This window comes from Synchiropus splendidus, chromosome 1, assembly GCF_027744825.2.
Source record: "Synchiropus splendidus isolate RoL2022-P1 chromosome 1, RoL_Sspl_1.0, whole genome shotgun sequence".
NCBI classification, from domain to species: Eukaryota; Metazoa; Chordata; class Actinopteri; order Syngnathiformes; family Callionymidae; genus Synchiropus; species Synchiropus splendidus.
The window spans coordinates 57,582,326-57,726,504 of record NC_071334.1 but is presented as its reverse complement, the minus strand read 5'-3'; the positions used below and the strand labels follow the sequence as shown (position 1 = coordinate 57,726,504).

The 144,179-nt window shown below is 40.5% G+C and overlaps 8 protein-coding genes across 11 annotated transcripts; 6 read left to right on the top strand and 2 right to left on the bottom strand.

The window, feature by feature from the left end:
- Positions 1–54,271: 54,271 nt before the first annotated feature.
- On the top strand, positions 54,272–64,130 carry skor2 (SKI family transcriptional corepressor 2). The gene is made up of 9 exons (XM_053854518.1): positions 54,272–54,420; positions 55,723–57,706; positions 58,105–58,165; positions 59,204–59,281; positions 61,672–61,737; positions 61,833–61,931; positions 62,063–62,130; positions 62,798–62,858; positions 63,153–64,130. Exons 2-8 carry the CDS (start codon positions 55,754–55,756, stop codon positions 62,852–62,854), a joined length of 2,382 nt encoding a protein of 793 aa, XP_053710493.1. The 5' UTR covers positions 54,272–54,420; positions 55,723–55,753; the 3' UTR covers positions 62,855–62,858; positions 63,153–64,130.
- Positions 64,131–64,351: 221 nt separating this feature from the next.
- On the top strand, positions 64,352–66,045 carry ier3ip1 (immediate early response 3 interacting protein 1). The gene is made up of 3 exons (XM_053887938.1): positions 64,352–64,498; positions 64,672–64,773; positions 65,166–66,045. The coding sequence occupies exons 1-3, from the start codon at positions 64,408–64,410 to the stop codon at positions 65,219–65,221; spliced, it is 249 nt and encodes an 82-aa protein (XP_053743913.1). The 5' UTR covers positions 64,352–64,407; the 3' UTR covers positions 65,222–66,045.
- Positions 66,046–66,843: 798 nt separating this feature from the next.
- On the top strand, positions 66,844–71,676 carry hdhd2 (haloacid dehalogenase-like hydrolase domain containing 2). 3 transcript variants are annotated; one of them, XM_053848652.1, is made up of 9 exons: positions 66,844–66,921; positions 68,026–68,135; positions 68,478–68,580; positions 68,655–68,760; positions 69,375–69,459; positions 70,568–70,733; positions 70,843–70,893; positions 71,270–71,333; positions 71,438–71,676. In XM_053848652.1, the coding sequence occupies exons 2-9, from the start codon at positions 68,035–68,037 to the stop codon at positions 71,539–71,541; spliced, it is 780 nt and encodes a 259-aa protein (XP_053704627.1). In that variant the 5' UTR covers positions 66,844–66,921; positions 68,026–68,034; the 3' UTR covers positions 71,542–71,676. The 3 variants fall into 3 exon arrangements, with proteins under 3 accessions (XP_053704627.1, XP_053704642.1, XP_053704637.1); XM_053848662.1 differs by lacking the exon at positions 66,844–66,921 and adding an exon at positions 66,936–67,219; XM_053848667.1 differs by lacking the exon at positions 71,270–71,333 and having other exon boundaries at positions 71,438–71,632.
- Positions 71,101–77,499, bottom strand: katnal2 (katanin p60 subunit A-like 2). Its single transcript, XM_053848605.1, has 16 exons — positions 76,988–77,499; positions 76,488–76,558; positions 75,759–75,925; positions 75,649–75,685; positions 75,462–75,540; positions 75,275–75,373; positions 75,077–75,118; positions 74,921–74,998; positions 74,544–74,642; positions 73,798–73,861; positions 73,609–73,727; positions 73,459–73,550; positions 72,857–72,967; positions 72,502–72,664; positions 72,146–72,248; positions 71,101–72,069 (listed from the first exon to the last, which is right to left on the bottom strand). The coding sequence occupies exons 1-16, from the start codon at positions 77,036–77,038 to the stop codon at positions 71,930–71,932; spliced, it is 1,515 nt and encodes a 504-aa protein (XP_053704580.1). The 5' UTR covers positions 77,039–77,499; the 3' UTR covers positions 71,101–71,929.
- Positions 77,440–79,067, top strand: LOC128749241 (ubiquitin-like-conjugating enzyme ATG3). The gene has a single exon (XM_053848639.1). It carries the CDS (start codon positions 77,651–77,653, stop codon positions 78,575–78,577), a length of 927 nt encoding a protein of 308 aa, XP_053704614.1. The 5' UTR covers positions 77,440–77,650; the 3' UTR covers positions 78,578–79,067.
- Positions 79,068–79,320: 253 nt separating this feature from the next.
- On the top strand, positions 79,321–82,678 carry LOC128749230 (uncharacterized). 2 transcript variants are annotated; one of them, XM_053848617.1, is made up of 7 exons: positions 79,321–79,603; positions 79,822–79,876; positions 79,941–80,053; positions 80,197–80,248; positions 81,221–81,322; positions 81,734–82,376; positions 82,445–82,678. In XM_053848617.1, the coding sequence occupies exons 2-7, from the start codon at positions 79,841–79,843 to the stop codon at positions 82,534–82,536; spliced, it is 1,038 nt and encodes a 345-aa protein (XP_053704592.1). In that variant the 5' UTR covers positions 79,321–79,603; positions 79,822–79,840; the 3' UTR covers positions 82,537–82,678. The 2 variants fall into 2 exon arrangements, with proteins under 2 accessions (XP_053704592.1, XP_053704602.1); XM_053848627.1 differs by having other exon boundaries at positions 79,797–79,876.
- A 713-nt stretch (positions 82,679–83,391) lies between these two features.
- Positions 83,392–85,499, bottom strand: sigmar1 (sigma non-opioid intracellular receptor 1). Its single transcript, XM_053846701.1, has 5 exons — positions 85,291–85,499; positions 85,148–85,199; positions 84,493–84,641; positions 84,271–84,363; positions 83,392–84,202 (listed from the first exon to the last, which is right to left on the bottom strand). Exons 1-5 carry the CDS (start codon positions 85,433–85,435, stop codon positions 83,973–83,975), a joined length of 669 nt encoding a protein of 222 aa, XP_053702676.1. The 5' UTR covers positions 85,436–85,499; the 3' UTR covers positions 83,392–83,972.
- A 292-nt stretch (positions 85,500–85,791) lies between these two features.
- galt (galactose-1-phosphate uridylyltransferase) lies at positions 85,792–115,446 on the top strand. Its single transcript, XM_053853807.1, has 11 exons — positions 85,792–85,907; positions 86,356–86,525; positions 86,627–86,702; positions 86,859–86,907; positions 91,064–91,193; positions 91,929–91,985; positions 97,425–97,547; positions 102,323–102,455; positions 103,870–103,953; positions 109,380–109,534; positions 109,630–115,446. The coding sequence occupies exons 1-11, from the start codon at positions 85,871–85,873 to the stop codon at positions 109,693–109,695; spliced, it is 1,080 nt and encodes a 359-aa protein (XP_053709782.1). The 5' UTR covers positions 85,792–85,870; the 3' UTR covers positions 109,696–115,446.
- Positions 115,447–144,179: the final 28,733 nt, after the last annotated feature.

The following is a 144,179-nucleotide window of genomic DNA, read 5'->3' as shown; positions in this document are numbered from 1 at the left end:
CACCAGAGTGATCTCATTTAAACTACATCTGTACATGTGATCTTATGCAACCGAGGATTTGCTCCAGTGATGAACAAACTTTTTAAAAAACATATTCATTTATTTATTTGTACTTATAATCCTGATTCTTTTTAAGTGCAACCCTCTCCTTTATCATCATAAATCTCCTTCATCGTGGTGGATTTAGTTATGACATCACATTGTTTAATGATGAACTGGCGAATGCTCCCTGCCAAAGAAAGTTTATATACGATTAATTTACGCTATTTGTGTTGATTCATTTTTGCCTGTGACTAAGCAATGACTCTCTTGAAGTCCTGTTGCAGACTGTTGCAGTGCATCAGCTTGGAGTGCTGGGAGCGATGGGTCATCAGTAGATGACATCATGATGTTTTGTTTGTAGCGGACGATGTATATTCATTGTCACCGTTCACCTTCTATCTCCACTGCCTTTGACATCTCCTTATAATAAGCAACAGGCTTGATTCTCAACTGCAGTTGGTTCGGGACCTTGAAATGATGCATTCAAAATAACATTTCAGGAGTTAAAAAGTGTGCATTTTCTTCCTTTAGCGAAGAGATAACAATCCTGGGATTGAGTTTGGAGCGTGGACAGTTGTCATTAATGGCATGAAGTGGAGTCAAAGTGGCAGCTGTTGATAGAGCAAGGACCCATTTTGATGTGTTTTTTCATTCATGTGACTATTTTGGGGCTCTGGCTCAGTGGGGTGCCTCCCATCATGTAGGATATATAGAGTAATGGGAAGCGATTAATGCCTCACAGACACCTCCTGATTGATGGGACGAAATTCCACACACACATTTCTGCGATTGGTTTATATATTCTTGTGAGGACCAATTCTGGGAAAAACACCTCCTTAACAGCAAGGTTAGAAGGTAGAGCCTACATCCGAGGATTAAAACTCCAAAATAACTGGGTCATTCTAAGTAGCTTTAAGTTTGGTTAAGAGTCCTGGATGGTGAATTGAGTCAATGAAATGTCCCCACAAAGATAGCGGTACAAGTGCTGTGAGTGTGTGTGTGTGTGTGTGTATGTGTGTGAGAGAGAAAGACACTTTCCTCTATGTAAACCAGGTCTATGTAATTCTCCACGGTTGGCGATAGAGCTGTTAAGGGTTTTGGCGTAAGGTGTGTGTGTGTGTGTGTGTTACAAGTGATATTATGTAGATCAGAAGCAGGCAGGGAGCCTCTGAGGCTATTAGCTTATCTGTATTGTATTGAGATGAGGGTATGTACACATCTGCTGATGACACCAGAGAATCCAGCCTAGTCTGTTCGTCTGTGTGTGTGTGTGTGTGTGTGCCATTCAGACGCACATTTCCCCCTGCAGTCTCTGCATTCCGGTTAAAATGTTTGTCTGCGTAAAACCCCTGTAACATTGCCATTTACATAATTTGACAGCTCTGTTCTGGCCGACCAATTGATCACATGTATCCCTCAAACAGTTTCCTTATGGAGAGCAGGTCTGACGCATCAGGGGAGTTATTGTCATCAAAATGGAAAACAATTGAATATGTGAAATGAGCAGGAAGTGTGTGACACTGTGCCCGAGTCTGATCACACGGCGCGCTGTGTTTGATCAGAGGGAACCGGTGAGAGTTAGAAATTGTCTGGTCTGACATTTCATTTGGTTTTCTTCTGCTATCAACAAATTGTGTTGCACTCGTGCCGCAGATTTGGGTTCCTTCACGGGAAAGAGCTGCATTGCAGCACCTCTTTGTCTCTCCCCATCCTCTAAGTGATTCAGGCTTTAAATGGATGAATTCAAATGTCCCATCAAAGGTTGGAGACAAGCTGATGAGGTTTAACAAAAGGCTTCTCCTCATTGTGCCGACGTTAGCGCCTTCTTAACCTGCTTTGATTGATGCCCCGTCAGAAGTTACTGCAATTCACACTACAGAGATTCCTACTTAAAAGTCTCAGGACCTCTAAATTATTTATCGATGTCTGCTCCAATCTACATTTGGCTGAGGGAAGCTGAGGCTGTGTGCGCTGGGTGAGTGGGGGTTTGAAGGGCCTGGGGAGGCTGGACCGCGTTTCTGTAGCGCCTAGAGGAACTTGTTTTCCATGTTCACTTGTTCACCTGCCTGTCTTCTCTAATGGGGCCCAGCAGGGAGGAACGTCCCTGAAAGTGGCAATGCAGTGGCAGAATTGCATCGCCACAGTTCAGCGTATCCAGAACCGATCTTAATGGCATGAACATGGAGGGAGTTTGACACCAGCAGTAGTGGGCTTCCATGTGATATGCTCTTCAGTGTAAGCACACAGAGACCTTCATCCGTCACTGGACCCACTCACATCCGTGAACCAGGAATGGGTTGAGTTCTGATGTGAGTGCTACCCATTCCTGGTTCACAAAAGATGGGACATAAACAGGTTGCAAGACAAACAACAACAAAACAAACAAGCAAGCAAGCAAGGGAGAAAAAAAAAAACTAAGGAAAGCAAAGCAAAGAAAATGTCGACTCTTTAATATTGCTCTATTTTTCTCTGATTTAAAGGCGAGCAGGAGACAAATGCAAGCAATCCATACAGAAGTGAGCGGATAGAGTTACAAGAGGACACAGTTCTACTTTCGAGGTCTTTTGGTTGACTAACGATGTCAGTTCAACATAGACTCTTGTCTAAAGAAAATGAGCAACCTTCAGGAAGAGACTGGCTCCATTCCTTCATGTCCACGCTCACCCCACCTGCCGACTTTAATTCTGTTTTGGAGGAGACAGAGACAGATGAGATAATCCTTGATTCCTGCTGACATTTTCCTATTCAGTCATGTTTTGTCAAACACTTTATCCACCAGTATATATATATATATATATATATAGCACGACGCCATATTTCATATACTTTATAAATTACTATTATACATACTTTATCATATACTAGTTATAGTTTTTATCCTATTTTATGATTTAATGCAGATGGGGTTTTTCCACAAGTTTAGGCCTCTTTGAAATTGTAATAATTTTAAGTGAAACAATTAATTTTTTTCTTTCTGGCATCATTTCATTTCATGTGATTCATCTCTTTATTTAAAATAAACTCTCTTAACTTAAGTTATTACACTTTTGTTATGTACAACAATAACATTGCAAAGTACAGAGGGTGTATCAATGTCCAAATATTTTTCCATGAGCTGAAAAATCCATATTCTAAAGGAAAGACAACAAGCATCAGAGGTCAAGGCAAAGTTAACACACACACACACACACACACATATATATATATATATATATATATATATATATATATATATATATATATATATATATATATATATATATAAATGTTAACTTTGCCTTATATATCCACACATATATATATATATATATATATATATATATATATATATATATATATATATATATATATATATATATATATATATATATATATATATATATATATATATATATATATATATATATGATTTTCACCCCAAATCTCAAATAAAAACATGAAATTTTATTTGTTTTCTATAGTTGTCTCAAGATGTTCCACTGGAATAAACTCTTTTTTGTTGACCAATGATCAAATGAACAGACATACGTAAGTAAATGAGGAGCATAAAAGGAGGGACAATGTTTTGGTCGTGCTCATTTTCTGATCGTTGTCACCAAGAAGAAGGAGCTCAGTGAGAATCTGCAACTATCTTCCTCATTAAAGTCAGCAGTTGTTCTCAGTGTGTATCAGTGTGCTACTTCCAGCAGGACTGTTACAAGCTTAACGCCGCCATCACAGACACCAATGCAACAGACAAAGCCAGCTGAGGCCGATGACGGAGACCTTCTCAGGTGATGGCGAGGCAGTCTGCTGCTCCACTGAGGCAAAGTGTACAAGGGCGCACCAGTGAACCTGAGATACATGGCCACGATGCAAAAGGCTTTGACCCAATGCCCTCACCATGGAGATCTGCTTCAACGTAATATTCCTGTGAAAGGTGTTTCTCATGAGTATTTCCACTATGTTAAGTACATGTAGCGCATGTAAAAATGATCACAAATGTTACATTAATGTAAAATTTTAAATCTATATAGAAATAGCTATTGTTTAAATGTGTATTTGGAGCAGGCCGAGGATCGCTGCAGACCAAGTGGACAAAGCTAATAGCTGGTCAGGTTGCAGACTCTGGGCGAGCATTTTAAATGAATCATCGCAGAGGCTGAAACACTGCCGCAACCTTGAGGGCTAACAGATGAGATGAAGGACTCTCCTCTTGGTTGGATGAAGTTGGAGGAAAAGTAGTGAGTTCATTTACTTTGTATTGTGCAGAGAGCAGCAGATGAAGGAGGGGGAGCTTAGCTCTGGAGGATGGCCCATGTTTCTCTCCGGCTGTTTATTGAGGGACTGTCTCAGAGGCCGGCTATTGATTTCTGCCTGGATGAGATGGGATAACCTGTGCAGACTGTGACGAATGGACAAGCCGGAACAGGGGATGTGTGACGGAGTGCAGCACTTGCCCCCATACTGAGGCTGATTGAACCATCCCGAAATGTTAACTTTGCCTTGACCTCTGATGCTTGTTGTCTGTCCTTTAGAATATGGATTTTTCAGCTCATGGAAAAACATTTGGACATTGATACACACTCGGTACTTTGCGATGTTATTATACATGTTATACATAACAAAAGTGTAATAACTTAAGTTAAAAGAGTTCATTTTAAATAAAGAGATCAATCACATGAAATGAAATGATGCCAGGAACTAAAAATAAACCCCATCTGCATTTAATCAAAAAATAGGATAAAAACTGTAACTTTGGCTACAGTATATGGAATATGGCGGCGTGCTGAAACATGTTCACAACTAGAGAACAAAAATACAGTTGATTTCTTAATCTCTGATAAAGTGAACAATACATTGTGTAGTTGTATGAGTCACGTTCAACTTCCAGTCAAAGACTATGTAAAATAAATAAATAAATGAAATACATTGGGGGTGTTGTTGTTGATGTTTGGGACTGGATCAGTACGTGAATTAGACAAATCTTAATTTCTCTGGACGTTATATCTGTTCTATCTTTTATTTGCAAACTTTTTGGGGACACAACTCACAAGTCCCTCCTCAGTATTTCTTTCCAAGTAGGCCAGAATTATACTCTTTTTTGGGTCTTTCATCAACAGCAGCCAGTTCTGACTGAAATTCAGTCTCCATCAAGGTTGTGTAGTTGATTGTTCTCTGTTTATGTGTCTAGTGAGAGTCGCGCACAAACCCCAACGCGTGCACACGCACCAACCTCCCAGCCTCTCTGTCAACTTAACGGCTGCCGATCAATGGAAGGAGGTCAGGGTGGTGATGGAGAACTTGTGTATATATATGTGCGTTCATTTGTTCATGTGTCTGTGCGCGTGTTTATCTGTGCCTATGATGGAAGGCAGGGCTTACCATGCCGAGCAATTGAGGGGAAGAAAAGTGTCCAAATTTCATTTTTTCTCATCTGCTAGAGACGGGATGCTGCTGCGTTATTTTTCTTGGCTTTAGCCCTCACGGCTCTAAGTGGGTATTGATCAGGTGCCTTAATGCAAACCTGTCAAATTAATTTTGCCGCGAGAGAAGCTTTTGACTGCTGTGAGATTGCTTCAACATTGAATTGTTCAGGGGGGTGGATGGCTGGATATATGGGTAAGGAGTGGATGCACACATGGAGCGACGCTGGCATTCTAATCATCTGAGAATAGGAAGAAAGTGTCTCACAGCTGCTCTCTGAAATGAACAATTTTCTTGCGGTATTTCGCTTAGATAAGCCTGGAAAAAAATCGCTTCACAAAATTATGAACTGTTTTGTGAAGACACTGACCTCTGAAGGTAAAGTAATTCATCTTCCCGAAAGGCCATATGAAAACCCACGATTTTTAGTAAGAAAATTAAAAAAAACTTGTGGAAAACTTGATGCAACATAATGAAAAAAACGTTGACTAAACTATTAAATAAAGGTTGAGGATATTTATTTTTTGTTGCCAACAAGCTACTGAGATCACTCGGAATAGCTTAGGTTGATGCATTCACTATTCATGTTTGATCTGACATAGTGCTGAGACTGCTACATGTCACTGGAAAATATTGCAGAGATCTGTGCAATTATATGTCCAACTCACAAGGTGAAATCTCTATTCCATTCCTTAATCCCATAAGGTAATTCACCCTTACGAGACGTGGGATTCAAGGGATCAAGCGGCGTTAAGAGGTGCCACTGAATCCATCTGCATGTGATCACGCCTTTACTGTGACTCCATATTTGTTTATTTGACAGCTGTAAGTTTTACGCAGGAGGCCGTCAGCCCTTTCCATCGACCCCTTCTGCCTTTTAGGTGTGTTTTATGGCCCATTTAGTGCAAACAGTGAGACAACACTCCCTCTCCTCCTTTTAAGCATTGGCCCACCATGAATACGAGCACAAACACGGCACAACACTGCCGATCCATAAACACACAACATCGATATGAACAACCCCATCATGAACAAATCATTATTATATGTTTCTCCGCCCAAACGGATCCTGGTGACAGAATTATAGCACTAAGTACTGTGTTGATTTAGATTGATCTTTGCTGCAGTGAGTTGAGAGTAGCTTGTATTCCTGGTGGCATTTTAACTGTGCGTTCAATTCATATGGGTTTTAAATCAGGTTGGACTAGAGTTGCACTCTTTCTGCAGCATCCGCATCCTCATCTTTTTCAGCTAGATATAGTTTGTAATGATAAATGGTTCCTTTGAAGTGCACCTTGTTTGAGTAAAGGTACTTTACAAGCTATATCCATCTTCTTCAGGTTCATGTGCATGAAGTCTGGGAGCTGGGGCCGCTGCCAAGGTTAAAAGGCCTAGACTTCCCTCGCCCCAAAATCCCCAGCCAAAACATTCCAGATTTCTAAGACGATTTACTCAGCAGGTGTTCAGGGGGCTGCCAATCTAGAACCTTAAAAAATTTGACCCAATCTAATGCTTTCAGTCACTACCAAACAGGGACAGCGCTCCAACAGCCTTTCGGCTTTTTCTTCCTCAGACTTGATAAGGCATCCTCATGATGCTTCACCACTTCAATTTCACATTCCGTCTTTTCCTGACTCACAAACCAAACCCACTTGGGGCTGTCATATGATCAGTTCCACCGTAGCGAGTCGTCCCTTCTTCAACTGAGATCCGGTTGTCTCATTTTACCTTCTCCAACTTCTGACCAACAAAAGTAACAACAAACAAACATATGTATTATCTGTGTGGGTTATTGTGCAATTGTTGTGGGAGCAACACCAAGGCAAAAACACGTAAGTCTCTAATAATCAGGAGTCCACATTTGTACCAAATCCAAAATGTCCACCAAACTGGGGAGAAAACAAATGAGCAACCAAGGGAAGTAGAAATTTGGAAATCACAGGAACCAATGCCATCTCAGGTAAGGCAAAAACATCCAAGAGTCAACAAGTACACGTAGGTTCTTTCCCAGTCTGGAAACTCAAGGATCTGTCACACAAGACTGGAACTGGGTGGAATATAGAGGCTGCCACCTCCAGCAGGTGATTCAGGATTAGTTCCAGTTGTGTGCCATATGTGAAGCTGGAGAAAACACAAGAGAGGATAGAGGAAGTGCGGATACCAAAATAAAACCAATATAGAAGCAGACCAGCACATTATCCCTGTCCAGGCCCGTGGACCAGATCTGGCTTCAGATTGAAACACTCTGTAGTGTAGACTGAACCGAAATGCCTGGATTTGATGACAAAGGAGGTGATGCTTTTTCGTTTGATAGCATTTTGAGGTCACACTATAGATTAGGGAACATTTATTCCCCTAAATAAACAACATATTCATATGTGTATTGGCAGCATATTAGCCAGTAATGAATCATTATGAAGTACTGCTACTACTTTAATAGTACTATTAGTGTCTTGTTCAAATTGACTAGATATAATCATGGAATATTCACCAAAAGTTTACTCTAAACAACACCATAATTACCAAGTATTTAGCGTGAATAAACAATTAGTTTATGAATAATTCATATAGGTTCCCCCTCCTGAAGCATTTCAGCACTAATGGACTTTGCATTTATCCTACATACAAACAACAATTCAAAGGAAGGATGAGACACGATATGCATTTTCTCTCAATTTCTTCAATTTCACTTTCATTTTACCCAAGACTTGGGCTGATTTCAGCCACTTTTGCCCTGTTGTAATTCAATTGTTTCATGATAAAACAACACCAAAACCAGAAAAATCTTTCTCTCGCATTTTTATAAACTGCATGCTTATGAAAAGGTTGTAAGTAAGTTTAACGTGTGACCTTTAAGTGACAATATCTGAACATATACAGTGCAAAAGTGCAGCACAAGGGTATGATTTGACAATATAAGAACATCGTTCTTGCATGGGAGGAAAATACATTTCCAAGGAAGTCAGATGGAGTCTGTCATCGAGCAGGAAATTCACGCACTGACAGGACTGATTGTATTTAGTTATGGCACTGAGGACAACCCGACATAAAAACCCATAAAAAGTGGGCTCATCATTCTTAAACTAACGCTGTGCAGTTGGTTAGTGTTGAGAGAGGAAATGTATGTCGGATATTTGAGAAGACCATCTGTAGAGGAAACAGAAGGACGAGGAAACAACTCCTCAAAAAAAAAAAAAAAAAAAAAAAAAAAAAAAACTAGGCATAATATCAAGTTTCTCAATAAAATCAATGAGCCATGTTGACAAATTTGACTTGAAAGAAATAATTATCACTCATTTCTTTGTTTTGTGTTAGTCAAACTCTTAGATGTAGTCCAGTCGCCTTTAAAGCAAGTATAAATGTGTGCCTTATCTCAGTACAATCTTTCGTGTATCTTCTTTTTCTTTGACTTTTGTCATTCATTGGCATTAAATTGTGTTATTTTTAACCAATTCTATTTGTTTTATGTAAAATATATACTTTATTTTTAACTGACCTTCCGAAAATGCCAGACTTGTAAAAACCTTTGTTTCTTACAGACATATATTTCATGTATTTTCTGGGTCTAGACTTACTGTTTTAAATGAATTGACATGTTTACTGTCAGTTTGGGTGCTAAAACTGCGCAGGTGTGTGTGGGTTCTGTCAGTCCTCATAACCATCATAGTCTGCTTCACATTCACAGCGCTGTGACCAAGTCGTATAGCAATCTGTCGGACTGAAAGCATTTCATTTTTTTCATTGTTGCCCAATGAATCCCCATTGAGTTGAGTGTAGGATCACACACACACACACACACACACACGCACATCACCATTTTTAAATTCATTCGCATACACATATGTGCAATTTAACTTCACTATGCATTATGCACAAAAAACATACAATGACACCATGGCCCCGGGGGAACAGAGAGATTTGTTTCATGGGTTGAATACAGCGGGATGGCACTTTAACCTTCCATATGCAAAATACCAATTCAACACAGGACACTTGCCATGTTCAAAAATAATAATTTCACTCCTAGTAGCGTTTCTTTCCATGATTATCTTCCCCATCCGAATGCCCCACCCCAATTCATATCATGAATTAGTTCCTCAGGGTTCTGTGCCATCGTGCCAAAGAAAATTAGGTTTGGTTAAAGTATCTTATTTTAATAAGATCAAACTTGTGCATATTTCTTATGAAAGTAACACACTGATACTCCTCTTGACCACAGAGGTGTCAGACTTAAGTCACGTAAGGGCCATCTTCTGCTCCAGGCCGGAGTGAGACATGTGGACAGGACATCTGGTACAACGAAAGCATTCCATGCAATTTGTAACATGACCACAACGCACACAACTTTGAAACCATTTTTAAAAGCCTATTTATATTTCATTTGAATGTGATCTGCAGCTCAATTAAAACTGCATTGTAATTTGATATCAGTGTCCTGCACCACTGCTCCACAGTCAGACGGCTCATATATGAATCTTGTTTTCTATAACGTCAGGCAAATATATATATATATATATACAACTTCTTGTTAGTTGTTAGTGAGGACAGCTTGTTCTTTACACACACCACCATGAGAGTGGCGTATAAAGAAGCATATTTCTCATATCAAGACTGCATAATTGAATCCCGAGGATCACTCTCTTTTGTACTTCTCAAAACAGCATGATCGCCGCCATGCTGTTGTTACCGCGAGCCAGATGATGTTAGCTTCTAGCCGTATTGTGTGCGAGAAATAAGGCCTCCGGTGCCACAAGCATCAGGTGTGTGTTTCCGATAGCCAATACTGAGATCAAAAGACACATCTCTCAGTGTCTTAATTGAATTGGGAGGCACCTGCAATTGGATTGAATCTCAGCTGTGCATGTGCGCGTGATGTAATCTGCGTATTAAATGGTTGCTTGTTGTACGTGTTGATGAGTTTGAGGGTGTGTGAATTTTGGCACGTGTTTGATTGTAAATTGAATGGAGTGTTCTTAAAGGTCTGAGAGGTGTGTTTGTATTTGTTGGTGCACCTGAGGCGAATTGTGTGTTCTGGTGTCTGAAGAGTGTGTTTGATGTCAAGAATACACACCTCTGAAGTAGTAAAACAACATTAAGAAGATGAAAACTTCAAAAGATCACTAAAGCATGTTTTTTTTTCTTATTTCCAATTGTTTTTTTTCCCTCCATTTTCTAATGACAGCATAAGGTGCTATGTTGTGTTCTCATGACTTGCTCACTTAACTTAATTTGTAAAATCCCATTGATAAAAATCCAGAGCTCATCTGACAAACACATTTTAGTAAATAATAGGAAGTCTCCTAAATATTTTACTTTCGTCAGATCAACTTGTGGACCCAATTGTTGGACTATGGAGGATGAGGCGGAGGATCTGAGCGGTTGTTTTAAGGGAAACCCATAACCTTTTTATAGTTGTATGCTAAAAATTATAATCCCAGGGTGTGTTTTCACAACAAATAATCTATCTGGACTTCAAGGATTTGTGGTCATACAAGACAAGACAAAGTTAATTTGAGTCTGACTTCAAAACATGCAGCAGAAAGAAGTATAAATATTACATGGAAACAGAAGGAGCAGAAACAAGACTAATATCAAACCACGTCTTTTCTTTTCACATTTAAGGTTTATCTCATAAAAGTTCTATTCTGTCTCATAGTATGTTAATGTTATTGAAGCATGTCAGAAACAATATGAGCTTGAGTGATGACAGAAAATATATGAATGAATAATGTACAGTGTTGACTGTTTCATTACACTTGTTCATTTTTTGGTGGACTTCAGATAGTTTCTTCCGCTAGAAGGCATGCATCCTGACAGATTCAACCGTAACCCAGATTATTGGATAACAATATGGGCATATTTTTCTGGCTGTACAGGGTTAAGGTCGGCATACAGTTCGTAATTTACCTCCACTGCATGATTTTATGGTACAGCAGTTAATTTCCAGATAAATCCTTAACATTATTTGCCTCTCCCTTCAAAGCTAACCTAAAAATAATTATTCACATTCTGAATTCCTCACATTTAGGAGTTCATTTCCGAATCTCATGCTCATTCTGCATCCACGTCATCTCCTCAAGTTAATAAACCATCAACACGTTGTAACTGCTCATGATCATTTCCCACAGCACACTTGACAGTCTCTCACGTTTTCTCGCTCAAGTTTTTCCAACAGCCGTCTGGTTCAGCAGTGTTATGTGGGAAGTGAAGCCATCGGAGGGCTTTTTATTTGATGCATTTTTGCTGCGTTGGTGTTGCACTTCGGACAACTGGTTGATCACGGAAACAGAGTCGTTTCCTTTGGACCCTGGAGACAAGGGCAGGGTGTTTTCCTCAGGCCTTCGAAAGCCAAGTTTATTGCTTAGTGCACTGCTGAAAACGCAGACTCTCTCTTTGGTATCGAACACAGAGTCAGAGGACAGGTCAGTTTAGGTATTTCCCACTCTGATCAACAAATCGTGTCAGAAGTGTGAAGGTCACGTGACAGTTACTTTTGTCATACGCTATGAACAGGGATAATAGTTGTTTTAGGGTCACAGAAGACTGTGAGGCACGAGTGTGATGGAGAATGACTGAGTGAGGGCTTCTCTGAAGACAGGAGAAATTGAACCAACTGTGGTCACAAGGTGGAGTACGCTCACCGCCGACGTCACACTACACTTGGAGTCAAGACCATGGCTGTGTTGAGACAAGACCATGCACAAGCAAGGCCAAGACTGAAACCAAACTGAATACAGAAGCGGGTGTCTATTAGTCACATAGAAACACACTCACTTATTTCTCACTGCATGAGAAATGCTGTATTTTGTATTTTGTATGTAACAAACTCTTGGCTCAGCTTGGTCTTGGTCACTGTATATTCTGTATGGTCACGACGCAGTCTTCACATCAACACCCAATAGATTCCTTATCATGTTACGAGACAATTATATACATTACACCGTCGCTATTTGCCGTGTGAAAGACTGTACTTCCTCGACCGTCAGCTGGCACTGACTCTTGGACAATAAAAGAAGTTCAGCCACTACACTCCATAACCACTTCCTGTACTCGACTAACAATTACTGACTCCAAAAATGAAACGTTTAACCTAACTAAATGTTGCCGCTCACGTTGGACTCCAACCTTTCACACACAAGTTTTGAGTCAGCAAAATAAAGCTACTAATCTTAAGTGTCCACAACGCAGTGTCCCAAATCCTGCTGACAATAGACATGCAGATACTAAAGGTCATGACATAAAGAGGAATATGAAAAAGAGAAATGAGAGATGAGCAAGTTACACCAGTTTCTCTCTGGATCTGTACTTCATCCCTAAATCCATCCTATTCTCAATTAGGAAATGAAAAATGTGATCGTCTTAAATTGCGAGGGATTACTGTCCGCTCCTGATGTGCATCATAGGGCGATTCATGACACAATACCCCACTTTAGGACTTTTACCGTAATTAAGAAAATTCAATTCACTTACCAAATTTGAAACCGTCTTATCGGTATTCAGTGTGGGGCTTTTGTACGTTTGGAGAGAAAAAGCTTTCCTCATACAACTTGTCCAACTAAGACAAAGTCGTAGAGTGTATTAATGTGCTCTTTGCTGTTGGCGTGCATTATTTGGATCTAAATCTGTGCTTCTGGGATTTGCAGGTAAAACTTTTGACAAATTGTGATTCCTAATTTTTACAGATGGTATTTTTGTCTCTAATGGCTATTGCTGGAAGTTATTCTTTATTCTGAAGATGTATTCTGATGAGTTTAAGCACACACACCATATTTCCTTTTCTGCTTCCTCCTTCTTCTGTCGCACATCCTCCACAAGACAAACACTCGATTATTTAAAGCTGTCAGATGCAGTGTGCGAGGGGGGGCATTCTGGTTTCTAAATCACAACATGAAAAATAAAATCAGTGCTTCTGTCTATGTGAGAAGGTTTGTGAGCATGTGTGTAGCTGCTGCTGGTCTGCTGCTCCATATGCTGCGTTTGCCCCCCACCGAGTGCAGAGCCCCTGGATCACCCATCACCCCGACACGCACGCACCCAAATAAATGTGCTTTTATTCAACACTGCATTATTCTCTGGTGAAGAATTGAAATGTCTTTTCATCGTGTGCTCATCGTCAAGTTGCCGGAAAATCTTTTTTTTCTGTGACTTTCATAGTTTTTGCTTTTGTCCTGTTTTAATAATTTAATAATCAATTTTATACAGTTTTATTGGGTCAATATATACGTATGTTTTTTATGCATGTCATCATTTGATCATGTGTCAATGTGCTTCAGATTTGGCCAAAATGCAGTCAGAGCCACTCTCTGTATTCTTTCATCCCTGATGGTTGTGACAATAGGAAACTATGCAGAAAAGTTTTAGTAGAATGAAGTAATTTAGTTTTACTTAACTCACTTTCTTGAAGATTTCAAGGCTCCTCAGTTATGATGATAGTCCATATGTTTTGCGCTGATGGACATTAATGTGAAACGCTTTCCTTCTAGCTAAGTATTTACATTATATGCAGTAAAACTTATTCAGTACCACTGTCAAGCAACAAAATTCTGGATTCCATATTCCAGATTTTAGCTCATTCCCAACTTGGAAAAGTTCTTCAGAGAATTCATCATGCACGTCCTTAAATTTGAAGGAGCTGACAGTCATTCTTCACAAACAAACACTTTGATAATCACTGGGGCTACTTTCCTGAAACATCAGTGAAAACTACTAACATCAGTAGGTGCTGCAATGACAGCATCTTCTGCCTCCTCAGTCCACCCCCTCTTACTTCTTCTACTGTATTTCATTTCCATTCACATTGCTTCATTTGAGAAAATTATAAATCTGAAAATAAAATAAAATCTATGGTATCGTGGATAAAAATTTAGCAAAAGATTGTTCTATTTCAGTTGTATTTTAGTCGATTTTTCTTCAGGTGTTGACATCATTTGTGAGGACAGAGTTGAGGAGATGTGATGTAGATTGTTTTTGATGTGTGACAATGATTTTAGATGTGTGTGTGTGTGTGTGTGTTCATTTGTGTGCAAGGTGGTAAAGTGGCTGGCTGAACGGTGGCCTTTCCTCTCCCCGGGGCTGAGCAAGCCAATGATGGCCTTTCTTCTGCTCCTTAGCTGATAACACATAGCGCCACCACCTAATGTCCTCTCGCCTGCTCCCTCTGTGGTCATCTCACTCGGCTATCAACACCCGCTCACTTGCTTTATCTGTCTCGCTCTCCATTTATTTCCCCCCTGGCCTTCTCTCTGTCTCTGTGCTGGTCCTGTCTGCAGGAATGAATCAGACATAAGAGGCCAAACAAGATTTTCAACCCATTGCTTTTGATTAAGTGACTTAACACAGAGGTCCGCGGCCCGGCAATATCACTAATGGTCCGAAGAGAAAGAGATAGTGTTTGGGGGAAACAGAGGGAAACACGGTAGAGGAGGGGGCAGGGTGCGGAAAACAGACGTGGTCTAAATCTCCCACAAGTAGTACCATTATCCCCAGCTAAAGGAGAAAGTGATTATGAACTTAAAAGGAGCTTTGAGCTTGTAGCTTTCTCTCACAGCAAGTTTAGTTGGAGAGTTATGATTAAGCCGGATTTGAATTTAAGCAAATGCCTTTTTCTCCGCAGTGGAGGCAAGAGTATGGAAGAGTGAGTGGAGGAAGTCCTACAGCAGTCAGCACGCACTTTATCCATTTAGATATTATTGGAAACACAGCCTACATAAAGGGCTTTAAACTGCATGCAAGTCACTGACTTCATTTTCTAGAGTTGTAAAGAGTTTGAAGTGACGTTCTAGGGTACCATCGTACCTGTGCAGCGCATTTACATGTATTTATTTTGTGATACGTCTAACACTATTCACGTGCAAATGTAATGTTAAGTCTTTGTGATTTTCTCACTTATAAGAAGACTTAAATGGTGAGTTACGATTAACATACTAAACATGTTCTGTAATGTGACAAAAATATTAGACAATAAGGCGCCCAATTTCTCACACAGTTTGCAAATATTTGCTGCAAATTGCTTCCTCACCAGTGAGAAAGAATGTTCAAATACAAACAGCAGTAGCATTGCTATGTTCTCCCAACAGAAATTCAATTGAAATTCATAAGTTACACAAACTGCAGCAGTTCAACAGACTTGATAAAATAAATTCTAATAATATTCTAATAATTCAAATTATTTGGAGCTTTTGTAATGAAGCATAAACTTCAGGGACCAGTGACGAACAAACTCTTCGCTGCAAAGTACGCGGAGTACATTTTTTGTGCTTACATCTTTCATGTTTTACAACTGAAAAGCATGGCACACTCTTATTACTGTACATCCATAGCATAGCAACACAAGTCTGTGTCGTATAGGTGTTTTGTCCACATGGATCCAGCATTTTTATTCACAGTACTTTTTGAAACTGGGTTCCAGAGTGAATCGATTTGAAAACTTTTTGTAATTTTGTGTCTCCACGTGTACGGATGATCATGACAATTTTGAAAACATGACATCACTGTCCCGTCTGCCTCAGCGTTCTCCCTGAAAGTTGCCACTTCACTACACAATACTCGCACACAACATACATAATGAGCGGAACTCGATCATCGTAAACAAACGCTTCGGACAAGACAACAGTAGTCACAAAAGCAAGTAATATTTTGATCGAACAAGGTACTTGTTGCATTTACCAATAACATGGGAGCAGGGGAATATGTTGCGATATGAGATCTTGTGAGGCACTGGTTGAATGTTGATGCTGTGTGGTTGTAGTAAACTTAAACTCCGAGCAAAGCTTGAGCTGCCACAGGATGAGATTATTTTGTAAATCAGATCATTTCGTCCGCACATACACTGTACTTGAGGCTTCAGTCGTTGCACTATACAATCATGGTTCGCTATTTACCTGACTTGAATGAATGTGAGCAGCAGCGGCGTGTGAGTGACTGTGTTCAGGGAAGTACGTTGTTGCCTTTGCAGCGATCAATTGAGCATAATTTTTTTTAAAACATGACACAAATTTAGTTTAGAATACAATAATTTAAAACACTGTGCTAGCAAACTTAGATCATGTGTCACAGTGCTGACTGGTCAAATAAAATCTTATCTTATCTTATAATCATCATTATGAAATGTTTTCTTGAGTTTAACGTGATTAAAACCTGAATCTCCTCATGCTGCTTTGTCTGTGTCTGTGTTTCTCTCGCAGCAGAGATGGAGTGGGTCATAAATCAGCAGATCAGTCGACAGCCTGCACTCTTGTCAGGTCACACGACTGGATCTAGTAAAATCTCAACTGTTGAGAGTTTCTTGTGTGAGAAGCAGAATCCTGATCAGGAACTACAGTGCAACATCACTGTCATAGTGAAACGCAAACCTAGTGTTATATTACGAAATTTTTTGGATTCGCGTCACTTTTCACAGACTGACTTCCTGTCTGAACGATACTCTCCAGTCAAAGTTGAAGCAGTTCCATGTTTTGTAAACAATGCATTCTTTTCGGTAAACTACCCTCAGAAGAAGAAGAAGTGGAGCTGCTTGGTGGGATTGAACCCCGGTGGATGTAACAGAAACAAACTACTCTTGAGATGTGAAGATGATCTAAATACATCATATACAATGAAGAACTCATATGTATAACCTCAGATGACGCAGTAGTGATCCTCTGTCTTTGTTGATGTCTGCAGTGAAGACACAACAAACCGATCTTCATCCTCATTCCGATTTTTTAGATTCTTAGTTCTCACTAGAAAACAGCCTCCTCAGAACATTTTATTTTAAACAAAAACTTGCAAATTCCTATCCAGGAACCTGCCGATGGTAGCATATAGACCATGATGACAGTTCAGTCGACCACCTCACCGAAGCACTGATTGTTGACCTCCGAAGTTAAACTAGTCAATCGATCAGCACGATCGCTGCGTACAAAGAGCAATATCACAGTCTGAAACGGCTCCTGAAAACCTGTCATGATGCTTTCACCATTCATGAAAGCATCAAGACCTATTTACTCTAGCTTAATGATCGTTTGAGACTTTGTGTTTGGAAGAAATTTCCATCATTACTTTATTAATATGATGCCTCGTGCCATTCTAACCAATCACATTACTGCTTCAGTTGTAAAACAATATAAAATATTCCTTAGAAAAGAAATTGTTTAATAAACAGAAGTGCATTTTTATGTCCACGTTTGAGATCTTTGAGCGGATAAAAAAATCCTGCTCTTAGTGGGAATGCAAAACATATGTCACTACTTAGCTGAATTCCTGCAGGGTATCAAAACAATTTGGGATATGATCTGTGTGGCGCTGGGATATACTTAAAGCAGCTCTCCCCAAAACATGAAAAAACATATTTTGATAATCACTTGTTTTTATCAGATTTCCCCCAAATGGTCATCCAAAAAAAGAAAAACTGATACCGATACAAGGTTCGGAGATGTATTTGAAGGATGCCGTTGAGACACAGAGTGACATATGACGTCCATTACATGACTTTGGCTTCAAGGAAAAGCGCTGTGAGCTCCAGACAATGCAGCGAAAAGGAATAGAGTTTTCTAAATTTCACTGTTATTGCTTTGTGCTCCAGTCACAGTTTCCAGGATGCTAAGTGTCCTCCTGGTGAGCCGCCTTTATGCTTGTGCGGTAAGAAATGATACATTTGCTGCTGGTGGGTGTGAATTCGCCTTCACCTGTGTTTATGTTTGTTGCGTCCGGTGTTGTGTGTTTTCCTTCCTGCACATTAGCGGTAATTATAGTCAGTAATAACCCTAACGAGGAGAGAGGGACACGCTGTGTTCAGAGCAGCAATTACAAGTTAATCAGCTACCATGTTGTTGGGAGTAATTAGGCAACAGTGTGAAGAGGATTTACATCTCTGATATTTACTTGGTGTGCGTGCGTGTCTTCCGGTGTGTGTGTCTGACTCTGGTCGGTCGGTAAAGTGCAGCACAGTGCTATAACGTCTTGTTTTTAAGTTGTTGAAGATCAAGTGTGTGTTTTTCCAAGGAAAAAAAACATCTTAAATTAGATTAAATCCAACAAGATGCATTTATTTCATTTGTGTCGGTCTTACACTGCTTCTTAATACATTCCTGTTGGCGTGATCTTTTTTAAATGAATGTATTAATATTTGATTTACCTCAGCTTGTAACACAACCTACGAATGAAACAAACAAACAAAAATAATAATAATAACAGGCGCCATCAAAAGTCATTTTCATTCTGTGGATGGCAGCCATTTATCTTGGAAAGAGAATGAGATAAGGAAAATAATTAAACTCAGCTGTTTAAATTTTAATATGCTAACAGAGGTGACCACCTACAAAAGCAGTGCAGCTATACTGCGCACCGCTGTGTAAAGATAATTAGGTGCTAACACCTTCCTCGATGTCGATCGTATGTGTGTGTGTGTGTGCGTGTGTGTGTGAGGTCTTTAATTGTTTGACTGGGAGGAGGACGCCGCCTGCCAAGTGCCATTTAGGTTTAGGTGCTAATAGCAGGGGTCTGACACTGAGACACACACTTTAATTGTATGTTGTGTTAATGAGTCAACAGGGATAGTGGGAGGGGGGAAGGGAGGAGGATGGAGGGGGAGAACAAGACTTATACAGAGACAGACAGACAGTGACCAGCCAATGACTGGTGCCACGCAACCTTCTGACAGCTCATTGAGCGGCTCTGTCAGCCTCGATGAGCGAGTGCGTATGTGTTACTACCATCATTTACTGGAACAAAACAGTGACTCTGGCTGAGCTTCAGTGCTCTGAAACTCAAATCTAAATTTCTTAAACATATGTCTTCCATGCCTCATCCAGTCAGAAGATGTTAAATTTATTTCTAATTTACTAATATCTGATGTGACCATACTGTCTTCAACTTTAATGTTATTTCCAACCCACAAACTTGATGCAGATGTTATACATAAACAGAGACTGACTCAGTGAACTGAGGCTAAAATCATCTAACGTGTGGACCAATTTTGTTGGAATAGAGAGCAAAATAGCTGCAAGTGCTCATATGGATGTTGAGTGGATGAGGTCTTAAAAGAGCCAGGGTGGTGCAGGTTTTTGCTCCAACCTATCAAGTACACATAGCTTAACCAATGAGGCAAGAAACAAGCAGTTGGAACAAAAACCTGCACCCACTGCTGCCCTTGGTGGAGCAGTTTGGACACCACTGGTTTTTCAGCTGGTCTTTCAGGATAGGGCAAAATAAATAATCAAATAATGTCATGTATTTTTAGATTTTCCTACTGTCAACAGACTTTATTAAAACACTTTTATTGGTGAAGTTACTCCTTGCCAACTTCCCGTCTTTTATCTTTAAGTAGGTTATTTCCCAGCAGATCTATTGTTGTGATCTAAACACTGTTTTGAGGGTCCTGTAGAGCATCCAGGCAACTGAAGTGCGAAGGCGTAATAGCTGCTTTGATTCCTAGTAACCACAACTAGAACTGAGTGGGTTAACCAATAACAGGTTTGAGTCATGACAGACTTCTGACTTAAACTCAGAACTTCCAACTGCATGATTAGAAGTTACCCCACTGACCTGATCATGTGTCAGCAGCCAAAGATGAGTCCTGTGTTGAGATCTGTGTCTTACAGTAGACAAGGTCCAACAGCATCTACATGCTCCGACGTTTTAATTTGCTCATATGAACTGCTCACACACACTCATATGAACTGCTCTCTCACACAGACACACACACACACATTCATCTACTGCTGTGGACGAATGTGTGTGTGTGCAAGATTAAATGGAAGAGGTGGGGTGGATTGTCCTCCTAATTACTGCAGCGGTGATGGGAAAAGAGATGCTGGGTCAGAGGTTAATAGCTTGATTGTCGGACAAGAGGCAACAGCCGGAAGGAAGGGGGTCGGACGAATGAGAATGAAGAGGAAAGTGTAAGGAAAGATGAGTCAGTATGATGGAATGACAGGCAAATGTGTCTTAAAGTGAGTGGATGAAACGGTGAAGAAAGAATCTAAGTGAAACCAAGACAGTGTGGTGGACACAGGAGGAGACACACAGACTTGTGGTGAGAAAACCTGGCTTCACTATTTGGACCTACAAATACGTCACACGTGTGGACAATGTGACCACAAATATGTATTTTGGATGAAAAGACTTTCCACACAAAGCAGTTATTAGTGGATTCTTTTCAACACTTCATCTGGTCTACTTTTGAGTGGACCACTCTCACATAGGCAAGTAGGTTTAAAATGACTGACTCTGTTATTTATATTTGAAGTGGGAAGCATTCACTGTAAGAGTGGAGAGTCAGCCAAAAAATGCAGAGGATAGCGTGAAAATTTCATGAATATGTTAATTAGTTAATTAGTTAATTTAATCCACTTGGTGATTTTAATTTATTGTTTGACATTGTGGGTTTGTGTATTGGAGGTTTTACACAGTCAAATGTAAGGCATGTCACAAATATAGATGCATGATATGTTGGACCAACTTGGATCATTTGGACAGTTATTAAAGCAGCAAAAGCTAAGATTTATACATCTATAATATAATATAATATAATATAATATAATATAATATAATATAATATAATACAATATAATATAATATATTATTTTCACATTTTCTGTGATGACAGGTTTATCCCTTTTCCCTCTGGCAGGAGGTTGCGGTCGATGCAGACCAGAACCTCCGGTCACAGGAACGGCTTCTTCCCCTCGGCCGTCAGACTGTTGAATTTATATTTTGTTTTATTTAATTTTATTTTACTTTATGTTTTTGCTCATGACAGCACTTTATTCCTAACCACTTTCTTGACCATGGCAAGAAATTTGATTCTGATTCTGATTGAACAGACAGATGTCGCCAAGTCTGTATCTCTAACTCTCAGTACAAGGAATCTCTAGACAACAGGACTTTCTCTGGGTGACCGGACCAGGGGCGTAGCCTGAGAGTGAGGTAGCCACAACCCACCCACATGTCTACCAAATCATTTCACGGCACCATTGTCGAGCGAACTCAGCACCGATCACTCACGATCATCATAACAGAGGCAAGAGTTCACAGTGAAGAGTCTAAGAAGAGAGTGTGACTCTGACAGAGCAAGAGAAATAAGCACTCAAGGGCTCAGATGCTGAAATAACAATTTATACCGATGTCATTCTTTGTGTTTATCGCAGGCCTTGGGTGTGTTATCAAATGTCGGGAACATATTTTTAGCTTTGATATTAGCTGAAAAAATGTATCAGACGGGAAAAAAAGTTTAGGCGAGCCACTGTCATTAGCAGTGTGGTCTCCCTATCTGGTTTGGACAAGACTCACATGTTCAATCACAACTGTGTCTCTGCAGCTGCTGCAGCGAACCCCGCTGTTCTGCCTCATCGCTTATAGTTGTTCTGGAACTTATTGAAGAAGACTAGTTTCTCTCTAGTAACTCTGACGTCACTCTCTACTGTCAACTTGAAATCAAAGTGTGAAAAGATGTTTAGGTGTTCACCCTTTGATCAGTGTTTGTATGCTCCTGAATGAAAAATGCTGAGTTATGATATAATTAAGTTAGACAAGAAAAAAAGCTGCACCTCATCTTTATTATTGTACAGCTACATGTCTACCGCTACATGTAATCCAGCCAGGCGCACCACCACGGCTTTAAAGAGCGCCACCACACCATCAGAAATGTGAGCGCTTTTTACAGATGAAGTCTCATGTGATCAAACGCATCATGCAGGTGGGGATGAACATGTTGGTTTATGGCATATTTTTCGCACAGGAATCCAGAAAGAAACATTGCAGTGACTGAAGGCTGTTGCTTGCGGAATTCAAGTTGCACATTCTGGTATAAAGAGACGAAGCGTGTGAGGATGGCTGCAGACTGGAGAGAGATTAAAAAATGCAGTTTTATCATCACCAATTCAGTGAGTTCAAAAACTTTCCCCTTTGCTTCACTCTGAATCAAAATAAAGTTTTATTATCTGGGTAAATTGGTCTTGCAGGAGCTCCAGCCTCGCTGGATCATGTTGGAGTTCAATTCCTGATGTTGTCGATAGATGCTTCTGGAGGACCCCTTGCATGTATAAGCTGGATAGTGTTGTGTATATTGCCATCTGGGATCACTTATTCGCTCTTTTCGCCACAGATTTTCCTCACTAACAAATAAACATGGGATCCGAGGGTGGGGACTGGGTCGCTTACACACAGTTTGCAATTACACTATTTTACCAGTGGTGCCGCCAAAAACATTTTTTCTTAAAGCATACATTGCCGCTTTAATATATTGGACAAATGTATTCAACATGTTCATTTTCTGGACAAGGCTCATCTAAAATATGAAAAATTGCAATTGCTGTCTTAATTAAATCCATATGAATCCATTTATTTTCTGGTTTCCCAATTGGTTTTCAAAGAAAGGCTTGCGGAAGAAATAACACATAAACATCCCACTGCTGGACTTCAGCAACCAGGGGACACAATGTTTTATTTTCTGTCTTCATTCTAAAATTCTTGAGGAAAAAAAGTTTTTCTCTCATCAGTTCTGCCAAAATCTATTGTGATATCTGACGGCACACTTATTTGAGTTTGTGTGAGATTCACATCCTGAGCAGCACCATGGAGCTCGCAAAGTCTGCGCCACGCCCCTTTTACTTCTCCTCATGCAGTGCAGCAGTCAGCGCAGCATCAGACATGTGAACACTATGTTTGAGTGACACCCCTCCGATCAGACACCTTTTACTAGGCTATTTTTGCATGAGGAAATTGAAAGACACTGAGCTGTGACTTAAAACACTAACTACAGTACAGAACTTTTAGTTGGTGATGTGTTTTTGGATACCTGCACGTATTGTGCAGCAATATCAGATGAAACAGATCTAAAAATGGATCTTTTGACATGAATGAATATTGAGACATCCAAAGCATCATATTTGCTTGAGTCACTCTGAACAACAGGAAACAGAGACTCAGTCCGAGTCGTAAGTGGAGTCAGTTGCTGATTGTAAACATTATTGAAACACTGATGGCGCCTTCCTATTCGTAATTAATTATCCTGATTGATTGCCTTTTTCTTCAGAGTGGCATTTCATCATGGTCTTCTTCACCTAATGGCCTCCACATCCAGCTAATAAGATAACAATTAAAACAGTCATTTGCATGTTGCTTTATAACTACTATTAGCATGAGAGAGGGGAAGTGTTGCTGAAGGGTGCGGAGAGTGGAAAGACTCCCAGACTGTGTGTGTGTGTGTGTGTGTGTGGTGCTGGAGAACGCCGCCGCCACGCTCACGTCTGAAGCGCTGAACTGATTCATGGGAAGTGTGACTGCAAGTTCCATGACCCTGCGACGGTGCTTCAAGCCTGACCCTCAGTACGCGTGTTGACACGCAAACACACTGAAGGTGTCGCGGCACCAGTTGTCGGAATATTACTTCCCAAACAATGGGGGTCTGTGGGCTGTCCTTGAGGCCGATTGGCTGAGAACTGTCAAACAATCATGGTGACAGCGATCGCCCCCCTTTCCCCTCCCTCCAAAATCAATTTCAATCAACCAGGAGACGCAATATTATCAAATGTCAAGTCCACCCTGGCCCCTCGGCCTCATGCTGCTACAAAAAATTATTCCTGACAGCCACTTGGCGACTTAATTAAGTGCAAAAAAAATAAAAAAAAGGCAAGAGGGAAGGGAGGGTGTGGTGCTGGAGGGGAGAGGGATTAGGAAACAAAATACCTCCACTGGTCAGTTGCTCTTTTTGTTCGCTTGACTGGTCATATTGACAGGAGCCGGGAATGACTGCGCCACCAGGGACGTGTCCTGTAGGGAGCAATCGTAGAGACCTACTGGTCAGAGAAAAGGAAGGTTCATCATAAAATTGAAGACGGAATTAACAAGTGGGTATTAATGGATAATTACCGTTGAAAATGAAGTGATGAAACATGAGAGGACAACAGAAATAGAAAGTAGGCGGCACAGAACACTGCTTTTACACATAAAAGTGCATCTAAAAACAAACATAAAACATCAGTTTACAGTCATTTAAACTATTGTGTAACCCCAATGAGCACAATGGTTTTCGTAAATGAATCCAAATGAAAAGTTCAACAGTGTCTACTGCCATATTGGACACTGCATCATAAATATAATGGAAGTCAAGAACCCAATGGATTAAAATTAAATTAGTGCCAACACATGCATGAGTTTATTGACAAGGATCTACTCTTTCTTGTAGATGCATCCAGTCGCGACTCTCTCGATGCTGAAATGATTCCTTGGGAAATAAATCACATTTCGATTAGCTTGTAATTGCAGCAGATCGATCAATGCATTCTGCATGGTCCCTTTTTTTTGGATTTTCCCCTTCTTATTTTCAACATGCACGCCCGCAAACACATGCTCATGCATCCAATGAATAGAGAGGCCTCTGGGGAACCAGATAACTGAGAGGGCAAATCAGTAAACATGAGACACCAGCCTTTCTTATGCAGATCCATATGATGGAAAAGGTAAGTGCTAAAATAGGTTGACACTGAGACTCCTATGAATGGATATTGGACTTATCCTGCTGCCTAAAATACATTCATATGTGACATTCAGCAACATAATTCAATAGCTAACAGGAATGCTCACCTCAGTAACAAAAAAAAAAAAAAATCAAGCTGCTCACTTTATGGCCTCACACATGTAATTCAATACCATCAAGGAACCAAACCAGAGGTTGGCATGTTCATTCCCCACCAATGAAAGACAGGCTGGAGCCACTAAACATACTATAGCATGTGAAATTTTACTTTTTTTTTTCTTTTGGAACTGTGAAACGCCCAAAAGACAGAAGTACATGTGCAGACCAACTTTAAAATGTGTTAAATATTGAAGTTAAGTCCTTCCTGAATTTGTGCAAAGCAAAATAAAAGTAAACTTTTGAACATAAAAAATAAATAATATAAAAGAAGTAAATAATACTAAGAATAATATTTATATAAAAGTTAAAAAAAAATGGCACTCTACTCTCTCTTTTTTTTTTTTTTAACTCACGTGACCAGTGAGGGGACGGGCACTGAACACCTCACTAAAAGAAAGAGAAAGATGTGTGAGACGTGTTTCGTTCCTTTTTGCGGGTTCTTTGCCCCATCAATGATCATAATAGCAATCTAATATATCGGTCAATGTTGTCCCTCCAGAGTTGCTGTAGCTGTCAAGGACTTGCGTGACTTAGATTCCCGTAGCCCTTAGATGCTGCCGGACATATAACTTCAGAATACCCTTTTTAATTTCATTGACACGTAAAGGACCCACAAAACTTTTATTTAAGTATCCAATCCTCCCTAATATCTGAGAGTGTCAGCAGCTGCGGTGGTGAGAGGTGAGCAGAGGTGAAGCGGCGGTGTTGAGTGTCACATGTTGACTCTCCGCTTAGCTTAATTAAAAAGACAACACGGCGATCAACGATGAATAATACACAAAATACATTACATATGTTTAGTATAGGTCATGACAAGGTGGAACTACCACTGTGTATATGATTGTACTGTAGCTCAGGGTGTGCACAGCACTAAGCACAATAACCTCACAAGTGAATTACGTCTCAGGGAGAGAGGGACGATAGCTGGATCGTGCTCTTTGTAAAGAGCTTGGTAAAGAGTTGTGCCCGACCCATCTCTAGTCATGGTTTCCCTGAGCACTCGGAGTCCATATTATTTGAAGATGACCTTTGACGTACCAACTATTGACGGGTTGTGGGACAAGAGCTTTTTAAAGTAAAGCAATGCATCGCTCTCCACACCCACTTTATCCAGAGCTGAATGAACAGAAAAATTGCAAGATGATGCATGGTCTGCATCCCTTCTAAATCTCGTGCCTCTCAATGCAGAAGAAGTCCCTCAAAAGTTTTTGTCAGACGACTGAGCTCCTCTAACAGATGCCAGCAGCCCAGCTAAGGAAGTTCATTAATGCTGAACCAAATCGATCATTTCTGGAGTTGTTACAGTTGAGAAATCCATGGCTACACTACCATCTCAATGAAAAATCCACTCCACTATGTCAAACAGGATGAATACAGGGTCAACATTTTGAGCAAACACAATAAAAAAAAAAATGTCTACAGGCCAAGTTTGGCATTGTCTCAAATGCAGCTCAAAAAGCAAACCAATTGAATTGAAGCAGCTCATCTCTACCCACAATGTAATTTTTATCAGGTGTGTTTGTCCTACATTTAAACTTCATGACAGGCTGCTGAGATTTCTAAAGCTGGCAAGCCTTTATCAGGCGTCTCTTTCCCATCACTAAAACCATGTCAAATGAAAAGCAGCAACACATTTTGGCACTGCAGCCACATGAAGTTGTTTTATTGATTTAGCCTGAAGCTGTAATTTCACGTTTTATTTTATTTTTGCATTGTGTGCTGAATGTAGCATGGTGTAGTTATCTCAAACAAACAAAAAATGTGAATTTCTGAATGAGTAATTATGATCAATTTTCCAATCAGTCAGCGGTTAAAGTATGATTTATAAAGGCCGAGAGGTCTCCACAACGCTGCCGGCACTCTGTCACTCTAAATGCCAGCGGCCTTTCCTCCCGAGTTCTCAGTATGACAGGAACAAGCAGGTTGTCAATACACAAAGGAGCCCGCTGTACTATGAAAAGATGAACACGTGGGGGAAACCAACAAGCACAGGCCTGTACCACAGTGTAATAAGACAAATGTCCAGAGCAGTAGGGGGCGGGGTTGAGGGTGGGAGGGCTACAAAACACACAATAAACCTTAACATGTAGATGGTATATGAAACTGACAATAGATCAGTCAATACGCTCATTGATTAGCTTCCAATTTACAGCAGCAGCTTGGATTGTAAACAGCAGCATAGATTTTCCCTTGTCTTTCCATAAAAATCATACACTATTAATTCACCTTTTAGAGACAAATCAATGTGAAAGCAGCTGAACTAGGGACTAGGTTGCCGGGGCTTTAGATGGTCGTCCCATGATTTGTGCCATTGTAATTGATGAGAGAAAATACCGTAAATAATTTCACGTCACACTTATGCAAGGAATTTTAGACTTATCTTACTTTTTAAATGTAGGTTATTTTTTCTGATGATGTGAGCGCATTGGAGAAAACATTTTGTGATGTACCTAATTCATTAGAATTACCTGTTACACGGAGGACAGAAAAAAGTAAAAAGTATTCATTAACTTAATGGCTAAAGCTTAGCTGCTTGGTTGTACAGTAAATACCAAAGCTGCACCAGGACCTGGTTTGTCAGGAAGCAGATACAAGGTCATTTGAGGTCTGCCAATCCAGTTTACTCTTTAACTGGTGAAACAGCAGAGGAATTGGGGATCATTATGACAGATATTTTTTCTGTGATTTTGTCCAAACACAGCTCAGACTTAAAAATTTCAGCCTTAAAAATGACTTTAAATCTAAAGTTTCGCTGAATTTGGGGACAGACGTCACCTTTCATTAATGTGTGCGTCTCTGTGTAGGACAAAGTTGCAGGTGTATATCATTCACACACACAAACACCTCCACACCTAAGGGTGTTCTGTGTAAATAAGCGAAGCAGGACTGCTGCAGGGTGGTCAGCACAGCCATCTATCTAGCCCTCCCCGGGGTCATCTCGCTCACAGACACAAACATCACAGAATATTTCCTCTTTTTTCACTTTTTCTCTTTTCTAAAACACTCTTCCACCCTGCAGCCATCACTTACTGCTTTGTGTTCAGAAAGTGTTGTGGATGTGTAACAACACAATGACATCGAAAGACGCAAGGAAGACAGAAGGCTGTCCAGAGGTCACTGTGTATCCCTGTGTGTGCGTGGGTCTTTTCTTATGTCTTCAAATACCAATGCTGCAAATACCACAGGAATATTACTCACGTAAATTCTCTACAGCTTTTTTAAAATTCAAATTCTTGATAAGTGTTCGATCTAAAACCATCCCATTTCTCAAGAGAGGTCCACTATCTGCAATCCAGCTGCTGCAACATTCTAGGCGTTCAGTTGGAGATGAATGGTGTTCATTTGCTTACGACTGAGCTCAATTTCTACTATTTGAATTTTGCATCATCTCTTTTTTAATTCAGTTGCAAATTATTAAAATGACTGGGATTCAACGTGTTCACAAAATATCCAACCTCACCTGCATTTGAAAAATTAAAAGTTAAAGGCAGAATTCCCCATATTTATGAACACTAACAAACCATTTATTTTTCAATTTATCAATAATTCAGTGTTTTATATATGAATCTTTGTTTGCCTAAACATCATTCCTGTGTGATTTGCCCTCATCTGTGTCTTTCAGTTGAAACCCAAGTGGACCAGGAAGACGCCTGAGACGTGCCCTTCTTTTTCTGTTAATTTAAACAATCCAGAGTGTTAAGCGTGCATTTCCCTGTGTTAACTCATACATGCACAAATCCATAAATACTTGAACATAAATCAGTACATTGTAACCACAACATAAAATAAGTATGCTGTGGTTATGAGGCATTAGCAGTTGTATTTACCATCCTGACCACCACTTAACATTGTGCAGTCTGTGTGTTTGTGAGTGCGTGTGCACGTTTTGTGGTTGTGTGAAAGCTTTTAGTGGAAATGAAACAAAGCAATTCCTCATCTCTAACTGTCAGAGAGACCTCATCTTATGTCTTGTGTCTGATTGTTCTGGCAAACACACACACACACACACACACGAGCATACACGAGGAGAGTGAAGGTCCCTCCTGGTTTGCGCAGACTACTCCTCAGAATAACCCCAGTCCCCCGCCCTTGCACTCCTTTTATGTTCTTAAATATTGATAAGTAGCTTTGCAACATTAATATCTTAGATGGCTTACAAGAACACTTAAATAAAATCTCACTCATCCTCTCCCCTCGCCCTCCTCTCTGATCATCTCAGCCCTCTGCTTTTTTATTTTTTGCCTCATCTTTTTAATGTGTTTGTCTGTTTGGGAAGTGTGTGTGTGTGTGGGAGCGAGTGTGAGAGAGGAGGATTAAGTGGAAGAGCGCGTGACGTTTTGGTAATAAATAAATTTGGACCACAATTTTGAGACACAATTTGAATGTCAAACAGTGTTATATGAGAGAAGAAATGTGTTTGTAAAAAACAATGAATTAGTTCATTTTGAGTCATGTGGTTGAATTCCAGTTGAAATGCAAATGAATCCCAAATACTGGTGATACAACAGCAATGTCTATTTGGCCCTTTGAATAGAAAAGCAAGCAAAAACTGGGGCCCTTTCACGTCAAACGTGGTGTGGAAATGATAATCCCTGCGGAGAGCAGCAATGACAGTCGCGTCTGTCTACATCCCAGTGTGTGTTTAAGTGTCTGTATCTCTGGTGAGTCACTTGACAAGATTTAGCTCCACTCAGATCCCAGGAGGCCCATAGAGAGTTTTAAAGGGATTAGATGAGGATTAAGCACCAACTGGGAAGGATTAGCCCCCGTACTCTTCGGGCTGCTCACTCGGACACAGCATCAGCGCTACACACCTCATCTTCCTTTTCATCGGCCATGATCAGACATCGCTTGTGCGCATGCAGGCAGTCGAGGGGGGACTTCTCAGTACAGGGAGTTCAAGTGGAAGTTCTACTAGATTCAAGTATTATTGCACGCTAATATTAGTTCATGAAATGAATGGAGAAAAGAAAAAGAAGCCTATTTCAATTCCATATAAAGTCCGTCTCAACGTGATCTGAGGGATCAAACAGGAGCTTTAGGTGTTTCTAAATGAAGTCCATTTCGATTTCCAGGGTCCTGTAAGTAAACTTAAGTGACGGTTGAGTGGATCATGAATCTGTTTGACTGAGTCATGAAACTTCTTTGACAACTTCAGGTTGTGTAACTTTGTCATAACACCTCATTCTTGATCTTTTTCCGTTGGTAATGTGGCAGCAGACATGAATTGTTTCTCCTGGGATTTGGTTGAAGCTTGAGCTTCAGCTTCATACGGAAGAAAATGTGTGCCTCCGCCTTCATTTGGAGGAGTTTTATGATTTAGATCCATAATACAGAAGTAACAGTTAATATGGAATCACCTGTCAAATTGATCGCAGAGCTCATTCTAATCATGTTATAACTAATACCAAATTTAGAAATGCTCAAATTATAATACAATAACTTGCATGGGAAGCAATGTAACTATCCGGCCTAAAGAGGGACTGGATCCAGTTCCCAGTGCAGGGACCGTGTAGGAGAGAGGGCATACCAGACCAGACAGCAGAGAACTTCAGAGCTGGTAGCCAAATACAACCATAGTGTAAGCTACTATGTTTCAGCGCATGGCCACCGACCCAGGAAAAGGATGATGAAGTTCAAAGATATGACAATAGAGGTGAAGTGGATGCATGAAATGCATATTCAAAAAGTCATTTTAAAACATTATACTGTCACATTATTCCCCAAGTTATACCCCACGCATAACGTTAAAATGTTATGCGCGACAGGAAAAAATATAATTCCTTCGTATACATCCACAAAAGCAAACACTTGCACACATACAATGAAGGACCCCTTAACCTTATATTTATCCGAGCGAAGCGTCTTCCTTCGACGTGAGGAATATTTGCCTCCGTTTGTGTGTGTGCATGTATCATTGGGCAGTTTTTCCAAGTGAAGCCACACGGAGAAGAGTGATAGAGCGACACACAGTGAGGTTCATCAAAGTCACGGTGTGCGACGGCGCTCATTTTTCATTGGCTGAGGGGTCCGCGCACCTGCAACCTGCGACGATGAGCCCACCTGAGAGTGAGAAGGGAACGTCCGGAAGAAAAATGAGGCAAAAGAAGAACGATGGTGACAGAAAAATAAAGTAAGAAACAAACATGAGGAAGAGTCGCCGGGAGAAAACGGGAGATGGTAGTTGTTGTGGGACAGTTTGAACGACAGCGTTCTCCCTTTTACATTTCACACCCGGACGCTCCTTGCACTGCCAGGGGGAGGAGGCACAGAGGAGGTGAGCTGGTGTGGGTTGTTTTGCTCAAGGGAGAAGGATGGGGAGATACATTGTGAGGATGTTCCTATTATACAGTTACCTTGTTTTTAGCTCACAGGGGGCTCACGCGCGCACAGCCAGTGTACACACAGACAGATGTTCACATGCACGCCCAATCTACATTTTTGTAAATGAAATACATTTGAACAAACAAAGCAAAACTAATTGTAAACATGAAACCCCCTATATTAATCCAATTTCTTTCATAGATGAGCACTTACTCACCTACACTGTAAGTGTCCTTCCTTCCATCCTCCCTAGAACAAAAAATATAATATAAAATAAAGGCAAAACTTTTAACTGCTACACTAACCTGAACCGAAAAAAGCAGGAAATATACAATAATAATAATAATAATATACAATAATATATAATATTATATACATGAGTGCGTGTGTGTTTTATATATTTATATCATTTTCTGATATACATTATGATATATATTTTATTCAGTTCTTGCTTTACTCACAGAGTCGCCAAACCAGTGACGGGCTGATATTGAGAATGACGAGAAAATAAAAATCAAATAAAGATGATTACACTACTATGTTACAAGAGCTGACATATCAGCTTTACTCAGTGTTCTACATCTACAATGTCAAATAAACTCAAGTGAACACAAAATACTGTTAAGTTTCTTTGTGTATACTTTAGTGTATAACTTTATGCGCCGGGTCGCTACAATTGCAGCGACTATTTTCTCTATCAACTTTCGACATAGAACTTTTATCATTGGTACATTTTGCTGTTGTTGTTCATTTTTCCTTGAAATGAAAATTCTCATTGATCATAAAATGTAATCCACTGTGCTTGGGTGTGTGCGCGTGATGGCAGGGTATCACCTGCAGCACGCTGAGGTCATCATAACTGTGTGATGTCCATCGTGCCTGTCAACACACGTTTGATTGTACACACACTTCGGAGTTGCTCGCGGCCATACAAACTCAGCGTCTGTCCACTTGACTCCACGCTATACCGGAGCCATCAGTCAGCCAGCGTCGTCCGCAGACGCGCACACACACACAAGCAGGTAAAGACGTGTACAGATAGACACGAAGTGACAGAAACATACTCACACACACACGGTCCAGTAGACACATATCACTTACAAGCTGCCTCCCGCTGCTCAGGTCCAAGCATTCACACTCTCACTCACTCAAAACAGACGGCTTACACTGGAAATGAAGCTAATCTATCACCTGGAACACACACAAACACACACACACGTCACCTTCACAGCTCACTTATTATCACTGTGACACAGTGCCTCCTGGACACTTCCAGCGTGATGAATTCATAAACGTTAACATAACATTCACGGCAAGCAAAGCAAAAACATGGCTATGTTTGGGATACATAATGTAACCTTGAAAGAATTTGGTGGTTGAAATGTTGCTTTTGAAGCTTTTAAAACACAGTGAGCTCTTGTATGATCATCTAAAAATCACTCCACAACCGAACTGTGAATGTTCAGACTTATTTCCATTTTCTGATGCCGTCCTCACTATTGCTCAACTGTATTTGAATTTCACAGTCGCTGATAATCTTTTATCAAAAATCCAGTTTAGTGGTACTTCATATTTCTGTCAACCATTTCCCCCTCATGATGTGACTTGTACAACTTGGGCGATATCAACCATGGTGTTTTACGTGTCCGCCTTGTCTTGGTAGTTCTGTTCTGAAGCTGTTAACAAGTCTATTCGAAATTTTCCTTTTCCTTTGAATATAGCATCAAAAAAATATATAGCTGTGTACTGCACCCTCTGTATGACGATGAGAATAGCACATCAAAATGCATGTATTATGCTTTGATACGCCTGAATAAATACTGCTTTATTGCAGTATTTTACTGCTTCAGCAACAAAGTAGCCAAAGTGGTGACTGATGCGTAACAGAAGAACAGAAAGACGAATTCCTTCAGAGACTGGCAGGCTCCAACGCTTGACAAATGCTACCCTCCAACGCTGCGCTCCGGTCCAAGCAGCAGCTGGCTGAAGGCTACCATGGACCGCTTTCATGGCCCTCTTGTTACTAGGCTGTAAATTCAGCGAATGGCGCCTGTCTCCGCGTATTGATCCGCCCCGTCACCTTGAACCTCGGTATTGACACATGGGGCGTCGCTGAGCAGGGAAAAGCGGCAATTTACTGACCCTCAATTATGACATTCATAGATGATGTCACAACAGGGGCACAGTGCTTTGGGACACACGCGCACACCGTCAAGGGACTAAATCCATTTGTTTGTAACGTAGTCGACACACTCAAACACACCTACCCTAAACAGCACTTAATGGCACCTTGCAAGCTTGAGTGTGATTTTGTGTATGTGACGTCCCGAGTCCTCTCGTTCCCCCGGACAGATGGTTCAATGGAGCATGTCATTAGCAGAATATAGTCAGAATCAGAATCAGAATCAGAATTTAATTTATTGCCATGGTCAGTGAGGAGCCCACCAACTAGGAAAGTGCTTTGGAATAAAGTGCTGACCAAAAAAAATAAAAAAAATAAAAAAAATAAAATATATATATATATATATATATATATATATATATATATATATATATATATATATATATATATATATATATATATATATATATATATATATATATAATATAAATATATATATAATAAAACAATAATAAAATAAAACATTTTTTATTTTAGATATTGTTATTTAAAATAGTAAAATATTAATAATAACAATATATTATTATATAATATATGATATTATAAATTAATAATAGAATATTGAAGGTAGTCAGCAAATTCAATGTGATATTCTTCATTGCATATTAATAAATAATCTGAAAAGACATTTTTTAGACTGATTTCAAACTACTAAAAAGATAAACTACTGGGGATGGATGTTATATTTACATGACCAACGACGGCACACAATCTTTACGATTACTAACTGTATGTCCGACATATTTCAAACACTCACACTAAAAGTCCTATAGTGAAAGAGTTGAGTTGCAAACACTTGACATTTTATGAGTTTTGCTTCCCAATGACTTTTCTTTGTCCCCTCTGTGCTTGCATTCGCTTCCCTGCTGCACATGAAGAAGGTGAAATAAGGTGACAAAAAATGAGTGAGAAGGAAAATACAAACATTTTTTAATAAAATAAAGCAAGAGTGAAATAAGATTTGACTCGCTGACTGTCTTAGTTTTTCCACTTTCTCTCAAGAAATACATCCATCTTAACTGAAAAAGGCAACAACAACAATTCTTGACTGTAGCAGAGGACGAATAAACATCCTCTTTATGTATCATACAGTGCAATACACTTCTGTAACATAATTATGACCGTTCAATCAGTGACCTTTATATCAAACATGTGGCAATATTACATTACAAATGGATTTGGAATTGGAGTGATATCACATGTCACATATCTGATTCAGTAAGTAGTGGCCAGGGGCAGCCCAGCCATCGTTAATACTGTATTCACAATCCATTGATGAGATCATGAAAAACCGTGTGTGAGTGTGCGCACATCGGCCTCTTAAGACACAGCCCCACACACACTCACTGAAAAAGAGGAGGCTCCCCAGGGCCCGAGGGCTCTCAGTGTTGACCATTGAGGATGTGGGTCAGAATAAAAGGGCAAACAGGGAGAGGCTCTTAACAGCCTACACAGATGGGCTGCAGTCACAGACACACACACAAACACAAACACACACGTTGGGAGGTCAGGGTTCAGCGGGAGAACGGCTGGTCACTGCTCATCCATCAGTTTTATTACTCCACAATGTCAAAACAGAGTGGGCCAGGGACACGAGACATGATGTTCGATTGGCATTTGATACATATTGAGCTCATAACTATTCATAACTGGACTCATCAGTATAATTTTACAATCTCAACTACAATATAGACTCAAACCTTAAGCAGGCTATCCCACGTCACTTAAGCATGAATCCTTCAGATGAGCTTGTATACTTCTGTCAGTGACAATAAAGTGCGTGCTCAAGTCACAACCAACGTGCTTGTGTGACAGGACACAAATTTAGGTTAAAATATTGAAGGTGAACTAATGAAGGTGAGTGAGCTAACTTTGAAATGAGCATTTAACAACTGTCAAACCATCCTCGACTACATTTAAAATCTAGGACACTCAGGTGGGAAATTAGGAAAAGTTTCGAACAGAAAGTTTGAAACTGCGTAATGAAAGCTGTAGAAACCTGAGTGGCGCCCTGAAGTGTAGACCTAAATTTTGCTAACAGGCAAAACAAGGTCACACACATCATCCTTAAAAAAAATTAGACTACACATTTTCCACCTTTGAGACACTCTAAACATTTTTTTTTTTAAGTGTACCTGTGTGGATGTCACTTGCAGCTTGTCTTTGGAATAGATGTGTGTTAGTCTCCCAAACTATCTATCTATATGTATCTATCTACAAGCCTCAATTGAGAATGAAAATAAATAATTGAATTGGTTTAGGCCCTGGTTAAAGTTCGCCATTTGTCTTGAAGGGTTAGGTTTAGGGGAAAGCATGAAAGTCAATGGCAATGTCCCCAGAAAACATAAAAACATGCCATGTGCGTTTGTGTTTGAGAGAGTTGCTTCTCCTCTCATTTCCTCATTGGCGTCCCCCTGGGAAGAGGGCAGCCATTTTGTTCTGTCACTCCCCTGCGATTTCTTTCCCTCCTCGCCTGTCCAATAATGACAGTTTAATTTGCCAGCCAATTACACCTGAGCGTTATTTAAATGAGCCAGTCAAGGCTGCTGACAGACCGACGTGTGGCTCCAGTTAGCTCTCAGTATCCGGGGTCGATTGACTCCTCAGACTTGGTGGGTGCTGGACAAATTTTCCCTGCCACTTACGCAGTCATGTCAAATGATCTATTAGGGTGTCTCTGTGAAAGCAGTGACAAAAGAAATTATATAACTACAATACACTATTTCAACGTAAAAATAGACCAGTGAGTCCATCATATCCCTTGAGGACAAACATTCTCACCCTCTACTTCTCAACAAATGGCAGAAACCTGTATTTGAGACCCCAAATTATAGTTTTGACTTCACCAAGTGTGGAAAGAATGAAGAGAGAGCGATGTGAGTGGATAAAAGGGAACAAAGACAGTTTGAACTTAATCCTCTTTTTGTGTAAATAAGATGTTGGCATCTTATCCCTCTCATCTATGTAATGGAGGGATTTACTTAAACACATAATCTCCAGCCTTAAATATGCTTTGAAAACCTTAGGGCTGTCTTTTATTGTAATTATATGAAAGCAAACGAATTGGTGTGTTTCATAAAAAATGATGTCGGATTCATATACATATGCACTTTGCTTAATTGAACCCTTATTTAAATCTCAGATCCAGCAGTGACATCCTTCATGACTTCCTTTCTCAATGATGACTCTGTCCTTTAATACAAAGTAATGGTAAGTAAAAATAACCTTCGTCCAATAGCTCCAGATTACATACATATTTTACAGTCTGGGCCTGCTGTGCTACCTTAAGCTCTGTGAGCACACACTTACATTGAATCACTTTTTTATAATCACATCGCCATGACCACTCTTTAAAAAATTAAACATGGCCGCAGGGTTTTGTGAGTTGCGCTTTTAAATTTGGACATGCCCCGAAAGGCTTTTGTCACCCGAAAAAAATTACTCAGCAGCTTGTGGTGAGCGAAAAAGCCCGACCCATATATATATATATATATATATATATATATATATATATATATATATATATATATATATATATATATATATATATATATATATATATATAAAATCTTTATCATGTAATACAAAGCTCAATGAAAAGAGCTGATAGTGTATAATGGATAAATCAAATGCTCCAGAAGAGGATCCATCATTTGTGTTATACTTTGGCTTCTGTGACTTTGAACTTGTGTTTCAATATAATTTGTTCTACCGCAAGCTTTACCACATTTTTAATAACAAATCAACTCTAGCCTCTCAGCTACATTCGCGCAGGTGATTTATGAAACTGTTGAAATTAAAGAAAGTGCAAAATAAGAAAATTAGACATTCTATGGCTGTTAAAGGGAAAAAGACGAGGCTGAAGGGAAATCACACGTTTTATATCTTTGTTTGTTAATTGTTTCTACAGCTGATGCTTTCTTTTACTGTTCATCAGAGATTTGTGCCAATAAAAAGAGGATTAAAGGAAAATCACGAAGATGTCAGGAATAAGGGAAGTAAGTCGGGCTGAAGCTCAAGAGGACAGAATGGAAATATTGAGTCACAGAGAACAAGTAAGTGACGTGTCTCCCGCAATTCAGCGAATGATTGGATTTTGGGAATGTAAGGTCGGTAGGAAGCAATACACACTCATTACAACGTTTCACACAGGGTTGGAAAACTGCAGTGTGCTACATAAATTCTTCTTGAGCTGTAGCTGTGACTTCTATGTACTCAGTTGGAATTGGTTTGTGAGAACAGGAGTGGACAGAATGACATGTTAATTCAAGCCAAGTGTGTAAAACGGGTATTAAAGAAAGGAATTCTTCATCAACTCCAGGGCGGAAGACACATTTAAGGACATTTGCTTTGTGGTGCAGATGCCACCCAGACGACCATCGGTAGCTCAGTCAGTAAGTCAGTTAGTTAGCAAGGGAATCTGTCGGTACTTAGGCCCCAATTATCCACTAAATCTGCCGCTCTCTCTAAATGAGATTATTGCCACACACAAAAGCTGCAGCTCCCATTGGGTTCCATTAACTTTGATTACTCCTCATTATTTACTTACAGCTCTGCCACTGTTATTGCTTTCACCTACACACAGACACACAAATGTTGGTGGGGGGCATGGACACAAGAAAACACACGCAGATTTGTATAGAATCACATGAAGAGGGTCTTCGCAGGGGTACAAAATAAGTAAGTAATTAAAACACTGTTATGGCTTTACATAAAAAAAATACATGTTTAAAGCCAAGTGTGTTAGTGGAATCTGTGGGAAAAGAAATCATAATCCTTACTGAAGCACAAGAACAAGGAAGCAAATAAAGAAAACCTCTGTCAGAATATATTGGCCTTTAACACTGAATTTGACAAACTTTCAACTTATTAACTGGGGTTTAGAGACAACTTAATTATTATTGTGCAGATTTTTTTTTTATCATAATCATCTCCTCAAAAGATAAAAAAAAAGTAATTGTGTAAAACAAGGTTCTCTGCCAAGGTTTTAAGTGACAAACATTACACGTGAGTGGCTCGTAGGTGGAGGCATAAAAGATAATAACCATTCAGATAAAAAGATTTTTTTCTTTCTAGTATTTATTTCATCATTATCTTCACTTGTGCTTACTTGTTTCACTGGTATATCAGTTTCTAGGGAACCTTGTGTGAACCTCGGGGGTCTTAATGCATAAGCAGCTCTCTCCAAAAATGTGGAAGACGATGGGGGCGTGAGTATCTCGGTTGTTGTTCTGAAGCTATGCTCCAAGCTCATGGCACACAGGAATGCTACCAATACCAGGTGCACTCGCTGGGCTGTCATTCAGGCCAAGTCACTTGCAGTGTGCTTGTGCGCATGTGTGTGCACAAAACAATTTTGCTCCGGCAGGGCATTTCTGCGCGTCTTTGTGTGAAGTCTATTACCACACTGGCATCAAGAGATCGCAGCTGTTTAGCCTCAGAACTTTCGAACGACACAGAGTGTGAAAACTATACAAAAGGCAATGAGGAGATAGGAGTAGAGGGACTATGAACTCTGCTCCAAGGCCCAATTTCACTGACATCACCGTCCCTTGCTTAATTGCAAAATCCCTCTGTTGCCTGTTGCCTCCCTGTCGAGCAGCTCTTCGGAGCTCCAAGCGGAAAAGAAAAGAAAAAAAAAAAAAGTGAAAGTAGAAGTGAGGTTCTAATTTCATTTTGCTTTGTCTTAGCGCAACTCCTAGATGTTTAATTCTATCCCAATTTCATGTAACCAGACGAAAGAGTTCCCTGGAGGAAGGGCCACGCAGGCCGGAGCCCGCCCTGCGCTATTTGCAAATGTAATTTGTCCACCTCAATTCTGCTCACCCTCATTTTCCATCTCTCTTTGCTCTGTTGGCCATTTTATCCTCCATTATCTTGACATCCCTCTTTTTTTCCTCTCGCCCTCCATCCTCTCCAGGAGCAGCATCTTCTCCTCCTCCTGCTCTCCTCCTCTTCTTCCCCTCCAGCCCTGCGGGTGCAGCCCGAGCGGTTGTTATTGTGATTTCATATTTTCTCCTCATCCCTGTCTCTGCAGCCTCTGGACATTGACTACAAAATCCATTATCATTTGTATATTTTAATTATGCAAATGAGGATAGCTCAGCTGGCCTGTTGGAGGCTGCAGGGGAGGAAGCAGGAACTCCATTGCGGGTGATTACAATTCATCCGCTCGTCTCGCTTTAATTGTAACAAGCTAATTACCTTGTTTCCATTTAGTTTGAACAATGCCAAAAAGAAAGGGGAACAGTGATAGCTTTGGCTAACACACAGAGTAAAGCTAGAAGACAGGCACGAGGAGAAGGGGAGTCAGGGAGGAGGCAGTATTAGACGATGGAAATCATTCACTGAAGATGGAGCAAAGACCATCAGCGATATCTTTGTGTTATGTATATATTTGTATATTCAGTTAAGAATGAATGTGCCTGACAATAACATTGTTGGATGGAGACTCAAAAAACTGATACTGAAATATATCATCATATTTATAATACACGGCATATTTAGAAATATTTAGAAGATTAATATATAGAATCTCTGCACTAAACAAATGTAAAACAAACTGCTTTTTTTAAGCCATCAAAAACATGACTACTGTATTTTAGACAATGAAACGATTATACATTAATTTAGCAAATTAAAGTACTAAATTAGTCGTAAACATTTCAATAGAGTGATTATTATTATTATTCCTGAAACCCTTGGTACATAATATTTAGATCCGCACAGTTAAGGAGAATGTTCTCTGCGATCTGGTATTTTTGAATAAGATGGCATGTATTTCTGCCAGAGGTCTAAATCCGCTGTATTCTGGAGGTTTTCGCATGAAATGAGTCCAGGGCTTCTGGGGATCAAGACCAGGCCTCCACTGAACAAAATCTCATTATCTCTCCCTTACATTCACCCATGCGGCACTTAGACACATGCACAGACAGACACACAGGGACATGTATTCACACACTCCCTGTCACGCCTTTGTGAGCAGCAAGTCACACTACGGGACCTTGAATATATGCCACCGTGAACAAGACTTTTGTACATAAACCTGATCACTGATCAAATAAAGACTATAAACAGTAGAATACAAATAGATAATGAAAAGTTACATTGGTCTACACATCACATATGAGAGTGGTTGAGCAATAGTGAACCACACTTAGAGTCATATTTAACCCTCGTGTGAAACTCAAATATATAAAGCACTATGTCAGCAAAACAGCGTTTGGTACACTCACAGCCGTCCTCCGAAAGACATGCATTTCACAAATGAAAGGGCAACTTCAATATATCCGGAAATCGTGTTGTTCTTAACTAGGTTGCACCTTTATAACTGCATTTTCACCTTCCTCCTGACCACGTCATTCATGTTAAGAGTCAATATGTCTAACAACATTATTTGGTGCAAATACACTGAATTGGTAAACAAACTTACAGAATTATTTGCAGTTCGATAACTGCAAGACCAGCTAGTTCGCTGTCTTTGTGAAAAACAGCCACGCACCACTATCTCAAGTGAGGACATTTCCTGACTTCCTCTCACTTCATGCCCACCTACTTTGCAATGTCATCAGGGAGATAGTTGAAAGGTATTTGAAACTGTCTTCCTTAATCATTTCCCGGATCCCAAAGGACACATGACACAGGATGGATGGAACAGGGAGGGAAAGCGCAAGTGACAGGAAGGGGAGAAGTTTTCTTCAAGCTTTCTTCCATGGTTAGAGACAAACCCCCCGCGATCGTAAATGGACCAAAGTAGGACTGTGAAAGTTGGTGAATAGATCTCTTGAATCAATTCAATTCCAGAAATTGTATAATATAAGTCATGGAGGGAAGTGTGTGAACGTTTGTGTGCACATAGCTAACAATGGAGTGCCAAAAATAGTACGTGAACGAAATGACCCGTGACTGGAGCGAGCAGAAATGCAGTGAATAATACAGTGTTAGTTAAAAAAAACAAGTTCCTTGGTGATGCACAGCAATACACATAAGAAGAATTAAGGTTAACTTGTCAGAAATATTTTGCATACAACAACATTGAAGAGCAAAACGTGCCATTTGTCATAAGCAAAGCGAAATGGTACTATTTTTTTTTTTTTTTTTAAAGACATATGCTCGCTAAAGTTTAATTGTGTTACACTTTACAGATTTGTGAGACATATGGAGAACATGTAAATGACATTAATATTGAATGAATTATAAAAGCATTGTCATACCCGTAGTGAAAGGACACATACTCAGAGGCTTTAATCCTAATCTCAGAAAAACTGTCACACAACAATAAAAGCATAATGGAGACATCTGGTGTTATTAACCTCTGTGTTCACTGAATTCTAATCACAGAGTTTGCAAAAAGAAAATGTCACTGAATAAAATACAATATCTGACTTGTGAATGGAGCAGACCTTTATAATTGAAACATTTTTTATATATACAATAATAATAATGATGATGATAATAAGTCACAGTGGCCATTTTGTGCAACAAGTATTGCATGATCTTTAAGCTGATACGCCATAAGGAAACATCAAAGTTAGATCCCATAATAACTTCTGATTACTTGAATATACGGATGCCATGCTAAGTAAAAGCTGCTATGTAAATACCACTCAGTCCAAATGTACAGACACAGATCATTCATTGTTAAATATGTGATGATCACCCTGTCTATGTCCAAAGCAGCTGTGTGCCTTGATGCCTTGCTGACCTAGTTGAACTTTAAACAGCTCTCTGTCATAGCTTTTCTATATTTCCTGAAAGCAGGTGCTGAAATCTGTTCGACCCCAGCAACACACACTCAGTACTGCATGCTGCACATACACACTAACATATCCCAAACAAGTCAAAATTCTCACCACAACTTTTGTATCTGATCGCTGATCTGATCCTACGCAGACAAGATGTTTGGACACGCATCAGCTTGGCTTGGTCAAATACGGAGGTGGATGGGCTCACAGCTGCACCTGATGCTATGATCCCATCACCTCTAGCTCAAAATGCAGGATAGATTTCCTTTAAGGTACATTAGGTCTTCCACATTTGCCGTTCATTCAAGTTCTAATGCATTGATTGTGATTTATAGACATTACACATGCCGATAATCATGTATGGTACTATACTAAGGTTCAATAGTAAGTATTATAACTGGAGGATCATATCTGACAATAGCAAAGCTTGAGGGCATAAAGAACTGAGTACATGTGAACAAATAATGTAAAATATATATGCAATAATTGTTAAAAAAAAGTCTAAGGAGTTCTCATTCATGTAAAATGATTTATTACTTTAATTCACTCGAGCGAGGTAAGATTAGTTTCCATTCATACATTTCAATATCTGCATCCATGTCTCCATTAATACTGTGGTAGTGGACTGGGATTAAAGAAAAAAAAAATACTAATAAATGAGCAAGATGGACAGGACGGGTGAGGGAGATTTAAATATGAAACATTCATTTCAGATCAAACACTCTGGGGATGATTTAAAGCTGTTTATGACAAATAACCATCTTTATAAATCGCTGAAAGATCCGTTGGCGCCAGATGACCTCACATTCCCCCGTGTCCTCACGCTGGAGTTTCATATCACTTAGCTGTTGAAGAGATATTTAGAAATGCGTTCCTTGGACTGAACAACAAAATAAATCTCACCATGCATGGTTTGTTTTCACAGTTCATGTTGATTGTCTTTTCATAACATGAAATGACATGACTTCTGCGCCTTGTTGGCCGTGTGAATGTGAAGTTGGGTTAAGCATATTTGAACTGCGCAATAAGTCTTGACTTTTTCACTTCCACTTGCCAGAAACAAGCCAGTTAATTGTTCTATCTAAAGCCCCCTCAGGTGTGAATGTAACACCTCAATGTGTCACATACAGTGAGTGATTGACTAGGCAGGCGCCAGTTTCTCTCCTTTGGCTCCATTCTGCCAAACTGTTATGCATTCATGTGCCCGGGCAGCACTAGGTTTTCGAGACACATCATCTTTTGCAAGCTCTTGTTTCTGACAACATACGAATGCTATTTCAATTGTAGCCATACTTCTGTTTTACCTTGTCCCCACATGGTCTCAACTGGGTTCTAGAAAGTCCACACAGCACTGTAGGAATCGCTACAGGAAACCTACATGGGCAAGAAGAAGATGACATTGACCAGTGACAGCCCCCAGCTAAGATCGGACTTTTAAAATGCATGTAGCATACAGCATAGTCTCACTATGGGAGAGAATTTTGAATTTCTCTCAGTCAGACTATGCAACTAGGATCATGCTGAACTGTTAGCTGTTCTCTTCCTCACTTTACTTAAACTCATAACCAACATGGAGTAACAGCCTTAAACCACTGCTCTGATGCACAGATTCTGTACCTCTTTTGTTAAATGAGTTTATCAATCGCTGTATACTGAGTCATATATGTTGCTGTTTCACAATGTCTCTAGCTAGCTGTTATTTGTGGAATTCCTGTTTGCATTCCTGCACTCCAGAGACAGCACAAATGTGAAGGAAAACAAACAGGTACATAGGATTCTCATAATCACATAGTTTTTATTTGTGTAATATACATTTATGGTCACTTATTGAACCATATCTTGAAAAAAATGTACACCTCCCTTTAATGTTGGTTACAAAACAGATTGTTTTCTGAGCTTCTGTGGTTGCAATGAGAACTGCGTATTCTCGTAAAACGTAATCTGTTTTTAAATGTCAGCGTTTGCGTGTGACTTCGATTCTCTGCCACTCAGAGCACTTTTATTGTCTGTTATTTTGTGCATTAATATTTTAATGATTAAACCTCTGCCGCTGCTGCAAAATGCCTGGGATTACTGCTGCAACATCTGTGTGCTCTGGTAATGGACCGCATATGTTTTTAATGTTGAGATTTGGGAGTCAACATGTTGCTCATGTTGGTGGAATTGGGTAAACGTTTGAGGATGAGCCTAAATAAATCACAACTGAGTGGAACTGTCTTTAAGCAAAGTACCAGTGATGATAGGAGACTCACCCAAACTGTGCTGCTGTCAATATGCACTTAATGATTTCTCACTATCCCCATCTGTCACTTTTACCATGCAGTGGCTCTTACTTAGAGCACAGATTCCCTTTGAGTGTAACATGCTGCAGGGATTTAATGAAAGCAGCAGACACAAATATGTAAATGTTCTGGGTTTTATTTGTGATCCCTTTTTTTAAGGGTCAACCCTTGTGAGGGCAAAAGGTATTTTGGATGTCAAATGTGGCACTGTCGCTACTTTTCATGGCAAGCGGAACTGAAACGTTTTCCAGCCTTACAGTTTATCCCAAAGTTCTTACTCTGAGTTGTTTATCGGTAATGTGTCGGGAATAAAACTACGGGTAAAAACCATCCGGCAGACAGTACCGCAGCATCCGATGCAGAACCACCAGATTCAGGAACAGTTTCGTTCCTGCTGCTGTCAGGCTGCTGAATGTTAGACAGTAGCTGCAATACTGTTTATTTGTTTATTTGTACATCTTCTGGACTAGTATTTATCTATTATTATTATTTATTATTATTTATCTATTTTTTTTATTTTTGGACGTATAGTTTTGTTTTTGGAAACCGGAGGCCTCAGACCGAAATTTCGTTGCCATCATATAGTGATATGTTTTTGTGCAATGACAATAAAGAAAGTCTAAGTCTAAGTCTAAGTTCTTGTACTTCAAACCACATTTCTGGAACATTTTTTTATTTTATGTTATGGAGATGTATTTCTTCTTTAAATGCATTGAAAAAAGGGTTTAATTGAATGGGGCCACATAATCCTCAAAAGACTGCATGGTCTGGATTGACTTCTTGCCTGACCTAGATCTGGTCTAAATGTAGGAACATCTTGTTTAACCAAAACTTGAAAGTGAATCAGAAAATCACACCTGAATTGCTCAACTGAAGGTATTTAACGCAAACAAACATTTAGAAAATAAATTCTGACATTATGAAAATAGCACTTAAATAATCTATCATGCACAAAGCAACATGTTTTTAATCTCTCACACATAATTCATATTCACAAATGTCCCATTGGTTATTCAAATAGAACAGCCTTTCTTCTTTTCAAATGTCTTAATGAATGTTTATTTCAATGCTCTGTTACATTCCAAACGTGTTCACAGCAATGCTTATAATTCAGTCAATATTTCTTCTTACATGACACAGAGCTAGAAAGAACAGAGTCAAGTACAGTTCTTATCATTTCCACCCTTTATTCCCACTGTCCCTATTTTTTGGATCAGTGGTTGTGTGTGACAGGGTGTAAACTTGAGTCTGTCTTTAATGAAACACATATTAAAGGGAAGCACAATTCACACCAATTCATTCATTATTCTGGAATATATCTTGTTATTTATGTCAATATATCATTAGCTCATGATCAACTGAGAAAAGGCATTAAAACAAGATAGTTCCCTTGTCAGAAAAATGTTTCAATTAAATTATGGTATGAGCTGCAGTTTAAAACATATCACCTTTCTATTCCCTTGCAGTAGTTTGATGTTGTGTATGATTCATAAACTTCATCCAATTTATTAAATTTTCAAATGTTTGTTATGTTTTCAGCCTGGGCAGAAAACTACAAAAGTTACTGAGTGGGGGGTCGTGAGAGTTAATCTTACATTTAACCACTGTCCAATAGTCATTTACAGTTCTCTTACAGTAGCAGAGGTGTTTTCCGATGTAATAAAACAAAGAATGCGTCTTTTCATGGTGACATGCAAATACCCCGTCCCTCCCACTATGATGGCTATCCATTTTTTCTTCTATTATCTCATCTCACAGCAATAACATCTGCCATTAAGAAGAGAAAACAGATTAAAAATAATGCAACAAGTTATGAAAAACATGTGTCTCTGCATTATAAAAGCACAGGGTGTTATGTCAATACGTCGATACGATTAAAAAAAAAAAACAACAAAGGCTGACATGTCCATAATCATTAGTAATGTCAGATAAGTGTCACATATCCCACCGGCCATTTCCAGCTGCTAATCCTTCACACTGCTGCAGTGGGGTATTTATGACTAAGTGGATCACCACTGATATCAAGGGAAATGAATAACAATAATAATGTGTTTTGATGCTGATTTTAATGGGGGAGATAAGCTTGTCCACAACAATATTGGCAAAGACCATGATCCTATTTTGGGTGACATTTGAGTTATTATTTGGACTCTTTCAGTGGACGAATTATTCTAAAGGAGCCTCAGTGTTTGTCTTCCTTCGGAGGCTGAATCTCACGTACTCATAGCTTCACATCAAAATTAAATATAAATGTTTATGTCTACTTAAGTTAGTAAGTAAACTTTAACTAAAATAACAGGGTCTTTAGGAAAATAGTATGTCCTTCTCCCTCTCAGTTTGTACTGTAACCATAGTGAAGAAGTTGCCTCATAGAGTATATTGGCGCAGTGTGCCACTAATCCCATGATCCTTTGCGGGTTTCAGCGTGCGTCTAGTATTGCTTTGTCGTGATTTAAATGAGTGGATGAATTGTGCAGAATGGAAAGTCTTGTGTTGACTTGGTTTTGAAACTAAATCACTTATAAATAAATGAAGATCATTATTTTTTCATATATATATGACATAAAAAAGTATATAGGAAGGCTGTTTGTGTGGGTGTGTGTGGGGAGGGTGGGGGAGAAGCATAATGCCAATGAGAGCTACCCACAAATATGACGTGACAAACCTGTGTGTGCGAGTGTCTGGATACATATTTGAAAACATATCGTCCCTTCATCAATAAATGTAATCAGAAAGTAGTTTTATGTAAGCAAATCATTCCCAGGGGCAGAACAATTACTTCAGATTTAATTAAAAGCCGTGCTAGTTCAAATTTGTTATCATCACCACATGATGCGCATTCATCTCTGAATGAATGTATGGACATGTGTGAGCCATTCCATGTCAACACATCCCCAAAGCTCGGCACTGTCTTGCTGCAAAACAAAAAAGGCAGCTGATTTTCATTGTTATTTAAACAGCAGAGAAGATAGGTGGATGAACAATAATTATTTCCAGGAACAATAATTATTACCATTTAATTCAGTTGTTTACCATTTTGCCCGTGGCCCCACTTTAAAAAGACGGCAAACTGACAAGCCCTTCAGCAAATTGCCTTTAACACGAATATCAAATAATTGAAAAACATTGCAGTTGTTTTTTTCCTCTTCAAGCGTGAGCCTCATACTTAAAATAAACAATCGTATATCGTACTTTTTCTCATTTTTATACTTAAGACAAAGATTATTTGTTTCCCTTTAATTATAAATGTCTTTTCTACGTCTGTTAAATAAGGGCTGCAAGATTAATGGATGTTCACTGTTGTACTGCTTGTGTTTGTGTTTTAAATAAAAATGACAAACAATAGAGGATTAACTAAGCGCTTTAATCTGGCAGAGACTGTGAGACCGCACGTGTAATGATGGGATTACTAGCGGGGCTGCAGGATTACACAATTAAAATGGTTGAAGGTGCAGCTGAAGTGATACACTTTTGTGATGCCTCTATCAGTTGATAGGTTTGCTGGAGTCCTTGTTCTTAGGTGCACAGAGGAACAGCTGAGCATCACATTGCATATTGGCTTAAATCTACTTTAGATGGAAAAACAGGGCCACGGCCAAACTGTAGTTTAATTCGACAACAGTATTCTCTTTTGTTTATTCATTTATACCATCACTATGTATAACTCTGTTTCCTGGTGATTAAGCGGTAAATTAACATTCAGTCCTCATCAATAATACAAGAATAGAAAAAGCCTTGGTTGTTCCGCTTCCTGTCTGCAGCACTAATAGTCTCCTTAACGTCCACATTAACAAAGCTCTTGTTTACTCGGGTGGATGAACAGACAAGTCTGAAACATGAACTGGTGGAAAGTCGAGACCCGTAAAAGCATCAGGCACATTTGTGGAAGTTACTGGAAAGACAAATCCCAAAGATCAACCTGAAGCGTTGGTGAGTTACATTGTCACCAATTCACATGCCGCATTTCTGAGCACATTGCTGTTTAATGAATAAGTTATACAGAAAGTCTAATAAAAATAACAAAACTATTTAACCATCAAACAGCCATTAATACAATTATTTTTTTAAGTATATTTGTGGTTGCTCTCATGGCAACATAATTTGCAGTACGTACACGCAGAAATAAACACATGTAAGCTCTTCATTCATACACAAATCATTTTCGCAAACCTACAGGAGCACCGAAAATCACACACACATATGCATTAAGCTCATACACAGTCGATTCCATTCATTATTCATCACATTAACTAGTCTATCAATCTCAGCTGCACTACTTTCAAAATGTGCCCATCTCTTTTTAGAACCTCAGATATGAGTAGAGGGTTATTAACGCGGAACTTCTTATATGGAACAACATTTTCGGTAATTCACTCCAAATCCATTTGAAAGCTTTCTCGAGGCTTAAGTGCCTATCTTCCTTGTTGAGGAGTTTTCTTGATTTTATCTCTCATATGAAATGATGCAGTTCGCTCCACAATGGCCTATTTAAGTAACATTACCGTTGCAAATTCCCCAGTAAAGAAAATTAAGCCATGATACTGTGAGATCATCTCACTTAGTTTCCTTGTCCCTGCCGTGATGTGTCTCGTTGACACCCCACTGAGAACTGAATGATTCTCACGGACCAGAGGTAATAGTCCTCCACACTTTGTTGCTGTCTGAGCATCTTGAAACCTGATCTAAAAATATTACAGAGACCGAGTTATTCTGTGAAAAGGACATAGATTACATAGATTAATTAAGAACGAAAACAAAGAAACATGGATGAAGCAAATTCATCCATAGATCGGGTGTCGATAGAGTCAATCGCGATCTACCGGTTGATCACAGACAATACTATATTGGTAGATCGTATGCGAGGAACACATTGACTGTAGTCGGACTGTCTTCTGTCCAGTCGGGACCAGACAAGAACCAAAAACACAGCCTAGCATGTAAGATGCCGTCACTCTCAACAATAAACTAGTTACGGTGACTTGCCGATCACTGTGGTTGATGGCTACAATATGGATTTTACATTCTTCATGCCGCCAAGATATTGAGCCTTGTGACATCAGGTCAATGAAATAACAGGAGTTTTATTTGCATTAAAGTGCTCAATGCTCCCATGTGTGTTCCCTCTCCAGCTCCTCCGCTCCGCCTCCACAGCCTGTCTCAGCGGCAGCATAGAGCTCTGGAGACACTGGATTATGTAACGTATCCTCGCACAGTTTTAAGATGCTGCTCCTGTGGCCTATAGACCCGTGAACAGATTTGTATGGATTAATGCAGTCAGACAACTGCAACCATGCAACATCCTGTTTTGAAAGAACTATGTGAAGAAATGTAAAGTCAAATTTTTTTTGCTTTATTATTGGACAAAAATAGCCTAGCTTAAATTCCATCTTATTTTTCTGATAGTTACATATTAATTTAACTCATATATTTATTTACTTTCTGTCTAGGACAAATTCTTGAATTGAATCCATCAAACATGACACAATAAACAACCAAATCTCATTTTGAGACAAACACATGTGACTATGGTCGCAAATATTTCACCGAAGCAACAAACAACTTAACGTGACCAATCAGAGATCTGTATTTTGAGTTTAGAAAGGGAAGAGGGCTGTTAAAATACAATTTCACTCATTCAAATCTGTTTACGTAACCACTCTGGTTATATAGTGGTACCTCGGTTCTCGACCACAATCCGTTCCAGAAGGCCGTTCGAGAAGCGATTTGTTCGAAATCTGAATCGATTTTTCCCATTACAATTAATGGAAAAAGAAACAATGCGTTCCAAGCCTTAAAATAGGCTTTTGTAGGAGTGAATGTAGAGTGTCTGCTGCAGGTGCGCTGTTCCTCTATGTGTATGGCCGCTGCATGTGGGAGGGGTTGCAGAGTGAGTGACGTCTCTCCAGAAGTGAAGAGGTGCCCGGTGCGTGTCCAGCTCATCAAACCCTGGAGTGCGTGCTCCAGCCTTGGAGGTGTGGAGACCGAGCAACTCCCCTGTGACACTCTACCACACGCCAGTGCGGAGACAGGAAAGGTTTTACACCTACACCTCAATATGAAGAAAAAACAGTCAGTAAATGTAGCTAACGGGACACGTCTGCATACAGAGGCTGCGTTATACACAATAACAAAGCGCGTCGGTCAGCTGTTCACCTGAGCGCACGTTATGTTTTTTCCGGCTTTTTTCAGGGCCGTTCGAGTTGCAAGCAAAAAAATCTCAAAATTTTTGTTCGAACACCGATTTGTTCGAAGTCCGGGACATTCGAAAACCGAGGTACCACTGTACTTGTTAGGTGTTCTGTATGTCTTAGTTGCATACAAAGCCAAAGCCTGTTGGTTCCTTTTCACGTTAGGAACTAAAATGACGACTCCTTAAAAGGCAGGGTGTTTGGTGAGTGAGTGATGGGGGAACTATTTAAAAATCTGTCCTCTGTCAGCTTTGATTTCCATTTTCCATTTTCATTCAGATGCCACCCACTAGTCCCATGTTTGATGATTTATCTCCAGATTTAATCATCAGAGAGAATCACTTACTTCAGTATCTGAACAAAACAATATTCAGAAGCAGCGGCTGCCTTCTGGAGCCCATAGGAAATTCCAGAATCTGGACGTTAAAAAGGATTGATCTAGTTTTCAGATTAATATCTTTCTTGTCTAGATATTACTGTTTTCATAGGAGGAGACTTACTGTAAATAGCACCATGTTGCAGCACTTTCTGTAACTGTTTGCATTGTCTTTCCAAAGGATTCAAGTGTGTCGTCAACACACATAAAGCTCTCTCCTTGTATGCTTGTCCTTTAAGAGCACTGTAGTGCCCAGCAGTCTGTCTGCTCATGAGCTAATTGACTTTAGCTCAGTGCTCACTGTTAACATCTCATTACTCATTCCACTTGGAATAACTTGCACAAGTTTGCTTGTGTTCTGGGGTCATTAAAAGTCAAGCAAGCCTTTAATTATGAAGCTGAATCACTCAGTAAGTAAAGCTTCTTCTCAGAGCAGCAATTTCTACTCCAGATTGTCCTTGTGAAAGCAGTTGTCCCGATTAGACACAAGTCAGTCGAAAGGACAGATGAATGACAACAAAGGAAGAATAGAAAATGGGATTGTTTTGTCAAAAAAACATTGAAAATGAGGCCCAATATATATTTAAACAAAGGACAATCATAAAGAGAAGGAAGATTTGTTGTTTTTCACTGGTTAAACTGAATCCCAAAAATCCTACCCTTTAATTTCTTCTATATTAAAAGTTCACAGTTGGTCGTTGACAATGTTGATAGGTCAGTATCATTAGGATGCTTTATTTCATTGTCTATTGGTTGTCAACACCTTTCTCAGAGAGTTCAGTGAATTGACATTTAACTACAATATGCAATATTATTCACAGCCTCTGTCAATGGAGTCTTAAAGAAAGTCTATGACTCTCGTGGCCAGAAAAGATTATTTTTTTTCTGGATTCCAGGTCATTAAAGGGATTAAATTCCTACACGATAAACATTAAACCTTCAATCTCCCTTCCATCTTTCCTGGTTGCATTTCAATCAAATTTAATTTTTGAAGAATCTGCATGAACTCTATTTTGCTTAATGTACGAACACTCTGACTCGTTGCACTTACAAAATAATCTGTGTTATTATCCCAAAATGAATAGGTCCCAATCATTCATTCAAGCTATCGTTCCAGATCTTTGGTGAAATATAGGGGTCTTTAGTGGCAGGGCGGTTGTGACAATTGGCACAGTTGCCCCAGGCAGGCATGCATGTATAACAGCACACGTGTCTGGTCATAGCAGCATCAGACCTGAAGTAGAACATATGGTACCATGTGTCTTGGTTTAGTGCTCATCTTGATCATAAAATAACTGCAGAATTGATCATTTAAATATGTCTGATTTGGCAAAATTATGAGCCCAATAACTTTGGTGAATATTCCGCCGGTAAAATGTATATTAATTGTAATGCAGAGCGAACCTCTGTAAGACATTCATTCAGCAAAAGACGTGCTAAGCAGGGATTAAAGCAGGATGCTGCTCACCATATTGCAACCTACATCTGCTGTTAAATCCACAATAAATGAGTTGTTGTTTTTCATGTAATTACATATATTGTATGTAGCATGCACAGTATGTATTATTCCAATGGTAAAAAATTCAATTAAAAATTGTTTCATAAATATAATTTATTTCTCAAAAACACAAATTTAAAGAGAAGCAGTGTGGCCTACAGTAAGTACAAGATTTCCTTGGATAGCAGTTAATTCCGAGATATATTTGTCACCAATAAAAGGCATATATCACACACAATTACCGTGCCTTGAATCAGGGCAAAAGTGTCTCAGTTAATTGGAAAACAAATTTGTTTTAATGCATAATTATGAACTCGTATCTCAGTAGGTCTGGATATCATCACCACTCGTCCGTCTTTCTATTGTGAAGCCAGTCGTCCACGCCGCAGCAAGTGCACCCAAAGTGTCCGCAAGACAAAAGCATGTGAGGTGACAAGCTAAATTGGTTTGAAAGGAAGCAGATGGGGCTCGAGCTCTTGTCTCCGTCTCACACACACACGCGCATGCACGCACACACGCACACACACATGCATCAGTGGATCAATTATGACCATTCTCAAGGTCTACTTGTACTCAAACAGTAATATATATAGATCAGTACAGTACATAATCTACATAATCCATCACGTTTAAATCACAGTTACACAATGTTTTGTACAGTTTGGATTAATTTAGCCTTTTGTTTTTTTACATTTTCACGTAGCCATATTAACTTTATCCACTCGAAGCCATTACTACTTCCATGACAAGTTGTCCTTCATTGGACAAACCAACACAAAACACAAACACAAATGTTCTTCCCAAGAAAGGTATTGAGAGGCCAACTGTGCATGAAGGTCCTGAAACTCTTTATGGATCGTAAAGAATGAATAAAAAAGTAATTCATCATTTTGTTCTGTCACCTTCATCACACTGCTATTTGTTGCCGCGGTTTTATGAAAACGTTTCATAAAGCTCAAAATGTTTTCTGATGATTTCATGAAATCTGTATAGATGACTTTAAATCTCATGTTCACAAGCAATGGGATTGTTACCATCTTAAACTGTGGCCTGTGCAACAGTTTTTGCTTTTAATTCAGTTTGCCTCACATTCTTTTTTTAACGTTTGGCACAACATGGTTCAAAGTACAGGAAATTGTGCACAACCAAATGACCAACCAATAGGGAAAACAAAGAGGATTTCCACAAACCTTAATGATTATTTTTTATTTATTTTTTTACTGACATTAGCGCTGATGGTTCCCGTCAGGTTCGACTCCGTCTGGGTTTCTACTCAAGTGACTAACAAGTGAGAAACAAGTAAACTGTTCAAATAACGGGCGACTATGAGTTCGTTTTTTCTTCTTTAAAAACGTAGCTTGTTCAACCATCCCTTGTTGAAACTGTCTTAAAGGGAAGAAAGGTGTTGGTGAGAAGCAGTGAAAGGCTGAACTCGTGCCACACGTCAATCAAACTGGATGCAGGCGCATGAGACGGAGCGCGAGAGAGCGAGAGGAGGAGGAGGGAGTCGGGAGGGGGCGGGGGGAGGAGGCGGATTAGCGCGGCGCGTGGCACCGTTGAAGCGCGAATAAAACCGGCTCGAGCTCCGCAGTGTACTCACAGCTAACGCGCAGTCGCGGCGAGTCGGCGCTTCTCTCCGTGAAGTTCATGAATCCACCAGTTTCTAAAGAATGCAGGGCGCGTCGATGTGCCATCTGAAGGGATATTTTGCAACTGTGTGAACGTCTTTTTTTTGTGGAGGGATTACACTCTCTGGAATTTAGGTAAGAACGTTTCACAGTTTCTCCCGGTTAAAGGTGAAAGTTTGTAACTGGAGTTAAATAGAAGAAAAAAACAGCAACTCAAACAGTGCATTTTTGTGTGTTTTATTTTTTTTAAGTCGGAGCGACTGTGATGGAAATGATATTGAAAGTTTGTGGCCCGCATTCCGTTGCACGAGTTTCCTGTCTGCAGCATTTCAGTCACATAACGACTACACTTAAATTTGTAATGTTTAGAATATTTCAAAATATCTAAAGAAAGGCCTTTTGCGTTGCAACAATATAAATAAGACAAATACGCGCATTTAATATTAAACAATGAAACTGAAGTTGAGTTTGTGCCGCGACAGAATTTTACGTTCATTACAAAAAGGCTTCAAATCTAGTTGCAATGTCTAAATCTTATAAAGGCGATGACCTTTACAAACATGCATTTAATGTCAGACAGTGAAGGAATTGAAAACAAAATATACGCGATTGATTGTCATTTTGATGTCATTGTCGATGTTACAAATAAAAGCGCAGCGCGAGAGCGTTTTGTTCAACATTATCGCTACAACTTAAAAGTATAAAAATAAAGTAAAAGCATACATTTACCGATGTAACGTGGTAGGTATAAATACATCTTGTACAACAGGCATTGCACGATTCTAATGAAAGCCTTTTTCTTTTGCTCCTTTTAAACAGCGAAATACATTGTTATTTCCATTCTGGTTGGCTTATTTCAATTTAATCAAACATTTTTACGCTATGCCTTTCTTTCCTCTTCATCATTTTTCCTCTTCATTATATATTATTTCCCAAAACACGCACTGTTTATTCAGTTCATGTCTCATTACAGCAGCTGTTTAAATACGTAAAACTCAACTGCAGAATTTATTTCGAACAGTTTCGCAAAATAAATTTGCTGTTTATTTTTGTTTATTCATTTATTTTACTTTTTTCTTTTTTTTTTTTTAATTCATAGAATAACGGCGAGCGTTATCTTCTCATAATCTCTAATAGCTTTTACATTTTACAGAGCAGTATACGTCTTTTTACACGTAATTTTTCCTTGAAGGCCTAAAAACGGGAAGATGATGTGTTGAAAATGTTTTCATTTTAACAACGGATATAATCATTATTAAAATTATATACATTAGTGAGATATTTAGAAATTGATTTTTTTAATTAGGGAATGGTGTATAAAAACATCTTGTATATAAATTATGATTTTGTTCTTCTCTACTGTTTTGTTCTATGTATTTTAAAGTAAGTTACCAACTCTTAATGGATTTTTTTCATTCTTTCATTTACCTCATACAGGTTTTAATTTTTTTGACATTTTAATATCAAAATGGAAAAGAGCCATCTTTCCAGTTCGAATGAGATCATCATGACAAGTTCAGCGGGCCCATACCAGCAGGAACCACTGACTCCCCCGAGACTTCACTCTTCTTCTTCTTCGTCCATAACATCCCCGTCATCTTCTTCCTCTTCGCCCCTGAAGCCCAATCAGGTGGGCCAGGTCATCCTGTACGGTGTACCAATTGTATCGTTGGTTATCGACAACAATGAAAGACTTTGCCTGGCACAGATCTCAAACACGCTCCTCAAAAACTACAGCTATAATGAGATCCACAACCGGCGTGTGGCCCTGGGCATCACCTGCGTTCAGTGCACCCCAGTTCAGCTTGAGATCCTCCGCCGGGCCGGTGCCATGCCCATCTCCTCACGCCGCTGCGGCATGATCACTAAGCGAGAAGCTGAGCGTCTCTGCAAATCTTTTTTGGGGGAGAACATTCCGCCCAAACTTCCAGACAACTTTGCCTTTGACGTGTCACATGAGTGTGCATGGGGTTGCCGTGGTAACTTCATCCCGGCGCGTTACAACAGCTCCCGAGCCAAATGCATCAAGTGCTCTTTCTGCAACATGTACTTCTCCCCGAATAAGTTTATATTCCACTCCCACCGCACTCCAGACGCCAAGTACACCCAGCCAGATGCTGCAAACTTCAACTCCTGGCGACGACACCTGAAACTCTCTGACAAGCATCCGCCTGATGAATTAGTTTATGCCTGGGAGGACGTGAAGGCCATGTTCAACGGAGGTAGCCGGAAGAGAGCCCTGCCGTCTGCTCCTCAGTGTCCCTCCATGGGCTCCATGAAAAGTCTCCCGGGTTCAGTGATGCCTCACCTAATGGGTGCTGACTTGGGTGCACAGAAGAGAGCACACTTTGATGATGACGAGGAGCTTGATAGTGCTGGATTGTCACCTCGTAAAACGCCGCGCAGCTACCCTGTGATACCCGTCCCGAGCAAAAGCTTTGGAATGCTCCAAAAGTTTCCTCCCACATCCCTGTTTCCCTCACCATACCCCTTCCCAGCTTTCGGCATCTGTCAGCAGAAAAAAGAGGACAGTGATTTGTCTGCTGGACATAAAGGAGCAGGCTTGTCCAGTCTATTATGGCCTGGGCGTAAGGACACTTTTTACCCCCCTTTCTGCATGTTTTGGCCTCCAAGAGCAGCTGGTGGAATCCCCGTGCCCACATACCTCCAACCTCAGCCAAGTGCCCTCTCAACCCTGGCAGATAACCCCTCTCTCCGACAGGCTTTTCTGGACCTCTCAGACAGCGCTGAGCCTGGAGCCAGCAGTGGGAACGGTGTCGCGCTGGCACCTGGCAGCACTGCAGCCCCAAGATCTGGTCTGTTTGACCCAGAGGGTACCATGCTGAGCACTGACATGCGTCCTGTGACATCAGAGGGCTGGCTCAAACTTCTGGACAACCAAACGCTGCAGAGCAGAAAGCCAAATTACGGCTCTGCTTTCCGCCCCGTTGTCAAGGATGCAGAAGGCATCGCTAAGCTTCATGGCAACAGCGGCGTCAGCGTAGCAACGGACGACGAGTTTGGCACAGTGGTCAGCGGAGGGTCAGAGCGGCATCACCGCATGTCACCCAGCAGCAGCTGCAGCTATGGAAGTGAGAGCGGCGGCGACGGAGAAGCCGATGCTGTGGACAGCGAGGAGGAAGGAGAAGTGGACGTGGAGTCATCCAAGCAGGAGGACGGAGAGGAAGACGCAGGCTTCACAAACGGCCTGCCACAGAGCAACCCATACATGCCTGGGCTGAGCGACACTTCACGGGATGAGAGGGGAAAGGAGAGTGCTGCTCTGTACCCCAGTGTCTCTCCACGTTCCTCCTCAAACCCACCACAACAGGACTCGCCCAACCATCCGCCGTCTCCTCCCAGCGGCCTCTCTCTCCCCAGCTCTTCGCCGCCTCACCAGGAGGACCGAACGTACAAAAATGTAAATATCCACCCTCAGGTCACATTAGTTAATTGTTATTTACATGCCATGGCATCCAAGCGCTGATCTGCATAAGTAGATTGATAGACTGACTTCTCCCTGTAGCCATAGAGTGTCACCCCAATCTGATCTCAGTTAACAGGCCCTGGCGGTGTGTTTGCTCTCCTCCTGTCACCCGGGCCTGTTAGGGCAACGCTAATCTTTAACCTGTCGACACCAACATTCAGAGGAAACGGGAGGGCGAATTGGGAGTGAAACCAAATCGCTCATTTGCAAGCAGATTAGACACTAATAATGCTTTATACTCACATAATTGCTTGTCTTGGTGGGACAATAGAGGGAGATGCAGCTTTCGCCTGATGCAAACTCTCAGTGGCTAAATCATTTTTGTTTTTAAGGGCGACAAAAATCGAGACGAAGGACTTCCTGCATATGTGACAAAAGACTCTGGAATCTCTGGTGAGCATCTTTTTTACACAAGACTTCACACTGTCTTTTCTTTCACCACCAAATGAAACAAAGGCTTTATGCATGTTAGATTTCTTCTTTGGTTTAGGAAACAGCGTTCAAAGTAGAGTCCAAACTCTTTCCAATCCACCATATGTACAATCTCTGTGCAACAATCTGTTATGGATTAGAAATTAGAGATGATAGATTTATCAATGCAAGAGTCAGCAGATTAAGGTTAATAGTATCAGATAAATGACCATAAAGAAAATGAGAATATGAATTTAATTACAACATATAGGTACTTTACATTTACTTTCTCATACGTTTAATGAATAGAGAAATATAATTCACAATTGTTTTGCCTTAATCCAATAAAACCATACCTATATAGTATAAAGATGTTTATTTAAAAATAATATCAAATGAAAATAATTGTTTATTTTTAAAATTATATATTTAAAATGATGGTCCTCTTCTAAATGTTTGCTAGGCCTACAATTGCAGTGCACTATTAAACAGCAATCCACTGCTTAAATAAAATGGTGAAAATAAGTACATTTTTTCAAACATGTTTTGCCTTTTCATACAGAGTGTTTATGTGCTTTACTTGTTGCTTTATATATCACAGTGCTGTCGCTTTCATCTGCGGTGTAAACAGCCTTTTTATACTGTTTTATCAAATACTATCACCCAGTTTATTTTCGTCACTCCACCTTGTAGTTTTCCATCAGGCCTGTGGCTTGGCTGTATTATAGCATCTTTGTTTCATTTAGTGTGTGAGTGAGTGCTTTATGTGTTTCTCTGAGAGGCTCATATTCCTGCAATGTTTCATTTGCTTTTCTCATCTCCCACTTCGACCCTGTCAGACAGGGGAACATTTTTTCTGCGCGACCCGTGTTGGCACAAACACACACTGACACACTTGCACACAAGTGGGGACGCACGCTGTGCACACACTTAGTTATCTCCATGTGTCCGGATAACCAGCTCAGCCAATGGACCTTACTGAGCTGCCTCTGTTTCTCTTTCTGTCTCATTTTCCCTCAGATGAAAACAAAGAGCAGAATAGTTTCTTTGTATCAGAGAGTGAGACACCGGCTCCGGACTACTGGAGGGAGAACTCAGGTACGAATACATGTTTGTTTTCTTCTGCAAATCATTTGAAATTGAAATGTGCCGACTGCAAACATTCAGAACCCTTTGATTTTATATTTGCTGCATTTTTCATAGTCATAAACACACACAACAAAGACAGCAAATGCTAACTGAAATTCTAAAAAATATAGATCTTGCCTCAATAGATGAAAGTTTGATTGAATCTGGAATTAAATCTTAGAATATGATGCATTTTAAAGGAAGCAATTGGACTTCATTATGTGATGTTGAAGTATAAAAATAAAGGTGGATCTGTAAAAACAGTGGAATTACAATCCTTTAAATACCTATTACAGAAAGAATGAAATCATAATTGGTCAAAGGACGATAATTTAAAAGTATAGCAAATTACTGAAATCTAAACAAGCCTTTTTTCAACCATCTACTGCATATACAGTAGATATTCTGAATTAATTTAACTTTAATGAAATGTTATTTTAGTCCTGCTCAACAACATGTAGTGGCAGGCTTCAAGCAGTCTTCCTTTTACGTCAGTTGGACAAGCTGCAGGCATTTTGTGGGACGGAGCATCATCCAGAAATGTTTAATACTTGTCTATATCTGAACTTCTTTGTGGTTAATTAATCAATTTCCCTTGCACACACTCATACTCATACTTTCACCTCCTTCTGCTCAATGCCAGTAAATAACTTTCAGTCCTACAAAAGATGAACATTGTGATTTTTTTCTGTTTCTCATCATCATGTTGTGTGGGAGGGGAAGACGTGAGAAAGCGAAATATTAATCACCCTATTTACAAACACATTTAACAACACGTCTCTCTCTGAAAACAGTGGAGGACGGTTTCTTTATTTATAGACACACTGAGAGCCAGGAAAGCTGCCGCTCTGCCAGGCCCTCTCTCGCCGTCTGCCAGGGCCGTAACTCTTTTGGGGGCCGTTATAGTTCACCAAGAAAACATCAGCTCAGAAATAAGCAGTCACACTGGCAGCCTCCATCCTGGTCCAATATTGCCGCAGACATAATTGCCTTTTTTTTTTTTCTTCCTTCCTCAGCGCAAAATAAGCCTATCCTGTTTGAAAAAGATCACAGCTTATTGCCTTTTTATATCTGTCAGGAAGACATTAAAAGTGCTTTATGACATCTGTGCCAACATTTATATCTAGCACCCCTCCCCGTCTCTGCCACCCCCTACACACACACACACCATAATGATCCCGGCGCATAATGTATAATGTATTTCGAAAAATTACACGAAACAAATTAAATGAGACCACCTTTCCCCTGATTGCCAAACGTCTCCCTGGGCGGTGGGAAGCTCGACGTGATTAGAAGGACTGATTCCTCCGAGTGCCCCCCGCGCCCCCCACTGTCTTTAAACTCTCCCTCTGTTTCTAGGGAGAAAAAATAATCTAATTTTCCATTTATGTAATGCAAACCGCTTTGGCTTTGACTATTCACGGTTAATTGACTGTCAAACGAGGTTGTTATCCTCAGGCACTGTCTGCAAATTTGCTTGTCAAATGAGACAGACAGAGGAGAGGAAAAGGAGAGCGGAGAGCAGAACAGCCTCCAATCTGAATGAGAGAAAAGAGCAGAGGCAGGGGCTTGAGGAGGCAGCGTGTGAAATGAGTGGAGCAGAATAAACATATCGGGGGCGGAGGGGGGCGTTACGGATCACTTCATTTAGGCCGGCCGATGCCTCATTGTTACAACTTAGACTGGGACAAAAACACTTGTCTGTTCAGCATTTGAAGGAAATTGACTTGAGTCTACATCAGTTCCAGCCATTAAACCAGATTACAACTTTGGGCTTACAGTGTTGAGCAGTGTATTTTACCACAGGCGTCGATGATATGAATAAAAATAAAATATATTGTCTCCAGCACTCTTGACCCTGAACATGACAATACAAAAAAAAAAAATTTAAATCGGCAAAAAAGATCCCTAATAAATGCGAGTGATTAATGTGTCATTAATAAGTGATAATAAAAAGGTGTTGTGTTGTTGACTTACAGTACAAATCGCTGGCTAACTTCACAACTGCTGAAGGGGTCACAAGGACATCAGCGCGCCCCGAAGTTACATAAAATGCAATATACTGACACCTAGCGGTCAAAGCTAAACGTCGTATAGCCTGTATACACACTCTCACAGACTTTTATCTATTCAAAGCCAATATTCTCCATCCAGTTACATACACTATTGTGTGATTTAAAATGACAAATAGATACATTGTGACTTTTATTTGGCTGATTTGTTTGGGAGGAGGGATTTTATTCTACACCCATGTTCATATAGATTGACTTATAGAATCTGTTTTAGAAAATAAAAACCATCAGCATGATGATTTATTTAGTGTCTTGACCGCAGATCTAAAAGAGTGCCTTCATTTTCAGGTGATCAAAGCCAAGATGCTGCCTCTCCTGTACCGCTGAAAAAGGATGTGGAAAACATGGAAAAAGGTAAAGAATAGTGCAGACTCAAAGCAGGGAGATTGCTGCTCACACGATGCCCACCGCAAAACTCAAAACCTCTGTGCTGTGTACTGTGTGAACAGAGGAGCTCCAGAAGGTCCTGCTCGAGCAGATCGACTTCAGGAGGCGACTGGAGCAGGAGTTTCATGCTCTGAAGGGAACCTCCCCCTTTCCTGTCTTTCGTAAGTGTCCTAAGTTTCCTGTCATCATCATACATTTGCAGGTTCATTTTCCACCACATCACCTCATTATTGAGATGAGTCTGTGGTTATTATGTTTACCAATCTCATCAGAATCTCTGCAATGCTTTCAGATAATTTCCAAGACCAAATGAAACGGGAGCTCGCCTACAGAGAAGAAATGGTTCAACAGTTACAGATGGTGAGAGTTCTAACGCCTCTTTCTGCACGATAAAATACCCCATGCACTTGCAAACAGCAAATAGTGAGACAGCAATGTACAACATGTAGCGTGAGGAAAGGAGAGTTAAAGTTCTTTCAATGTTTAAATCCATCTTACCGTATAGTTGTTCTACCTATTAAATAAAACAAAAACAGGTGTCAATAAAAAATTCATTATTGTTATTGCATTCAAGGACAAGTCACATATTTCAATTTCGTATCTCTGTAGTACGTCAAAGCAAAGAGACAATCGTCCAGTTTGTCTTTCATGGGTGAGAAGTTTCAGAAGGTTCTGCCGCTCATCAATCACCAGAGCAGCAGGCCGACAGGCTGACAGACGACGTTCGTCTCTGACATGCCGGAAAACTGTGCGCTGACACACACGCCAAACAGGCCAAAACAGCTGAATAATGATTAATGTGTCTAGATTCAGCAGATGGTTAGTCTGAGAGGTCAGATGCTCTCATTTTCATAGATATTTGAATGCATCAAAACATGTTTCTACATAATTCTGTCATGTTCTCCCTCTTGCGCTCTCGTGCTTAATATTTTTTTTTTGGCCATTTTACTTCTGTTCTCAATATATTTGTGAACTGTACTGTCGCTCAGATATATTTTTGTCAGACTCATTTGTTTCTTCCTTTTAGATTCCGTACGCAAACATCATAAGAAAAGAAAAGATCGCTCCACATCTCACTAAGTGAAAAGGTAACGGAACATGATCTAGTGACCTATATTCAATTTCTAGTGAAATACAAGTTAATTTCTCCCTGTGAAATCAACAAAGTATCTACCTTTCTATCTAGACCTCCTTAATATTGTTAAGGAAGGTGTTTGCACGTCTGTTAAATAATCTCAGTGAAATCGCTTCTTTTTGGAATAGTTGCTTCAGTGTTAATAATGTTTCAAGAGCAAATGAAACCTGACAAATCTGCCAACGAAGAATTCAAACTTGGATCCTACTGTATTTTCTAAGGCTTGTGTATGACTGTGTTTCCACAGGGAACAAGCTACCACAGAAGACATCTGACATTTCACCCGGGCAGCCATTTTCCTTCTTTTTCTGGGCCACAACCATTGACAAGAGTTGATTTTAAAAAAAGTTTTTGTGCAGCACAAACTCTAAAACTGAAAGCTTTACCAGTCCAGGACCAAAGCAACAGTGGCATCTGAGTACGTTTTAATGGCAGCTGAAGATTTCTTCATGGAAAAAAAAAGATCTTTTCTAAATTCTGTGAAAGACATCAGAAAGAATGGATTGTGTTTTTAAGGACTTGGACTGCTGGTGCAGATCTTATTGTAGATAAAAGAGACCTGAGATTGTTGCTGTTATTACTATTGTGATTGTGTCGGCATCGAACAAGGAGCATATTTATTGCATTTATTTATTTGCTGTGATACCATGCGTGTCATCATTGTTATTATTAAAATGGAAAATGTTACACACATAGTTGTTTTGGTTGAACAAAAAAAAAATCTGTCACGTTTCAGACATAAAATGAAAGTCTGAGCCTCGCAAAATTGTACATAAATGTAATATACTGTATTTGACTGGATGTACAAAATGTCATGAGAGAAGAACTTCACTGTCTATATATACGTACATATCTGTGCTTGTGTGTTTCTGTCTGTTCATTTGAGTATCCAGCCTTCAGCTCTTAATTGTAAAATAATATATTTATTACATGGCAGTATGAAACGGAAATGATGGTGTTATTTGTGTCCACATTTGGGAAAAAGACAACAATAAACCATTCGTTATTAGAAATAAAGAATTGCTAAATAATAGTCATTTATGAAACATTGCGCTTGTAATTGTAAATATAATATGTTCTTGTTGTTTCTCTACTTTTTATGTGCAAATTAAAATGTCTATACATCAATTATGAGATCAAGTGATGTCACCATTTCCACTTAACCAAATGGTTGCGATATAAAGGATATTATTAAGCGGACAAGAGGAAGTACTCGAGAACTGAATAACTACGATCTGATCTAAAATATTTCTCCAAACTGTAGTAGACAGTAACAACTTTGAAGCATGACACATCGCACATACAGCGTGTGAATTAACACTATTCATGTAACCGTAGGCCCCTAAAAAGTACCAATTATACAGTATTATTAGACGAGCAATGAACGCCGCAAGTCGTCAGTGCCGCTTACCACTTTACGTCTGTTTACGACATCCGGGGGCTCCTTTACGGCAGTCGCATCACCATAGTGAGACAACAACCCACAGCGGGGATTTGCCAGCATGGCGTTTACTCTTTACTCCCTCATCCAAACCGCTATTTTGTGCACCAATGCCATTGCCGTGTTACACGAAGAAAGGTTTCTCAGCAAGAGTGAGTTGTTTTAATAATCTTGATATAATAATTGATCAGAAAACAATCGTAATCGCTGTGCTGGTGACACGTCAACGCTCTCGTCACTGTCTCATGTTCTGTCTCCGTTGTTTTCTCGATCACTCTGCCTGTGTTTCCAGTCTGATTCACATCCCTCAATTGTTTATGTCCAGTTGGCTGGGGTGTTGACCAAGGCACTGGCGGATTTGGGGATGACCCAGGAGTAAAAGCACAGATCTTAAACCTCATTCGCTCGGTCCGGACTGTCATGAGAGGTTTGGTGGCTTTAAAATGTGTAAATTTGTGCTCGAAAATAGTTGTCTAGCTTTCTTTATTGTCGTTTAATCCCTCATTGATTTGAAAGTTATTTATAATCTTTTTATATATGTTTTTGTTCATCTTATTATTTATCACTTTTTCATCAAACCTAAACAGAACAACCTGATGTGGCATTTTCGAATTTGCGACGTGTTTCTCTTGAAAATATAAGAATATTTATCCCTTTGGCATAGTGCCCTCTCTAACTTCCTCTTTCTTTATTTGCATCCTTCCTTAGTTACACTGTTTATACTAACAATAACCTTAATATGATTGTGAAATTAAAGACAGTGAATAAATAAAATTTTGACATTTACATTGTGTCTTTTTCCCTTTTGGAAATGTCTAGTGCCCCTAATAATGGTGAACACCATCTCCATCGTCCTGCTCTTGCTGTTCGGATGATGGACATACAGTGGAATCTGATGTTCAAGCACAGGACAAGAGACAAGCCAAGGACCATGACAAACACTACTTGCTTAAACATGCACCAGACTGCTTTTCTGCCTTCGTCAGTCAAGAGAAGGGTAGAGCCTTTTTTTAAAACATTTCACATTTAGCTTTAATTTTTGTGTGAGCAACAGAACGTTACTCACAACTGTTGCACATTTTTGACTGATCTACATATATTGATTTTTTTTATACATATACAAACTTGTATCTCCACATTCGAATTTCATTGTTATCACTCTGTAACAAAAAGTATATGTACTGTATGTGTATCTGTACGTGGGGTTCACCTATCCTTTAACTTTAGCTTGATGCTCACTTTTGTTAGAGCACTAGATCTTAAATATTTTCATTTGTTATCGTTATTGTTGTTATTATCTATTAGCTAATTCAACAATGTTAATTTCCACATGCAGTACTGTATATCTATATTTCTGTATCTGCTTTTGTTATGTTTTGTTTTAACTGAAAACTAATGAACAATGTTCACAATTCATGTTACATCGTGTACTTATCACCACATCTGCAGCATTTTTAACAATATAAAACATTAATACAATTGCCAAAAAGTAAATAAAATACATGCTTTAAAAACAATATTTGCGATATAAAGGTGTACTTGTAGATCAAGTTTGTTGGTGACCCCTTGCGCATACAGTACAGCTTTTCTTTTATCTACTGTGATTCGATGAATCTTAAGATGCGTTTACATGCAATTCTGCATCAAGTCTTCTGTTGTTTTTTTTTTTTATTGTGAATAAATGAAATGTTTTTCTTGCATCTCATGTGTTGTTGTCGTCTTTGTGCTTGATGACATAGTGAAAAAGAAATGTTTCACACCAAAATAAAGTCCATCTCTTGCACTTGATCAGTCATCTCCATCAATGATGAACTGCGCAAACATGTTTATTAACGCTGGACCTATTTTGTTAGTGATAAGGGGATGTGATGGATTAAGAAACATATGTTCCTCAGATCTATCTGCAGCAAAGCCATTTTGATCTGCGATAAGTCTGATGTGGCGTCATAACAAATCTGAAAGTGATCACAGGCGAGGAGAGATTCTCTACATTAAAAGGTCATTTTTGCTTGATCTCAATTTATCCTTTTGTTACATGTTTCAAGTCATCTTGAGTTCCATTAAATTACTTGACCAAACCAAACGGATGTTAAATTCATGACTATGAAACAGCCGAACTGAACCTGTGCTTTGACAAGGTTGTCTCTTTTTCCAGTAATGTTTTTGGCTAAAACAGTCATTAAAAAATAAATAAATAAAATAAAAACTGTTTTTGACATGGAACTGCATCGAAAAGCGGATTTTGATATTTAGTCTGGCATCCAGCAGAGTGAAGGTTTTTATCATTCTCATAATACCCTGCACCATATTAAATCTATCAGGATGCTCAAAAAAGCACCCTCTAATGCGATATATCTGTCAGCTGTTAGTGGAGATGAGATGCATATGTTTTTTATTATTATAATGAGCGATTACGAGGTTGAATTTACCCGTCTTCACCGCGTACAAATCCAAATACGCAGCATTTTGAAACAGCGGCGCATGTAGCTGCTCATCACCTGCAGGGGGCAGCAGAAGCTCCACCACGGCCATCGACGAAGAAAACGTAAACAGGAACTGGAAGAATCGGCTGCAGGTCTGCAACACTGCACGTTTCTTGTCATAGTTTTTAGTCACCTCAGGATCAAACTAATTCGTGAATTGTTAAATAGCTATTTATTTTTAATCGTAAACAACGTGGCCAAAGTTAACGTCAGAATCATTGTTTTGTTCGAATATATGTGTGTGGATGAGTGGTAGCTGGGTGACAGACGATGGTAGTAGTTCATGAAAATAGATGGAGTAGGTGGTGTGAAAGGGGTGGAGATGGTTGACAGGGATGATCCGCGACAGAAATACATGAGTGCTGTTGAAGGCAGAAAGCAGAGTTAGAAGTGAGTATCAGCTCATGCGGAGAAGTGTGAGGACAAATGGTTTGGACAGGGGACATGTTGGCTGAAAAATGTTTGAGATGGCTACAAAAGAAGGACAGCAAAACATTGAGACAATCCTGTATGTTGTATATGCGGACATAGAGCAGGCGACAAGCTGAGCTAAATACAAATAATAGTTAGATTATCTAAAGTCAGCATTGGCGTGTGTGTGTCCCCTCACATTGATAAATACATGACAGAAATCCAAGCATGTCTAAATAATGAGGGATCATTGAGTTGAACATTAATAAAGCACAATCCGAAAATCTGCTTTCTAGGCAGAAGACCATCGATTCTCAACACAAAACCCAAATAATCCTCGCAGATTGTACGGATGTAGGTTTGAGCAAGATGCTAATCTCATAAATTATGCATCTATTGCTTTGAATTATGATTATTATGATCATATAATCTTTAAAAAAAGACCTTGGTGCGTCTCTAAACTGCTCTGTTTAATTCGACCATTCCATTTTAAGCTGTTCAAAATTATAATCACATACCGTTAGCCAAGCAGCTTTAATCTCAGAGGTTGCAGCAGTTACTGATCAGAACGGATCACCAGTGACCACTGGAGACAGATGTCCCTAGTTTTTGTTCTCTCTTCTTTTTGCAGGATTGTTGGTTGGAAATCATTGATCCTGAAAGTCATTATGAAGAGCTGACTGAGAAATCAGAAATCAATGAGCAAGACTGCTAACTGTTAAAGATTGATTTCAACAAGGGAACTTGCTGAGCTACTGCTACAGTACTTCTGTTCTCTCCTGCAGGGGTCCAGGATGGCTGGTAGACGGGCACTCAAAGCCATTCTAATTGACCTCAGTGGAACTTTGCACATTGAAGACACAGCGGTGCCCGGAGCACAGGAGGCTCTCAACAGGTCTGAATGTCTTGCAGCAGCAAATCATTTCTCATAATGCCAAGGTGTCTGGGTGCCAGAGCTATAACAATATACAAAGGTCTTGTTGTTTGTTAAGTTTTTGGGTTGTTGAGGTTTCATGAAACAGTGTCCTAATTTTCAGACACCACTAGATGACACTGTCTGTCGTGCAATGTTTGTCTGTTTCATCTTGCCAGCAAAACTGTTTCATGATACCACATCTACACACACATCCAACTTCATGTATTGTTGCATCATTGCAAAGAAGGATACCTCTCGATCTAGGCTTCATGTGATGTTGCACTCTGACTCTAAATCCCATTTTTATAATGATGTTCTCAGATTGCGGCAGGAGTCAGTAGCTGTAAAGTTTGTGACCAACACGACGAAGGAGAGCAAGAGGAATCTACTTGAACGACTACAGAAACTTAACTTTGACATCCAGGTGTTTGTGACGCAAAGGCCTTAAATGTGACTTTTATCAGGGATTAGACGTGAATATCTTTATCTCACACGCAGGAGAAGGAAATCTTCACATCACTGACTGCAGCCAGGGATCTGATTGAGCAGAAGAAACACAGACCTTTGCTGCTGGTGGACGATGGTGCTCTGGAAGACTTCACCGGTATCCTGGCAAAACATTCTATCCTTGTGTTTGCACACAAATGTGTGTTCCTAATTTGAGAAGCCATAACTTTCTAGAAGGGACATTTTCAATTCTGCATCTGCTGCTCTGAAATCACATGTATCCCGGTTCAGAATTTCCAGGACAAATGTAATTTAGCCAGACAGTGGGTTGACCATGTTACATCAGGAGTGTATCTGTTGCTGGAGCTTAAAGTGCTGCTGTATATTATGTCAAATCTCAAGCCATTTATAAAAGACAGCATAAACTGATGTCGTGTGCTGGATGTGACTGCCAGGCTTTGCGAAGTCAGAAATGTTTCCCGTACAAGCACATTTGTGCTGAATTACAAAAATGACTGGTCTGTCATTGACAAAATATATGAATTTTTGCTGGCTGTGCTCTACCCTTCGCAACACACACAACTCTGTATTAAAGAGCTTCAACTGCTGAAAGACCCACTGCTACTGTTTGATTGAGCCGTAAATATTGATGTTAAAATCATCCAGTTTGGCATTAAATGTACCAACAAAACACAAAATGCTTTGAACTGAGGAAAACACATTTATACATGTGCACTATTGAAAACCAGTAAAACCCTTTCTTCTCTGCAGGTATGGACACTACAGAACCAAATGCTGTTGTAATTGGACTCGCTCCAGATCACTTCAACTACCGAACTCTGAACAAGGCTTTTAAGTATGAGAGTTCAGAACCATCAAGTTTTTTTTACTGTTTACTGTTAAAATGTATTTATATTTAATGTGTGTGTGTTTAGCATATCTATCCTAGTTGGGTCCAGTGTTGTTGGGCACTTGTGGGATGCGACAAGATTGAGCCTCAATTTGAGGATTCATGAGGGTTTAAGTTTGGTTCAGAGTCCTGGTTAAAGTAAGCCATTTGTTTTTGATGGTTAGGTTTAGGGTGAGATAGTGTTGTCGTCGAGACCATAGCAACCGAGACATTATCGAGTCTGGAACATTATGAGACCAAGAGAAGGCCGAGATATTTGGAGCTCAAGACCATGACACAACCAAGATATTTGGAGCTCAAGACCATGACACAACCAAGATATTTGGAGCTCAAGACCATGACACAACCAAGATATTTGGAGCTCAAGACCATGACACAACCAAGATATTTGGAGCTCAAGACCATGACACAACCAAGATATTTGGGGGATCAAGACTGAGACGAGACCAAGACTGTATATATAAAATAAGGAGTCTCAAACTGACCCAAAAAAGAGCCATAGTGGGTGCAGGCACATATTGCTTAGAATCCTTTGACCAGTTATGACAGTTTTCTCTGTCAGTCTCGACCGGTCTTAAACAGAAATGCCGGTCCGGCCAGTCCGAGACCGAGACAAGACTGAGTTAAAATTCATACCGAGATCGGTACAACAATATTGGGACCAGAGGCTGGGGAAAGCATTATGCCAATGAGTGGTCCCCACAAAGATGGTGTGTGTGTGTGTGTGTGTGTGTGTGCGTGCGTGCGTGCGTGTGTGAGTGAGTTGAGGTTTGCAAACTATTTGACTTTGGAAACTATTTAATTTCTATTTCCATGTAGTTTCCTCATTGTTGCTATTAACTTTCAACTGTCATTGGACTGTTGTTATTGTACAAAACAAAATGAAAGGTTGTTTTCAGTTTAAGAGAGAAAAAGAAAAAATACGCTTTTTTAAAATCACATTATCCATTGGGTGTAATTCGGGGCCTGCTGTATTCATCCCATTCTTCAAACAAACAAAGATGCCTCTGGTCAGGTGTAATTTCACTCAAGTTAGTTTTGTGTTTCTCCTTAGAATGATTCTGGATGGTGCTCCACTCATTGCCATCCATAAGGCTCGCTACTACAAGAGGAAGGACGGCTTGGCCCTGGGCCCTGGGCCCTTTATAACAGGACTGGAGTACGCAACAGACTGTCAAGCTACAGTGGTGGGGAAGCCTGAGAAGACTTTTTTCACTCAGGTAAAGATCCCAGAAGGTACTGGACTGGTATTACTGTATTATTTTTTACACTCCATTTATAATGATTTACCTCAAAGTTTTCTTTCTTTTTTTAAAATTATTCATTCAGGCGCTTGCAGATTTGGGGTGCAGTCCGAATGAAGCAATTATGATCGGTGATGTAAGCATCTACACTTCTGGTCTTTCATATGATGCAAATAAAAGCATGATGGTATTAGTCCAAATAGTCTTCAAAGTATGAAAGGTGGCTTTTTAGTCTATCGTCCAGTAGTTCATATATTATTATTATACCAAGAAAATATAAAATTTTTACTCACAAAAGTTACTGTAGTCGAAGAAAAAAAATTAAATTATGATGGGAATGATAATGCTAACCTAAGATGTACTGCATATACAAAAGTACATTTATTGAAATGTGTACATTGTTTGTTTACTTGCTTATTTCACATTGATTTGATGGGACAGGAGAGTTCACTGGAGTTTCTAAATAAAAAACAACAAGAATGCTTATTTTATCGTATTTTGTTACCCTGTAGGATGCAAGAGATGATGTGGGTGGGGCTCAGAATGCTGGAATGTTGGGCATCCTAGTCAGAACTGGTGAGGTGAACGGTTTTAAAAACAATATAAAAATGATTGGAAAAAATGCTTTGTAATACATCATTTGAATTACATGTGAATACAAGTATTTCATCTCTTTTTAGGGAAGTACAGAGAAGGAGATGAAGACAAAATCAACCCTCCTCCTCACGTGACGTGTGACAGCTTTCCTGCTGCTGTCGAACACATTCTGAAAAATCTGCTTTGACAACGTATGAACGGTTCACTCCAGAGTCTTGAAAAATTGTGAGCTTGAAGGGAGCAGGACGTCAAACACAGATCATCTGCCACTGTACATTTAAGTGTTTCCCATGGGTGTTTAAGCCTTGAACGAATAGTAAAACAGGAGTATTATTTGTTTTTGTGGTGAATTTATTTGCTCAAATAATACTGTTTGGAAGTACACAAAGACCCTGGCATCAACAATGAGAATAGGTAGATGTACTGTTTAGGTTCTGTACTTCAATTTATATTCATCTATTCAACAGTGAAAAACTATCAGACAGAACCTACAAATGTGCATAAAACTTCTTTCTTCAACTCGTCACCATGAAAACACTTTGCACAAGGTATTCGCTTTAGACAAGTTGTCCATGTTAGACTGACTCGTATTCTTTCTCCCAGGCCACGTACCTGTCCATCAGGTTTCGTGCAGATGGTTTGGTGTGTGTGATGACTTCCAAAAAGTCTACAGAGGTCACAGTCTCTAAATGGATGGCTGGCATGTGAGTCATTGCTGCAGACAACAACACTTTAACAGTGAGAACTGAAGTTATTGCGTACGTCACCATGCCTGTGTGTATGCATCCTACCATGGTCATGTGACTCCAGGGCACAGAAGATCTTGCGTACAGGTCTCATGGCAGCTTCTTTACATACAAGTCGGATGTCTGACCCCGAGTAACCCTCCATTTCCTGAAATCACATGCATAAGATAAGAATTCACTTACAATTAAGAACATTCCTCTATTTTCCTTTCCTCTATTGACGCTTTTTCTTGAGCCACTTCTCACAGTGGTGACTAAAAGATCAATGCCACAAGAGTGGAGATGTAAGTTCACATCAGATCTGTGAACTTCTGTTCTGTCGTCTTTCAGTGATGATGCGCTAGTGCCACCTTCATTGTGCAAACACTGATGCATCATCCTAAATGTACACCTTTAGGTACCTTAGCTAGCATTTCATAGTCGAGCTCGGTCCGCAGCTTCAGATGTCCTCTGGGGTTTAGAGGTGGAAGCCAATGAGCAATCATGGCTTGGCGTGCAGGCCAAGAGGGGAGACCAACCAGGATTCTCTTCTCTAATCGTCGAAGCATTGCATGGTCCAACTCCCTGATGGAGAAATGAGTCAGTTGATAGTAACAAACTGAGTCTTTTATTAAAGACTCAGAAACAAAAAGAAAAAAAATACATTTCCTTCCCTTCCCATCACTTCACCTGGACATGTCCTAACCCTCCCAAATGTAACAATAACACATGCGCTGCAGCCATACAGTCATTGACAGTAGGTACGTTAAAGTTTACCACGGCAAATTGGAGGCTGCTAGTACAAACACTAGGTCGTCTGATTTGGCAAGTCCATCCATTTGAACCAGCAGCTCCGTCTTCATCCTGCGACTTCCCTCATGCTCACCTCTGAAAACAGAGTATGAACGTACAGCGATAATAATAATAATCATAATTATTGTTCAAAATTAGCATTTCATTCCAACGTTAGTGTTTGTATACAATGCAAGACAGTTTAATCACTTCAGACCTAAGCTTTTAACTGGGCTTCTTGGATGTGAAAGGGCGAAACAGAAGTAAGAACTAGGTCACTTTTGCAAATAAATTAAAAAAAATAATAATGACAACAATAATAATAACATGACAATGATAATAATTAAAACATTGTTATTACTATTACCATCAATGTTACTACAATTCTGTTTCTACTTTTACATTACTACTTCTAAAAGTGTGTCATATTTTGATGCCTTACGAAAATAGAGAATTATGCGTAAAAACAGACTGATTCTGATCATTTATTTGGTAAATGTTCCTGTCATAGAACTCTGGCTTTCTGTTGTTGTTTAGTTAGTTCAGGATATGTCAACCATATGGTGATATACAGCTATAGAACTGACCCTGCAGTGGTCCCTCTCTGAGCCATGACCGACTCCAGCTCATCCAGAAAGATGGTGGATGGAGCATGATACCTGGCCAGCTCAAACAGCACCTAGGGAAAATGGAGAACATCAATCACAGACAGTGGACTTCGAGCATACAAACCATACCCGCACGAGCTTCTCTGAGTCTCCTCTCCACTTGCTGACGATACTTGAGGCTGAGATGTTAAAGAAGGTCGTCTTACATTCTGTTGCTACTGCCTTGGCTAGCATGGTCTTGCCCGTACCTACGCACATTAAACCTATCAGAGAGTGAAGTCAGTGTAACAAGTTGGTAGACAATTCTTGAGCACCTACCCGGTGGGCCATAGAGAAGCAAACCCTTCCATGGAGACAGGATCCCCGTGAAAAGCTGTGGATACTGTGCGAAAGTCCAGCCAGAGAAAGGATGGAAAATGAATAAAGAGATGAAAGGCAATACTCTGAATAACAAAGAAAAAGTTATTTCAATCCAAATCAAGAGGCGAGCTCTGCAAGTATTATGTATGATGTATGACCGAGTCGTCTGCAAATACCACGTGTCATAAATTAGGCTGAATCTGAGGTGATAAACAGACGCCGCGTCAAATCACCACGCTGACCTTTTACCCCAAAGGATGAATAATCATGGAAACGTTCAGGGATTATGGGAACAGGGCTGGCGAGGTTATTCAATAAAACCGAGCGGCAGAATACCAGATAGACGCATCCGTCCTCATATCGGTGTGAAATGTCAAGAGGATGCAGACGACCTGATTTGCTGTCATCATATCCATCAGCGATGTCTGGGTGGTGATGATGATGATGATGATGATGGAAGTGTTTTGGCTGTGTTGGCCTGCTTTACGTCTGTGAAGCCGTACGCGCCTGCCTGGCAGTTTAGGTGCGGCTTCCCATCCATCTGTGTATGTGTTACCATATTATCCCTGATATGGATTTAATGTCAGCCTAACTGCCTGGCCCGGCCACCCTTCTCCCCTTTAAGCCTTTTAAAGGAGATGTATTCAGAATCGAAGACAGGCGGCTGGTACTGAAATACCAGCGTGCCTTGGAAGCGGGCAAACCTTAATGGGATAGACGATGGCCTCCTTGACTAATCGCTTTGCATCCTCCAGGCCGATGATGTCCTCCCAGCGCACATTGGGGCTGTGCAAATAGATGTCCTTTAGGATCGAAAACACACACAGAGGATTCGCATTAGCACAGACCTCTGCTAGGGAGACAGAGAACATACACCTTTTTTAATAGAACATATCAATTCTTCCACGGCCACTGCCACTCCTCAAGTAGTCTTTGATGACCTCTGGTGGACAATAGTGGCCATTGTCGAGATGTAAAGTTGCAATGACAACACTGACAGAACAAACATTACAAAGACTGTGTGCATTTACTTTTGTACGTTATATGTGAACGTGTGTTTGTGTTGTGTTGTGTCTGTTACCCTGCTGATAATGGCAGCCAATTCCTTCATGTCCCCACTCAGCCCTGGAAATCCACTAAGAGGCTTCAAGAGACGCTCCTGCGATAAACACAGCACAACCATCATTGTTTGCCACTTATTTCAAGCCTGCGTTTTCCAAAATGTGGATTTCTGTACCATGTGTTCAAAGTCGCTGCTGCTTCCTCGTCTGTCACGTATCTGGCATGACAATGACAATGAGAGTAAACATTTTAAAAGACCCGATATGGGAAACATTAGTGTCTTGACAATAATAATATCACAATGACATACATTACAATTGGAAAAATTTAAATTTGAATTTGTATGATTGATGTATTTAAAAAAAAAATCGACCTTTCTGTTGATTGTTGCATCTCCAGCTGCGCCGTTCTTGATGGACGAAACGTTGAGGCCAAAGTCAGATGAATCAGCAGAAACAGCCGACATGTTTTCCTGGGTCATCAGCAATAATAACATCACTATTTGCTGAAGCATTTCAGCAGCAACAGTATGGAACCTTTAAACATGAACATGTGCCAACCTTTTTGACTTCACTTCCTACAATCGTCCTTTGATTTTGGTTGATTTTGGGAAGAGGCTTCACAACTGAGCAAACACTCCTGAAAGACAGTAAACTGGATTGCAAAAGAAACGCTTCGCTCTTGAGCACCACACCGAACCTCTGCTAGTCAGCCCGACGTGATGTCATTGAAGAATTGAGCTCTCACCTTTTTACGCCAGCGCTTTTCCCACATCTGCCGTCACCTGAAGATCAAACGCTAAAGACATATGAGAAAAGAGAAACACGGCATCATCACAGAGATTAGCAGCCACACACCTGCCTCTGCTGTCCTCCTGATAAGTTTGGGATACTTCTGGAACTTGATGTAGTGGTAACTCTCATATTCCATCAGCACCATCTCTAGATCAATATTATCACAGACCTCGAACCTTCTCACACCCTCATTCATCTCCTGATCCAAGGCCAAGGCTGCAGCCACATACCTGATAGGAGAGAGAAACTGGCTTTACGTTCACACCCAACACGCTGAAGGGTGAAATTCAGTAATCATTCTGCCAAAGAACGATCTTTTTAAAAAAATATTTTGCTGTGTTCTGTGGTGATCTAGTGTTTTGAATGGCGCTTTATTTTTATTTTTAATTTATACATAAATACATATACATAAAATTAAATACTGCCTTAATATGTACATGTTTAAACCCAAAGACGCAAAACAGTAAAAAAAACATTTTTGCATTAAAAAAAAACATTTAAAAATACTCCACAAGATCACATCGGACATTTCTTTAGTCTTTGTTTTGTTTACGTAAAGGCCGCCGCAAATGCAGAAGGGAAATAATATGTTCATAAATAGACGCAAACTAACATGTCAGCCCAACGCCGCAGGGAGACTAAGCTGTGGCATGAAGTGATGAAGCGGAGGTCGCAGTGAACAACGGTACCCAGTTTTCTGAGGGATCAGTTACGTTCATGAAATGCACATCATCATTGCCCGTGCAAGGGAGGTAGGTATCACAGGTTGTATATTGTTTGCATGATACCAACCCCTGCCCTAGTAGATGGTGATAGATGAGGATCAGGAGACTTTTTCTTCGCATGTCTGACCTCTGCTCGTCCTGTTTTGGAAGAGAAAGAGAAATATGTGAATACATTAAAAAAAAAAAAAAACTGAAAAAAATGTTTTAAATAATATATACAGTGAAATTTGACCCATTTAATGTTTAACTTTGAACAGTTATGTTCAGGGTGCATTACGAGATGCAGGTATGCGATTTTGAACTGAGTTTGAAATACAGCCGATAGAGGGCGACAAACTACGTTTATTTGTCTGGAAACCATGGTAACCTGTGGACGCTGATATGCGAGCTACAATTAAATAATAGTTTCGTACAGGTTCTTTAAGCATTCAGCTGGCGACGTGCAGATGCTGCGGCACTTAACACTCGAAAATGAGCATTTTACCGAGTAATTCTTTGAAGCAACGGTCGGGAGAAATACACGGGTAGCAGATCAAATGAAAACAAGGTACAAAACTTCAAACTCACCGCTTCTCTGGCTTGATGAGACACTTTAATCGACTGGTATGACAATTCCATCTTATATCGAATTGCTCTATTTGTTTTAATAATTCTCCGAGCGTGCCGTAAAAGTAATCCAGCAGGGTTTGTTTACCCCGAGGGTCTGTCGTAAACATCTGCCGTATTCTGTTGTGATGTGTCGAAATAACGTAAATCTTTTATGGTGAGAACTATTTGAATTAAACATTTCAAACGTTCTCTGTCGTATTACTTAAAATGTAAAACGACAAATTGGCTGCCAATGTATTTTTATTTATTTATTTATTTTTAATATGATTCTTTTTTGTTTCCTCATGGTCTAAAGATATGTTGTCATTTGTCCTGACATTTCAAAGATCTAAGTTGCTCATAAAACACAGTCAAAATCTCCTAATAAAGCCAGACTGTTTGGTTCAAAGTTGGTGTTTGACCAATAGATATTTATATTCAGAAAGATAGAACTCATTCAGCAGACTTCTGTCCAAGAGGAAATGATTGAGGATATAAAATTCAACTTTAGTAGAAGAGCAGTCTTGCAATCTGCAAATCTCAGCATGCTAACATCCGTTCTCAAGTGAATTTGCTAAATCAGCCCAGATTCCATTCTACATTAATCCCCAAACTTTGCTGTTTTTCATTGGACTACTTGCAATGCAGAACGTTATCAACACTGTGAAAGGAACTGCACTTGGGGTGGCAGACTTTCTCACACCAGTGCTAAAGGAATCCAAATTTAAAGAAACCGGAGTCATCACACCAGAGGAGTTTGTGGTAGCTGGAGATCACATGGTTTACCATTGTCCAACATGGAACTGGGCCACAGGGGAAGAAGCCAAAGTGAAGCCTTACTTGCCACCGAACAAACAGTTTCTCCTGACACGAAATGTCCCCAGTTACTTGCGATGCAAACAGATGGAGTACTCGGAGGAGCTGGGTGCGATGGTGGAGGAGGACGACGGAGATGGCGGCTGGGTGGACACCTACCACAATGCAGATTTGTTGGGAGTCTCAAGTGCTGTGCGAGACATTTCTCTGGACAACAAGGACCAAGAGAGCGCTGCTGAGGAATGCTGCGCTGGAACGGAAGAGGACGATGGAGAGGCCGCTGATATGGAAGAATTTGAAAAAGACGGATTACTGGAATCAGATGAGGACACCTTCGATACCAGTAAAATGGTGGCATCCAAAGGAAAGCCCGTTACTAAAGACATCGTCCTCCAGACGAGGACATATGATCTGTACATTACTTACGATAAATACTACCAGACGCCCAGACTCTGGCTCTTTGGATACGACGAAGACAGAAACCCACTGAGTGTCGAGCAGATGTACGAGGACATCAGCCAGGACCACGTGAAGAAGACGGTCACTGTGGAGAACCACCCCCACCTCCCGCCACCGGCCATGTGCTCCGTCCACCCTTGCAGACATGCTGAAGTCATGAAGAAGATCATCGAGACTGTCACAGACGGAGGTCGGGAACTTGGAGTGCATCTGTATCTCACCATTTTCCTCAAATTTTTCCAAGCCATCATTCCCACCATTGAGTACGACTACACCAGGCACTTCAAGATGTAGCTCTCACTGAAGCACATGATTATCCCCAGAGTAGTATCAACGAATATCACGACCATCTGCTCACAACACATATACATCTCATTCATAACAAATTATATATATAAAAAAACTGTTCCAAGGCAATGAAGCTCAAGGGAATACTCATGAGACATTCAGACAGTAGCTATATTACATACAGCATCTTCGGCCTCATCACAGCTATTTCCTTCACAACTATTTATTGCAACCATGAATCTCATTTGTTGCTCCTGGTATTTCCATCAAGACTGACTGAGAGAGTTAGGATAGGATTCTTTGCATGCCACCGTACATAAAGCCAAGAAGTGTGAGATTGAATACGTTATTTATTGTGAATCCAATGCCATGTAACTATGACAGACGCGTACACACATGCATTCTAAATACATTACTGGTTGACAATTTTCAAATACTTTTATCTGTCAATCGTTCGAAGTATATTTCCGACGCATGCAAAGATAAAATAAACGTTCTTCTCGACACACCCCAAGCTATGTGAGTTCTTTTCAACGTCCTTGAAATCTATTTTTGCCTGATGCAGGTGTGGCGATAAAAACATGGATGATTTTTGTTGGGTCGTTGATGAGCAAATTGTTGGTCAAGAGTCCAATTTTTGCTCAACAGTGGGAATGGAAGTAAAACTTAACCTGGTCCAACATTCCCTTTTTGATTCTGAACTATTCATTGTGATGCACCATGAATTATAATCTTGTGTTCAAGATTAAAGCTACGTGTCAACATTAAAGGAGAAAGTCAACATAAAAGAGATGTCGAATGAGGCGGATGCAAGGTGGTGTCCACCTGTGTAGGGAGATGGCATAACTTACTGTATATAAGAATCAAGATCCAATTCATAGTTAAAGTAAGGAATTGCTCCTGCAGTTCCTGTGCGCTGAAGTCGATAAAGTATGAAACAATATGTGACGATCAGAATGGGTGCAGGATCAGTGTTTGACCATGAAAACATGGGATCACATCACAAAGGCCAGACATCCTAATATTCAAAAGGTTTGTGAATATGTACGCTTACTATATTCTATTAGAGGTAATTGATTTTGATTTGTTGTATACCAAGATATTTTCACAGTTTAATTATAACTAAGCCTTTCAGTCCAGCAGTATATTAATGTTTATATGCAGAGATGATGAGCAAAATTTTTGCAAACCAATGTACAAGTCTGTACTTCATTTATATTTGAAGGGCAAAAAAAAAAAATTCTCTGCAGATAGCGAGCTCCTTGGCGGATGTTGGAGATGAAGCAGCATCAATACAGCACAGAGGTCAGTGTCTTGTCTGTGAATGCAAATGTGAAACCTGCATTTATATACACTGTGTCTCTTGCAGAAGATGATCATGAGACAGTTCATGCTCCTGCGGCAACAGGGTCACGTCTCCGATTATGTGTCTGTTGAAGACATGAAGTCATGGCTGCTAGCCAGCACTAGCTTTCAGGAAGAGTGAGTCAATTTCTTCACGAGAATCAAAATCTAATGAATGATTTGTTTCTTCATGTTGTTATTATTATTATTGTTGTTGTTGTTGTTGTTGTTGTTGTATTTTAAACAATACCATAACTCACACAAATCTCTCCTTTATAAAGGTTTGACAAAACAGTGGAGTTGGAAACCAAAGACATCCATCCAGATGAGGAGGTGAAGAACAGGAATTCAAATGTTATGCAAATACACATACATATGCCACGGTTGCAGAGATTCTCTCTTTTGTTAACAGCTGGTTGCTTATTTCCATCTAGCTTTCAGGATTACACATTCCTCAGATAAAGATATGCTCCAGTTCTTTCTCCAAATCAGCCATTCCTGGCAGAAACTGGAATAAATAGGTCCCCAATCCAGAGTTGAAATGTATTCTTACTGGTGGCCTTTGCATGGTAATGCAAATCTAGACAGTTAAATAATCCTCATTTACTATGTAAAACAATAGTTTGATGCCTTTTTTTTGTGGAAAGCAGGATTTGGGACGGTGGAGAGAGGTAGGTACCGCATTCATTCCAAGCAGGGAAATTTGAGACTGGCAGTAGTATGCAATACAAAAAATGTTTAGCAGCTTTTTATTTATTTATTTAATTTATTTTTATTAAAATGTCCCTAAGTCAGTGTGATCTTTTTCAGTTATTATTCAAGGGAGGCAAATTGTCTCACAAGCAAATTTATGAGCTTCATCTTCCTTGGGACACATTTTCATGATGGATTTCAAATTTACAATTGAGAGTAAAGACCACGCACTTGAGAGTCTGTAAGGTTATATCTTCACTGTAAACAAGTCATTGATGAAAAGGTGAAGTGAACTATGCTGCATTTGCTACCAGTCTCAGGCCACTGCTTGGAAATACAACTGTGTACACAGCTCCCCAAATTAAACAGTCAATTAAATCCAGTCCATCTTCTCTAACTCATCAATACCCATCGAGATGTTGAAATATTTATATTCTATGAATAGACTGCGACTAATAGATAATTATATGTAAACACAATGCGGGAAATAGTTTCTATAACTGTTAGTAAATCTGACACAATTATTCATTGAATTGATCTTTGTGCTTGCTTCTTCTGCTGGTGTTTTATTGATGCAGACCCGGGACAAACACATTGATTTTACACACACAGGTGCTGACCTCGGGGAAGAGGCAATGTCTGGATCAGATCGAACTGGAACTCCAGGAGGAACTTGAAAAAGAAAATATTCTCTCAGATCTGTACAAGAGGAAGGTCAGGGGGAGTGGGCAGCTTGCGTCCATCACCCAACTTCTGTGTGGCTTGTGTATTTGTTAGAGTTATTGAGTTGATTTTGTGTTTTCGCTGATACTATATTCATGCAGCTCAGACTGGTACTGAATGTCTCTGTCGTTAAGTTTGTTTGCATGCAATGCAATTCCCCATGCATCCAGGGACATTATTTCCCTCACAAATCCTCAAGATCCCCTTATAAAATTGCCTTTGACAACAAAGGAATAACTGCTTTGTGTGTCAAAAGATGTTCCTCAAATCAAATCCCAGACCTTCATGTCAAGTTCCTTCAATGTTTGATCTGCACATCCTTCCAGTCATTTTGGTCGCGGCAAATATGTTATTCAGTGAAACCATACTGCTGCTTCTAATTTCTCTGTTCTGATCTTAAAGGTTACCCTTGAAGGACATGCACTTTTCCTCTCTACGGTTCGTCCCAAAACTGAGCACGATGTCAAAACTGGCCTCAAGAATTTGTCAAAAAGTCTACTGGACTTCTTCACCGGCTCTCACATTGATAGCATTCATTACCTGACACTAATATTTGATTCCCTGGTGCCCGAGGTGGTGGAAAAAGTCCTCGACCATCTCCTGGATAAGTTTGCTCCAATGCCATCTGTGGACCCCTCCCAAAGCCAGAGTCTATACGTAGATGCTGAAACCAGACTCAATCTTTCAGTGGAAAACAGAGTGGAGGCAGCCAGCGTTGAGATCGGGAAGCTCTTATCCGATAAATTAGCCTACTCATTCGACCTGGTTACGGATTCAAACAAGACAGAGATGGAGAATATCTGCACTTCTGCAGCTGTCTCCATGGTCCAACAGACTCACAAAAACATTGAGAACCTCTCACAAACATACGACTTGATGGACTTTGACGAAAGCTTCTTCATCGCCAGGGAAGGTGTCATCAGCGCTATTCAGGACATGGAAGAATGTGCACTACGTGAGGCCTATAACTCTTTTCTCAATGACTCAGATTCTGTGACAACAGACGATCCAGGAGATTATGAGAGTGTTGCGACTGCGATGACTGGTAGGATCGAATTTGTTGGTTTGTAACGCAGACCGCATGCTGTAACTACTTCAACACTTATCTTCTAGATTCTCTCAAAGACAAGAAGTCAGGAAAAGTGGGGAAATTCTTTCGCAGAGTGTGGAAAAAATTAAAGCAAAAACCGACAGATGACACGTAAAAGGAGCAGCTTTTGAATCAACCTTCTAATTGTACATTTTTAACAATTTATAAGTCAATAACAAATAAAAACAAGCTCTAAAATACTTATTCTCAGGTGTCTATTTTTTTTTTAAGTAGTAAGTAGTAATAATACAAAGACTTGTGCAATGCAAAATGAAAAAACGAAGCAGAAAGAAAATAAAATTGTTTGAGACAAACTAACCTGGCACCAACTTACACTGCACCCCATTCAATTTTCCCTTTTATTTGTTACTCTAGTGTACATGCTTTGTAAGACCAGTATGCTAAGCTTCCTCCACAGGTCTATTATAGTCATTGGTTCTTTCAGCTTGCTTCATGAAAAGCTTCTCATATTAAACAGACAAGCTGTTCATCAAAACCCCAGATACATATCCACATCCAGAGGTTCTCTCGTGATTCTGCCTCAGCTAACTGTGGGACAATGGCGAGCGCAGTCAACTTAAGTGGGACTTGGTGGACAGGTGCCAGTGGACTGACCTCAAAAAATTTGTTCTCCAACCATACACTTCTACAATCAAATTTAAGTCCACAACATGCAGTTCGTGGTTCCATGACATTCTCAAAAATGTGGCCATCCTCTATTGCATTATGAACGTTTCTCTTGTTTATACTGTATATGTTTCTATTTAGCCTCATCAGCAAAAATTGAACTTGTGCGTTTACTGTCTTGGAACCGCTTGGTTCACATACTGTATGTAATAATACATGTAACAATGTAATTACTCTCACATCTTTCTCCATGTTTTTGTCCCTGTTATGGGTCTGTTTCCCCTTAATAAGGTTTGTATTGTCAAAACACAGTACAAATATAGACTCAGATCATCATCAAAAATATATTTTATTTCTTCCACATCATCACTACCAGATTTTCTTTACAGTAAAATGCACACAACAGCAATGATTAGTGTATTTGTGTACTTTCACGTCCATTTGAAATGAACCACTCACCTTTGGCCTGAAAGACAAACATGGTGTGTCATGGATGAGCTCAGTTTTAGAGTCAGATCTGAATTTAAATTGTTCTTTTGATGACCTGTGCTACTGTATGTGCATGGTCCTCTAATCAGATTCCACAGTGGGACAACGGACAAGAAACAAGAGTTAATCTCACGAGGAGGTAGCAATTACAGACGAATGAATTTCAACAACAGTCCTCTGAATGTTGTAGCAGTCAGGGGATGACAGACAAAACAGCACTTAGTGGGTAATCTACGAATAGTTCCGTAGCAGTCAGAGACTTATTTTTTGTATACACTTGGGTTTTTAGTACTTTAATGACATGTAGACAATTTAAAAAAAGCAGCAACACTTTAAATTCTCCATCACTCTTCCAGAGGTTGGCAGTGTGCGCGTGACTACAAACCAAACCTCAGCGTTACTAATTCCATGCGCAATGTCTTTCAGCCTCCAGCTTCAGAACACTCCTGACTCAGTGAAATAGGTTCCGGCCTCTAAAAGCAAGGCTTTTGCGTAAACACGGAAAATGTAGAACATAGTTACAAAGTCCTGAGTGCTAAACAGGGTGTCTGCCAAAGCGAAACCCAGAGTAGACGGGATGAATCCCTGGCCATACTCCACCATCCAAGTCCCAGCGCTCCATTGGACGGAAGTGGCCTCCCCTATGGTGTGCACGATAACGTCCCCTGCAGGTGGAATGATGGTGACCTTTAAAAAGTGAGGTGCTTACTTAAGTATTACCACAGCGCCGTACCAGGATAGTAGAGTTCACTCTTTGTTGTTCCCTCTTTCCACTGTCTGAAGGTTCCTGAGATGATGGTGTCAGAAATCTCTGCCCAATACCGACCTGGAAAACACAACTTTAAACTATAACAGTGCACTATGGTTTACATATGGTTTCATACACCTTCTCTGCACCAGGTGTAAATAAAAGCCTCTTTCTTATCTCCTCCAAGAAAAACCAAGACGTCCTCACCTGAGTGTCCTCCAGTGTCTACCGCAGTTCCAAAGAGCAACAGATACTCTGTAAGTGAGGCGTGGAGAACACACATGGAACCCATCCAACCTCCAGCATTGACAAACACCCACTGCAGGTCTTCATCAGGCAGGATGTGACCAGGATACCTAAATTCAAAAATATGATTTTTTTCAGAGGCTGCCATGAGTACAGTAGTAAGATATGCTGAACACGCGATGTCAGTGGTGCAATGCTTGTGCGATATCAACATGAACAATAAGACATCTGATGATGGACAATATATATATTATGTTATTTAAACCAGAAGTGTCAATACTTTCATTGGGTGTTCGTATTAATAGTAGTCTGGTTTTTGAATAGATCATACATAAGAAGCAAAATAATAAAAAAATGGTTTCACTTTGGTTTCACCCACGACAGATTAACCTTTGCCCATCAATTTCCTGCGCAAATAATTAATCTACATGACTGATGATAAAAATACTTTACAACACTCAAGATGAAATTATGGCCTGGTAAACGTGACAGCGTTACCCCTGGTCATATGTTATTTCATGTGCCTTCACATAGCTCTAAGCAAATAATGACATATTCGCACATCTACCACTTATTAATAACATTCAACATGGTCAACAATTAAAGGTGTTATTACCTTTTCCTAAGCTCCACTACCACTTTGGCGAAGGCTTGGTCATGATCTTGTCCTGTGTAGATCAAAATGGGATTTTAGAAAAACAACTGACACATCTGAACAGAGAATAATATACGCGACTGCGGAAAACGATGTAACATTACCTGCATACTGTTTAGCTAACTTGGCGACGTCTTCCTTGTTAAAAACATACTCTTTGGTTGCCAACCAATGTTGCAATAGCAAAACAACCAGCGCCGAAGTGACCGCAACTATGAATAATCTCAAGATGACTTTAAAAACATGCATTATGGATGTAAAACAGGACAAGAATCTGCAGCATGTGTCAACTCAGACGCGCAGCGTGGGGTCGCTTCTGTGCTCGTTTCTGGTCAGGCGGGGGCGGGGTATATGTTCTAAACCAATCACACACCACATTGAAATGACAGTTGGTGGTTGCCAGATAAAATGAAATCCCCCTTGAACTGTTTTGTAATTCTTCTGACTATACGCGCTCAAAATGTGTAATTGTTTCAAACCAAAACCAATAAAAACACAGATCATCTCATTTTAGTGCGTGACTGCATATATACCTTTTGAGGAATTAATTTCATGTGTTAAACTTTTTTCTGGTTTAGCTGGCGCCCCTCATACAGGAAGTGGTGGTCAGGAGTTATGCTTGTAGCAAACAGAGAAGTAGATGGACTGACATATTAACTTGATATTTTATGTAAAATTTTCATCATGAGTGCTAAAGACGAGGGGCGCTTCGATCCAAAAGGTATGATGTTAAAGCAGACTTTCCACCTTTGCATTCTTCTCCATATTTTCACAAACTGCTCTTTAGTTTCTGGAGTCACAGTTAACCGTTATTGAACGTTTCTGCCGTTTCATATAAATTGTCTTTTGCAAATTTAATTCACATGCAAATTATTAATAAATGGCATCATTTGGCATCATCTTTTGTGTTTTAATTTTTGTTTGTGAATTATTTCGCCAGTTTGCATCTTCAATCATAGTTGGTTATAACAACAAGAAACCATTGAAAATAAAATAGCTTTGCAAATAAGTTACCATTTTTTTCTAACAATTTATTGTAACATTCAGTGTAAACAAGTAGTCATTGCACTCAGTTTCAATGAGTCTCTTTGTCCTTTTGTTTTGTTCTCATTTTTTGTATTTCAAGTTGTAGTTCTCATGAGTCATTGACATTTGGGCTTCTCTCCCAGAACACCAGCACCTGCGTTACAACCCCCTGAGGGACACCTGGGTCCTCGTGTCAGCCCACCGCATGAAAAGACCATGGGCCGGCCAGATTGAAAAACCGCCTGAGGAACTGATACCCCGATCTGACCCCAATAATCCGCTCTGTCCAGGGAATGTACGCGCAAATGGAATGGTAGGGACCAAAGTTTTTGTTTATTCATTCTTTTAAAAGACTGTGTTCGTCAACAAAGCTCATTTTCAATAGTGATTTATTTTTATAATCAATGTCTGCAGAAAAACCCTGAATATGATGGTACTTTTGTGTTTGAAAACGACTTCCCTGCTCTTCAGCCAGATGCTCCAGATCCAGGTAAGAGTGTGGAAAAAAAAAAAAAAAAAAAAAATATATAAATATATATATATATATATATATATATATATATATATATATATATATATATATATATATATATATATATATATATATATATAAACTGTTAATGTTGCTACTGCCTTGCTGTTTCAGGTCCAGATCAACACCCACTGTTCCAGTCAAAACCGGCTAGAGGTGTTTGGTAAGTATAGTGAAGATGAGCTTGTACTTCGGTACCGGTTGTGCATAAATAACGTTAGACACTGAATAAGTGACGTAAAATTATTGACGCGATGTGAAAATGTTTTTTCTTTTCTACCACTAGATGGCAGCGTTGGCACACGTTATCTGAATTGCTTTCCTGAAATTTCTAATACAGCGCAAGACTTTTAAAACTCCTTATGGTAGACAAGTGAAGAGCAAATAATAGTTGGAGATTAAAAAGTGTTTGCTGGACCACTCTCATACAGTGGTCCAGTAGATTTGACCGTGAACTCTTCGCCCTTTTATCATACAGACCCAAGCCAAAGAACACAGAGACTTCCGAACTTTAGGTGTTACGAATACATATTAAACTTTATTGCATTGTTAAAGAGGCAGTTGCTCAGTTGATTGTTGTCAGCACACAAAGAAACAATACTGTACTGATCATGATTTCTGAAATGAGGTGTAAACGCTTTCAGAGATTTGTATTTATGGATAGATTTGCCATCTTTGAGGATGTTAACTTCAGCTGTTTGGACAAGCAACTGACTTACTGTATGTGTGCCATGCCACTGCTTGTATTGTTGTAGCCCTTTTTCAAGCTTAAAAAAATACAAAATCAAAAATGTATTCATTATTGTATGCTTTTATGGCCGTTATTCTGTTTTTCATCGCTTCTAAATAATTATGGTAAATAACAATATCTGTACGTTTGTGACTGAGAACCCACTGAAATTGAGAGCTTTACCTTTTGACCAATGACCTCATGATCCTCACGACTGTGAACAGAGCATAGATCCGTCTATCTCCATTTTTCCCTCACTGGAAAACTGTTCATATACGTATCCATTCATTCCGAAATCAATAATCATTTATGTTGACGACCTGCATTGAGCTGGTCCAGAAAGTGATTTGTTCTGTATTTGTAATGAACCCTGGATGCACCATGGTGCTGGCAGCTCTGTATGTGTCTTATTGAGTGAAAAACCATCATCCTTTGTCTGCACTTGCCAATATTAGTTGTCAGGTAGACCCAGAACTGGAGACGGAGGAGGACGGACTCCTTATTAGAGAGAGAGAAAGAGAGAGAGAGAGAGAGAGCGAAAGCTGGTGTAGAGCTGCCAGCATGCAAGAACTGGCTTTCCACCTCGTGTGCACTGATAACTCCAGCTTGATTTTTACTTTAATAAAGCCTGGGCATGAGATGTTAGTTTCACACAAACATGTTTACTTCACAATGTGTCTAAGCTCAACTGTTTTCTGAGGAATACTTCCAATATCAAAGAATGCTATGAAATAATATGTAAAATACATGGAAACATGTATTTGCCTCAGTGAACATTGAGGCAAAACAATGCAAAAATATTCTATATTATATATACATTCTCAAGACATTGTTTTTTTAAACCAGCTTGAAATGCTGTGTTTTACATTGATAGATTGTTGTAGGGCTACAAAACACTGCTGAATCTCTGTGCCTGTGATGTTTCAACTGAAAAAAAAAAATCAATCACCAAAACATTTAAAGAAGTTTGTTGAACTCCCGTCTCTAGTTAAGATATTTGTTACGTAGTCAAGTCACGTTGAAAGCATGTAATGTCTCACCAAGAAGTCCGTCAGTGCTGTTACTAATCCAGTGCATAATTGATTCCATAATCCTTTGCGGGTTACAGCTTTCGTGATGTCAGTTCTAACGACATAGTGAGATCTATAGGAAAAAGAAATTTGGTCATACTGAATGTTTTCTTTAGGTATAATATTTTTTGTTTTAAAAGTTAATTGGAAATAGATAAACAAAATTGTTTCCCACCTTAATACGTGTTTCATAAAACGATGGATGTGGCCCCGAGATAAACATTAAACAACTCTTATTTTTTCTTTGACCAAAAGGCATTTTTCCAAAAAAGCATGTTTCCAGTTCTCATTACAGTATTAAAGCATGAATTGTGATTGATGACATGGAATAGGGTCACATGGGGACCCCAATTTGAACTCTGCCATATACACCATCCGATGTACCATCTGTGGGTACCACTGGGCCTGAAAAAAAAAAGATATAATAAATATAAACACATGATGCCAACTATCTCAATGCTTCTAGCTTTTCATGGTGGAACCAACCTATCCACGTTGGTGAAAGTGCAAACATGCTGAAACCAAATGTATTTCGATTCTGTCTTTACAATTGTTACTTGATGTACGCAGTCATAATGTTTACACCTCTGTCTTTGCTAAGAGGACGTATGCATGCAGCTGCTTGAACCAGAGCTTGTTGCCTGGCAGCAACATAGAGAACCAATTACTGTGCTGACAAAAACTGACTATATGGGTTTTAGGGGTTTAGGTTGTGGGGGATTTAGCCCAGATAGGAAAAGGCACGAGGTGGCAGCATTTGAAAAGAGTCCTGCCCTCACCCATTTAGTTTTTTTTATACATTCAGGTTTGATCTTGTAATAAATCAGTCAGATGTTTGATAAAAAAAAATGCAAAATATATTCCTACGACTCATGTTATTAAACATATAATTTAATTGCTTCATAAATGTAATTATCTCAATCAGATTTAAAGGTCACCCTGCAGCCTTGAAGTAAGACGCTTGGACTCCAGGATAAAGCAACCCTCAGCTGGTGGCGAGCCTTTAAGCGTGTATGAATGGGTGTCTAAATGTGCCGTGAGAAGGTCTTGGTATGTTTTAGTGCCAAGGTAGAATCTTGCGCCCTGTAGTGACCCACCACACTGTCATTGATTCTGTACCGCTTAACTCCTTCATGTGTGCCACAGGGGCTACAACTCCATCTCGGCTTTATTCAGCGAAAGGTGGAGGCGCAAGTGCTCCGAGGCAGGCTTGAACTGGGCTACCACCCAGTGTGGCTTTTTTTGAAACTTTTTTTTTTAACTTCTGTATCGCTAAGTGGTTTTCTATTGATGTGTGTGGGCAGTTAATAAACTGGCACCTGCCATGGCTGCTGGTGCCCCCGACCTGACTTAGTGTGCTGCTGCTGTATCTGTAGCAAGGGATGGTGGTGTTGGTCATGCTGCTGCCTGGCGGGTTGCACAAGAATTATTCTGTGTCGAGCAAAGGGCAATACACTCTGCATGTGGTGTTGTTGACAGATCTACAATAATTTTCATTGACTGACCTCCGGTCTGTACAATCTGACTTCTAAATTCAATCTAAATTGACAATTTTCCCACCAATGGTCCAAACCAGAATGAGTTTCTTTGCCAGACATCTGCATAATATGTCTGCTTTTTCAGTTCATAAATGAGATAAAGAAACAAAAGGGGGGGTTCATAGCTTTTTGCCCAATGCCTTCCCTGATGAATATTGACACATTAGGATTGTTGCCGAAATTAAATGTTTGCCCTACCATGGCTATTCCTGTCATCCAAAAAATATTGTTGGGTGAGGATGTGTAGTGTGAAAGGATCATCATGGTACTGTATATGAAACAACCCAGCAATAGACACAGGTATTTATAAAAATGGAGCATTGATAAATATGCGTTTCGTGACGGCTCATCCCACTTTCAGCAGTAATGTCCCTGGTGTCTGCATTGTTGTGTGTGGCTGTCATGTTATGATTTTGTCACACAAGCAAATACAGAATCTATTTCATGAGTTCAAGCCACACATCTGTCCACTTACAGTAAGACGTGTCCTGTTCAGTTTCAGTGGTGCTGTGTGGTGTGGCTTGAAGGGGAAAAGACTGTGTGGCAAATTTTCATCTGTGGATGACTGAACCTGACTTCAGCTCTTACCCAGAAATAGTTAATGGTTTGTTTTCACGTCACATGTCAAAGGCGAAACACATTTTTTCCAATTTGCATAAACTAATCAGCACCCCACCTTGCTGCCTGCCAACACTACCTTTTATGTCATATTGCTTTATTTACATAATTTTGTATTCTTGTAATTTTGCTGGTTAAAATAACTTCCTCTGACTCTTCAGGCTGCATTGAGAATTATTTGTCATTTGAGCTCTTTGGCTTAATTTTCAAATGTTTTTGTTTGAAGTCCGTTGTTTGCTTGAAAACTACCTGGACTGATCTTGATGGATGTAGAGAAGCCCTTTCTTTCGGCAACTAAACTTTCACATCATCTAATGTTGTAAGTTGTGTTCTAGTTGCCTTTCTACCTTTGTATGTTTCCAGTAAGGTCATGTGTTTTCATCCGTGGTCCGACATCACCCTCCCACTCATGAAAAAGAAAGAAATAGTCAAAGTGATTGACAAATGGGCTGAGCTGGTAGAAGAACTGGGTGCCACTTACCCCTGGGTTCAGGTAAATGTATTGTTTATGTCACACATCAGAAATGACGGCATCCAAAACCTCACCTCAATAAAATAAAAATAAATAAAACATGTAACCAACTTCGTGCCCGAGCGTCCGTATTGCTTCATTTTCTGCTCTGTCCAATTTTTCATTTTACATGGGTTTTGTTAGCTCGGATGAAACTTTAATCAATGCCTCAGGGCCAAAACACACATTGCAAATTCAGTAACAGCAATAGAAGGAAATGGATAAACACCAGAGGTTAGAGGTTGCCGTACATCTTTCCACATGCAGGTGCCTTATTGTGAATATAGATGTTGAAATTCACTAAATACAATGTGATCGCTGTATTACTCGTGTATTGTTTTACTGAATCATGTATTCATGACTAGTGAGAGCTGAGTGTGACAGTGAGCACTGTGGCCATCTTTCATCTCCTGTGTCAGAACACATTATTTTTTAATTAGCTGTTCAATATTCTGGAACTGAACGTTGGAATTATATTATTATATTATATAATTATATTTATCAGAGTGGCTGTTTGTGACTCAGACATTCATACCGCATTGACCGCAATTTATGCTGAAGTACCATTTGTATTTATTTGTCTTTTTCATGAATTGAAATATAGAAGTGCTAGAAATATTGTGGCTGTGATGCATAAGCATGAAAGAAAAGTATTTGATATGCGTCAATTCAACATGTCAAAAACGTAGCGTAAATCACGATTTTCTTTTATTTCAGATCTTTGAGAATAAGGGAGCTGTAATGGGATGCTCCAATCCTCATCCTCATTGTCAGGTAAAAGGAATCACACGTTCACAAATTGTGTTATTGCTACAATTTGCACTTTTGGAAGTGTTAAAGACAGACTCTGGCATAGAAAGTGTTAATTGGCATGTTCTATCCAGCGTGATAGCGGCACTGTGTGTTCGTACGCATGTAAATGTTCAGGGTGTGACTTTGGAGACGCAACAAATGTTAGAGAACTTAATGTGTTCTGTTATGAAATGGACCGAGGAGGAGCGTCTTTTAACAAAGTGTTCGAGGTAGTGATGGCCAGAGGTGAAAGACCACCTCAGTGATGTCATCATTCCAAAAGATTCTCCCTCAGGATCACATGGTTTTACCTGATGTAAGGAACCAGTCAGGGTGAGATGGTGTCAGTGATGGGAAAGTGCTTTTACACGTGCAAAATCACATCCTCTAATGACTGTTTCATCGAAGGTCCTTTTAAAGCAAGGACAGAAGGATCTATTGGACTTCATTTTCCCATCATCTGTCACAGCAGTAGAAGATGTTCTGTGGTGCTGACACTTTCATGCTTTCAGTAAAATGGTAAATAGAAGCTGCATTTATACAAGTATGCAAACATACAAAAAGATGTATAGCTGCATCAATGTAGCAGCGTGGGCTGTGTGCAGGGTATGCTAGGTGGCACCGTTGCAATCTGGCAAATGGTTTTTAGGAGTTTCCAGGTGTGTATCTCTACGCATGATTGGTTGGAAATGGATAGCGGGTTGGCGAAAGTCTATCTCTGGAATGAGTTCCTGCGAGGGACAATCAACCTGTTTTCATTCCAGCTGAATCCCAGCTGAGAAATTTAGGCATGTGCATTCCATGCTAACATGACCTCATGATAATCTGTGCTGGACTGCAATATTTGCTATTCAGAGTTAGAGCTCTATTAACAATATGTTAATGTGCGTCAGTGCAAGTGAGTCTTTACATCACAGTTGTTTGCGCTGATCGTCTTTCCTACTGTTGTCCTCCTCCACTCTGCTACACCGACAGGAATATATTCAGATGATGCAAATGAGTTATCACCAACGCAGACAGACAAGATTCATGTGCTCAAACATTAGAAACTTAATCTTAGTCTGAAGCCTGTATATATCTTTTAATTTTTTTTTGTAGTTGTTAAGATATATGTTGCTTAACATCTTTGTCAGTGAGATGTTTTTGAAATGCCTTATCGTTTATGAAAAAGCACCTATAACAGTGCATATCCACAGATCACAAAAATCTCTTTTTTAAAAAGTGCTGTTGCTTCCTCTATGTGTTTGCGTGCACATCCGCCACAGTTTCTTTATTGTGACCCGGCCACAGCTTCACTGGCATTTTGCCCAGGCCCAGACGCTCAGCTCCTCTTTTTTCTTTTTGTCATGCACTCTCACTTTCAAAAGATGGCGGTTCCAACCCATTCGCTGACCCTACATGTCCAGCAAGCTGAGATAAAAGGGAGACAATCACTCTTTGTCGGCTCCAGGTGCATCGCTTCATCACATGGCGTCACACTGAAAAGCTTTTTACAAGCTGGAGATAGATTTACTGTTCTGCTGACTAAAAATGTTTTTTCCCCATGTAGTCAATTAATTGATTATGTGCTCGCCTTTTATTTTTTTAAATGAAAATCAAACTCTATAAACTCAATTTAACTTTGCCTTTAGTGGGAGGGTGACACTGATGCACAATAATAATAATAATAATAATAATAATAATGTCTCATTCTTAATCATGTTAGTTTTGTTTTAAAACAATAATTAATTGGGCAAAGCAAGTAACGCCGCTTTATCATTTAACTGTCTTTTGCTGAGAACATTTTTTCATGGGCGCCACATTATACCATGCATTGTGATATTGTAGCCAAAACATCTTTTTGAAGATGGTTCATTTAGATCATTCTAGTTTCATATATTAAAACCAACATGAAGTGTTACTCTTTGTGATTTATTAATTATACAACTATCTATTTTTAGATTCTCCTACTCCTACTACTAAAACAAATAAACACAGGTGTCTATATGTGTGCGTACATTTTTGACCAACAGAGGGCACTAGCGGGCTTCAAGTCAAAACCGACTGCGTGTGTGCCAATGATGAACAACCCCTAAGGGCTAAAACATAAGAAGCGTGGATTTATAACTTTGAAGAACAGTGAACAGAAAATGTTAATTATGGACTGAAGGCTTTTCGGCATCTGACAGGGCGGCTCTCACAGGGGTGAAGCTTTATTCAAGTATTATAAAAAAATGTTCAATGACTAACTCGCTTCTTTTTATTGCCCATGCAAGTTTGTATGTGCATTAAAAGCATGGCAAAACATTTCCCAGCGATGGAAGTGTTTTCCACGTGACGATGTAAGTGTGCATTTCTCTTCCTAAATGTATATTTAGCTGTCAACGATGAACTCAGGAAGTCAGTAAAACAGCACTGATGGTTTTGCATTAGTGCCCCCTCTTTGTGCAAATAGAGCGTATTTGTTTAGTCTGATGCATCTTGTCTCCAAACATTATGCTGGGGGACTGTGTGAACAAGCACAGGTGCACAAATACACTCTCAGCTATAGATGTTGGCCTGCAGAGGTGCATAGCTACAATATTTACAGAGAATATCCACACAGCCACAGTGCTGAATATTGTAGTTAAAAATCATACAAATAGCTGCTTAAAGCAATTGTAGGTATATTCCTTGTGGAAATGCTGGTCTTGTTGGCCAAATGTACTTTGTATTTCCTTTTTAATTGTTGTAAATGTGCTTTAATGGCTGTTAATTATTGTGACTTTGCAATTTTGCACCACATCTGCCTGCAAGGTATCAGTTGATAATTCATAGCTTCTGCTCATTTGCATAGAATTCTCTTGTATGTTTTTGAAGACCTAATAAAACCCACGTCAGTCCTGCATTAGACCATCCTTAATTCACTCAGCCATTTAGGTTTTCTATTTTTTTAAATGCTACTTTTAACCATGCAACTTCAAATTGTATTTTTACTATACAGTAAAGTCTGCATAGACACTACACTTGATTGTTTTATTGAAGGTCTTGTAAATGATTTTCTATCCTACAATTTTAATGTCTTCAGGTGTTTCATCTTCTTAGGGCATTTCCAGTTCGGGGTTGCCACAGAAAGTCAGCATTCTCGTGACCTATCTCGACCATCTTCACTGGTCCACTGACTCTCTTTCTATCCTCTTTAAATCCTCTACCTGCACTTGGTCCAGCTGAAGCCACAGGAGCAACTTACATTTTCTAAGCGTAAAACCTATCCACAAATGAAATGGCATAGCCTTGAATAGCAGCCTGATAATACTCGAAAGGGCATGTGATCTTGCAGTGTATAGCAGGGCACGGTCGCCATGTTTGTTTACGTGTCAAGTTGATTTGATGCTACCAGAGAGAGCCCTTAAAAAACAAAAATCCATGGCGTAATATAGTGACATTGGGAAAGTGGACTTTTGTGTCCTAGGCTGAGGCCGAAGGCAGCCTTCAGTCTTGCATGTTAATGCATTAGGCTTGGAATTGAAACACACCTTCCACTGCAAATCCAGACGCTGTGGAAAGCACGTCACTTAAAAAATAGACAGATGTTTGGATTTGGTAAACCATAGGATGGCGCCTCTCAAGCCTTTCAAACAGCTGTGTTTCTCCCGTTTTGGATGGTTTACACCTACACAAAAACAGCTTTGACTCTGACATGATCATGTTGTCTGACATTGATATCAGTCAGAATATAATAAATCTTTCAGCCTTTTCTGTTGCCTGCCTTATTGACAGTTTGTAAAACGCACATAATGCTAGGTCTCACTACTGTCTATCATTCCTATACACTGTTTTCCCCAGTGCTTTGCAGTGTAGGGGCCCCATGTGCTGAGAATTTGACCCTCTATGCTAGGAACATCTCAGTCGGAAGTTTCTGTTCTGTTTTCTTTCAGCAAGTAGTACAGTGTGAGTTTCAGAGCTCCTTTAAGGTGGACTTTGAAGATTTTTCCTCATCTCTGGCGCCTCCTCCCATGGTGACACACTCTACCACAGGGAGAACCCTGCCACTTGCTCTTCCTTCATAGATCACCCAATCATTTGTCACATCCTGTTCCACCCTGCCTGCGATCTCCTCTTCACCTCCCTAATGTCTGCCCCTTGCTCTGGATGATAAATAGAACTAATCTATTTCTACTCCTTGTACTCCCAGGATCTTAGTTCAGAATGTTTCATATGCCTGCAGTATGTACAACATTTTCATTGTTTATGAATAGTGCGATACGATTAAACTTGCCTTGCCTTTTCTAAAATTCCTCATGGCCAAAATGATAGTCACAATTCATAGTCACAAAAACAGACACATATTTTTGTCTGTAGTTTCAATCCAAAATGATAGTTTTCATTTTGAGAAGAACTTTGTTAGAGCCCTGTGTGTTATGTGCTACTTGGTATTGAAGAAGCCCGCTGGAGAGCTACAACTTCTTTTTTTTTTTTGGGAACACGAGCACAAGGAAAGCTGAGGTGCAGTTGCAGCCTGGGAAAACAAAATGCGTGCAGCATCACAACCAAGGGAGGCAACCTAGATGCAGAAGCATATTTTAAAATTGCAAAATTACAGATAAATATAATTTTAAGTAAAGAATGTGTAAAAAAAAAAAGTGTGGAAAACTTCTGTCCCTGTTTACCCGCATGGTAGCTGCATACAAATGTAACATGAATAGATTTGATACAATAGATAAACCATAATCACTCGTATTTTCAAGCTGACACTCATTTTACATGTATTTTGTCACACAGTCTTCTTGCTGTTTGGTTGCTCTTATGGATGTATTCAGCAAACTTTTGGTAAAATGTTAAATCAGTCAAATAAATTCTTCAGCGATCCCTCACGACTTGGAGTGCAGGGCATTTGGTAGAGTTGTATTTATTGCAGAGCAGACCATTTTCTATGTCACCTCAGACCGTTTTGCTTTCCTCAGTAAATTTTCTATCCCATAAACCGTGTTAGCTCCAGCACTCACAAGCAAATATGTTTTCTGGGCTCCAAACGGCCGGGTTAATGGAAGCCAGCTGATGGCGTGACTTGTGATGAAGTGCTCCTGTCACTTGTGTCAACGTCTTAGTTGCTTCCAGTTGATTTTCACAGTATTAAAATAAATGAAAGCCAGTGGCTGTCTGGGGAAAACTATTTGTCATTTTTAAAAGCCTGTGAGAGAAAAAGTGTAAGTGAGCTCTGAAAGGCACAAATCTCTGCACCTGTGAAGAATGTGCTGAAGGTGTTGATGAACGGGCTGATCAAATGTGCTCATTTTGAATCATGGCAGCGGCACCAAGCGCTTACCTCGTCGTCGTCGCCTCTTTTCTCTGCCACGTGAACTTGATGGTTAAAAGGCTGGATTAGCTCATAGTGTTATAGATTTCTGTCGTGTCATATCCTTGTCCTGCTCCGTCTTCATTCTGCTTCCTCTGACATCATAGGTGTGGGCCAGCAGCTTCCTGCCTAATGAGCCAGCTCTTTCAGACGGCTGTCAGAGACGCTTTTATGAGAAGCACCGAGAGCCCCTGCTTTTGCAGTACGCCACTCAGGAGGCTGAAAAGAAGGTATGCAATGAAGAACAATAAAACTTGGCTGTCTCAACCTGTGAAAATCTGCAGAATTACATTTGTATTATGGGTCAAAACTGTCTTTTTTTATGATTCTTTTTTGCTTGTCTGTGGTTGCGGTGCTACTGCACTTTCCAATATCTTTGCTGAGTCAGTTGGCAAAGGTGAGGTGTCTGTCATGGCACAGTAACATGAAGTTGAATTCCTTTACTATTTTTAGATGATCATTTGAAGCAATGAGGATATGATTTGTTGCCGCAAAATGTCATCCTCTTTAGCAGACTTTATTTTCAAATTAAATTAAAAGTTGTAGCCAAGGATAGTGTGATGAACTTGAGTTGGTACACTGGGGTGTGGATTAAAAATCTGTTTACATGATGCTCACTTGAATTGATCTTTTGAAAAAAACAAAAAAAAGAAGCTCAAAGTTTCAAGCAAACATAACTCGACCTTTTCTCAATTCAGCTGAGGCACTGAGTCAGTGTTTGACGATTAGGCTGAAGTTAAGAGGCGGAAGAAGGAAAACCACTCAGACCCTTCAATGAATGATACTTGAACTCTTGAGTCTCTTCATGCTTCACACCATAAAAAACAGAAGTAAAGTAAGTTCAAGCAAGTTAATATGTCCCCTATTAAGTTAGATAGGACAAAGTGAAAAGTTTAGAAATTTAAAGTTGCTGATGAATAATGAAAGGAAGAGTGTGGTGATGTCATGTCAACACAATTTGTAATTACGTTAAGGTGAAGTAAGTTGTGGATGGGTCACAGTCAAATTGTTCAAATGCAACAAACTTAATTTGCGACTACCATTCAGCTGCAGCACTTGAAGCCATGGAAAGATAGAAATTCTTTCCTGTCCATAAAGAGAAACCCGACATAAACATTGAAGGTGAATGATGTCAGTTATTAAAACAAAATTGGCACTGGCTCCAAAATGGCAATCGGTGCATCCTTTATTTGAATGTTTAATTGGCATTTATGTATTTATATGAATGGAGGCAGAGTGTTTAATATATCTTCTTTTAATCTAGTAAATGCATGCTAGACGGCTAACCCGTAGGGCCATTGTAAGATTTAGTTGGTAAGATTTCAGTTCCGCTTATTCTTTTTTTTCCTCAAGATTGAAAATGCTGGTCACATCCGCCGCCCACATATATTTATTTAACGTGCTGACGCTATGGATTTTCTTTTGCACGTGAAATATCAAATTAAAGTGTGAGAGCAGGGACGGGTTGTGCTGCAGAAGAGCTTCTCAAACAGGGAGGTGTGCTGAGTCCAGCGGAGAGAACAGCATGTGTGTTTCAGTGAGCAGAACCTATGACTTAAATATTTATTGTCAAAATGTTAGAACTTCAAAAAGTGTAAGTATTTCAGAGCTGGAGGGAAGAGAGGGGAAATGAAAGGATGGCATGAGTAAAAGAGGAGAGAGAGACCAACCTTTAATTCATGTTAGAGAATGATCTGATACTCTTTCTACTGGGACTTGAGTTTCCAGAGGAGCGGAATAGGCACTTGAATCTTCTGGATCAACGCTCACAGGACCTGACCTTTATGAAGCCGTAGTGGAAGCAAACTTTTTGTGTGTTGAAAGAATTTGAGTCATTATTCGGATCCAGTGGGGTGTGTGAGCTTGTGTGTGAGTCCTGATCTCCATTTCTCCTGTCCTGTCTGACCCCAGGTTAGGTCTGTAAATTGTCACAGTGCAGTGTTTGCAGAGTTCAAATTGTCTTTTGCTCCCAGTTGACATTTTTTACATTGAGGTCAATAAGCTCTTGTGTGATTGAAGAAGTCAGTGGAGTTTGGAGTTCAGATGGATTTCACTTACTTCTTGCTTCCTTCACTCAATACTCCTCAAAAGCATTATCTATCATACCAGAACTCCATATTGATACTTAATTGATAAACATTTTCATGCCACAGGGATAAAAAAAGACATACCACATTCAAGTTTTCACACACTTTTTTGAGAAAGAAATCTCAATGACAATCATGTTAAAACTAGATAAGCATTTTTTAAAGAATGCTTTAATGAAACAAAACATAATTTCCTGACCCGAAATTGTTCCCCGGGCCTGGTGGTGAGAGCACCGACCCCAAGACCACCATGGAGTACTGACACTTTGAAAGTGTGCCTATCTTGTGTACTGAGCACCAGATCCAGATGTCTCCCAAAATCGAATAACATGTTCCTTGTCCCATTCCACGTTTCCTGAAAGTTGCATCAAAATCCGTCCATAACCTTTCAAGTTGTTTTCAACACAGACAGACAAACCAACAAAAAAAAAATCACCTTCTTAGCAGAGGTCATAATAGTCTTGCTATTGGTTGCCATTGTTGATTGCTGAAAATTATAAATGTGAAATATAAAATACATTTGTTAATAACATATGTGTCATTATCTACAGTACCTCCTCCCAAATTGAGTGCCATGACAGAACTTCTGTACCACGGGGGATGTGTGCATAGGAATGAAGAAGGATTTTTAACTCACTATATGCCCAAAATAAAAGAGTCCCTGTCAGAGCCATGGGCAATAATAATGACAAACAAAATCTTGGATCCAGACAGTGATCCAGTTCTCTGCCAAAAGGAAATAGAAATGTGCCAGGACAATCTGATTTCTTTCTCCATGTTGTCTTTCCTGTATATTTGGTCAATGCATGTCTGGATTCTGATGCTCGAGTCACTGGTATTGTGTTCGTTTCAGGGGGTTTTAAAAATGCATTCAGTATTAGTTGACCACAATTGTAACTTTCTTTTAATGAAATTGAAATTTCAAGTCATGTGCTGGTGAGGTTAGTGGTTAGACTGAGCACCTTCTCCTCTCTGGGATTGTTAGTGGGAAAGACTAGTGCAAAACTCTGAGGAAATGATTGGAAAACAAGGTTGACAGGGTGAACAAAGCATTTTAAAATGCGCGGAGCAAGCTTTGAAGAAAGGAAGATATGCAAGAATTAGTGGCACAAAGTGCCAAAATCCTGAAGTTGTTAATGGAATGTGTGGCAAAATCGACCTTCGACTAGGGAAAAAAAAAGCTTTGACAGTGTCTGTGCTGTGGAATCTGCGGTGAAAACCTTGGTGGCAGCTGGGAAGAGATGAGGAAGATGAGAGGTGAAGACCAGAGTGAGGAATATGACCATCCATTCTGCTCGAAAACCCCCCCAAAATTTATTTCAAATTATGTCAGGCTTTTTATTGAAAACACAAAAACAATATGGGACAAATAGAGGAGTGAATTATTCACTCAGAGCCACTGCTGAAGGAGGAAAACTGGAGCCCATCTTGGTGATTGATGTTCCAGGACGACTTATTAAAAATCAAGGTCATGGAGAGGGATCTGGCTGTGGCTGGTTCAAATGTACAAGGCCCCAGAAGAGTTAAGAAAATGGTTGTTATTATCCATCTGACGTTGTCGAAAAATGAATGTTGAATGTAAACATAAATTGAGTACTTTTGTAAGGAGATCTGAGAAACATTGACGTTATTATTATTATTATTATTATTATTATTATTGTTATTATTATTATTATTATTATTATTAAAAAGTCAAAGTTATCTGTATTAGGAAAGAAAACACTATAAGAAAACACATTTCATTTTCTGCTCAGGTTTGGCTCCTGAAATGACATAGTTATTGTTTTGTATGCGGCTCTTCAAGATCCACTCCTGTGCCATTGTGAGAGTTCAGCTCGAATACTGAAGACATGTGTTAGTTTTGCCGCATCTTTCTAAATAATTCACCCACTGTACGTCAGCTTGTGAATAATTACACGTCCGAAGACAGAATCAAGCTTTTTTGTGGTATAAGTTCTTGGCCCTTTTTCCTAAAGTCACAAAAACTTGTAGGAAAGAAAAGTTCTGAGGAGAAAGATAAGTCTGAAGTGGAAGTCGTGACCAGAATGTGAAGAAACAGTGAGCATGTATTCATAATGTACAGTGTTGTTAACAGCTTCAGGAATCTATCATTTAAACACAGAGGTGAGCTTGACATGAAAACACAAACGTGTTGTGGATCAAGGTCATTTTTATACTTGATACCCCCCTGTAAAAAAAGGGGGCTTTCAATAATGTCTCATTATTATGGAAGCAAAGTAGAGCTCATACAGAGCGCTCAACCCTGCTGGAGAAGTATGTTTTCCTCCAGTTATTTAACACTACAGTTCCCCCTCAACCCACATTAATTATTCACCGATGCCTGGCTGCACAAATATGATCAAACTTTGGGTGAAACTCCAGAAAGCAGCTGATGTCCGCACTGCTAGAAACTTAAAGCAACACTTTATTTCTTGTGGGAAAGTGTATCTAATTTACATTTGAATAAAAGTGGGATTTTTTTTTTTTTTTTTACCGGCCTTTTTGCCTCAGTGCAGCAGTGTGAGACGCCCCGTCAGTTAATTGCACAACACTGAATGAGCCCTCAGGATACGTAGAATATTTGCACAAGAACAGAAAGAAATAGCAAAACAAACCAGGCAAAACCTGAATAAATTATAATCATTTGGCACCCGTACAACTCATTACAGGAATCAACAGCACCTTGCTCATGACTTTGCATTATAAATGTGTAACCCAACAACTACAATTAGTATTTCCCTCTGAAGAATATCCATGTTCTGTGGCTTCATTTCAAGTACATATTTGGGTGTCATGAGGCTGTGACATGTTGGTACCACAGCGCAGGCCGTGAGGGAGAAGTTTTTTCTTTGTGGTATACACCCACACATTTGCAGTTCCGGAAAGCTCTAAAAACAACATTGTGATTCTCTTTTTAGGAGCGAGTGGTGGTGGAGAACACTTTTTGGTTGGCGGTGGTACCATATTGGGCGACCTGGCCTTTCCAGTTGCTACTGTTACCACGCCGACATGTGCTCAGACTCAATGACCTGACGGCAGAGGAGAGGGAGGGTGAGTTTGTTTGTCAAAGACTTCGGTGGGTGACTAATAGAAACAGCACAGGAGAAGGAGCTCTTAGTGGGCTGTGTGGGGGTTCAATGTCCACCCATGCTCCTTTGCGTCATCAACAACAAAAGATGCTGGGTGTCATCATCGTGACCATCCTCAATAATAGCTTTTTCAAGCTCTCTCTTTGTTTGTGCTGCTCAGCCAGGAAATAGATTTGGATGAAATTCAAGGACAAACATTTTCATTGGGCAATTTTAACCAAGCTTTTAGGGAGACTTACACCGTCTCCTTCTCCGTCTTTGGTCTTCCTGACCAAAGGGGTGGCAGTGTTTGTCTGAGCTGGATGAGAGTGAGGTGCGTAATGGTCTGTTTCATAAGGCTGAGCCTGCCACCAAGCATGAACACTAAATCTGATTGAGCTCCTGGAGATAGACAGCACTCCTGATAAATGATGCTATTATTTAGGTGGGAACCACTTTTTGATTTTTTTATTTATTTGTTGAGGTCTGGCTGTTTAATGAATGCGTTAATTGGCCAGAAATTGATGGTATTGCTGATTAGAAAGCATTTTCCTGCAGTGTTAATTAAGTTTCAGCAGAATTTTTTCTTTTTTCTTTTTCTTTTTTTTCAATGCAATTACTCAGTGAGCTATTTGTGCGATGCAGGAGAAAAAAAATTCCCCCCCAATGTCACCGCTGTTATAGTAAAAAATAAATAAATAAAATAAGATGGTAATAAAAAATGCTGGCGCCTGTATGTAACTGCCTCAGTCAGGAGTATGTTACATTTGAGTAAAACATGTAATGTAATGGCACAGAGAAGTCTGGAGATTGGAATAAATTGAATTGTGACATCACCTACCAACTGTTCACAGTATGGCCAATGGTCATGGTTAAGACTGTGGCTTGGATGGCTGTTCCAACACATGTCATCTATCTATCCAGTCATGGATAGATTTAGGCATTTCTTCTCATAAGCAGGAGCAGCAGCTCTTCTTTGAGTGTCTCCCCAGTCACTGAGCTCCCCATTCTATCAGAACAGAGAACCCGTATCGGGAGTTTGTATCCCATCTTTTTCCACTTGTTTGTCATCTCAGGTTAGTTCAACTCCTCCACCTTGACAAGAACAACTCCTTTCCTTCCTTTTCCATCTGAGGACCATAGTCTCAGAATCCTGCCGATCAAGCCAGCGAGAACTGAACGTTTCTGCCTGAGGGAGCCACCAAACCAAAAACATAAATAATGTCCATCGAATATTGAACACGATCTGTATCTTATCTATGGCAACATCCAACTGTCCACTGTGGCAAGTCACTGCCACTTGTTTTCGTCATGCTCCTTGATCCACAACTCACACAGCAAGTCTCTACAACACACATTTTAGTCTTACGTTCCTAACCAGCTCTCCTGTATTCCAGAACTGGCTGACATAATGAAGCGGCTGCTGACAAAGTACGACAACCTATTTGAAGTGAGCTTCCCTTACTCCATGGGTTGGCATGGTAAGTGAAGGTGTGGCTGAGACTTTAGTCATAGTGCATCAAAACAAGTCAATTGCCCTTAAAAGATATATACAAGACATATACAAACAAAATGTGCTCTTGGTTGTCTTACAGTCAAAAGTCAAATTTCAGATTTGAAATTTGAGTCTCCATATTCCGATATTTGCTGTTTTGATGCTTTTATTTCATCATTTCATGCTCAAAATGTGAAAGATTCTAGATTGAAATAGTGTCTCTAAAATATTTCATCAGACTGCAGATGTCAGTCTTTGTTTACCACACAGAATGTTTCAGGTGAATCACAAGACACACTTGGTATTTATCAGTCCGGAAACAAGACAGCGATGAAAATAGCAGACTGTGAATGACTGTCAGTCGGCCTGCTGTGGGACAAAGGTCAGCGGAGAGCAGTGATGCGCTGACTGATATGTGACAGTGAGGAGAGCGGAGTCATCATGCCTGACTAGTCAGAGCGATGCCTGTATAAACCAGAGGTTGCAGGTTCAGACCTCACGGCAGCAATGTTATTGGTACTTGCTTTAGCGATAGCTTGGATCCTCAGCAGCATGTTACCTCAATTCAAATATACAATAAAACTTTTTCCTCCCTTTGAACTTTTTTTTTTTACCTTTGGTCAAGAGTGAAGTTGTGTACTTGCATCATTACTAAATTTGAGTAAATCATGGATTATAGTCATAGGTCATTCAAGTTCAGTTGCCATTTTGCCAAGCTGTTTAATCACATGCATTATTGGTTAGCACAATTTTAACGACTATTTTGACGATTATTTCAATCCAGTTGTGATTCCTGTCTCTACCTTGGTGAATCGCTGGACAATCTGATTATTATGATCACTGTAACTGCTGTTTGGTCTTGTAAGATACTGTATACAGTCAGAGGTTAGCTGTGCCATAGATATCAACAAGTCATCAATAAATCTAGTTGGTTATTGAAATGATGGAGTTGAAGGTGCTCAGATGCTCATTGTGTGACTCAAAAAGACTGGACAAGAAAGCAATATATCAGAAGGACAAGTTATACAGCGAGGTCTGGAGTCCAAGAGAGATTTGTTGAGACAACGGGTAAAGGAAGAGGTTTGACAACCCATGAGGTTCATGAATGCAGTCGTAAAGAGGCTAGACGCGACTAGGAAGGCTGATCAAGATGACAGGATAAAACAGAGGACACTGACTCAACAGCTCCCAATGGGGCATGCACACAGAATTTTGAGAAAATGTTGCACCGTTTGAGAACTTGAGCACTGCCTCCAATATATGGTTACAAAGTTAAGGACATCATAAAAGAACCCCATCCCACCAAGTGCCATCTGGCACTCTTTAATCTGAATTCTTCAGGTTGTGCATCCCCATTTAACTTCATTATAACCCCACGATATTTACCCAGCTCTGACAGGAGCAGGTGGGAAGGACATGCAAAATACTATGCAGACCCTGTGTGCAAAACATCAATGATGATCTGTCAAAGTTTTACACTTGAAAGGCGAAGCTTTGTTTATTGTGGTCTTCAAAGTATCTTTGCATCACAGGCTTTAATCTCAACCTGTGACTTAAAACAGACTAGAAGATTAAAGGCGCCGCACGAGAAGATCTGTAGCCGCTATCTTCACAATAAACTTCTACTGAAGATTTTGCAGATGCAACATCTAATATGAGGAAGAAAGGAAGAGAGTGAACTGATCATGGAGTCATCTCATACAGCTTGTCCTAACCTGTAGTGTACTGTGGGGGTTTAGAATGCTTTTTTTTGCTGTTATCTAACTCCCCTTAGTTCTAAAAAAAAAAAAGATCCGAACAAAAGGAGAAGAAATAATCAAAGCTCTAATAAGTGACCATTATATAAAAAGGCTTTGTTCTCATATCTAACACTTTTCTGCTCTCAAAGCTTAAATATAGCGCTTTTATTGTGGCAACTGCTTTAGTAAATCCTCAAACTGCCAATCAAATGAGTTACTTTGCCCAGAAAGTATATCCAAAGTGTCTATTTAATGACAGAATTAGCCAAGAGAACTTCCAAGGACGGCCAACAAATGACACCCCAACCACCTCAGTTGACTCCTCTCTTTATTAAAAAGCTGTACTCTGACAATATGTTGAAGTGTTGTCAGTCTCAGTCACATTTACTAACTGTTTTTTCTTCATATTGAGGTGTAAAACCTTTCCTGTCTGTGGACCGTGGTAGAGTGTCACAGGGGCTCGCTCTCCACACCTCCGAGGCTGGAGCTCTCACTCCAGGGTTTGATGTCCTGTTGTGGGCTGGAGCTGGGACAGGGATGAGGCGAGTCTGGGACAGAGCGTTACTTGGTTTATGACTTTGTCACAGCCAAACTGCACAGAAGCGCACATTCAGAGCTGGACACGCACCGGGCACCTCTTCACTTCTGGAGAGACGTCACTCACTCGGCAACCCCTCCCACATGCAGCGGCCACACACATAGAGGAACAGCGACCTGCAGCAGACACTCTACATTCACTCCTACAAAAGACTATTTTAAGGCTTGGAACGCATTAGTTCTTTTTCCATTAATTGCAATGCGAAAAATCCATTCAGATTTCGAACAATTCGCTTCTTGAACGGCCATCTGGAACGGATTGTGGTCGAGAACCGACGTTCCACTGTGCTTTGTCACAAAAGATAAACTTTTCTGCTTGAAACACATTCATCCACCTTCCCATCTTTAGTATGATTCCACGTGTACCTGCATGCACTTTTGGATTTTTAGAAGTTGAATTGTTGAACAGTGGATCAAGTGCTGTACATTGGTTCACTAGGGTGCTTTAAAACTCTGCCTGTAGTCCCAGGATTAAATGTCTAAATGTCTTTAATCCCAGGTTGGATTAAAGACATTTAGACAGATGGAGACAATGACCTGCAGTTGCTGAGACTGTTGTATCTCAGAGATGCCATGATGCAGATATTCACACAGGTAAAAATGGAGTTGAAATATTGCCAGGTTTCTCAAAGACACAGTGCATTTTCTAAATTATCTGTGTTGTATTTTGGCGAACAATTCGTCTATATTGTCTTGACACTCTTGGGATCACAGTTGAAGTGAGACAGAGGTGAAGAAGGTTGTGTGTGAGACATCCATACTGTTGAAATCCCAGCCATGTCATTTATTTATTCAAAGTTGAGCTGTGCGCAGCGTGACCTTTTTTGAGTAAGTGCATAACCTATTTATGATCACCTGATTGTGGATTTGATTGACGGCTCTTATTGTTTTGGATAATAGCATCTACTAAATGGCATGTGTCGTGATAATGTTGTAGAATTACAATGGTGTTCCATTCTCTGATGGATCGTGGCATTTTTACGTGGTATTTCTATTTCAGTCACTTGAGAAGATGCATCAAATTATGCTTTTCTTCAGACTTCAAAACAAACTTTAATTCATGCCGTCAAAAATCAATCATTTTCATTATAAAAGCTTGCATTGCTCCCTGAAGGTTGGGCGAGTCCACGCAGTAATTGTGCATTCAGACCGATTTTGGTCCCACAACATGGCAGCCATAATGAGACGTGTTATCTCCCCCATCTGTTTTTCAGTTTTATTTTTACTCGTGCAGACGTGGTGGACTTTGTGTCTGCTTATTAGGGGAGGTACAGAGGAGGAGAGGCGGTGTTGAGGTCACTTGGGAAATCATAGATTAGATAAAGCTCCTTAGTTTTTCTATCAGGAGGAAAATCCACTGAATAGTTGCCGACCGAATTAAATGACTGAAAGACGGATGGGGAAATGGAGGATTGGACATTAGGTGTACGTGTGTGATGCAAAAGTTGGTCTAAAAAGGGCCCTGAATGTGGAGAATTTGAAAGCGGCAAACCAGTTTTAGACCAAAAATCCCAGGCCTCAGAATCAGGTGTCCTCCAGCATACATGCCGCATAGATCTACTGCATGAGGTTCACAAGACTCTGTGAATAGCAGCGCGAAAAGAAATGTCAAATCAATCAGTGGCTTGCTTTTGGCATGGGAAAGTGTGCTCAAGAGTGCGTCTTGGAACAACTGAAGGCATAACTTCCAGCTCCCCGCCCGCAATCATCGCCCTCCGCTCTCAGATTCCTCTTGAGCTCTCGTTCATGCTTGATTAATCAGAGAGTATATTCAGGTGTGGGGGGCAGGGGGGGGAAGTCTACAGGGAAACAAGTGCCTGATAGGGAACATTGGTGGAAATCTACATTAAGTGCGTTGTAATCTTTCAGCACTAGTTGTAAAGTTGGCGGCGTTATATGGTCACAAAACCCTCGACAGAGATCTGCGAAATGTCACTAACTCACCAAGTTTGATGATGTGTTGTTGCTTGGTTCCACTGTCAGTTTGCATCGGAATGGAAACTTCAGATGTCATTGCTCAACTTTCACTAGAGATCAAAGGAACTCTGTGAACACTGTGTCTTCTATGTTTGCTTTTACAACTGTGACGTGAGTTTCAGACTGTTGCAGCCCTTGAACAAGCCCAGTAACACAAGGAACACTACATGTTATCTGACAATTGTATTTTTATTTTATCACATCTTCTTAATTGTTACGTTGCATACAAATAATATTTCAGTATTTCTTCAAATCCAATGCTTTGCTGCTTCCTCACCACCCAAAGATGAATCTTGTCATTGTTAAGATGGCACATGATTCATGCAAGTAGCGCTATAATACCTCTAAAGAGTGTTTAAAGAGTGAAACCACTGACGGGACACAAATCATCAAATGAAACTTGACCTTGGCTTATGCTGCGATACGTCTCTATTCATCTTAGCTCTTTAGCTTTCCCTTTGTTCCCACTCTTTCAATAGCCATTAGTCTCTTTCTTCTCTGCATCCTGTCGCCTCACTCTGTCTGATCAGCTCCTATTGTCAGAAGATGTCTGAGGGATTTATTTTTTAAAAATCTTTTGTGTTTTTAAGAGCCAAGGCTTTTTATTCTAAGATCGCTCCAACGCAGCGGCATCAAAGAAGATAATTAAAAGTAAGGAAAAGAGTTTGAAGTCACACACACCCACACACTTTGTTTGCTGTAGCATGTACGAACAGTGAAAAAGCTGCGTTTCGGTCTTGGCCGGTTTGTCTTAGGTAGTTACCTTTTATCAGGGCATTTCCATTGCTAAAAAGTGTTGAAATAACTGACTGAAACTGGACTTGTTAGAGGTCACAAAGGTAGCCACTGGCATTCTCACAGACGCTGCTCCCATGATGGCTGTGAACAAGCAAAATCTGCCACTTTTTGTGCGCAAACTTTGCTGAAATTCTTGGACGAATAAGGTGGTGCGAGCATTTCTTCTTCATTTCTACTACAGACAATTTGCATTGAGTGATGAATACAGCAACACATTGTCAAGATGGCATTAGAGTGTGAATTATGAATTAAATTAGTGGAAAATAGTGTCTCACGGATGACTCGTCCTTCTCTTCATTAGGTGCTCCAACTGGCCCCCATTTGAAGGAAGACAACTCTCATTGGCAGCTACATGCACACTACTACCCTCCGCTGCTACGCTCTGCTACGGTCAAAAAGTTCATGGTGGGATATGAGATGCTCGCCCAAGAGCAGAGGGACCTCACACCTGAGCAGGTGAGAACAAAATGTGCAATTCAAAGCCTGAATTTCAGTCCAGCTGTTGCCGAGCTTGCTCGAACTAGTGAGTTTTTACGGAGTTGTGTTTTCAGGCTGCAGAGAAACTGCGCAATCTACCGGAAGAACATTTCAAAAGTAGAAAACCCCCGGAGAAATGAGGAAGAAGAGGAGTAAGGATCAAATGGTCGGTGGATGCAAATTAGAAAGGGAGAAGACGAACAAGAGCTGCTCAGAAGTCCTCAAGGTTTTTTCTCAGATGAAACTATCAACTACAAACACAGCCATACATTTCATATTGAAGCAGCTTTAAATGTGGAAAAATGATGCTTTAGATTTAAATATTCTGGTCCAACTTCCTTTTCTTTGCTTTAAACCTAGAGTATTAAGTCAATCGGGTTTATTGGAGAGGACTTTGACATTTGATGTGTCTGTCACCAACATGTTACTGAAATCAATTCAAATCATTTGAAAGAAAGACTGTTTTTTTTTCTCGTTTTTTGTGTTGAAGCCACATGATTGACAGCGTTATTCTAGAAGCAAATATGAAATATGCTATTGTCAATATGAAATTATGTTACAAGCCTCATCTGAAGTAAACATTGTGAAGTAATGTTGCAAGCCACCCATAACACCGCAGTGTCTGGAGCCAGACGTGGCTTGACTTGGCGGATTTCATCTGAGCTCCGTTGACTTTACAGTTCAGATTGAGTAAACCCACGCAAGCTGGAGCCAAACCAGCAACCAACTTGCTGTGAGCTGGTCGTGCTTACCGCTTCCCCATACATGAATTATAATGAGACAAATACCAATCATACAAGTGGAATGAATTATAGAACAAAAGAAGACATGTATTGATTTCTTGGTCAAAATAAGCGATGAATCGCTGAAGACAATTTCATTTACTTATATGTCTGGATTTAATTCCTGTTGCTTTCTGGCTGAATGTGACACAGTTAGATAAATGACTGAAGAAAATTTGTACATCAAGAGAGCCAAAAGATGTTTTCATTGTAGAAACTGTCTCTATGTTTTCTGCATTCACGTCCCTCCAGCCTCCTACTTTCCTTTCTCCCTGATCTACTGGCCAGTACACGCCTCTTATGATCTCCTCCATTCGAGTAGCACATATCTGTTAACTGGGCCAGATATGTGCTTCATATTGATGGATAAATATAGAAGAGGAAGTGTTTTGCTTTCACAAACTTGCATCATCCAGTCTGTCCTCTGACGGAATTGGTGGAGACAGAACTTTGACTTGGTTCTGACTTCCCAGGCTGTATTTCTGTGAACATCTAGTGGCGTGATGTTTTACACTGCTCTTCAGTTCTTCCACCACGTTGCTGCAGTGCTTGACCTGACCCAGTGAACTCATCTGATTTGCATCAGTACAACATTTCTGTCAGCCTGTCATGCATTATCCATCCCTCAGGGGGGCGTTTATTATCGTCGCAAGTTTATTCTGGAGTTCCTACTGCTCAAAAATCACGAGCGTCTTGGCAGTTCATCACTCAGCATTCTTGTAATCCACTTTGCTGATTTCAATCCAGCGTGTCTTTATTACAAATGATGTATTTACACCATCCCAAAACCCCCAAATCTTTTCTCCCCGTCAGACTATATTGCATCCTCTTTCTATCAGCACACTTGTTTTTCTCCCGCTGGCGTATTTCACAAAAATTCAAACAGTTTTCTAGGCCTGAGTTTCACGAAATTGAGTGAAAACAATAAGTACTTGCAGACACACTTTGACACAGCGACACACAAGTTTCACTTTCAATAAGTACTTGAATTCAGGGACAACTTTGAGTGCTGATAAATAAAGCAGTTGTGATGCCTTGGATAAAAGCTGGGGCGCTTTGGGGACACGGATGTATCTGAGTCCACATGTGTGTTTGAGCAGCCATCAGTGTGTGTTGTGCGCAGCCGTTGTTATGTACTGTGACAAATCTCATTCATCCAGGTCAATATTTATCCAGTCCTCCAGGCTTACTGGATCCTCTTCTCTTCTATTTCATCACTCCGTTGAGACTTTGTGTGCTTGTTTGTGCGTGCATGTCAATGTGTGTTTTATATTCGGTGGCAGAGAAAGGATGATAGTTTGGCTCCAGACCCGAGCTATTGCTCTCCTCTTGCAGCAGCACCAATCGCAAATTCCTCGCCTACCACTGCGAGTGATGCCAATTCTGATTGGTGCAAGTGGTTTGAAAGTGAACAACCCGTTGTTCTGTACCTTTGCGGCTTGAAAAATGAAAAAACTAAATTACGCTAACCCTACCTTGTGCATTGAACCTATAACTAGAGCCGCAACAGTGGCCACGGTTAAGTGACAGACTTGAAAACCAAATTATTGCATTTTGAAATGCATATTAACATCTTAGCTCGACTATGGGAGAGAATTATTTTGATTTAGTCTGGACTACAGTCTGTTGACCTAGATGATCCAGTCAGTAGCTCGATTACACATGTAACAGCTGACTCTTATAAACCCTCAGGAAGAGCTGAACTGCCGAATTTTTGTCAATTTCTCTGACCCTGATTTTGACTGTGTTGATGTCAACAAGCTCCCTGTTCCCAAACGCTTTGCGCCCTCCCATAGTACACATAGAGAGCCATGTGATTTCATGTCGTGGCCAAAGCGCAGTATCAGCATAAACCCCTTGGTTTGCACAGTGGGGTATGGCATCGCGTCTGCAGCAGTTAACACACAGCGGGAGACTTAAATGAACTTGTGGTGGTGGAGCGCAGCGTTGACCTCAAGGTTTTCATTGGACCTTGCAGGATCAATTAACACGGCTCACTCTGTTTCTGCTGTAAAGGGTTGTTGCTGTCTCAGCTGACACACCACAGTTATGGCCAATTAATTTCCACGGTCATAGAGCCGTGACTTGATCACGCACAACTTCCATCAACCGCCCCCCACCCGGGGGGTCGCGCCCCACTATTTGAGAACTACTGACTTGTGGGGGGGGTCAACAACCTCCCTGTCTTTAGGTTGTCAGTTTTCATGAGTATTAAAGAGTATTAAGTAAATTATGTGACGCCATTTGCTGCAAAATTTGTCTTCACAAAATTCACGTTGTTATTAACCACATACTTGAAAAGGGGATTTATAGAATGTATATCTGAGCTAATCCGTTTTTAGCATTCCTTGGCACTGGCCAACAATATCTTCTTTTCCTTTCAGCTTCTCCCTTCAGGGGTCACCACCACAGCTGATCATCTTCCTCCATCTCACCCTGTCCTCTGCTTCCTCTTCTCTCAAACCTACAAACCTCATGTCCTCCTTCACCACCTCCATCAATCTCCTCTTTGGCCTTCCTCTCCACCTTCTGCCTGGCAGTTCCAACCTCAACATCTTCCTGCCAATGTACTGGCTCTCTCTCCTCTGTACATCACAGAATACATGAAAAAAAAATGAAGTCAAACCTGACTTTGTGCTTCTTTATTCTTCACTCTCTCGTGCTCTCATACCTACGTGCTGTATTGCAGATATCTGGTTGAATCGGGAGGGCGTTCATCATCATAATGGCCGACCAGCTTATCAGCAATGTCTACGTGTTTATATGTATGTGTTTTAAACATCCACACAAGAACCTGATGAAATATTACATCTCTCGGGGCATCTTCAGGTTTGGTAGCAACAACCAGGGACATATACTGTTGATGTATTTCAAGCTGCACTGCACTTCATGCTCCCTCAACTGCTCTTTGTACAAGTCTGCAGAGAGGTCTGTTGGACGTGAACGCTCATCCAGACGTACTCGCTATGATATCCCCAATCCTTCGCTCTGTCACAGGGGAGCGAGAGGACGACTGAAATCAGAAGGCATTGGAGATATTTTTAGGAAAACATGACCTACTTCTTTGTTTCTATAAAAGACAAGTGATAATCTCAAGTCTGGTCAAATAAAGATAAGAGATATACAAATATCCCCACAGGTCTCTCTGAACCAACAGCAGGCATTTTTTTCCCCTCCTTCATCTTGTTTGCTGCAGCTTAGCTAAATAAACACTCGTCGTCCTGCGATGTCCCGGGCTCCTCTGCTGATACAATCTTACTTCTCGCTCTGTGTGTGTGATCATGTCGTCCAAAACACAATCTGATAAGGTAATCTGATTGTGCTTCGTATCTGAATCTGGATGCGTTTGTATTTATTGTTTAGCATTTGTGCATGGTGTGATAGGATGATAAACACACAAAAAGTTGAGAGAAAAATCAGCTATTATTTGTTGTTGCGTCTGGCAATGTCTAAAAAAATAGATGAAATCCTGATTTCAGTGCTTTCAACATGTACAGTGGAGCAAAAAAAAAGTATTTGCTCAGCCACTGAATTTGCAAGCTCTCCTACTTGGAAAGATGACAGAGGTCTGCAATTTTCATCAGAGGTCCACTTCAACTATCAGTGACAAAATGAAAAAAAAAATATAATAAGGAAATCAGGTTGCAGGATTTCTAAAAAAAAAAAAAAAAAAAAAGATTTGTAAATCACCGTGAGTATTTGGTCGATAACAGAACTCAATACTTTGTAACCTATGTTGGCTCTAAGTCTTCATCAGGTCTGCAGACACTGCAGCTGGTATTTTGGCCCATTGCTCCATGCAAATCTCCTCTACAGCAGTGATGTTTCAGGGCTGTTGCTGGGCAACATAGACATTCGACTCCCTCCACTGATTTTTCTGTGGGGTTGAGGCCTGGAGACTGGCGAGGCCACTCTTGGACCTTGAAATGCTTTTTATGGAGCCACGCCTTTGTTGCTAGAGTGGTGTGCTTGGAATCAGTGTCATGCTGGAAGACCCAGCTGCCTGCCATCTCAATCCTGGAAAGGAGGTTTTGGCTTAAAATGTCACGTGACATGGCCCCTGTTTGTTCTTCCCTGAACATGGATCAGTTGACCTGTTCCCCATGCAGAAAAACAGCCCCAAAGTACCGCTATCGGGTATTAGTCTGATACTGGGCGCGAGTACTCGTAGTCATGCTCCGATGCCACAGATACCACGAAAATGATATCACTTTGCAGCGGCTGTCAAGTTTTGTTTGTCAGTTATAACAGTAAAATGTATGTTTGCACTGAGGTGAAACTTGTTACTGTCACCCTTGTACAAGAAAAACATACTGAGGAATGTTGTTAAAATAATGATATATATGAAAAAAAAGTCTTAATGTGTAATGGCACACTCTGTATTGGTATCTGAGTACTCAAATGAAAGGACACTGCCCGTTTTAGAAAAAAAGCGGTAAGCTCTGATAGAAGGTTACCATAAGGTTGATATCACATGCAGGAAGCAGAGAACATCGATGAAGGTGTCCATAAAATAGAAGTGACAATCTGCATTTCTAAATAACAAGAAAAAAAACCATACATTAACAGGATTAATAATGAAGATATACATTCAAAGACAATTCATGAGTCTAAACAAATGACAGGAAAACGTGATATGCTGGTCCCACACAGTCAGAGGCTCGGTTCCACTGACCTTTACCGAGAAATGCATTTTTGTGAGTGTGTGTGTGTAAGTGCTGCTTGAAGTAGCTGTAGTAATATCCACAGACGTCAGAAGTCTCTCTCTCTCGCTCTCTCTCTCTCTCTCTCTCTCTCTGCTGTACATCACACCACTGCCCTTCAGCCAGATGCTGCAAATCCCTCATTGCCCTTTTAATTATGGCTAAGATTTAGGTCCCATCTTCACTTTTTAACGGCCGGAAAGGTCTTCAGCAAAGCAGATTTTCCATGAAATGTTTAATCACTATTATTCATTTCATTTCCCTGCACGCCACACAAAAAAGAAACGCTGATATTGTGTCTGCAGTTTTCGTTGACTGGGAATTAAAAACTGTATTTCAGAGATCCTCGTCTGAACTGTTTCTTTATTGTTCCATGTTGTTTTTTTATTTTTATTTATTTTTTGGATTTATGGGATCAAAAGCCACAGTGATCGGCCGTCACCCACAGTGGAAGCTGTTTGCACCTTATAGATGAGCATTATAAACCTCTAATTTTCCATCTCATCAAACCTCTGCACTAGGTGAGTAAAAACGCTGTATGTTCCACTCATGCACCCCAATTTTATCTCAGCAGTTTTAAGCTTTAACCCTAGAACAACAAGGCCAGAATTTTCTATTTGTTTTTGCTGACTTTGCTGAATATTAGAGATGAAAAGATACACTGTATTTGTCCTCATTTTCTCATAGTGTTTTAAGTTTTATAACCACCTCAGCATACCTTGTACTTCACAAGCAAAGCCCAGCTATTTTAGATGCCAGCGCCATCAAAGACAGTGGAGGGTCACCCCAGATCTGCTGGTCAACAGCTGGTGACCAATCATCCGGCGGGAGGTAACCTACCACCTGATTCTGCAAATAGACTGAACTGAATCTAGACGGGAGGCGAACTGTGATCCACCATTGTTATATACTGAGATAGAGAAGTATCGGAAAAGTGTGTTGAAGCACTGTGCAGATTCAGATTGTATATAAAAACATAGTTACTACCACTGGTTGAGTGCAGACTAGCCATTCGTAGATGACACACTCTTCTTGGAGTATCATCATTAGAGAATTTCATCTGTGTTAGGTTATAATTGCTGAAGGTGTTTCAGCACCTCAACTGTCGCAGGGACCATCTTGCACCAGCACAGGGCCCCTGGTTGGGTGTCACATGGCAAAGGGGCGTAGGTGACACTCTTACCACAAGGGGGTCCCTGATGTGTGTGTGTGTGTGTGTTTCACAGTCAAAAATAAATCATATTGAAATGAAATAAAGAAGCAGACAAACAATAGACACTTGATAAAATTGTCTCCATGTAAAGAGAATAAATAAGAAAGGACTCATGCATTTGTCAGACACACGCAGTTCCAGCAATATAAACAAAAGCAGATGTTTCCTCTGCTGTGGAATCAACAATGATCTGTGCGACACTTTCATCTCTCGGGGCTGTAATCTAGACTTCAATTACCAGGTGGAGATATTTTGTCAGGAGCGGTGAGGCGGCGCAGCGGACAGCGTCCACCCTCTCAGATCTTTTTGGAGACTCTCACTAAGTGCTCCTCGCTTTGATGCCACGGCATTGAGAAATGAGGATGTATCACTTCCGAGTGCTACCGCTAGATCTGAGTGCGAGGTCTCTCCACAACAAATTGATAAATAAATAAATAAATAAATAAAAACATGGCCATCTGCACTTAGTCCGGGCAAATCAAGTTCTCAGAAATAGTAGTGGTGGGGGGGGGGATGTTTATTTTTAGCTCCCAGTAGTTCAACAATATGGTATTTCAATTAATTTAATTAATTAATTTAATTCTATCTATCTAACTATCTATCTATCTATCTATCTATCTATCTATCTATCTATCTATCTATCTATCTATCTATCTATCTATCTATCTATCTATCTATCTATCTATCTATCTATCTATCTATCTATCTATCTATCTATCTATCTATCTATCTATCTATCTATCTATCTATCTATCTATCTATCTGTCTGTTTATCTATCTGTCTATCTATCTATCTATCTATCTATCTATCTATCTGTACTTCATAATCATGCTCAACTGGGTAACCAATTAAAAATAAAACGTAGGTGATGAATTCAGGTCTTTGCATCAACTGTTGCAGTTGCTTATTGGAACTCTCCGTGGTGCTGAATTTAAGCATCGAACCAACTGTAGTCACAAGACTGAGTAGGTCATTTTTTGTGCTGTGCTATGTCACTGTCCAATGTACCTGACTGTTTATTCATCAAATCCGTCAATGTGGTGGGAAGCATCTGATGTTGTGTGATGGAGAAGTCCGCCATAAGCACCTTATTTTATTTTATTTTACACTTAAATAAGACTGCAGTCATTGTTTGTTTGTGTGTGTCTCAGTGCTTTGGTCATGCAGCAGTGATGTCTTCTGTGTGAACACGTCCTCTGCAGGGAGGATGGTTCTAAACTGTGATGGGCAGATGAGGTATCATGAAACAATGTCCTAGTTTTCAGAGGCCACAAAATGACAATGTCTACTGTGTTATATTTGGTCTTAAAAAAACTATTTCTGTGAAACCTCACATCATTTCTAAACTAAGAGCATCATCCAGTAGCATGATGAAAGGACACTGTCATCAACACTGTTTGATGAAACATCATCTAATCATAACTAAAAGTAACTCCAGAGTTTGAAATTGTTGAAACAAGGTTCCTCTGTTGTGTTTTGTGGCCACTTAAATCTGGAACTGCGCAATATGGTTCCTGTACTGCTGGGTGCTTGCTTCTTAACCGCAACAAACATTCAGTCTCAGCATGGAGGACACGTCACCAAGGATCCTTCAGCTCCAACATCAGTTTCCTGCAGTCGGATCGGTCCATGTGCCGACTGGTCAGAAGGCCCTGTGCTGAAATGGTCCGGTCCAAGTTTGTGTGGCGTTTGACGCCTGGAATAAACTGTTTTGCTTGCATGATCAAACATTCTCGATTATCATTGCATCTCTATATTTGCCAAGTCAATTGAGCACGATGGAGACACTGGAACCAAACGGCAGGATTGCGGATTCATTCCACTGGACGGGTGATGTCTGCCTGAAGTTACTTCAGTATTACAAAGTCGTAAAATCTTCTTAGATCAACTTTAAATAGCATCATTCTAAATAGCATTAAATCATACTTGAGTGTAACTAATGTTTTTAAAATGAATATCCCGGCTCCCAAAATCATTTGGAATAGGCCCCTGTGGACCTCCACGGTGCAGAGAAATGACTCCACACAGTGTGTCAAATTTTTAAAATAATTTACTAAGCAGCCACCCAGAGACGTGCACGCACGCACGCGCACACACTCACACACATGCCGTGCAGTGTCCTGCTGGCAGAGACAGAGAGCTGGCTGCAGGGAGGAGACAAGCCTCCATCGACCAGCCGTCAAACTTTTAATAAACACATTAAATCCTCATGGATCCTCCCAGTGAGCTGCCACTAAATGGCACTCATGAGGAATTAGTACAAGGGAAGATTAATTGGCTGCCTGGAGAGTGGAGGTGGGGATAGTGGTGTGAAGGCGAGACGGCGTGCAGAAGGGAAGGAGGCCTGGACCAGATTCAGGGGAGGTGAGGATGAAATGAAGCCGCAGACAGGTGAGGAGCGCTGGAGAAAAAGAAGAAGAAGAAGAGATAACTGGGGGGCAACACTTGAGGTCAGGTGTGGACGGGGTAAAGGATGAATAAATTAAGTGGCTTGCAAAAGAATCGTGGCAGTCTGATAACAACATGTGCATGGAATCGATAAAGATAAATGACAACATCTCAGGGTTCACGCTCCGGTCATTCGTCACCTACCTCTGGCTTCGCTGAGGTTTTCGATGGACGTATTCATTTTGCTTAACATCCCCTTTCTACATCTACTTTGTAATACTTTTTTTCATGACATTATTATTGTGTACATATTTTTTTTAAAGCTGAAACTTCCACATGACAGTCATCTTCATGTTTGCGAACTGTGCCACATCACCAACAGACCGATTTCAGAATGAAAGAGTGGCTGATTTCACCGCATCCACCCCTGACCATCCACAGAGCTGCTGTGGGGTGTGTCAACACGTCTTCTCTGCTGACCTTTCCTGGGCTGAGATTACCACTCGCTGAGAAGGCTTCCTCCATCAGAGCTGTCCAGCAGGGTGCCATCGATGTCCGGTATGGACTCGCGGCATGGAAGCTCGCTGTGATCAATGGGATGTCTGACGCAAATAAGATTCAAACTTTAAACAATTGTTTGCAAAACTAATAGCTTATTAATCAGTGGAGTATTGTGGTGTTTCTTACCGTGCCGTGCAGAGAGCTGCGCTGGGGAGCGGTGCAGTTCGCTGCACAACACACAGCGCTTGCCGAATGTGAGCAAAATACTTCTCAGGGATCAAAATTCATGTGGTTCTACTTATATAATCAAGAGGCAAGTCTTAACACACACATCTATATATATATATATATATATATATATATATATATATATATATATATATATATAATTTTGTTTGAATGAATGAATGTTATAAATGTGTGAAAGTTAGTTACACGACTGATACAACTAAAAGAAGATGAAAAAACTGTAGACATTTAGCTTATAGTAATGGAAGGAATCATTATAAAAATAAAAAAATAAAAGAACAATTTTTTCAATTATCAGGGTCAGCTGGATAAAAAACAACTACCCAGGAGACTCCTGCATCTGATGGTGTTATTGTGGCAGCAGCTACTGAGTTCATCTCTGTTAACTATTATTTGACTCAGATGTTTTTTGTTTTTTTTCCTAACAAAGCAAGAGCCTGCTGCAGGGTGGCTTCTCAGCTGCTTTGGAAGGCAGGAATGCAGACTCACCTTATAAAGGACACCTTGATGCATCGGTCTGCAGTCAGCCTTCACTGTTGCTTCTGTGAACGCTCAGTCCTTCGAAGTAAAGTTTACCTTCTCTCAAGTTCACTGATCTCACGTCATTTCGTTAAGGGATAATAGTAAAATTGTAAAAATAGTGAAAACAGCTTCCTTGTGAAGCCTATCCCGCAGGCCGGCAAGGTCATCGATTTTCCAATGCCCTCTGTCTCTCGCTCACCACCATCCTCCTCCCCTGCAGAGCCATTGGCATTGCTGGGCCCCCTGACACTCTCATGCCCCCAGCATTCTCTTCGGGCTGAACAACTTCTCTCAGCGAGCTCTGCTGGTTGTCTCACTACCTTTCATTTCATTTCAGCGTAGAGGAGAGACATGTTGTGTTTCTCTGAAAATGTCCCGCATTCAGAGTGATATTTACTGATGCATATTGTTCTGACAATACTTCCTGCATAAATACTGTGAACATGGCAAACATTGAAATGACAATGGCGATGTTTCACTGTCAACACTCTCTTCAGTTCTTGCAGATGTGAAAATCCTCCTCACTATTTTAAATCCTCTTGATAACAATAAAAACGTCAGTTGTTTATTTACAATTATTTTAGTTTTCATTTAAATTTCCAACTATTTTCCTAATCAACAATGGTGATTCCTTGTTCACAAAAAATGACCAGTGTTTTAGTCACTTTTTTTAGGCTCAGAGCAGTCGTGCCTCACCCAGCTCCTCAGCTGAAGCATACAAGTTTGAAAAAAAAAAGTCAGTTGGTCTCTTCATTTTCCTGTTTTGCCCTCATTGAATTGGCAGCCGAGTGCTGTAAATCATACCTCACAGACATCTTGCTTGTGTGGGCATCGCTCTCGCCACCTCCGCAAACCTTTCTTTACTCACATGATTCCTGTTTTGCGGAAGCAGTGTTGACCTCGTCTGTGATCCCAATACCATCACACTGCTGTCCATCTTGTCAAAATAATATTTTAGAAATAGATGTTTCGAAAATGCAGCAAACAGACAAGAGTTTTTGTTGTTAACTTCTCTAATGCACACAGATTGTGAAAATCCATGCTTCGTATTTTCTCCCTGTTCGTGCCAAAACTCCCAGTCTGACTTTTAAAACCCATTTATTATCAAACCTGCGTTCAGTTTTTACAGCTTAAAGTAATATTAATATTGAAAGGCACCTTTCTGGACACTCAAGGTTAGCGCACAAAGCACAATTTAAAACACATTCTGTAGTTAAATGAGGAATAAAAACGCCGCTCTGCTCTCACTTTTTCTCTCTGGCTTCATACATTCATGTCGTCATTTCACCACACTATTGCTACTCCCTTTCTCAGTTTGAACCCATCACTGCCAACCTGTACCACTGTAACAGTTTGAGACAAAATAATTGATCATATATAGCATATCTCTCTTTGCTTGTTATCTACCCACTGGACTTCAAACACACCTCTCGTATCATTTATTTTCCTATACTAATTGTTAGCTGGATCACAATGTTCAAGCCAAATCCAACTCCACATATGTGTATTCCTGGTCTTTCAAAAATAAAACACAGCAATGTTTCACACAATTGGTGCAGAAGAGAACACGCTGCTCTCGGCCGCCAGTGTCAGGTCGTGTGGTGCATCAATTCTCGCTGCAGTGATGCTGATGCTTCATGAAGCAGCGTGCTCAGTTTAAGACCTCAGTAGGTGGCACTGTTAGTTTTCAAATTATTTGAGCTTCCTTTCAAATAACAGAATGACATTTAGTGGGCTCTGAAAGTGAGGACAGTGCTTCATGAAGTGATAAATCTGCAGTGCTGACCACACCTGACATAAGTTACATGAAACTACAGTTACACTTTAGTTTAGGAAACAGATATTACTATCCATAACTTACTTATTCACACACATATTAGCAGCATATTATCCAGCTACAGCTAAATCATTACATTATGAAGTAATGATTTATCTCTTCTTAAGGCTGAATATATTTAACCTGGGAATGGTTACCAGGTACTCACTCGAAACAACACCATAATTACTGATCAATAGTAAATATCAGCAAGTATTTTGCTTCATATGTCGAAAGTGTCACCGAATTCACATCACCAGCATGGAGCTCTCACTCACCCGCGCTCATCACACCCTGACACAACGGGCTTAGTAAAACAAGTGAAACTTCAAATGACTCTTCAGTTGCTCCTTGTAATACCCAATTTTCAACATATTAATATTGAATATTGTGATCTACTGTTGAATAATACCCTACTGTAAATAAATGAATATATGATATATTGAAGATGCAAAAGGTGAACCAGGGTTAAATTGGTTCATAAAAAGCAGGACAGAACCTCCTTATAATTCAACTCATATTCCAATTATTTTTTGATTTTAAGGCACAGAAATAAATAATCAATTATCAATTAAGTATCTTGGGGTCTTGTTCTCGAGTCGGGGGGGAAGGGAGTTGGAAATTGGTCTGCGAATTGGCACTCCTGGGGTGGTATTGCAGTCGCTCTACTACACTGTAGTGTGTGAGAGAGAGCTGAGAGCAAAGCTCTCTGGTAACAATCAATCTTCATCCCAACTATCACCTATGGTCATGAGCTGTGGGTCATGACCGAAAGAACAAGATCCTGGATACAAGTGGCTGAAATAAGTTTTCTCCGACAGGTGGCGGGCATCTCCCTTAGAGATAGGGTGAGGAGTTTTGTCACTCAGGAGAGACTCGGAGTAGAGCCGCTGCTTCTCCCCATTGAAAGGAGTCAGTTGAGGTGGTTTGGCCATCTCAAAAGGACACCTCCAGCACGCCTCCCTTTGGGGGTGTTTCAGGCACAGCCAGCTGGGAGGAAACCGAGGGGTCCACTCAGGACCAGGTGGAGGGATTATATCTCTACAATGGCGTGGGAGCTTCTTGGGATCCTCGAGTGGGAGCTGTTGGATGTTGTGTTCAGCGACACCTTCTGAAACTGCTGCCCCCACGACCCAGCAACGGATAAGCAGATAAGGATGAATGGATGGAAGGATGGATGGATGAATGATAAATAAATAAACTGTGGGACGGATGACTTCAAGCAAATCCTAACATAGTTGAGTAGTAATATTTCACCTTAAGCATTGAGATTCACTGTCAAGCATCTCCAGTTGAAAGTGCTGTTTGTTCCCACGCGTGTTACGACCCTCAGCAGGCAGCGAAAATCTGAGTTGTAAGATAATGGTTTGTAATTAATGAGGAAGTCACATGCCTTAATGCGCTTCTAAAGAAAAGTGTGATGATTGTAGGCATCGACTGCGTTAAATACTGCAGTCAGATGGTTCGGTCACAGGTGAGTGGACTGCGCTGGGTCCACAGTGTCTCCCAGTGGGGGAGCAGATGGCAGAGAACACACAGCGAGACACACGAGTTCGAGCCAAAACAGAAAGAGAGAAATGAAGGATTGTAGTTTGGAGCTGAGGATGGCATCAGAGCGCAGGCATGATGATGGGATATCACCTAACCTCAGTCCTGAGGTGGCAGCTGTGAGTCTGCCGCCGCTCTTTGATGGTGTGTGTCTTTGGCTTACAGCAGTCAGCGTGCGCCCAGAGAAATGTTTCATCAACAGATGGCTAATTGCTTTTTCAATTAGGCATAAAAATGCTAATGTAGCCACATGATCAATTATTCAATTTGATATATAAGTTATAAATCGCTTGAGCGCCAATTCACCATGGAGACCAGGGTGAGAGGAGAACATCAGCTCCTGGGGGCTTCTGTTGGAGTGGAGTTTTCACTGCGCACTGAAGCTGCAGATCATATGTTTGTTTTTTGGCAATAAAAAATTGAATAATAGTAATTCTTCAACTCTGTCCAATGCATATTGTATACTATGGCTGACATGATAAATGTTTATTTCAACCTTCTGCGATCCATCTAGCTTTCCAGTCATCCCAATAACCTTAAATCCTGCTAAATACGAAACAATATTTACACATCTTTGTCATTATTTTAGATCATCTACCTCATTCACTGAACCCTCAGGAGAAGTGGAGGCCACATGATGAAGGTCCAAATGAACTGACTTGACTTTTGGAAATTACTGCATGCTGTGTGGATGAATCTAAATGGACCTGAGGAGGTTATGTTCATGAATACGACAATCATATGCAATGTTTATCACTGTCCCAAACTTGGTTTCTCCAACCTTCAGCCACATTTGAGTTCCCCCACTAGATTAAAAGAGCATACTTGATCTTCTGCTCTCCCTCAGTACCTTTGTAGATGATTTGAATGAGAAGATTTTGCTGTCTCAGATCACAAGGCAGCGCTCGTCCAAAGTTCTGCTTGCATCTCCTCATCCCAAAGCCAGAATACTAATCTGCTCCCTGCTCCTGCTGGGCGAGCAACATATGTGCTGCTCCTCCAAGCCACTCATTTCCACTCACTTACCCAGCTTTGTTTCTTTTCCCCCACATGAGAAACACCATTAATGACCTCGATCGGACAACAGCACAGAAAATATTGGCTGGTGAAAGAACGGTGTGAATTCTTGGAGTAGTAAATGAGTTCAAAAACAAGCCTGCAGAAAATGCTTTGCCTCATCTACTCAGAGCAAAAGTTCTGTCGACATAAATGTGTATTTGTCAGGAGTGACGCTGAAAGACACCCAGGAGCCAAACTAGACACCAAGAGGCAGAGTTAGGGTTCACAATAATAAAATCTCATGTTCAAAAGACAAAAGTTGTAATTCATATACAGTATAGTCCATACAAAAAAAGCAGAAAGGGGGCAATATCCAAAACAATCCCCAGCGATTCAGGCAATGCGAACTAACTCTGAACAAGAGTCTGCAGTGGAGGTAAACAGTCACCGGCTGCAGTGGACGAACAAAAATACACCACCTCAACAAAAAGAGGCAGAGACTAACAAGCGCAGGTCAAAAACAAAAAAACAAGAAGGTCAAAAAGGCACAAAAAATAAATCTGGGAGATTGTCCAGAAAACAAGAGAGAAATAGGAAAAAGTCAGGATCCAAGAAACAAGCGAACATAACCTTTATATCAACCAGTGTTAATTTCAGCAGATGAGACGAAATGTGTTCGGCCTTTTTCCTATAACAAAGACGAGACGAAGACGGCACTAATGTTTTAATAGCACTGATGAAAACTAAGTGAATGTACCTTATAGTTGACAAATAAAAACGAGGCTAAGATGCATTGCAAAAAATAAACAAGAACTCCCTCCTCATTTTCGTTTGCCACACAAGAGGAGGTGACACACGTTTATCCCAGTATCCTCCAGATAGGTATCCTCACTGGCACTTTAGGCACGGGCGAACTGGGCCATGAAAAAAGGATGACAGGTAGCAGGGAGCCCTTTCAGTCTGTTAAATTGAAATGACCCGAGTGAAGGAAGTTGAGGACAGATCTACACATCTGCAGATCATCATCGTGCCGAGTGACAAAACACAGGTGATATCAGGTTTGTTATGTGTTCACCGCTGACATCGGCAGAGACTGGGACACCCTCGGGGTTTGTGTACTTCCACTGTGTAGCTGAAGCTCTCGCAGCCACACATCAACCAGTCCACTCATCTGCTGCCTTGCTGTCATCAGCATCAACTCTTCAATTGGGCGGCAAATTTCTTTTGCAGAAATCGTTGAAGAATTTGCATCAAAAAATGCCAGAAAGAGCAAGTTATTTAGAAAAGAGTGTTTATGCATGTTTAATTACACATTTTTGTTTGCATTTGTAATGTATAACTCTTTTAATAAAAAGAATGAAAAGAGATGGAAAGAAAAGTGTTTTTTTTTTGTTTTACAGCGCCACCATGCTTTAAGAATAATGATCTTTTTTTTAAAGGTTAACTCTAATGTGACTTAACGTATTTAAAACAAAGCGGAGACATCAGAACAAGCGGAAAACAGCGCATCATGGAGATGGACATGGTGAAGGTGGTTTTCAGTGTGTTTTGAGCGGAAAAATCCCCACATAAACATCATAATAACATGTTTATTGTTAACTAACCAGTCGGACAGATGAAGAGACGGACCAGGTAAAGATGGCAGCAGAGTGAAGAGAACTAGCGTTTTTATTGTCACCAACTCAATAAATGTCAAAACTTTGTTTCGCTTTTTAAGTGTCTGATTTTCATTTCTGTTATATTCGTTTCTGTTTTATTAGTCCTGGCAAAAAACATGCATTTTAAGTTTGTATTTTATTTGAACCTGTTGATGATTTTTTTTTAATTTATTTTTTATTTTAATTGTGTTTTGATGGTGTTTCTAATAAATATTAAAGATGTGCGAGAAAATTAACACTCATATCAACTGTGTGTGTTTGAAACAGCCAGCATGGTCCTTTTATAGCACTAAAAACTGTGTAAATCGTCCACGCAGGTGTTAGTGTTGTGGTGTGCTGTGTGTCTGAAAATAAGACAGGAAACACCATATAAAAGACACAGTGCTCCTATTATATATACCTGAAAGGTCCCAGCGAGTCTTTCATCCATGAGGGGGAATTAAACTGACTGAGAGACCTAGAATAATACTTTATATGATTCTATCATCACATCGTGTCGTTATCAAATATCCTCAATGCTCATATTCTCCTGTACTCTCGAAATATAAGTTGAAAGTGAGTGCTGAAGTAAATTAAAGATCCTGGTGGAGCAGTTACTGAGATTGACAGATCCTGCTACAAGAGAAATGGCCTCTAAACCACAGGAAAATGTTTCTTAAGACTGGAGGCAGCGGTGTCACAGACGCGGACACAGTGTGCTGTGCCCTTTTCACTGCTGCAACTGCTGACAGAAAATTGTGGAGATAACAAAGGTGTAGAAAATAATATTGTGATGGTACCCGTGCTGTCTTGAAACTGGAGTAACTTGTTTGTGTGGGCAGCGAGTTACACATTATTTTGGGGGAAACTGTGAATGTTTGTTTAACTGAGTCCAATAATTTTGCATTTCACCTTTGTGCCTGAATTTCACAGTGCATACTAAGTTAATGTCGTATTCCAGAAGTCACTTTTGGGAAAAGGATTTGTATGTTACAGGTGAACATTAATTTTAACTAAACAATCATTGCAGCCAAACTCAGCTCCTCCGTGGTTTTGGTGCCCTGAGAATATAAACTGCGTGCCAGATCACTTATCTGTGTATCTGAGGAATTGTTTTGTGGTCTGTTCCGATGATAGGTGGCAGCTGCAAGCTTGTTTTCTCCCGCCTCCACCACATAGCCACCTTCATGGTTACCCATATATTGGGGTCTGGTGTAGTAGTGGCCCTTTTTCTCTCTGCTGGTGTGCTGCAGCCATTATTTAGGCTGCAGTTGAGGTTTCATGAAACAGTGCCCCAATTTTCACTAGATGGCACTCTATCATTTATTATCTGACTTTGAACAACTCTTTGAAAAACAGTATCATTTTTTTCCACGAGTACCACCTACTGATCTCTGACAATAAGGACACTGTTTCATGAAGCCTCATCGACACATCACTAGACCTCCCCCATTCGCCTGTCCTCAGGATATCAGAACACATGTGTCTGTGTCCGCCCTGAAATAGCACACATCAAAATACTTTCAAATAAAAGCTTCAGCAGTTCTGACTGTCTTTTTAAAACTTTTCTGACTAGAAAGGTTTTCACATGAGGATGTAAACCAGTGAAGATGGAATGACTACACGAGGTTCCTTGCCCTCTAAAAGCACCAGCTAAGGTCGCACTCCACCTCCAAATTGGAGAATAAGTTGTCTGCAAAGATGGACCAGTGGGGAGATGACACTGACTATCTGACTGTTTTTTGGACAGCATGTTCTTTGAAAGAGGCTCAGGTATGGCATTAAAATGTTAAGTTAACACATTCAGCTGAAAACAATGCATTAAATGAATCCATGAATCAACGTATATGACAGAGTTGACAGGCAGCAATAGATTTTACAAAGACGGCGGTAGGTTCACTGAACTGTGAAGTGCGAGTGTTGCACCGTGGCTCCTCTGGTGGGTGAAACGTGCGTGTCTCATCCCGGGAAATATCTCCAAGGCTTTGAGTTAAACACTGATGCAAATGTTGCCCTCTCACTGCCGTGCAAACACAATAATGGAGCTCTGAAAGCGCTACAAAAGGCTCATTAAGAAAATGCATTGCCTGGATGTGAAGAGCTCATCCGTCTCTCAGTGTCTCTGCAGCGCTAACAAGACTCGCCAGACAACCCGCTGTCAGCTAGCTAACGAGCTAAATGACGGCGGCCGCCTGTGTGGACTTTCCATCAGAAGCTGAAGGTTGGAGATTAGACTTCTTGACTCTGTTCCGAGACGAGAGGTCAGAGACCAGCAGGCCTCAGTGAAGCGATCGGCAGCGTCAACAGACTGGTGCGTGGCTGCAGCGCAGGACACACGTGTGCTGAAGGTTAATCTTGACACGCTCATGAGAGGCCTCCAAACTCTCGTGGACGTAACATGAGCATTTCTCGGAAATGTGGATTCCAACGAATGTTCTTTCATTCGTCTGTTTCCTTGAAATGACATGGGGAGGATTCTTTTGAAACCCCATTTGTGTAAGTGGGGATAATTGCAGTGGGAAAAAAAATATCCATTTTTAAACTTTTTTTTTTCTTTTGTTATTAGCTAACACAAAATTAAATACCAAATTGGATGCTGTGCTGCGGTCAAAACACGACAGAGCTAGACTCTCGAAAAACCAATGAATGATGAATGAAACAATTATAAATTAAAACAATAAAACATGGCCACTGTATTATTGATGTTCTCAAGCGCTATGAGCTGGTTGCCGCCGGCGTAGACGCCATTCCACTGCGCGATGGTGGCTCTGTCAGTGCCGGGTGGGGTGGTCACTCCTCAGGGGAGAGGTTGAGCTACCGGGGCGAGTGCATTGCACATTGCGCATCGCGCATGACGGCCGCCAATCCAAACCCTCCACCTGGGAGGGCGCTCCGTACCTGACCACGTGCGGTCCTAGTGCCAGTGGATTGTCAGACTCGCACCGGGAATAATCCGGATTTCTTCCAGTTGTGGGCAGACAACATGCGGTCGTGCCCTGTGTGTAGTCTCGCCATCCAACGCCAGCAGGCCGTTAGTGAAGTGGGATGGTTCTTGAGCTGGTGGTGGAGAGAGAGCACAACTTCAATACGACGGGCGGCGGATGCCATGAGGCACGGGAGAAGATCAAGCAGGAACCCGCCTGACTCCACCACCCGGAAAGCAGCCAACTCTGGGAACAGAGTCTCCGGATCCACCTCATAGCAGCGCCTGGCTCTTGTCAAACTCATCCCATGGCTTGGAAGTAGGAAATGCGGAACGGTTTGGCTGCCTGTAGGCCAGTCGCAGCGCCCTATTCGTATGAGGGAGAGCCGGACAGAACTCACAATCTGTGGCGCAATGCTGTGGGCCCAAACAGCGGAAGCAGAGCAGGTGGAAGATGATCATATATAGTACCCCCACAGTTCACGCAATCTCTCCTGTCAACTTCCATAGCTTAGGATGAGAGCTTTATGTTCGCAAAGATGCAGATGGTTTTGTACAACAGCACTTACTTTCTCGCAATGACTGCTGTCCTCAGTGGGTGAAGGAGAAAGGGGGGTGAGGCATTACTATGCCACCCGTTTTATAGGGGGGTAGTCTGCCCCTATTGGGTGGCGAGTTCATGGTTTTTTTCTTCTGTGCCGGGAACAGGGTTCCGGGAGAATTTCCAATAGCGAAGCCTCACTAGAGGGCGGAGCACACTGAAGGAGAACAAACAGTTCAGAAATCCAAATGAACGTCCATGAGTGCCAAACAACCAGAGTCCAAGAAACGGAGTAAGTCCACAGGATTGGGTGGAGAGGAAACACGGAGAAGGGGCACAGACACACTGAAAAACAAAGGAGATGGATCAGGAAAAACTCATAAACTCAAAGCGTATGGAGGAGAGGAGAGGAACCATCCACGATACTGTATACCAGAGCGAGGACAAGCAACGAACTGATGCCGGTTGTCTTCTGAACGCCCAATCCTGGAAGAGAGGAGGACAGAAAGGTGGGAGCTGGAAGCAGTTCAAAACAATATGACCAGAGGGAGGGAGTTGGTGACAATATCCACACGATCGTATCAACATCTGGACTGTGTCCCAGCCACTCTACGAAGATGATTCCTTGTTTATTGTGGGGAAACGCTCTGCGTCCTTTAATGCCTGGTGACATTTCGTTCTTCTTCATCTGAAACTGAACCAGTCTTCACACATCACTGATGCTGAAACCAAAAACAAAGCTGCTGAATGAATTGGGGCTCATTATTATAGTTACTATTTATTTATCCATTTTTTTAAACAAGAAACTCATTAATCATATAGTTTCTGACACTGAGTTATTGTTGGTGTTATTACATCAACTTGAAATGCAATTACCTGCAGCAAAGAGAGACTGTGTGTCCGTGCTGCGGGGGACATTTTCAATAAGTAAAAGGCAGGTTTTGTTGGGAGCCCTTGTCATTCGGATTTTTCAGAAGCCCCTTCATTTAAATGCATAATCCCCTGGATATTAAAGCTCCTTCAGTCAGCAACACAAATTCATGATTAAAAAACGCATCACACAGTTTCACCAGAGTCACCAGGAGTCTCCTGTGCCGCTGATATTTTTTGAAGCTATTTTCACTCCTCACCCACATGGCTAAAGTGGCGTCTCTTAATGAGACTGGGGTCCCATGCAAGATAAGGTAAGGCAACATAAGATTAACTTTATTGATCCCTCAGGGGCAGCCAGACCAGAACTGAAATTGAGTCATTACAGTGGCAGATAATGGAGATGAAGGATGGAGAACAATAAATGGGCCAATAAGGTGTACAGCGAGTGTGTGTGAGTGTGTGTGTGTGAGAGAGAGATTGTCTTGTTTGGTGGCGTCCCGCTGCACAAAGAAAGAGCAGAGTCGCTGACAGCGCCGCGCCATTGTTTTTCAAAGGTGCTTTTCAGCCAGCAGGTTGCAGACGGGGGTCTCAAGAAGCATAAAACACCTGCAATTTCCCTACAAAGGATACATTTTGATGGCAATGCAATATCTCATGTGGTGCCTGAACAATTCAGGACAATACATTATGATTTGCCTCGGAATTGAAGAGTGACTGCAGTAGTAGAGAAACATTATTTAAAGGCAGTGAACCAGCACAGCGGTACCTCAAAATGTGTCTGATTCCAGTGACAATCCACCAAGTTGTTTTGAAATCCTTCAGTGATACCACACATGACAAAGTCAGTTTCATACGAGGCAGAGCACATCGCAGATTACCTGACTGACATGTCTGATCTCTCACCCCTCAGAAGACTGAGCTTCTAGGGAAGTCTCTGTTTACCAAGACCAGTATAGCACCGTCTCTACCAACGTTGGTGCAAACAACATGCAGGATGATCGCTCTGCTAACAGCCCAAAGGGAAGCAGAAGTTCTGGTCCGGGCCAGGCTCAGCCAAGCCCTGGTTTAATCTCAACTCCCGGTCCACTGTATTCAGCATCAGCCAGTCAACTTGCTGTTCACTCACTGAGATGAATCTTGCTCTGAAATGTGGGCTGGACCCCCCATGGATATCTGAACAGCACGTCTTCAACCATGAAAGACAAACAACATCTTTTTTGTTGTTTAAACTTAACCAGATGCCTTGTAATGTACTTCAAATACAGTCACTTGAAGCACTCGTCTGCCTCACTCCTTTTAATAAGAAGTGATGTTCACGCTGGTGTGAACCCCCATGATGGTGTAATGCAGTTGTTGTAAGTCACTTTGGATAAATAAGTGTCTTGTATCATAATGATATGATGAAGAAGATGACTGTCATCAGAAATGTATTTCGACAAGGTCTGCTGGAAAAGTACGCAAGTAAGTGCTTTGTAAGTCAGCTGCAATTTAGCATCACATAGGCAACGGAAAAACACAAGAATGCTGTTCCACAACTCTGTTGATGCTGTGTCGGAATAGTCTCAGTGTGTTCAGTACTGACACCTGCTGGATCGTAACAACCATCACCAGCAACCAGGTTGACAGACTCAACTGACGCATGAATTCAGTGACCAAGGGGACACAATAATATAATTATTTAGTATTATACTGTGCTATTTCATTTCTTAATTGAACCGCATAATAATATCTTTGTCACCGTTATACACTGTAATGTCACGCCAGCGTGTTTCACAACATGGCATGGTAGCCTCCTGCCAGAGGGAAGAGGAACAAACAGTCCATGACCAGGGTGAGAAGGATCGGCTCAGATCCAACCTGCACATCTCTGGGTCCAGGAGGCATACAGGTCCTGAAGAGGTGGCAGGCTGCAACTGATCACTTTCTCAGCAGAACGTACGATGCGCTCCCTGGAGGTGGCGCTGTTGTACCAGACGGTGATTGAGGAGGTGATGATGGACTGGATGATGGCCATGTAGAACTCCACCAGAAACTTTGTTGACAGTCGTAGTTTTCGTAGCTGCCTCAGGAAGAACATTCTCTGCTGGGCCTTCCTGATGAAAATACCACATAATATATATATATATATATATATATATATATATATATATATATATATATATATATATATATATATATATTGTCAGAGATGCATCGCATTGTGTCCTTTCTTGTAAACAGTTTAGCGACACAGTGACAAGCCAAACTGTGTCTGTACCGGTCATGTGACTTTGTTTAAGGATATATGGACTGACACAGGGTTACACTCTATTAGGTCAAGCCATGCGTTGGCATATCTGTGTCGCTGGACCCATCAGTTCCGTATCACGGTGACACAACATTTTCGTTCTAATATTTGGATCTTCCAATGGCTGCCTGGATTGTCAGTCTGTTCCTTATATTTCACATGCCACCGTCTGACCCTCCTCCTCCCTGGTCCATCTCAAACACGTCTCTTCACATGCCCAAACCATCATAGTCTGGCCTCCCTAACTTTTACTCAAAACTTCTTTGCATGAGCTTTACCATTGTCCTTCTTGTTTTCCAGTCACTCGCAAAGTCTGTCGCATCACACTCTACTTTCTGTCAGCGCTGCCTCTAAACTGTCCATGCAGACCTCACTACTCTCCTATCAAGTCCCAGCTCAGGGACTTTCCACCATCCCTGCACTCTCTTCTTCACTGCCCTTGATCTGTCTGTCCATACTTCTACTACCTCCACTTTCATGCAAAGGTTTCCGGTGCCTGTGCCAATTCTGACTTCAGTTTGCCATTACACCATAACTCCAACTTCTAAAGAATGACGCCTCTTGACAGTGTACCACTTCCACATGTCAGGAAAGTCAATTCTTTCAGAGTTCTATAGCAAATGTCCATCTCTAGAATTACACTATAAGGCGATGACGTTGTGAAATATGTTGCTGAAAATGCCCAAACTGCTAAAAGCTGTTATTGCTGTCTGCTTTCAGTTTTATTCTCAGTCTGGTCAATCAAGCCGTGTCTACATAAATCCTGCCACTCTGACTGATTTAGAAGCAGGAATAGCTTTTTATTACTGATGAAGAGTGAGCTCTTGCTTGTAAAGGATTGATTTGTGGATTTGGGCCGGTCAGAAGGAGAGCGGCGGCAGGAAGGTAAATCGACTGGGCGAGAAACTGCAAATAGACGGGAGGAAATCCAGAGGGAGGGATAATGGGAGGACGTTGTGTGAGGCTTGCAGTGACGGAGCCTTGGGCGGTGTCGACGGAGGCGTCGCGAGAGATGGCTCCACGGTGGATACAATAGGGGGAACAGTCTCGGTAGCTACAGCACTGAACTGGCAGCCGTCGTGGTTCACAGTCACAACAGCGGATTTGGATGAATTGCTAGCCTACATGGGATTTTACCACTGCAATTCCAATCTAAAAATAGCTGATTCGACATCTAGGCAATGATGATGACTTTATCTAATGAACTTTTCTAGAGGAACTGCAGTGTCCGATGAGTCGGCTTCGCAATGATCCGCCATTCACCCTGTGGCCTGTGATTAACCGTTCGCTCAACTTTGCGTCACAAAAAAAAGGATGAAAAATGGCTTCTCTAATTCCGACTTTGATCACATCTGCCCTCCATTCAGAGGAATTTCATTTTCCAATTATTATTATCCATTAAACATTGTGCTGCTGTGAAGGAGAGGTTCATTTTGGAATCTGTGTAATTTAACTCAAATCACTGGTCACAGCAAATGATGGGTAATCGACTTTATTTCACCGATGGAGCCAGAATGAGTTTGTTTCTGCTTATGAACTCACACTGCCATTTATTTATGCTGCAGCTGTCATCCCACTGATGAATAATGGCGGTAAGAATTGGCTTTGCTCAAAGGTAGGTTTTTTTATATTCCCAGATAATTTCCTCAAATGGAACCAATGAATGAAATGCTCCAGAGAACACAAAGATTTTACATTCAACATCACCTTCCGAACCTCTGACGTTCTGAAGTTCAACATGTAGCTTTATTAGTGCAGTCCATAGTGAGATATTTTGACAAAGCAAGTGCTTTCCTGCCATTCTTGTGTGCATGCGTATATGTATGTATGAGTTATATGATTGAGTTTCGGTTCAAGATCAACTGATATTGACTCAGAACATGCCTCCTAGCTGAATTAGTGAATTTGAGATATCTGACTCCCTTGCGAAAAGGTCTGCAGAAATCGCAGGGAGCTGTTAAGACAGCGTGATGGAGCTCTCTGTCACAGTCCTGACGTCTTCAAATAGCTGAGGCTGTCAATCAAACTGTTCAATAATCACGGCTCGACAGTCTGACCGCCCAGATGTCTGCCAGGTCTGCTTCAACACCACAGTCCAGCTATCTGGGCCCCATTACATGGACTAAAGGTCCCATCGGTTGAAAACTGCGGTCCGGCCGATCCACCTGAGTTGGTAATGTAAAATTCTAAAACGTCCAGTTCAGAATTAATTGTTAAAATGATGGGTTCACGGGTAATTCACTCATTTACAGGACCCAGAAAGAGTAAGTTATCTTTGAAATTGTGATTCGATTGTAAATGAATAATTTAAAAATACATTATATAAAAAGGCACACCACGGTGTCCCACAGACATTTAGCCAAAGTGGTGGCAGTGGTTATATTTGTGTATTTATGGAGAGTATTGTTCACTCTTTATAAATATACACAGCAGTTTGTGTGCCATAACAATGGGCCAGAACAGTGATATTTTGGGGGCTGAACTGTTTCAGTGATTGACAGTCTGTGTTATCACGGACCAATGTGCAGATACAGCAGGAGAGAAACTCTGTGGGAGCTGGATTCAATGACCAATATCCAACTACTTCCCCCACAGTTTTACAGCCCAGCTTGACCGTCGATGGCATGGTGTTATTCCAGGACCTACAATCCTCCAGTGCTATACTGAGCAGTTAGTAGAGAATGCTCACATGATATTCACAGGCTCTGTGAATCCAGCAATGAGTCTTTGGTCTCCATTTGACAATAGTTGGTGTTTGAAAACTAAAGTCTGTCATTAAAATAGTTCTCAGTGCCCTCACAGAAATGAGGTGACATGTATAAAAACATCTGCAACTCGAAGAGTACTCTGGTACTCTCACATGAAGGCAACACACATTTGAAACTCTTACACTGTAGAGAAGTTTGAGAATGTTAAGTGAATTGTAGCACCACGACAACAGTTTATCACTTAAGGGAATAACCAGAATGTTTACTAGATTTATACAGCAACAACCGAGGAACACTTATCTCAGACATTTTCACTTGAAGCTGTTCACTGAAAAGTTTGTTTCAATGTCACTGAAAGAGTAAATCTTGCAGTGTTTAGAACTTTTAAGATCCAGGCCAAGGACAATTTCTCCATGTCCAGAAACTCCCACATTGAACCAGCATGTAACATTAGTAGAATGATCCCCAGTACTGCAAGTTTTTAGAAAAGATGTTTAATACATGTATATGTAAAACATCTAAAAAAGGTGTGTACACACAAAAAGATGACGTAACCACAATTTGACTGCAAAATCCATATCAATCTTGAACTGGGAGTGAAATGTAGAGCATGTCATGCTGACTGGATGTATCATGCAAAAATGCGATCGAAGCAATCACTGCTCACACATTGCTGTAAAAGTCACATGATGAATATTGCATCTTTATAGCTCTCTTCACCGTGGCCACACGTTTATAGACAGTGACTTGGTTTATTTCTTTCAGTCAAGTATGAACAACACTGAGCATGTGCAGCCCTGGAACTCTACCTGCTCAGGGGAGAGGTCAAAGCCATAACAACATCAATGAATGGTGGAGTTTCATAACTCTACTTCGTGCGTACACCAATTTCAGCATACACCTGTTTTGGGTGCAAGTATTCACAGGAGGCCTCAGGTCTCTGTTATGCTCCTACTACAAAACTACAGCCCCCTCTCAGTTGCAGCAACTCGAGGGTGGGAGGGGGATAAAACTGTGAGAGAAACGCGCTCACAAATGTTACTTCAATCGAAGTTGGTGTCTACCACCTGCTTGTGTACAGCAGAAGCTACATCATGGTGGGGAGTTATACTACAATCAAAACACCAGTGAGGATCGCAGTTGGGAGGCCCACATGCAGCAGACAGGGACTGGAGATTGAGTTCTGCAGTTTCATTTAGCTCACTTCTAATACTCAGTATAGGAGTCAAAATACAAACAAACACTCTACTACAAACTAACAAAGGAGTGCGGACAAACAAAGACAATTCCAAAACACACCGCGAGAGCGTCAGAGTCCAAAAATCACGAACAGAAACAGTCGAAAGGGTTAACAAGCGTCCGTGAGCGCGTAGCAAGTCCAGCAAAGCAAAGTCTACAGGATTGGGGGGAAGAGGAACCAGGGCCACAGACACACTGGAAAAACAAAGGAGATCAGTCAGTAAAACTCTCGAAAGCAAAGCGCATGGCAAAAAATGTCCATGGTCCGGAGATGAATCATTCATTTTGGCAAGATGAACGCGGAGGTTCATACCAGAGAGAACACACGTGACGAACTGACAGTGAGCGGGGATGATTGCAGGATCGGCTTCAGGTGTGTGTGTGTGTGTGTCTGTGGCGGGAAAAAGACCCCCAATCCTGGAAGACAGAAGGCAAAAGAGGCGGGAGCAGGAAGCAGTCCAAACCAAATTGACCAAACGGAGGGGGGTTCGTGACAACCTGTTTTTCTTTAAAGCATTTTTTTAGTTCTATGTCAAAACATCAAAGTCATTATTGACCAACCCACAATAAATTAAACTAATTTCTGAACCAAAGTTCCATGTACATGATCTGAATTGAAGGGCTTTGGCACATGACAGCATCATTCATCGGTGGTCTAAGCTCAGGTGTATGATATAGCGGACAGCACACATCTACTCTATAAATTATTATGACTTTTGAATTGCTAATTTTCTCCTGCTGTTTGGTGCCTGCTGTTCATCCGTCACTCAGGTTTCACTACCTCTGCGTAGAGTCCAACGTAAAAAGCTGCGGCGGCGACAGCAGTTAGTGACACGTTTGCTAGCCCAACAGCTAATTAGCCGGCTTGTCAGCGCAACGCTGCGCTCCGCGACGACAAAACCCATTCACATCAATGGCTGTTATCTTTGGAACACTCACGCAGCGAATTGACATTTCTGCGAATACAATGAAAACATTTACAGAGGCACAAACATGTCTGCGGCGCTTAATTAGACATAGTGAGATGTAACCGAGAGAAAGAGAAGAGCGATAACAAAACAAAATACGGCTGCGAGTCGAGAAGGGATTCGTCATTGATTCCAACTTTCGACATTTAGAACCAGAGGTTTTTTGCACAGCGAATGAAAGTCTGCTGTGTATAATTATACCACTTCTGCAGCGTGAGGTTGTCAAAGACAAAAGATGAAATATGACGCCTAAAACCTGTAAAACACAAGGAAGACGGGTTCTGACAGGTCTAACAAGGAAGAGGAACTGTTACAAGGAGTCAGAGGAGAAGATGTGAGGGGGAGCGGAGTGATTGATAGTGATGACTAAAAGGATAAATGGGGAGAAGAAGAGGTCCACGGGAAACGGCTGGTGCTGTGTGGGGAGGACGGATGAGCTATAAACAATTACCTCCTATTTTGGCTAACCTTGTTTCTTTGCTGAAAAAAGTCCTAGTTTGAGTTTGGGGCAGACCAGTGCCTATTACATTTACAGTGTCTGCTCCAGGCACTCCTGTTTCCTCCCAGAGTTCAAAAACACAGAGGTGAGTTATCGAGGCTTGATTCTCCAATGTTGGGAAGGTGTGTCGAGGCAGCTGTGTCTGTGTTTATGTGCTCTGAGATTCGAGCCCTTCCCAAAGTGTTATATGCCTTTAGCCTGAAGAAGGAGGGGAATAACTGTCTATCATAGCTTTCACACACCAGTCGGTTGTTGTTGTTTCCAAATCACCATTTTCAGACAAACCAACGTTTAAGTTCAGTTAAGGTCAGTTTTTAGTTGTTTACAACAGTGTATTTATATGCTCTTAGAGAAACAATCTCAGAAGATGGTGGTTAATAAAGGAGGTCTCTGTGTTTGACATTGCACTGCTGCTAAATCGTCTTTTTTTTATGCTTCTTAAAAGCAATCATCAGTTTTTCGTCAACGTTCACACCGAAATGGCAGACACCTTGATAAGGTTAAGGTAGAAAGACAATTAAGTGACCGGTCAGATGCCTTTTTCCAAATGACCAGAAGACCTGTTGATTGATTGGTTTCGTTCGAAAAAGGATTGTGTCTGAATCTTAAGTGACCCACATGAATATGAGGCTGTTGATTCTACTATTAAAGACCATTAATTGTCAACTTTTGTCGAAAAGTAAAGTTTCGTATTTCTGGAAATGGGTGTGGTTGGCTGAACAACACTGGAATCAGAGCACAAGGGCAACACATTTTCTAGCTCATGAAGCTGCAAACACACTAGAAGCACAAACAAACCCTAGAAATAATAATAGTAACCTTCCTCCATGTCCCAGAATACATTTTTCTCACCTTCACTTTCACCTTCTTCTGCCGCTTATCCGGGGTCGGGTCGCAGAGGCAGCATTCGGAGCAAGGAAGCCCAAACTTCCCGATCCGCACAAACCTCCTCCAGCTCTTCCCGGGGGGTCCTGAGGTGTTCCCAGGTCAGACCGGAGACATAATCTCTCCAGCGAGTCCTGGGTCTTCCCCGGGGTCTCCTCCCGGTAGGACATGCCCAGAGCACCTCCCCAGGGAGGCGTCCAGGGGGCATCCGGATCAGATGCCCGAGCCACCTCAACTGGTTCCTCTCGATGTGGAGGCACAGCGGCTCCACCCCAAGCTCCTCCCGGATGACCGAACTCCTCACCCTATCTCTAAGGGTGCGCCCGGCCCCCCTGCGGAGGAAGCTCATCTCAGCTGCTGGTATCTGCGATCTCATCCTTTCGGTCATTACCCAAAGCTCGTGACCATAGGTGAGGGTGGGAACGTAGACCGATCTTCGTAGATTGAGAGCTTCATCTTGTGACTCAGCTCCCTGTTCACCACGACGGTCCGATACAACGACCGCATCACTGCTGCCACTGCACCAACCCGTCTATCAATCTCACGCTCCCTTTTTCCCTCACTCGAGAACAAGACCCTGAGATACTTAAACTCCACCACTTCGGGCAAGAACTCTCCACCGACGCGGAGAGAGCACCTTTCACCGGTTGTGTATTAAACTTAAATGTAGCCCACCATATCATCTCTGAATACATTCATAAAGCGGTGTAGTCACCTCTCGGAGAACACAGGGACACGAGCAGAGGTTAATGCACAATGAACCTCTACATAGTAATCTCCAATTACAAAGTGGCTAAATCAGCCATCAAGTGATATTAGTCTTGTTCTTCACCTCTAGCATTTGATAAGTTCAGACAAGTCATTCATTTGGTGATGCACCATTATTACTCCATTAATTCTCTCATATATTTCACTGAATCCGGTCACTCCAGTAATGAGGTCATGTCATTGGGTCCCGCGACTGGAGATTCAGTCCTGCTTGTCCTCTCATGGAAGAAACAAGTGGATGGGAGCAGGACAGCTCCTCTCCTGAAGAAGTCATTACACTTTTTTTTCATCTTTATTCAAAGTAAATAATGAAACATTCATCAAAATCCAAAAGTTTAAAAGTAGTAATAAAACAAAACAAAACAATAGAGAGTAGCAAATATGAGGGGGAGAAGTTTGAATCACTATCACATCCTCAAATCTGACTTTGAAACACACCAGTGCTGCCAGGGTAGGTACAGAATGGCTGTCCTCAGGCAGAGCCAGGCGGGTGCAGCACTGTCAGCTGTCGGGAAATTCGTTTCTCGGTTACACTAATTTTCTCGAGGTGCTGCTACCGGCCGCTTCCACCAACGGCTGATGACGTCTGATACGTTTATTTGGGAATTGGGAATTGCTGTTGTGTGCATTTTACCAAAAAGAAAATCTTGCAGTGATAATGTTGAAGAAATAAGTAGGCTTTTGAGTCTATGCTTGTATTGTCTTGTTTGTTCAGTGAGAATACAGTGGCAATGTTTGTGACAACACAAATGTTAGTAAAGGTATGGATTCCAACCCATTGCTGAGGCCTGGGGTACAATACACAGAATATAATACACAGAAGTGTTACAGAAATACTTAGGATTTGTTCTCAGCATGTTCCTTGTCTGGTGACGTCACTATACAGACACAAAATCACATTGCGAAACTCTTTTAGAAAGATATACATTTACAAAAAGTGACAGATGTGAAAGCAGACATAACACATAACACATTTTGTCTGTTCCAGTAGTTTTCAACAAAGTTAACAAGAGGCAAATTATAATCAAATTACATTAAATGTAAAAGATGCAGTATGGTACTTGACCAGAAAATTGCAACACGTTATGATATCAACCTCAGCTCTCCACAAAGGGAGCTCTTGTGGGTTTTTCCCTCTCCGACTGTGGCTGTTCTCTTGAGGACAAGTAGCTGAGACTCGGTGATAATGTCTCTCTGGTAGCAAGTGTCATCTTTTTTTGTCGCTGTTTCACTACACACCATAAAACAACAGCTGCGCCATTTCTTTGTAGTGTGCAAACTGATTGAAAATGATATGTAAAGTTCATGGTTATGATTCTAAATGGCTGTAGTTTGGATTAAGGAGAGACTCTCAATCTCAACCGTTCCTGTTCGTAAGGGTGCAGTATGAGGCAAAACTATGTGTAAACTTATATAAATAAATATAATAATAATACACTTACAGTTCAAACCAATGCCACAACAGCTTCATTCTAAATTATTCATGACTGAAAAGCTATTTTCAACCATTAGCTGAAATATGTTTGTCTTCGAGCTTTGTTGTTGTTGGTTCCTTCATCTCCGTCCAATCTGGCGATGGATACAAGATAGCTGTTCTCCTCTCTGACCTACTTTTCAGTTTGCCCCCTGCAGGTCTCAGCGTGAGATCTTCTTGCCGATCAAATTGTCCATTTGCCCTCCAATAATCTCATCTACTTCAGACCTCCTTCCTTTTTTCCTTCCATCTTGTCTGCTATTACCATTTTTCCATAATGCAGCTCGGTTCTTTATTTTCATTGTTTTTCTTTCCGTCTGCTTCCAGCTGTTTATTAGGTTGTTTTGATCATAGTGGATTAGACAGCATCTACCTTTGATATACAAACTATAGAAATGAAGGACCTGCATTTTAACCCTTGCCTGTTGAATTTGTTGTGTTCTTATTTTCTACAAACATACATCCAAAATAAGCTTATTATTTAGCTTTATTGATAGGTGTTTTTATCATTTCATTTAATATACAAAATGTACAGTACGAGTAAGCACAATAAAAATAGAAAATAAAACCACACATTTAAAACACTTTTAAAAGAGTTTATGAATGCTTTGATTTACTACAATCCCTGTTCAGACTACCACACCTTAAACGTTTAGCTGAGCCACAAACTGAGACTGTGTCATTTATGATGCCAGCATGAATAATAAAAAAACAAGTGCAAGTGTTGGAGAGTCACCTGCTAGAATCAAAGATTGCGTACTTCCTGGCTGGCAGCATGACAAGTTTGACAAGGCGCAAGTAGGAGAAGCCAACTTCGCTGCTTTATGATCCTTTATTATACACGTCCGAGAACAATGGTGCAGCACTGAAAAAAATGCGCTCAGCGTGTCTCAGGTCTCTTTTTACAGTCACAGCAAAAGTGAACGTGTTCGCACAGCCATTCCGAACAAGCTAAAGACAGATTTTCTATGTGGAATATTCGACAACAGAAAATGCTCGGTGGTGGAAAACACACACACACACACGAGGAAGTCATGATAACTATAAACAAAAGTGAGATTCACAACTCACTCACACGCGGGTCTACCGGAGAACAATCGTGGCAACAGAGAACGAAGCGAGAAGAACGAGAACTAAGGAAGCGGCTGAAAAGGGAATCAAGCACGCACAGAATTTAGAATATTCAGAGGAGCAAACGAGAGAGTGGAGTCTTGGGAGAGTTTACCGTAGGAACGCGAAGTAACCATCTGGCGACGAGAGCTGGCACCGAGGTGTTGATATCCATGAAGACTAGCCGATGAATGTGTCGCTCTGAGAGCTGGGGAAAAAACTGGGAAATGTGACACAACCGGGAATCACAAAAATAAAAGCAAGAAGAACGCGGACATGACAGTATGTTGCCAACAATTTCTAACTGCGACATCCATGTTATTTTACACTGAAGAAAGATGCATAGTGTCTTGACTGACTTTGTACGTTGATGCGTTAGCAAATGTAAATCAGCCCTTATGACGTATGATAATAATGGGATGTTCCAGTTCACAGATGAGTTTTGTGATGCTCATTATCACCGGACAATTAAAAAGTCTGTACTTTGGATTCCAATTTATTTTCTGAGCAGTCATTTTCATAAATGCCATGGCTGTTTATTTTGTGATGAAACGGCCATGAATAATCACAGTGTTTAACTTCCTTCTAGCTGCTTTAAAACACATTTCCTGACCCCTTTTCATCATAATTGAAAGGAAAGTGTTGTGTGAAAGGGGCCTTTCTTCAGCGTTTTACATGCAAAGACAATGAAACAGCCCTGCTGACACTAAAGGTGGATAATGTGAGGCATCGTGCGCTGTTATCATTAAACTAAATGTGTTTTTAAAAAAAACATAAAACAAGCTTGTTAAAAGAATCTTCAACTATCAGCAGAGCTTGTGTGATCCAGTGCTCCCTCGGCACAATCACTCATCTGCTCCATCTCTTCATCCGCATCCATCGGATTTTCTTCATAAAAGGCGCCATCATTCAACGTTGGCGAAGGACCTCATTAGCTGCTTGTGTCGATGCATCTGCCGGTGATGAATAGCGGCGCCATTACTGGCTCAATGCCGCCAAATTAAAGCCCAAGTTTTAAACACAGACCTAAACAAAACAGTTGACCCCAGAGAATAACATCAGGAAAAAAAAAAACAACAAAAACAGCAACTTGTACCTTCTGTTGGAGCGTAATTAGTTGAACAGCAGAATGTGTCATGACAAAACAAGAAGTTTTTGTCTTTTACAGTTAATACCCTGGAATTCAGAAGTATGGGAAAATTCCAGCTTCTTTTCAGCTGTTGACCTGTTTATTCCTCGCAGTCGAGTCACTTGGGGGCATGGTGTCTCTTGTGTATAGAGGGTGTTAGAAACTCTTGTCTCTCAACTGGAGTGCGAGAAACTGGGACAGAGGGGATGTTGTTGAACTTCACCACATCATAGGAACAGCTCTTCAAAATCCAAGTATTTTGCTCCCTTTGTGAGCAATCACAAAATGACTGGAAAACAGCCGAGCAATTTGGTTCCAGCGCTCACAGCCGTCTTTGTTGCCAAGTTTTACCTTCCATGACACACATCTGCTCCTCACGCTCTGTGCATTTATTCAGAAGTTTAGCAATAAAGAGGCCATGAACGCGAGTTAGCTCAATGGGTTTGATTCACAATCGAGTGGCCATATTGAGCTATTTCATGAATTGATCTAGGTAAGAATTTCGAACAATAGCTGGATGTCCCTTGCTGCTCTTAAGAAAACAAGAACTTTTTTTTTTTTTTTTACATTTCGACCAAGTACACCAACGTTTCCTTTATAGCAGGCCCTTTGACTGAACAGTATTTGTGTGGTCTTCCTGGAGTCAGAGTAAAACTATAAAACTAACATTGTCGCTGACATTTTTGTCTTGTACATTGTTTTTTTTTTGTTCATTATGATGTGACTGAAACTTTTTCATTTGATTATTTTTCTTAATTGTTCGTTTTTTCCATTGGCTGTTTTTGGAGCATTTCTCGACCCTTAGAATGCATCGGAATTGAAAGTGGATTTTGGAATGTATGAGACACATTGCTAATATTT

Bases quoted from the DNA above. Each gene is read 5' to 3' on its own strand.
- skor2 (XM_053854518.1), top strand. From the start codon at position 55,754: ATGGAAAAGAGCCATCTTTCCAGTTCGAATGAGATCATCATGACAAGT. The intron at 58,166-59,203 runs GTGAGCATCTTT...ATTTTCCCTCAG, and splicing joins AAAAGACTCTGGAATCTCTG to ATGAAAACAAAGAGCAGAAT. The intron at 61,738-61,832 runs GTAAAGAATAGT...CTGTGTGAACAG, and splicing joins TGTGGAAAACATGGAAAAAG to AGGAGCTCCAGAAGGTCCTG.
- ier3ip1 (XM_053887938.1), top strand. From the start codon at position 64,408: ATGGCGTTTACTCTTTACTCCCTCATCCAAACCGCTATTTTGTGCACC. The intron at 64,499-64,671 runs GTGAGTTGTTTT...GTTTATGTCCAG, and splicing joins AGAAAGGTTTCTCAGCAAGA to TTGGCTGGGGTGTTGACCAA. The intron at 64,774-65,165 runs GTTTGGTGGCTT...GGAAATGTCTAG, and splicing joins GGTCCGGACTGTCATGAGAG to TGCCCCTAATAATGGTGAAC.
- hdhd2 (XM_053848652.1), top strand. From the start codon at position 68,035: ATGGCTGGTAGACGGGCACTCAAAGCCATTCTAATTGACCTCAGTGGA. The intron at 68,136-68,477 runs GTCTGAATGTCT...TGATGTTCTCAG, and splicing joins GCACAGGAGGCTCTCAACAG to ATTGCGGCAGGAGTCAGTAG. The intron at 68,761-69,374 runs GTATCCTGGCAA...TCTTCTCTGCAG, and splicing joins TGCTCTGGAAGACTTCACCG to GTATGGACACTACAGAACCA.
- katnal2 (XM_053848605.1), bottom strand. From the start codon at position 77,038: ATGGAATTGTCATACCAGTCGATTAAAGTGTCTCATCAAGCCAGAGAA. The intron at 72,968-73,458 runs GTCAGTTCTATA...CTCTGTTTTCAG, and splicing joins CAGAGAGGGACCACTGCAGG to AGGTGAGCATGAGGGAAGTC. The intron at 72,665-72,856 runs GTAAACTTTAAC...TTTCTCCATCAG, and splicing joins GCAGCCTCCAATTTGCCGTG to GGAGTTGGACCATGCAATGC.
- LOC128749241 (XM_053848639.1), top strand. From the start codon at position 77,651: ATGCAGAACGTTATCAACACTGTGAAAGGAACTGCACTTGGGGTGGCA.
- LOC128749230 (XM_053848617.1), top strand. From the start codon at position 79,841: ATGTTGGAGATGAAGCAGCATCAATACAGCACAGAG. The intron at 81,323-81,733 runs GTCAGGGGGAGT...CTGATCTTAAAG, and splicing joins CAGATCTGTACAAGAGGAAG to GTTACCCTTGAAGGACATGC. The intron at 82,377-82,444 runs GTAGGATCGAAT...CTTATCTTCTAG, and splicing joins TGTTGCGACTGCGATGACTG to ATTCTCTCAAAGACAAGAAG.
- sigmar1 (XM_053846701.1), bottom strand. From the start codon at position 85,435: ATGCATGTTTTTAAAGTCATCTTGAGATTATTCATAGTTGCGGTCACT. The intron at 85,200-85,290 runs GTAATGTTACAT...TGATCTACACAG, and splicing joins GTTAGCTAAACAGTATGCAG to GACAAGATCATGACCAAGCC. The intron at 84,203-84,270 runs GTACGGCGCTGT...TTCCACCTGCAG, and splicing joins GAGTGAACTCTACTATCCTG to GGGACGTTATCGTGCACACC.
- galt (XM_053853807.1), top strand. From the start codon at position 85,871: ATGAGTGCTAAAGACGAGGGGCGCTTCGATCCAAAAG. The intron at 86,526-86,626 runs GTAGGGACCAAA...CAATGTCTGCAG, and splicing joins ATGTACGCGCAAATGGAATG to AAAAACCCTGAATATGATGG. The intron at 97,548-102,322 runs GTATGCAATGAA...TTCTCTTTTTAG, and splicing joins CTCAGGAGGCTGAAAAGAAG to GAGCGAGTGGTGGTGGAGAA.